This window comes from Molothrus ater, chromosome 5 (genome assembly GCF_012460135.2).
Source record: "Molothrus ater isolate BHLD 08-10-18 breed brown headed cowbird chromosome 5, BPBGC_Mater_1.1, whole genome shotgun sequence".
In the NCBI taxonomy this organism is placed as follows: Eukaryota; Metazoa; Chordata; class Aves; order Passeriformes; family Icteridae; genus Molothrus; species Molothrus ater.
The window spans coordinates 42,055,557-42,199,735 of record NC_050482.2 but is presented as its reverse complement, the minus strand read 5'-3'; the positions used below and the strand labels follow the sequence as shown (position 1 = coordinate 42,199,735).

Here is a 144,179-nt window from a genome sequence, read left to right as displayed (position 1 = left end):
TAACATTTGTATTTGGATCAAACACACTAGTTTGTCCTTCAATTGTAGATATTCCAAAATGTTGTATTTCAGAATATGGGAAAACTCAGTCTTCAAGTTTCTGTTTTTGTGTTTCATTCTGGCTGCATAATGATTTAGGGAAGTTATATTCAATAGTTCTGCAAAATATCCTGTATTTGACATTATCTGTCCAAATTGTTAAGTGGGAAAGAAATGTTTGTTTGAATGGCATAACAAATCTGTATCTCATATGAAAATTCCTCATTTTGCTCTGTGATAGCTCTCAAAAAGCAGAGATGTCCTTCAGCTCAAGCATTTTTCACTGGGCTGATCTGTTAGCATATCAGTAGGGCATAATACAGCCTTTTCATCAGACAGAGGCTCAGCCTTTGCATCAGGCAGAGGCTTAAAAGTCTGCTGCAGGTTTTTTCTAGTGACAGAAGAAGATCCCAGCAGGGAGGAGGCTGTAGTCAAATGTTTTACTTGGTTATAAATAAAGGATTGAAAAAGGTTCTCCATTCTTGACAGATCCATTGATTTCTTGAATTTTTGGCAGGTTTGTTATGGCAGATGTGCTCAGTAGAACTGTAGGGTATGCTCATAGCTCATTACAGATTTTTGGAAACTGCTGTTTCTGCTAAGTTATTCAGTTAAGAAGTGGAAATCCACATTTTATAATAAAACTTGATGACATCTGTCACAGCTTGATTACTTACATTGAGACAGTAACTTAAGTCCTTTCATACGAATAAATAACAGTGTGATAGTTTATGTCTAATGCTGACATCTATCCAAAGGCTCAAATCAGTTTTTGATCGAGTCTTGAAACAAGAAAAGGCTCCAAATGGGTATCAGGCCAAACCTTTTTACCACGAGGACGGTCAAGCATTGGAACAGGTTTCTCAGAGAAGCCTGTGTAGTCTCATTCTTTGAGATTTTCAACCTAGACTGGTTAAAACACTCAACAATATGGTTTGACTCTTCTTTAAGAAGGACCTCTTGAGTTGCCTTCCAACCTGATTTTGCCTATGATTTGTAACCATTTGTTCCTGATTTAGGATCATCAGTGTATTATTATTGCTCTATAGAAGTGTTAAGTAAACTGCACATCATCTTAATCAGACATTGGACACCTCCAATGAACTACTCTATAATTGTAACTATTAAAGTTCTAGTTTTTAGATATAATATCAAAAGAAAATTTAAAAAACTTACACAAACTTGGGATGACTTTCCCCCTAATCTGTAATTCTTAAACTTAGGCAACAGAAATACAGAAATTAAACTGCTTGAGATATGATGAGGAAGTACACTGAAATACCAGACTTCTATTGATAGTCTGGTTTTGGTCTACAATTTTATACTTTGCAGTGCTAATCCAAAGGAAAAAAAAGATGAATATTCTTTTTATCATATTTTCCCATTCAATACTCTAAGAATATGAATTAATCACAAAAAGATAAAGTCAGAGTGTAAAAGCAGTCATGACTACCAAAAAAAATGTTCACATGACTTGAGACATCTCCAGAAACAAGACTGAATTCAAACACAGCGGAGTAACAGAGAAGGGAGAGGAAATTTTGTTTTTCTTGAAGAGCATTTTTAGTAGCAACAGTGGTAGAAAGGCACTACTGAAATTTCAAAATATATTGGGTTACTCTATACACAAAAGGGAGGGGTATAAAATACTTTATGGTAGTTCTTCAGAAATAGAAACTGCAAAATGTATAGCATAATTTGTAACAGTTCTGCTTTCATGTAACAGCTTTACCTGCAAATTGACCAAAGTTATCATCTACATGAGAAATAAACAGAGTATTTTACAGAACTGGTACTGAAAGACTAGAATATTGGGTGGATTCTGAGATGTTAAATGAGTTTGTGGTGTCAAGGAATCAAACACTAGTTTATTATTCATCATGTGACCAAAACTTCTCTCTAGAGACTGAATTTCTCAAATAACAATGGAGCTCATTAAAATTTACTGAAATATGAAAAAAACCAGACTGGGGCTTTAGGAGAAAACTACTTCAGTTCAGTGAAAAGTAAATTGGACTTATCCAAGATTTTTGCTTCTAATAAAGACAGAACAAAAGGAAAATATATACAAAGAATTCACAATGTTAATCTCTTTAATTTTTCACATTTTAACCATAAAATAAGGAGGAACAAGGCAGTTATCATTATACTTGACCAGCTTGAGGGTTCAATTACAATTCTCTTTGTAACCCTAAAATGGGGTAACTTCTGAGCATTCACACAAAACTAATTTTGTTCTGCTGAGTTAAAAAAAATATTTTCTATGCCAGTAGTAATTTAGAATCTGTTTTGTGGAAATGTGTCCAATGTAGATAACTATTTATTAGATTTTATAGTAGTTCTCAGGCACATAATATTTATTGCAAACTCCATCTGTGGGTACCTTTTGTTGTGCTTGGCTGCGAACAGATGCATCTAACATTAGCATCTTCTATTAGCATCTAACTCTCAGAAGTTCCTCCACACACCAAAAACAGAAAAAAAAAAAGGAAGAAACTGTCCAGTTTATATCAAATTGACCTCATTACTAGGAGTTTGGCAAATGCAATCATTTTTCTGGGCATGCCCACAGGTAGGCTACACAGAAGTACACTGGACTTCAGGATTTAAGTATAATACAACTAAATAAAAAGGCTAATTCTTGTCCTGAAAAGCAGTTAGATGAGATGGAGCTGGGAACAAGCACTAAATCTTTCAACAGCAAAAGTCCCTACAAACTGCTTCATGCAGCAGATGTATTCTAAAAGTGGAGGTGTGAAAAGTGTATTTCTAGTATCCTTTAAAGGAAAGCAGACGGCCTAACGCAAACACCCCATATAGGAATGATTCAGATCAGAAGTCTTCCTTCTCTCAGAGCCCATACTCATCTTTGGGGGGCAACAGCCCATAAGGAAAAGGATGCTATGACCATAATTATTTACAATCACATGGAGAAATTACAAGATGAGGCAAAGACACTGACTACAGCATCCAGGCAGACTGTTCCATTTGCACTTGGTTACTCAAACTGTGAAGGACAGGTGATATTTTAAACTATTCTGTTGTCTTACAGATGCTATACACCAGCAAGGCAAAGAGTGATCTGTGGAGGTAGGTTATTTCCACAGAGTACAAAGAGTGTTCTCTGCCTGCAGCTTTATGAAGGCTGCCTGCACTGTGGGCTGCTGTGCCTCATGGTGCACTCTGTGCTGATGCAGGGGGCTCCTCCTAATGGCACTTGACTCTCACCCTGACAGGCACAGCAGGGGGAACTACAACTACCAGATACCCTCGTTATAGAGATGCTTATACATCTCTATAAACTTGCCATGAGTTCAGCTGGTACCAAGCATAAGGGAACTTGTTGGTCTGCAGCAAGAACAGAATAAGACAACATGTGATGGCACGACTGGTTAGAAAACAAACCAGCTTTCCAATAGCCAGAATTTATGAGGTTTTAGGAAAAGTGATGCCTGTCCCATGGTTCTTCTCCTCACTATCCCCAGCAAGCTGGTTTTCTCTTTCTGGCCTCTGTTATGCTCAAACAATCCAGAATGCTGAAGCTGCCTCACCTGGGACAATACCCACAGCCATGGGCCCAGAGGAGACCTGGGCCTGAGCTAGAGGAGTACTGGTGGGTGGTTTAGTGAAGTCATAGCTGGTGGCATAGGCTCAGTAAAACAAGGGAGTCAGTCTGCAAGTTGGTGCTGGGTCAACATGGTCCGTGTTGACCCAGCACCAACTTGCAGGCTGACTCCCTGGTTTTACTGAGCCTTGCCTCATCACTATATGCCCACCAGGTGTCTTCTGGACCGAATCCTGATCCACAGATTGACTTCAGACCTACTCCTTCACCACACTACTGATCTGGACTGGAGGTCAGTCCTGGCTGCCATTCATGTTCAGATATGCTCCCTGGATGCTCCATGTAAACCCCCTACTGTTTCTACCCCTCATCCCAAAGGGAGCAGCTGGCCTAGAGGCCCAGGAAAATTTTATTTGCCAGTGTGAATTTACATATGCAGTGCCTGTGCTGCCAGGCTGTCAGCTCCCCAGCTCCAGTGATGGTGCTCAGAGCAGTTCCTCAAGGAAGCATCCTCCAAGGAGGGACCCTTGGGCAGTCCCTCTGTCAGTGCCATCAAACCAGTTAGGGACACCAGTGTGTTCCAGGTTCTGTGCTGGCAGTAATTTGGGAAAAGTTTCAAAGCTGGTTTCGGTCTCTTAGGTTTGGTTTGGGTTTGTTTGGGGGTTTTTTGACACAGAGGTTTTGTGAGGACTTTTGTCAATCTGTTCTGATTTAAAAAAGGAGCTCATGACATCTCTGATGGATCTGGCCAATGTCAAGGCTTGACATCCAGTCTTTCCCTAGCAGGCTGGGTTTGACTCTCAGTGCTGCGAGGAGCTGGTACACCTGCTGTAGTCTTGTAGTCACATTTAAGAAAATGCTTCCATGACATAAGCAGAAGGAGGAGAGTGGGAAGAAACACTCTAGCATAGAGGCATCATCTAGAGCTTGCCATGCATATGAGCATATGTTCTCAGCCACTGCCACTATGTTTGACTAAAACTTTTCACAGGTGATTTTTATGCACAATGTTTCTGTTGCAGGTCTGTAAGAAACATAAGTTTGTTTGCCTGAGACCTGGGTAAAAAATAAACTTAAAATGCAAATGTTGGGATGAACAAGCAGTGCTAACTTATATAATCCTATCATGCATCATTTGCAGGTCTGCCCAGAGAAAGCTTTTTGTATAATAGGCATCTGCTTCAAGAATGGTCCATAACAAGCCCTCTGAGAATTCTTGGTAATTACAGAGGCTGCAGTATTAAATACATCCTGAAATACCAAGGAAGATTTTGTATCACTTAAGGTGCCTTCTTCTATTAACTACTTTCGTCATTCAAAAGTGAATTGCTTCTTTGATAATTCATCAGTAAGTCTTCCATGTTATCAGCTATTTGCAAAGTGATTGATTTTATGGGAGATTGTAATTTGTGGATTTAAGCAGCCTAATGTTGTGTGATGAGTTATGAAAATTCTAAACTTAATGTCTGGTGCCTGTAAGATGAAAAATTGTCTTTACAGGAAATGGGAGGATAAGAAAAAAACAGTTTATTACAACATAAATACTAGTTACAACGTTTCAAAGCATAACTACCCTTGCACCAAGAGTTAAGTTTCTGGCGCCATAAAAAAAAAAGCAAAAAACATTTAAACTTGAGTCTCATCCATGTGCCTCTTCCTCATCTTAGTCCCTCTCCCTTACACTCACATGCATACACGCACGTCTTTGCATCCTGTTTCCTCACTGTTGTGGCTGCCCAAGTCATTATTTCCACATGCAGCACATTGAGGAGGTGCTAGCAGCACTCAGCAGGAGGCAGCTCCCAAGGGAGCTCTGGTTCCTGAGAAAAAGAGACCGCATTTCCCCACCACAGCATGCTATGTGTTACATGACTCCACAGCTGAATCCTAGGAAATTGAACATGGCAGTCGCCCGAACACAGCACTGCTTTGGGAAAATTACAGCTCGAGTACAGTGGAGACGCCAATACTTCCCTATGGCAAATACTCCTGAAAAATTGAGAGGCTGAAAACAGTCTTTGAAAGCATTTAACAGCTGCAGACAGACTCAGAGCATAATAGCTCTTTGATCTTGTGTATGATGGGAAGAGCACCACTGGGAGCTTAATGCCATCAATTTATGCAAATATCATGGAAGGAGACTCCATGTAGTTAAATTGTTCCGTCTCAAATGCAACATTTATGAAAGCCATTACTTCATTAACCTCCAGGTGGATACAATAGATCATTATATAACAGAAATTAAATCTAAATGTTGTCTTTGAGTTTGAAGAACTAGAAGATGCTTTAATTAGAAAGAGAAGTGCCTGTGATATATATAAGCCTGTTTTCCAAAAGCTACTTTTGAGAAATGCTGACTGTAACTAGTAATTCAAAGCCTATAATATCATAAGGAAAGCCCCATATAAAGTAGCAACTGAAAATGCACAAAGACAAGCCACAGGTCATTGTAAGAAAAAGAAAAATCTGGGATACAATTTCTATTTACTTTGTGCAATCTTATTGTGACTGAGATCAGCAGAGATTTTTTACAAAATGGGCTCTGCAAATATTTTTTTTTGAAAATATTGTTATCAATGTTTACAGACAATGCCTTTATATTAAAGAATAGGATTTCTCTTACCTTATCTTGAAAATAAAATAAGAGCAGTAGAGCAGTACTGACTTCTGACCCTGCTCTAAATCTCTAAATTCAGCCTTTTTTTTTTTTTCCTAGAGACTTCAAGGGAATTTTTCTTTTATTTATCTAAATAAAAGTATGATTACTTGGTCATAACTTTCTGGTCTGTCATGGGATGAGTGAGTTTTAAAATTCCATGGAAACAACAATGATCATCTGAAAAAACTGCATCTTTTAACTTGCAGCAAATATTTTTACAGTACAGATAGAAAACATTTTTACTGCACCAAAAAAAAAAAAAGTTAAGATCAATAGGTAGAACCTCTAATGAAAATAATGCATCCAAAAATCACAGAAACAAGCAATGAATCTCTGTATTTATTCAAACAAATTTCAAGTCAGAAATAAAAATGGAAGTTAGCTAGAGAGAAAGATATATAAGGTAGAAAACACATAATGAGAAATTTAAAGATAAGAAATTTGCTCAAAAATACTTGTTAGTAAAAATAGATAAATAATTTAAATGAATTTCTGCATAAAACCCCTTGGTTAAAAACAGCTGAGTTCATAACATTTTTGTTCAGTCCTATACAGCCAAAACCAAAGCCAATTAAAATATAAAAGTTAAGGGTCAATTCTTATCCTAGACACAAAGTTACTAGATTTTTTTCTCTTGCTGTTGTTACCAGGTACTGATTATGACTTGAATTGAAAAAAAGTAATATGGATATCATTGATATGTAAGATTTCTTCTTTAAGCATAAGGATTTGACAGCTATAGATGCTAACTCCCTGTTAGCTCCAGTGTGGATTGATCCTGCACTTTTTAATGACCAGCAGCAAAGCAAATACAGCAATTCAACAACTGGGATCCACACGTTAGAGGAACAGCAGAGCTTTAGGTCACATAGCACTTATCTGGTATTACCACTCAGAAATACAGTGATAGATTGGTCATGCTGGTTCCAGTGGAAAATCTATGGGTTTTATTTATTTGCTCACTTATTTTTGTAGTAGCAGTAGTAGCAATTGCAGTAAATATTGTACTTTAGCAAGTATAGAGACAAGTAGGAGGCAAGGATTTGTAAACTGAACCCTGCTCCAGTGGGTTAATGACCTACAAAGCCTTGTTGCTCTGATTTATGACACACATGTCAGTGCTGTCCCCAGCACTAGAAGTAGCCAGCTCTGCACATGAGCTATGCTGCAGGAGCCCCAACTCCTCCACTGTGTTTCCCTCTTAGCTTTGGATGATGGGATGTGACCGCTGTCCATGCACATCCAATTCGACTGTTACTGTAAGAAAGGTGGTGTGCTGCACTGATTTATTTTTTCCTTGTGTGCCAGAGCATATCAGAGCACAGTAAAACCCTTCTTCGGCTCTCATTCAGAAACCTTTCCTAAAAAGGAAAGAAAAATAAATCTCTCCTCTGCCCAACTTCAACTTTTTTACAAAGCTTATACGGTCTGGTATAATTTTGATAGCTCTACTGCTCTGATAAATTTGGTTGCAATTACACAGTAAGTTCAAAAGCTATTGAGGAAGTAGCAGCAAGAGACAAATATGCCATCTCCATCATGTAACTGAAATTATATCTGCCAAATGAAATGCACTGGGAAAAAAATAGGCTATATTAGGAAAAAAAAATTAAATCAGTTAAAAAAATTGTAGCAGAAAATATAATTGATTAATCAATTTTAGCAGGATTTAAATGAAGAGATGAAAGATCAAGTAGGTTTCTGATAAAATAGGTAACAGACAGCACACCTTTTTCTATTTACTACCTATTACTGAAAATGTTTGTAAAAACATAGGGTTGCTTTTGCAAGAATATTCACTTAGGAAATTTTTTTAAATTTTCTCAAATCAAAGGATTGATCTATTACAGAAAGACCTGAGATGATTCCATTTTTACATAATGCTGACAAGCACAGTATGTTTGCTAAGGTAATGCCTAATAAAAATTCACTTGGAGAGCCAACCCTGGTATCACTGTCACACTGTTACAGCAGATGTTTCTTACTCTAACATAGCTGAAATGGCTCCTAACTATATCCTAGAAATGAAGAGTACAAGGGGGAAAATTTTACAAGAATATGGTATTGTGATTCATGAGAATTGGACATCATAGAAAGGCTCCTGAGAAAATGGGATTGTCTCCTTAGCTCAGGGAAGTCTTTTGTCATGGAATGACTTTGTTCCCATGCTCTTTGATGAGAAAACCTTTTCATAGTGTTATTAGTAGTTTTCCCTGTATCTTCTTTTAAATACTTCATGTTATGTCACTAATCCAGATTGTACATTTCATATTCTGTTCTCAAAACCATACAACTTGGTACCATTTTTGGCCCTGAACCCTGCTGCAACAATGGGTTGAAATATTTTATGAGATATAGATCAAGGTTCAGATTTTTCCTGGGAATAATCCTGCTATCCACAGATACACTATCACTTCTGGGACTTAAGCTAGTAGTTCTGCCTACTGCCTGCGTTTTCAGGAGCACACACTCTACAGCTTTGAGCAACACTTAGGTCTGATCAGGAATCCCTGGCATCCTTGTCAGGGCACATGATGTCAGCTACTGCATTTTTATACTATTTAGCACAATGGAGATCTGTTCTTGGATGTTCCTGGGATGCCACCCTGATAGAAATTATAATATCCTTTCCCGCTCTCTGACCATCTGAATTTCTCTGAGAAATTCTGAATACTGGTGGCATTATAGACAGAAAAGCCAAAACTTTCTTTGAGTTTTATTTCTAGACATGCTTCTCAAAATTAAATTACTGCCTTAAATGTCATAGGCCATGTCTACAAGTTATGAATTATACTGATTTTCACTGCGTTTTTTTTAAGATCCACCAAGAAAGGAAGTATAGGGAAGATTCATTATAGCTTGCACTCTACTTTCAGTAAAGGGAGGAGCAAGCATATGAGTAACTGCTGGTAAATATTATCTTACCTTTCTCACATCAAAATATCTTTTAACCTGAACAAGAGGTATCAAATTACTGCATTATAACTAATCACTTTCCACTCATCACTCAAAGTGCTTCTTCCTCTATTAGTCATTTTCTTTCCTTATAAAATGTATAATTAACTCCTCAAAATGAAATACAGAGGCCATTCCAAGTTCTGAACAACAGCATGTTCTGACCTTTATGTGAACTTAGTGTGCTGTCAAAACTCAGTAGGATTTTCTGTTTTTCTTATTAGTTTTCCTAAACTGAAATGCAAACAGTTGTAATATTTAATAGTCAAAGAAAATGTTTGGTTTTTTTTTTTTTTTATTTGCAGATGCTGTATGTCAATCCCTTGAAATCACTAGATTTTTACATGGGTCGCTGTCCCTTACAGAGCTGACTACATGGTGTGGGCTCAAACCACCATTTAAAAATATATTTGAAGAGATAATTCTTTCTATGTTGGGTAAATACCACAGGAGAAACTGAAGTGTTCAAGTTTTTGCTGTGTTTTATGAGTATGCTGTAAGTTGATAATTCCTAACTTGAATAGAAATCCCTGTCATGTCTTCTTGTAAACAAAGGAACTGTAGAATAATAGGAATGTGACTGCTTTGGAATAAGGTATGGTTGGATGGGGTTGTGCTGATGTTTATCTACAAAGAAGAAGAAAAGAAGCAAGGAAGAACCACTGGGCTAAGACCTTTCAGATGACTAACTTTAAAAAAAAAAAAAAAGAAAAAGAAGTTCCTTGGGAAAGAAAAAACATTTAAAAAAACATTAGAAAGTAGTTTTTGTTTCCTATAACCACAGCAGAATTCCCAACCCTATTTATCCCCATGAATGAAGAATTCAGTTTCCAACATCCGGTTAAAAGGATTCATAATGCCCACTACTGTGGGACATCTCTAATTGCAAAAGCACCTGACAGGTAGAATTGCACTGGCAGAGATAAAGCTCAAGAAGTTTCAGGCAGAAAATAGCTTGGAAGTATGGCACTTGGATTCTTCAGCCCTGATATATTCATCACACAGCTTCTGTTGATGCTCTCAGAGCACAGACACAGCCAAGTGCTACTGGTGGTTTGGGAGACAAGTCTCAGGGTCTTATCTTCCATTCCCATGAGGTCTGTTATTTTCCAGTGCTTTCTCATTGTATAAACTCACAGAACTTTTCCATTGCTGAAGTGTTATGCATGCATTCAAGTGCAACTGTGAACATTACATCAACTATTTTTCATCTACATTTTACAAATTTTTTTTTTAACAAATATGTAGGCCTACGAGTATTATATCTAAAATTTCTATCTCCTGTCTGAAGTAGAAATGTCCTGTCTATCTACTGACCTGATTAATCAGATAGACTGAAAAAACCTTAAAACTTCAGTGGAAGAAAGTGTGACAATCTAAAATCAAACATATCAGAAAACAATAATGATCAGTTACCATATGTAAGTGCTGTAATCAGGCATTTTTTATGTTCACTTGTATTATGGTAGGTTGGTGTGTCCAAGTTTTGAATGCGAATCCAATGTGTCATAATCAAAGGTAAATACTGTTCCTAAAATAACAAATAGAAGGTATCATATGTAATGTAAAAAAGATGCACTGCCAGTTCTAACCCTCAGTTTCTCTTCCCTAAAATCTGTTACTGGCTCCAAAGACACTAATCCCTAGCTTCCAGTGCATCCCTCCACCACCTGCTGTAAAAGCATATCAGCCTTTCACCTTCACATGTTCTACCTCATCTCTGTTGAGCACATCATCAATGGCATTTGGTGGGACCACAGATATTGCACCTGCCTAATGAGAACTCTGGATTTAAATTCTTCTTTCTACATCTGATGTGCTGCCATGGTTCAGGGCTTTGATGAAACAAAATAATGTCTATCTAAAACCACTAATTACATGCTGACATAAATAATTTTTGAAGCAGTTCTTCACTTTTGTTTATTGTTTTGGAATCTCCATGGGATCTGACTTCTTCCTTTCAGGCTCACTCACAAGAGAGTAACCCTGGCAGTGAAAACAGTTTGTCAGTATGTTTTCTCTGTTCTTCAGTCAGGTCTGTAAAGTAATCTGATACCCCTCTTAATATATTACCTTGTCTTTCTCTTATTTACACTCTCCAGGTAAAGAAGCATTCTGTATGTTGGGACAGTTAGACATGATTCTGTTACTCCCTTCCAAAGATACTCCTTTCCAGAATATAGACAAGAGAGGAAAGATTTACAGGGAAAAAAAAAAACAGCAAATAAACAAAAACCAAAAAAGTATTACACAAAATATCAGAAGTATTCTGTCAGGTAAGTGCCAGCATGGTACAGAACCACTGCTGCAGGCTGTGCATGGCACCCAGCTCCTGTTATTTACACTCAGAGGGATATGGTGAAATGCAAAGTGCTGAGCTGCACATTACAAGAAATAATGCTGTGAATAACAGCCCACTTTTCCAGTAGTCTGAAGGAAAGACAATAGCTGTTGTCTCATGAATCTTTATTCTAGCTCATATTAAGCAAGAATGGCCTGGAATCTGTAGTGATACAAAAGTATGGGATTTCTGGAGACAGTAGATCCCCCTAACACACAGGAGAAGGCAACCAGGCACAAGTAGGGCAATGATATTCATGGTTTGCCTCATATCTTGTGCAATGGCTTTCTCTCAGTTAATACAAAACAGATTAGTGTCTCAGGAGGTGATAGAGAAATTGAACTGTCTTGCAGGAGCAGAAATAAATGGCCTAAGACAGGGAAAGGAAGGAAGCCCATAATCTGGCATTACTTGTGGAAATGCTGCACTGGAGAAGCACCCATTACTTTCATTTCCCTTACCATCCAGGCCTCATAATGAGCTACAGTTTACTGAATATCTGGGGCTCTGCATACATCCAATTGTTTTCAATTAAACCTTTATTTTTAGCCAAAAGGAGAAATTAACAAGTTTAATTGTGGCAAGATTGCATTTCATGCCTTGCATTTATTTATTTTCAAGGAAACCATTAGGCATTATATATATATATACATATATGTGTGCGTGTGTGTGTATTATGTGTATTATATATATTATACATATAATATTTTTAAATATATGTGTGCAAATAGTCAATACAGGCAATGTATTATGGGCATTGAACATACATCTATTTGTATGTGGAATAATATTGTGTACATATTAGATACATATATATTCTTTAGTTTGTTGACTTTTCCCTTTTGTACTTTGACAGGAATCTCACAAATTAAATTATCAGAATTTTCTGCTCCCCTGGTTTTTTGAAAAGTAATAGAATTCCTAGCTAAAGATCTAGCTAGTCTCCAAAATTGAAGCTAAATGACTAGTAGCACTTATTTAGCACTGACATGTTTTTCTGCCAGAAATAAATGTTTACAACTTTCAGGTTTATTAATTTGATTCCAAAACAACTTGGGAAGGCAGTAAACTCCTTTTTTAAACTAGAATTATGCGGAAAAATTCATTACTGCTAACGTTATCTAAACCTTACACTATTAAAATCCTTTGAAACCATTCTGAGATACAATCTTTGACAAGAGATCATGTATCAGACAATGTAGATTGACTGAAAACTGTGCTGTCAGTACAACATTTGTCCTTACATAATCTGTCAACAAGAGTGTTTACCCAACAAAAATTACAAATTTTTCTAAGAAATCCAAACAAATTCAAAGGGAATACCAAACCCATAAATATAAGACAGAAGCAATGAAATGTTTCATGTATCATGATTAATTTGTCTTTGGAATGTTTTTTTATTAACTACTTAAAGATATTTATTGCAAGTCTTGCTAACTAAATTTCACCATTCATCATTTCAAAGTAGCTACTTGGTCATACTGATCATTCCAAGTTCACAGAGTATAATTTATCCCTAAGACTTCTTACAAAGCAGGAGACAAACTCATGTAGATGGAAGATGTTATTATGGGAATGGAAAATAGCTAGTTCTGACTAAAAACTAAACTCTAACAGATGATCCCTGAGGGTATACACACAAGAAAAGTATCATGTAAGAAATATGTTCTGAAGTGTCATATACATGCATACCTTGCTGTTATGGCTGACTTTTCTGAACTAAAATAGACCTCTGTTGTTGAGGGCTTCCTCTATTCATTGTTTCCTGACATGAATGCAACAGGAGTTTCTTCCTGCTTCTGTGTAAGGGAAGAGATAAGAAGAGCAGTATCATACCAAAACCAGTTTGAATGAACATTTATAAAATCATTCCTCTCTAGTATACTTTGAAAAGTTACATAACTGCAGCCTTTTTTCCTATAATTATTTTTCCTACACATTACTGAGTGATGAATTCAGGTGGCCATGTTATGGTTTTTGGGGTGGGGGGGAGGAGGGCAATGTCACGTGACATTCCTAATGCATAAGGTCTAGTGATGTGTCTAAGATGTCTAAGGAGTTTCAGAGTTTCTAGTTTATACATTATATGCATCCATAATTTAAGGCAAAAGAGAAAAGAATAGCATTCAAAGATCTAACAGTATAAAAGGTGGCCTCTTCTCTCCAAGTAACCAACTGAAATACAACTTATCTGAATTTTGCAAGTAATAGGCAATATGTGAACAAAAACAGCTAATAGGACCAAGGCACTAACAATATTGCTCAGATTATGCAGTCACCACATTCTTAAGATATTTTCTTTACCTTATGGATCATCTACTTAAAAAGAAACAATTGTCAGGCAATTTTTTTTCCTAATGAATAAAATAACATATGCCTTTATTTTTTCTATACCAGGAACTCAGTTTTAATATGAACAATACAGAAGTCCATGTTTATTGATGAAAACACATTGCTGAGAAAGTCTCCCAGTACCAGCAGTTGCTGTTTGAATGGCAGGGCTGGCCCACTGTAGCACACCTGTAATCAAACCCAAAGATCTAGCATAAGAGGGGAGCGGCTTAATTAAATATGACACAGTTCTGTTTCATTTATCTCCTGAGAGCTGTTTTAATAAAACACCAGTGTCTGCAATACTGTCTGTCCCAGACATCCTGTCTTCAAAGTGAAGTTGCTATAAAGACGGTTTGTAACAGCACATCTTCTCTTGCCAGACCAGCATAGCACCAACAAAAAAATAGCTCTTATGTAATACAGAGCTTCAAGGCCTTCTGAAATTGTTCAGTTAGCCTCTGGCATACCTCATTCTGCCTTTTGGACTTGGAAAACTTCTTGTTCTAAGTATTGCTGAGAGATGGAAAAAGCAATTTCTTATAACAGTGCCATGTCCTGCTATTTACATGTCTTAAATCGATGTTTCTTTCCAGGAAAAAGGGCAGAATAAATGTTCTTTTTCCTCACCAACTCAACGTAGGAAACATGGCAGTAAATCCTTTCCATTATGAGCCTAACTAGGGTGGATGTATAACAGCACCTTTAATGTTTCAATGTCTGGCAATCATTGACTCCTACCATCTCTAGCACCTGCGCTTTTATTCTGAAATACAATATTATATAAGTAATTTTGAAGTCTTATCTGTCCATTTTTTTTCTTTAATTCCCAGTTCTTGAGTATTATGTCAGTGGCTAATAGCATGTTAATCTGTGCTCTTCCATGGCAACCATGCTAAATATGGATCTGTGTCTGACTGTATTCTTTTTCAGTATGCATTTTATTAGTCTGAGTATTTTCTTTCTGTCAACCTCTGACACTGGGTTATAAGCACCAGCAGTTACATATCTAAATCCATATTTCATCATAAACTGCCTAAATCATGCCCATATCTCTCAAAAAATAGACCCCTGTGAATATAGCATGACTGAAAAAAACAAAAACTGAAACACATTATCTACTGCTTATCTAATAGAAGGAAAATAATTAAAGTAAATGAATAATTTAGTGAATTCAAACCTGTTTATATATATTTACTTTATTTACTCACAGTTTGGTGTATATATAAAAGACAAAGTTCCCTCAACATTTCTGGTTTTAGGGATGGATACCCTAATGAAAGATGGGATAAAAAAAAGAACATGGCATGCAGAGAGACTATAAAAGCTTGCAACCTCTCTTCCCCACCAACAAGCATAGTGCTGTCTATTAACATGTGTGGAGGGAAGGCCAGATTTTCTAATAACTAAAGAGTTGTGATCTTGAAGCCATCAAGCAAACCACTCCAGTGAACTTTTGCCTTCTTCTGCCTGCACAGGGGTCTGTTTGGAAGACTCTTCTGGAGGACTGTCCTGTAGAGAAGAGAGTTCCAGAGAGCTGGAAATTTTCAGGGATCATCTCCTACAGGACCAAGAAAGATTGATCTTGACAAGTAAGAAATCAGGCAAAGGTGGCAGGAGGCCTTCATAGATACCTAAGTAACCTTTAAAAATCCCAACTTGAAAAGCAGACACACAAGAAATGGAAGCAGGACCACATCACACAAAAGGAATACAAAATCACTGCCCAGCTGTGCAGAAATGGTGTTAGAAAATAAGCAGCAGAGCTGCATCTGGTAAGAGTCATGAAGGACAACCTGAAAGGCTTCTACAGACAGACAAGCAGTACAGTAAGACAAGAGAAAACAGACCTACAGCTGACATGGGTGGGACACCTGGTGACAAAGAACATGGAATAGGCTGAGGTATGCAATGTTTTCTTTGGCTTGGTCTTTACCAGTTAGACCAACTTTCAGTAATCCAAATTTCCTGAGATAAGTGAGAAAATCAGGAACAAAGACCTTTGGTGAAGTAACAGTTTTAGGGGGTGCTTAAACAAACAGCACATCCTTAAGTCCATTGAGCCTGGTAGGATGCACATTATAATCCATTCAATGCTATAAATCCAATCACATTCAGTAAGATCCCAGATGCACCCAGTAGAGTGTCTTCTTATTCATGATCACAGGTTCACATACAGTGTGATTTACCAATTCAACACTTTAAGTCTGGTTGAATTCAACAGGAACTTTCATGAGCACAAAAACACAAATAGTAGGAGCAAAAGATTATAGATTCTTTTAGGATAACGGTGATAAATTCACTAAACTTGGAAATTATAAATGTATAGTTCTGTGTACAAGTATTCCTGAGCATAGTCCGATGTGGTTGGAGGTGCAAATGTTGCCAAAGTGGTGTCCTTGATTTTGGGAGGAGAGATGAGAAAGGCCACCAACTTGCCTGTGAGTGGTCATATTCTCATCCTCTGCTCCTGAGGATTTCAAATTCCAATTTATACTTTTGGGAGAGTGAAGGTGAGACTGTAGTCAAATATTCTGTTACTGCCATCATAAATGTTGGAAAGATTAGAAAAATAAAGATTACAAAGGCTGTGGGTCTTGTGCAAGGGTGGAACAGAACTGTGACATCTTAGTATCACTGCCTCGTCCAGCTGGCTGATTGCACCACAAGGGGTGTCCAGCCTCCACCTGGTAACCCCTCAGGCCACCATGTCCATGAGAATCCTATCACCACTTATCTGACAGCATATCATGTGGCTGTAGGCCCCATTCCCACAAGGCTGTGGAGTGTCCATCTCCATTTTGCAACATGCTGCTGTAAAGATTACCTCTGTACTTTGTTTAATTGCATTTTTGTAAGATTTTTAGAGATTGTGTCTGTGACATGCATTTATTTTTGATCCAGTTTTAAACAACATTGGTTTATAATCTGATTCATACAGACATAGTTAAAGACATGAAACTTTCTCATATACATTGAGTCATCTGTTCAAACCAATTTTATATATATATATATATGTATTTGGAGGTACTTAAGTAGGTGTAATATGACCAAATCCTAATAAAAAATAAATAAAGAAGAATAATCATGCCTGTTCTTTTCCATTTTCTCAAAGGCCATCTTTTTCAGCACAGATAGCAGCATTTCAGTGGAGGTTTCAAAGTACCAAAATAAATACCTTAGGATGAATTACACTTTCAATTGTTATTAGTGCTCAAAATTCCTAAATCTCTACATTTGCTCCTAATTCTTTGGAAGTACCTGTGGGGAACTAAATTCCATAGTTCTGTCTGGATTGGGAATTTGAACCTTCATAAGTTTTCATTTTTTCAGTCTTTTATCTTCACTGCATGTCTGTGGAGAAACACTGCTCAATAGCATTTGCAAGACACCAGGTCAAGTAACAAAACTGAATAAAAATTTTCAAGAATAATCTGTCTCATGTACACTTTCCTCAGCAGTAAAGGCAGACACATTGGTAGTGTCTTGGCTATGCTGTGATCTATGGATACATGTCCTGTCTTAATTTCTTTCAACTCCCTTTTGTCTTTATTAAGGGTTTCTCTGTTCTCTGGGAGACATTTTTTAACTACTTAATTGTCCTGAACCCCTGAACCCACAGTGAGGATATCCTTCTGACAATAGCATAGACCTTGGTGCTTGGCCAGTCCAATAGGAGCCAGCAGCTATTTTTCTTTGCACTACAATATATCTTTTTAAATGTGTTATTCACCAATGTACATATTTCACACGTTCCTTTAGGACAAATGTGCCTATTTCAGCTTCTATTGTTTTAATCTTTAAATACACCAATAACTCAAGCTGCTGTATTCATTCACTCATTATGATTTTTGCAGTTTGGAAACTTTGTTTTTTTATTTTAGGAATTAGTTTCAAGTCTTGCAGCAATCCTCCCCTCTAAATTTTTCTACAGTGCCAGCTGCCAAGAAAAACAAAAACAGGAGAAACGAAGATTCTCTGGGAGAGATTGTCTATATAAAGGTGTGGTGGGTGAATCCACTCCACAGTGGATCTCCAGGGGATGCAGGGGCATATCTGCCTCACCATGGCATTCGCCAAAGGCTGCAGGGAATCTCTGCTCTGGCACCCGGAGCACCTCCTCCTCCTCCTCCATCTGCAGTGACCTTGCTGTCTGCAGGGCTGTTTCTTTCAAATATCTTTGCATCTTTCTCTCATCTGCTGTTGTGAAGTGTGTTTTTACCCCCTCTTTGGAACACTATCACAAAGATGTTCCCTGCATCACTGAGAGGATCAGCTTTGGACAGCTGGCTGCATCTGGCTCTGTCCAATGTGGGAGCAGCTTCTCACAGATGCCACCCTTGTTGCTCCTTCACCATCAAAACCTTGTCACATAAACCCAATACATTTTAACATGATCCAGCACCTGAATGTCCAGTCACTTCAGATCTCAGCTAGGGTATGACCTGTTAATTCGCAAACAGAGGGTCCTACCTTGAAAGTATTTGTACTTGGTCAGATGCAAGTCATAATTTTGTCTTCCATAAGCCTTGGTGAGTACTCCTTGGTTTTGCCAAATCTAGCATACTCAAATCATTAGTGTCTTCTACTGAGTTAACTAAAACTTTGAGAACTGAGTCATGGTTACAAAAATAAAGAAAAATAAAGCTGCCTCTTTCAGCTGGCCAGTCATGATCTGTTGGACATCTTTTACAACTTCCAATAAAATCAGTGTTGATGTTTAAGTCTCAGTATGCCATGATTCATATAAATTACTCCTTCTTTGTTATTAAAAAGTTTCTGTATCTATTTTCACAGTTCACAAACATTCATACACGCACACAAATATATACACATATATATTTTCTCTATAACCAGATTATGCTTCCCATGGAGAAAAGCTTTTGCTCAAGAGAATTATAATATATATATATTTTAAATATATATATATGTATATATATACATACATATGCTGAATTAGTTCTTGCTTAGCCTTAAGCTCTTTAGGAATTGAACATGTTTTAAAATAAGAGTTAAGTACATGGTTAAAGTATGAAATGTGTGTGAATTAACTCAAACATCCCAGACAAATTCTCAGTCAATTATCTTCTATTGCACCTTCTGTTTCAGCTCCATCTTTTTATGCCTGCGTGAATGATTATGGAAAAGGTAAAGAAGTATTTGTGAAGTTAATTGTAAGCACATCTTAAAGGCTAAAGATAGAATTAAAACTGCAAGGTACCAAGAGGGCATTGACATAATATTGCAAAGGCAAATTCATTTCCAGTGTTTCCTAAATTTTAAGAGCATCCCTTTGCAACCTAATGATGATATATGAATGAAGCTGCACATAGGTTGATGAAATCATAAGGTAAAGATGACCCTTTGATGCAGTTAGACATGAAAGATCTACTTGCCCCAGAATTCAAACTGTTTTAATTCTCTGACCAGCTTAAATTGAAATTGGAAGTGACAATAGGGACATGTTTTGTGTTGAAAGAACAAAGGCAATGTTAACTTTTAGAACAGAGGGCAAGGTACTGACTACACTAACTGCGTCTTTAAAGATACCAGACAATTCTAGGAAGTTTATCAAAAGTATCCATTTTTAAAGAACAATAATATATAGGACATCAAAGAAAAAAATCTTGCCAAGATTTTAATTAACTTCTGGAAATAACAAAACCTGCATTTAATTCAGATATTTTTAATTTGCCTGTTGGTCTGCTATTACTCCTAACAAATATATTCACATATATACACTTGCCTGTGTAACTGCTTCTGCACAAGTAATGTAGCCATGGAGTATCTGCATGTAATTTCAAAAGAGAAGTCCTACCATCTCAATTATTTGGACTAATTTTCACATGAGAGCTATACTTGCTTTTCAGTTGTCCCATAAATAAAAATTTGTTTTTTAAAGGGGGAACCATTAGAAATGCTTCAATTTCTACAATTAGTCTATTCACTATTTTCTAAAAATATGTCCTTTCCTGTTGACAGCAATGGGATCATGCTAACACAGCTTCTAGGCAAATTTGTGAAAGAAAATTAGTGTTATATTTGATGTAATCAAAGAATGACGAATCATAGAACTGGTCTGTGTGACTAGATGGCTTGACAGGTTACAAACATGGCAGCTTGTAGTTGTATGTCCTTTCTTAGCACAGAACACTGAGGGAAAAATTACTTTTCTTGAAGTGAAATTTAGTCAACTGTTGACTCTAAAACTCAAACAGAGACACTGGACAGCCAAGTTTAGCCACCAAATTTTGCCTCATTCAGGTGAACTGCAGGCTTTGACCACTTCTCAAATGACACCTGTCTGATACACTTTAGACTAGAAGAATTAAATTCTTTGACACGTCTCACCTGCACATTGCTTCTTATGTTCAAAACATATCAGATCTACCATCCACTTCTCATACCAGCTTCCCATTAAAAAACCATTAACACTCAGAGGTTCACAGAATCCTAGAATGGCTTGGATTGAAGAAGAGCTTGAATAAAATCTATTTCCAGCCTCTCTGTCATGGGCAGGGACACCTTCCACTAGACCAGGTTACTCAAAGCCCCATCCAGCCTGGCCCTGAACACTGCAAAGAATGGGGCACCCATGGCTTCTCCAGACTGAAGAGCCCTAACTCTCTCAGCCTGTCTGCACAGGAGAGGTGCTCCAGCCCTCTGACCATCTCCATGGCCCTCCTCTGCACCTCCTTGAGCAGGTCCATGCCCTCCTTATGCTGCAGGCCTGTGAGCTGGACACGCTCTCCAGGCAGGGACGCATAAGAGCAGAGAAGAAAGGGAGCATTACCTGCCTTGGCCTGCTGATCACTAATTCTAGTTCTACTACTTACTACTAAAACTACTCTAAAAACCTGGCTGTCATATTAAGTTTTGTTTTGTTTGGTTGTTTTTTTTATGAGTAAAACAGCGGCTTAATTTTGTTTAAAGACTGACCCAGTAACCAAATTAAAAACCAGTACAACAAATAACTACAGATTAATGCAAGTATTAAATTTTCATTTATTTAATTAAATATTAATTTAATTTAATATTAATTTAATTTAACCTGATTAAGGCTTTCTAAGAAGAGGATCAAATTGTAATTCATAGCGAAGGTCATTTAAAAATCAAATATTTTGCAGGAGATAAAGCTCTCATTAGCAGGAATAATGCACTCTGCCTTTGACTCAGTCATGGCAGTGCATCTTCATCCACCTAATCCTCTAAAATCTTTCACAGAAACACCTACATGAAAAACAGTGATGAATCTTTAAGTTTACAAATTCTTAATTTCATAGAATCACATTGCTTCATTAATTCTTAAGTCTTGTTTTGTTTAAAACAAAGTCTTAATTTTTCTTTTCCTGGAAAACATACAAACAAACAAAAGAACTGTAATGTGTCTTCATGCAGAAACATTTGTTATTATAAAGGAAAGTGCATGTTTTATTAAAAAGCTTAATAAAGACTTCTGAGTGCAAGAGATAAGAATTTAGCCGTGCCATAAACAGTAATTAATGTCCTTCCTTAAAAAATTAACCAATAATAAGTAAAGCAGGTATGGTTTTTTAAAAGATTTTCAAATTATTTCGTTTTGATAATAATTAGTGAAAATCCTGACAAGAATTTTTTCTCACATCTCTTCCATTGTATTTCCATTTATTCTATTCTCATAATATTCATTAAGCCAGCACTTGAATGTGAAAAGGTAATTTAAGTCTTGTGCTTCCTCTCATCTGCACAGCTACCTATGATTTTTCTTTTGTCAATAAATGAGTGTGTCAGAGTGCAGCTTTTCTGAAAAAGTCATAAATCATCTCTGTGTTCAGGAGAACAGAGCTTATGTGATAAGCAGTCCTAACATTTTAAATGAACTCAGAATTCTGTTCAGAAAAACATATATTCTGTTTTTAAAATCTTATTAATTTACAGCGTAAGATTTTTTAACAAAATACAATTTTGATTAAATCCATTATATTTCATGTGATTGCTTCTTTTCCAACACATCAAGTCATCAATGTTTACAGAGAAGAGCAGCAGGCAAGAATAAGGTAAAATACATAGAAAATAAAAGGAAAAATAAAATGCAGGACCCTAAAATAAGAAATGTGTCATTGTATTTAATAAAGTACAGCGTTTAAGGTCAGAAATACAAACTCCATTTTTATTTCAAAGCATAGAAAAGCAAAATTTATCTTTCATTTTCTAAAAATAAGGAATGATCATCAACTGCATAATTAACATGTAATGCAAAGCAGTTTCAGCTCTGTTGTCAATCTGCTCATCTCTGGGAGGTCGCTGTGTGCAAGCCCACTACAGTCTGCTGGAAGAATTTAGTCTCAACATACTGGAAGTACTGAGGTTCCCACATTTTCTTAGTGAACAAAATTATAAATCTGAAATATTGTTTGTTATGCAGTTGCAGTGCCAGCCTTTCCCAGTTTATGCTTAGTTAGTGAGGGTTTTCTGCACCTTCTGTGGCCTACAGGAAGTAGCTCTCATTAGAACTATATAACAGATTTTTTTTTTTTTAATTCAGGCCTAATTAATTGTTCAGTAAAATAAACACTCTTCAATGACCTTTCTAAAAAGCAGATAAATTTCTGATTCCTTTAGAATATAAAATTCAGAGGATTTGGGTAGTTTTGTAATACTGCTTTTCTTTAAAATTTCCTTGAAACTAACTTAACAGTCCTGACACAATTTGGTAATAATGTGCTGCATTAATGGACCCACTATTGAGAGCTGATTGTGAAAGGTGATTTTTAATCCCCTTTCCACTGATTGCTTATGGTGAAATACTGAAACATTTCCTAGAAACAAGCATTGGTCTAGTTTATGGTAAGTGAATATATTGACCAGCTGAATCACCATGATTCAACTAATACTTTCACACAGGACACACAATGCAAGAAATACAGACATTCTTTCCCTATTCCATCTATTCCCTCAGCTTGCAGGCCTTAGTGTTTTAAATCTGCCAGGGCTGAAATTTAGGTTTGTTGGTGAAAGGAGAAAAGGCTTTGACAGGTTAAAATCTAGCTGAGGCGAGGATGTCCTCATGTTTGCCATAGCACTAGAGAAGAGCAAGCCATCAAAAGAACCTGGCTCTGTACTGGGTCTAAGACTGGAGGAAATTAGATATTTGCTCCTCTTTATCCCTTCTACACAGACACACTTCTTGGAACATGACATCAAAGGGAGGATCTTGAACTAGTATCTGCACTATATTTAATATTGCTTGGTACTTGACTGAGAATTTTTTTTGCATCCTTCATCCCAGATGAATGTTGAACACTGAACTCATCAACTTATTTAATCTATTTTTATTTTGAACATTATCTTCTGATATTGGAAAATTATGCCTGCTGGACTCACATCATTAATTTAGATTTTGCAGAGGAAGTATTTGTTTCCCTAGAAAAATAGTCATCTTGCAAAAAATATTTGCCATAGTTAAAAGCACAATAAAATGCTGCCAGGAAAACTCAGGCAATTTAGATTTCTAGCAGGACTAGGTATACAGTACATGGCATTGAGAAAGTTGTCTAAACTCTACCTGCACTTTTTAGATCAGTAAGACAGATTTGAAGTACACACAAACCACAAAAAAGTAAGTGGATGAAATGCATAATTACTGCTATTGGTATAAACTTAAGGGTTTTCAGTTAGAACTTCTGATCCATATTTCAGTCAGAGCATAAACTCTGTTAACAGAACATTAGGAAATCCTTTGTAATAAATGTAAATACTATATTCTGATTCTGTTTAGCATCAATATAAACTACAGCGTTTGATTTAATGGGCTGTGCAGCAAGGTCACCTTATCTCAAAAGTCTATCAAACAACTGTCTATTTGAAGTAGAAATTATTAGCTTCAGTCAATAATAATCAATAGGCCCAATATATGTTGCAAAAGTTTAAAAACTGCACAGAATTAAAGTTGTACAGAACACAGAGAACAGAATAGAAATTCAGATGGATGACCTCTGATGTTTGGTATACTTAGTTTGTTCAGTGCCCAAAACCCAAATACATTAAAATAAATAAAAGTTTAAAGATCTTGAAAAGTACTTCTAGAAATTAAAACAGACCAGAACATTTAAGACAGGAAGTAGAACCTAATTAAATATACCACATGCAGAATTGGTAGAAAAAGCAAGATTTGAAGACAAAATCATGTATTTGCTCAACTTAGACATAGGATTCTCATGAAAAAAAAAAAAGTATTAAATTATAACTAGTTAAAAGAAAGGTTGCTCTATCCAGAAGCTGAGATGGGATAAGAACAGCCAAAAAATGGACATTTTTCAAATTAAAATAAAAAAATCTTTTGAAGAATTAAACAGAAGTTCTATAATTTCTGAATTTCTACTGAAAGAGAGTAGAAATACATGGCCTAAAGTTACTCAAAATATAAATATTTACCAAAAAAAGAAAACAACTTCATCTGCAAAACTTTCACATCTGGTGGGAGATGAATCAAAACAAATTCCGTCATGCTCTGAGTGTTTCCTGTTAAAGTGGAGTACGAGCCAGGTTCTCTCTTACAAAGATCATCACTACATGCTATCTATGGCTACAGCTTCTTCTCAGGTCTGCCTCATCAGTCACTTATCAGAAAGTGCTGTAGAAAGAGACTTTTTGCTGATAAGCACCAGGTAATTTTGTCCCCCAAATTAGTACTAATACATGGCCTACAGGAAAAGAAAAGTCAGGCCATCAAATATTTCCTGAAACTAGTTTGGGAGTTGGAACTACTGGGAGCAGATCAGGGAGTTTACACTTCTCACCTACACTGATTTAAGAGAGGCAGTACAAAGACGAGTAAGCTACACACACCTCTTAAAAGTAGCTACCTTACTCATAAAAATAATTTTAAAAATGAAACAATCTAAATAAATGCAATGAAATTGGAATATAGAAAAAAAAACTTCCTGAATTCTTAGTTATTGCTTCTATGATAATTTCTGATTTTCCAATTCAAAGAGATCAACAGACATTACAGTTTCAGGATGTTAGAACAATAATTAATCTGATCTCCGACAAAAGAGAGAAGAACAAAGTTTATTTCTCCATAACCCATAGCAGGTCTTACCTAAGTGCAGCAATGAAAAGGTTTGAGCATTAAAAGCTAACTTCAGGCTTGTTTAACAATTATTGATAGAAAAATTAAAATTAGTATTTCTGTAACAGCACTAAGCTGAACATCGTATCACTAACAAGTAAGCCTCAGTAAATCTAGTATGTTCCAGATGCTCCATTAAACTAAATGTTTATTTTTGGTTCTGTACCATGGCTTCTTCCTTTCTGTTGTTTTGCTACTGTTTATAGTTTGCTAACGAAGACTGATTGCAGTGCTGAAAGAGCACATGAGAGAAAATTATGCAGTAGAGAAAACTGGAAATCAGGAAGCAAAACCAGATTAATTATTCATATTTCTCCAAGGTCTCACCAAAGATGGAGGAGGTTTCTCGACTTAGTTGTACATAGCTAATAGCCTTCAATGTTTTTCAGTTTTCAAAACTGTAATTAGAAAAAGATTTTGTGTATCTTGACTCTAGTTTTCTTAATACAAAATCCTCTACTTCATTGTTCTTTTTTTTTGTTGTTTTGTTTTATTAAATTATCCTTAGTGTTAATGTTCTAGCTATATTTGCTTCATAGGCGTTCTTGTAATTCTTTTGGGAGGTAATACTAATAAAAACTTTCTTTGGACCAAGAAATAAATATATTTTAATGTAAAATGTAGAAGTCTTTCTTTATCTTTTTCTTAGTGATACTTAATTAGAGTACCTAAGTATCTTCCTATATTTGCACATCAACCACCAATTTTCACATAAAAGAGCTATCAGGCTTGCATTACACAAAGTTTTACATTTAAATACTTGTAAATAAATATAATAACATTGATTTGAAGAGAGAGACAATCAAATACTGGTAAATGCCATGATCTTTGAGTCAGTACTTAGATAGCATTACAGGGTATTATGAGTTTATTTCAGAAGAAACTGGGCCATAATTTATCATGACTACTAAAATCAAAACATCATAAACAGAACAAGAGAAGTGACGCATCAGTTTGTTACCTACATTCACAGACAGGAGTTTGTTTATCTATTTAACTCTAATTTCTGAAATGGAAATATTTTCCAAATATTTCTTAATCCTTACTAGCTACACAATTGATTTTTTTTTCTTCTTCTTTTATTTTTTAATTTTTTTTCCAGATTTAGGTTACATGACTGTACTTTTATATATATATTCATAGCATACTTAATACTGACTACTAGGTAAACCTTGCAAATGGCCCAATTCAGTGCAACTCAACTTACTGCTTTTGGGATTTTTCAGACTAACAGGCTTTAGAAGAAGAAGGTAGAATGTAATCCAAACTAATAAACCTTTTATAAAGACATCAAGTATTTTCATTTGCAAGCAGAATTTGGGCTGGACATTACCAAGATATCATGTAAAATGCTTCAGCCATGAATGTTTTACCGCACAGCAGTGAGAACCTGTGTGCCTTCGCCAAGAACCTTTGTGCACTGAGAAGCACGTGTGCCTTCAAACTACACTTCAGTCTAAGTACCTTTAGCATTCAGATTTATAACTAAGGGCTATCTCTCAGAGAAGGCAAAAAATATTCACACATGGTGTTTCTAATAAACATACAATGCCCCTGAAGACTAGGATTCTGCTTTGACAGAATTTGTTTACTTTTTGAAAGTACTTTCCAGTAAATTGGAAGATTTTGGCCCTGACTCTCCCCCTATGTTCTTGGCTATCGCACTGCTAAGAGAATTAGCAAATCTCCTAAAACCAATTCACAAAGTCATTTACAAGATTACTCCCAAGGTCAATTACCAGGTCATTACAAGATTGGTGGCCACGCTGCTTCCAGCAATGCAGCTTTTCTCAACCTGCTGCTCATCCACCAAACATCCTGGCAGATTTTCCCTATCCCAAAGAGACTGCTGTGTCAACATTGCCCAGAATTTATTGAATCCTCAAAAGTTCATTTGAGCAATACACAATCAAGCTCCATAAATTTCCTTTTTAAACGATGCTTTACTTAAGAGTACTTATTATCCAGTATACTGTTGAACCACTCAAATATGACTCTTAGGAATAGCATAAATGATTTTTCCTATTGAAAATCGACCCTTGATATTATTAACTCCCATTTTAATCATAAATTTTCTAAAGCATGGGAGTAATGACTAAACAATTTATATACAAATATCTCTTTTAAATGGGAATATTTATTACAATTTAGATTATTTATTTTTATTTACTGATTTTCCTAAATTATTCTTTCCTAAGTTTATCCACCAGCTCTTTTATGATGGCAGTGGTCCAGTAATGATGTTGGTGTCTTGGGTTTGAAATAGAGTATTTTAAAACCTGACTTTAGAATACATGCATAGCATCTCCTGTGAGATAGAAACATACATCACTATCACCAAGAAAGAATGACCAGTGGTAATTGACACCACAGAGATTTCTTTGGAATTTAATGATTTGGTCCTTAGTTCCATTGTGAGTTGAAAAATTCTATCTCTGAAAATCCATTGAAGCAAAAGTCACAACAACTTCATTTTTTGTACAAGTTTTGAAGTGTTCAATGCAAGTTACATATACAATATGTGCATGGAATTAATTTCTGCTCAGAGTATATAAATAATTTGGACTTCATTCAGTTCACTACCCAGCATTTCAAGGAGAAGTGTACTGGAAAATATTCCACCAAAATTTTCATGGAGGGCAGTATTTCACACTAATTTTTAATATAGTTTTGACCTTAAAAGCTAATAATTTTTATTTTAGTCATATAAAAATGCAAAAAGAAAGAAAACCAAAGGTCACATCTTCAGTGTTTTCTTCTGATCACTCAAAAAAAAAAAAAAAAAAAGCCTAGAGTTTATTCCAACAGCATGAGATCTTATAGACCTACTAGAAAAAATGGTCTGGTATGCAAACAGAAGTGCTGACCTCTACATGTAAAATGTAAATAAATGTAAAATGTAAATGTAAAATAAAAGCTGAATCTCCAGTAAGGTCAAATAAACATAGGGATTATTGAGATACTCTGAGGAGTTTAACATTTTGCATACTGTTAAATATCTACTATTAGCAGCATTAATTATTAACAGGCTAACTGCAACAAATTATTAACCAACAGATTTTCAGCATTCATCTTTCAGATCACTTTGAAAACTATTTCTCAGATTCTCAGTCTGTTAGGTTTGACTTCTGATATGTACCTTCTAATACACAGAAAAATGTATATATTATTATTAAAGGCTTTACAAATATTCTCCTTTTAAAATATTGCTGTCATCAAGGATCCCACATCCTGAAGTACAGGCCTACAGAATTTGTGATTAGCCTTTTCAAAATTATATTCCCTCCACCACATTACTTATGTTTTTAAAATCTCATGACAAATTTAATCTTTAATATCAGGATTTTACATCAAAGTTAAATGAATTCATTGCTGACTCTAATACTCAGGTACCTGCCTAGTCAGAGTGTATTAAACCCACACGAATTTCTTTGGAGTTAATGTGTTTTTTCATGTATTTAATTCATTAGAGATTAAAAAATCCAAACAAACAATATGGTTTAAGAGCAGAACAGTTTATAAGCATGTGAGAATTATGAAAGAGGAGATTTAACCCCAGGACCTCCTTTTCTTTCAAGTCCTCTTGCTCTAGATCCCACACAGTTTTCTTCCACATCTGATTTCACTTATGTCTCTGTGCAATGTACTTACACAGGTTACCTGAAAATGTATGAAAAAATTTCTATTATGAAAGGAGTTCTTCTACTTGGATAGCATTATTTCCAAATGTAATTAATCAAGAGGAATAAAAGAGCAACCAAATTGTAAGTAGAAGCACAGCTTCAATTTTGAATGTTTTCAATGTGTTTACATAGTAAAAACATCTGTGAGAATAGCTGTGATAATGACTTAAGAAATCTTTCTGGAAATACTATTTGAATAGGGAATACAATGAAAACTCCACATTCATTATACAAAATTCCACTTAATCAAAGTAATATCTTGCACAACACATCTACTGAAATATTAGGACAACATTTTTTGTAGTTTATTTGCTTACTAATTTGAGTGATACGGCAGGCTGAGAATACTGTTGAAGTCCCGTCCTCCCAGACTGCTCTCCGCAATTCACTGTCGTTTACACTTATTGGGCCTGAAGCTGCAATGCTGTCCTTGATTGTTGGGCTGGAAAAGGATTGTTTTGTCTCACTAAACTGTAAAGAGAACTTGTTAACACTCTATATGAAGTTCAGAGTTATATACTACATGCAGTACAGAATCTGGAAAACATGAAAGCCAAAACTCAAGGCATCACTGTAACCAAAACTGGTTTGGCTCTCACTCCCTTATTGTGAGAAAAAGGCAGGCTATGAATCTGTAATGCATTAGTTGGTTGGAAACTGCCACCTTAAGCCTAGTGTTACATTCTTTTCATTTACTGTGGAAAGAAGACATGGGCACAATCAATTAGGATGGGGTGAGTAGACTGCAAAAATGTCATCAGTCACACTAGATTTCCTACTTCAGTCATACAATAGCTTATCCATGTGGCCAATACAAATCTTTCTGAAAATTTCAACTACCTAGCCCACAGGATCTGATCAAATGTGCTTTATGCCTGAAAAAAAGGACACAGAAAATGATACAGAGCTATGAAAAATAACATACAGGCAGGCATAGCCTCTCCTAAGAAACTCATTAAAATGTATGAATGTGGTAAAACAGCCAGTAAACTTTTAAGTACATATGAATTATATAATATATAATCTTTAGTAGACAGAATTATATACCAATATGTAATAGTACATGTAGGTGCATACAAATATTGCATATACATATATAATATACATGCATAATTTCCCCTCTTCCTTACTCCCATGGGTTTTTTCAACATATTCCTTTTGAATTACACTCCAATTATATTTTGGAAGTAAAACTGGCTCAATAGATTAATGAGAGTTGCTTTTGCCTGAGACTTATTTTCCCTATTGTCATTTACCCTTGTATTACCTTTAACATTTCCTATTGATGCTAACCTTAATAAAATGTGTTCGGTGATTATGGCTGCCCATATCCTATCCATCTCTCTCTCTAATTCATATGTTTTTCTATTATAGAAGATTATATATACTATAGAAGAATGCAAGATCTTCACAAATTGAATCAGTTTTTTCCTAGATTAATTGAATGTCTTCTACATTATGATATAACTTACAAGCATTGATTTAAACAGACATTTTTCCTGAAAAGAAAATTAAAGCAAAACACTTTTTCTTCACCAGAGTCATAGTACAGAACAAAAAACCAAAAAAACCTACTCTGGAATAGAAGTGACAAGAGGAGGAAACATTTTTTTTCCATAACTAGCCTCATTTATCCCAGATTGGGGAAAAATCTAATCAAGATTCTTTTCATGTATGAGACACATCTGGGGTCTGAGTACAAAGCAGAATAATTAAGCACTTTGTTGTAGGCCAGAACTCAGAGATATTTAAAAAGCAAAATCCTTATAGTTTTCCATTAGATATTTTAAAAATTACTTTCCTTTACAAAATAGATCATTCTAGATAGAAAAAAAATCCACACAAACAAGATCTTCTCTCTGAAAACAGGAGAGAATTAAATAAAAAAAAACAACCCCAAACTTGTAATTTCCAGTAAAGATGAGATAAAGCAGTATGAAAGATGGTGCAAGAATTCAGATGTAATGTGAATAGGTCTAGTTTTAGGGGAATTCCTGACTCCTACCAGCTTTTGTCCTGATAAAGAACTATACTAAATCCCTATTTCTCTCAATGGAATGTTTTCAGGCAGAGAGTATGAGAAGCTTGCCTTAGAACATAGCCCCTCTGCAGACTGAGGCCAGTCTCCAATCAAGAGTCTACCTTTATACCCCAAACTTCTGCATACAAAGCAAACTTGTACTAACAGTTGCTAGATGCACAAAAAAACAACCCCAACCCCCCAAAAACAACAAAAAACCCCAACACCAACCAAAGAAAGAAACAGACAACCCAACATTTAAAAGAAAATTAGATGCAAAAATATTAAATGCCCTTTTCTTGACTTATGTTTTGGGCAAAGCTGAATCTTCCTAATGCATTTTAAGAATGGCCAAGGGAGTAAGTGTCCATTGGAACATGAGCACATGTGTTTCCACCTCCTGCAGGCTGAGAACTGAGCACTTGGGTGCCTTTAAGGACTTGGGAACACACAAGCATGGAGTGACAGAAGTGTCACCCCAGAAGATCTCGACAAGCAGGAGCTGAAGGTGCTCTTGAGGTGTGTGCATGAGGAAACCTCTGCAGGGCAGGGTTACTGAGGACTGGCACTTCAGCCTTGGATTCCCCATGCCAGACATTTAAGCACCTCACAGGTCTAGCACGCGAATGTACAGAATTGCTCAGGAACAGGTGAAACCATACATCTAGGAAATAAAAGTTTTGAAGGCAGCCAAGAGTAGCTGAAAAGATTGCAGGTAAGAGAAGAAGATAATCCTTAAGGGAGGAAAAAAGTGGGAAAAGCTATATCAGAGTAAACACAAAAAAAGCCTCTTTGGATTGTTAAATTAACTGTGTAGTTAACTGGTTTTGTGCAATAAGAATCTGAAATGAAGCTATATGTACTTTTAAGAATTTGTTGAATAGGCATGGATTGCAGAGTGCCTGTGTCCTTTTTTTTTAGAGTACAGACACACAAGGATTTGACTCTAGCACAGCAGGTAGAGACACAAAGGGACCTGCACCCAGAGGGAAGTAAACTCTGGAAAAGAGGTATTATACACCAAGAAGGTACCATGGATGAATATTGGGACACATTCCTAGGTTTTGGATTAAACCTCTGCTGCTCAGGAAGATTATTTTAAATGAGGCACAATGTTTTATATTTAAGGATACATTCTCTATGTTCTTTGGGATTGTCAGTCCTGACTTCTGAACTTAGATTTGTTTTCACTGCTCTTTTCCTTCTTCTGTTTGTTTTTTTTTTTGCTACTGCTGTTTTGAAATTTAACAAATTATTTCAGCAACCATTTCTCCTCATTTCTTGAATAACAGAATACAGTAAGTTCTATTATTACGTTGTCATTTTTTTTTTACCTTAACTAGTTAAAATGTTTCTGGGAAACAATTCTGTGCCCATAATTTACTTTTCATATAAAGTCAGAATTGTATATTATATTAGAAACCAATACTAATAATATATTTTCATTTTTTTAAATTTACAACCAGTTTTTCATCATCATAATCATATAATTATTGTTATTATTATTGTTATTATATTATTATTATACAGAATAAATACCTTTCATTATATAAAGGTTTTTAGAAAACTAGCCTACCAGGTAGAGGGCATGGAAGCAAAAAAAGGAAGGCAGAGAACTGCATATTCTTCTCTACCTTCACAATACTGATTCACTCCAATCTTTTGTAAGGCTTTCACTACCATCTCCAATACATATAAAAAAGCAATCATTTGCATATTCAGAAAAAGCTGAATTCTACTGCAAATTTTCAGTTAACCTCTTGTACTACCTCATGAATTGCAGCAGTAATTTGGCACACACAGCTGTGGGACTTGTACATCAAGGGATTTGTCTTAACATCATTGAGTTGGCTCTCTAAAAGGTGATTTACTTAACCTGTAGAGAGAGCATCTCAGTACAAGAGCATCTTAGTACAAAGGAATAAGATGGCAAAATAATTCCAGAAGACAATAAACATGCAAGTTTAGACAACTCTTCACTGCTACATTATGATTTCATTAAAATTATAACCACTGAAAGACATTTTAATGTGATCTATTTCTGTACTGTTCTGTGCAGAATGATTTCACATGTCAAATACATCAGTTTGCAATAGGCATTGTTGCTTTCACAAGAGTACCTCCAATTTAAACAGATGCTTTAAAATAAACAGAGGCTAGGATGTAAATTCCTATCATTTTTTAGCTTAGAGTGCTTTAAGGAAGCACAAAATTAGAATAAACTTTCTGGATCACAAAATTTACTTCTTTATTATTACAGGTAGCATTTGATGAATTCACTTTCAAAACAGTTCATAGCCTTAGCTTAAAATAAACTCTTTTCCTCCCCCCACCATTCTCCTTCAAAGATAGTCCCAAAATATATTGTTCCAGTAGACCGAGCCTTTTGCCTCATTTCCAGCTTGAGTGTATTTATAATTGTTTTCTCCCTTTTTGTTCTTGTACAAACATTGGCTTTTAGCCTAAATGGCAATATTTCTTCCAGTCTTAACCCTTCTACTGAATATCTTAACAAAGACATGCCCTTTTCACTTGTTTAGCCTCAGATAACAAGCTCTGGCTCTTTGCAGAAGACATTCCTCCTTCTTTACTTATCCATCCAGCTGAGATTTTGTGTAATTATTTTAGTTTTAATTTATTGATCTTGGACATAGACAATCAAAACTAAGAAAGTATTCCAGATTAGCATCACTAGAGTCTTTATTTCTATTGGAGTTGCCTTTCTGACACAGTCACATCATTTTTGGGCTAAATTAATTCACTAATTTTTAATCTTGCTGTTATGCAGGACAGCCAAGTACATTTCCAGTTTATTTCTTTGCTAAATTCTAGCTTTCAACAGAAGTGGGATACCAGTAGCAGGGTTGTGATGACCCACCTTTTAGGGGAAGGGTGCATCACCTTATATTATCTATTATTGAATTTTATCTGATTTCTATTAATCCAGTTGAAATAAGCAATTTTTATACAACACCATACCCTATATTGACAATGCTTACATATTTGTGTCGTCAACAAACACAATCAGTATTTTTACTGTATTTCCACCGTGGTCATGACTGACATTATTAAAGGACTTCAGTGACAAGTTATTTTTGGAATATCTCCAGTAACTACTGTGCTACCAGATATTGCAGAATTGTCTTTCCCTGTGGAAAGCTTTTATCCATCTTCTAATAATTCCATTAATTCTTGTCATTTGTAGTTCAACTATTATTTTCTCCCAAGCTCAATTTCAGGAAGATTGTATCAGGTATTTTATTCATCTGTTAAATCAACCAAAAAATAGCATCTCAATTTACATAGAGTGAGAACTTTACAGTGTTTTACTTTCACTTTTTTCTGTGGTCAATTGAATTGTCTCAGTATATCTGTGCATAAAATTTGCCTTTTGCAGATCCAGACATGGATTACTGCTATTTAATTCCATTTAATTTTAAATAAATCCTTTTTTTATTTTTTTTCATGAAAGCCCAGTTTTGATATGCTGGATTTTTTTTACAGACAATCTCGTAAATACTCTACTTCTTATCAAAAATAATTTTAAATAATGCTACTTTCTGCAGGTTCATAACCTAACTAAAAATGGCTGGTCAGTATGCATACAAATATCCAGGTCTTATCATATCCTCAGCATTTTTCCCCAGTCTGTGCCTGCAAAGTGAAAGATCCCAAACATTTCTCTGGTCAGAAACATTACAGACATTCATTTATATTGAAATAGCCAAAGCTGGGTTACAATAGATAATTGGTGTTACTGTGTTACTCCAAGCAAAACATTTCTACTTTTTTTCTCTAATGATTTTGGAGTTAAGAATAATATTTTTTATGGCATAGGTCAGACCTAAAGTCCATTTAGCTTTATGGAATCCCTGACTGTTTCTGCTGCCAAATAGTCAGGGGAAGAGTTTAGGAACAAGTTTTGGAACTGTGCGTGGTGGATTCTTCTCTTGGTATGTCCTATGAGGTTTTGGGAGTTTGCACAATAGTACCTTCTTAAATCAAAAGTTGCATGGCATTTTACAGATCTTACTTTCATGAATGTAGCTATTTGCTTCTTGTAATTTTTATACCACACCAACCTTAACATCTTGCAACGAACAACAAAATTTGATTGTGTTCTGTAAAGATATTATTTTTACCAACAAAATTTTCATCCATTTAAGTCATTCAGCCTGCTGTTAAGAGAAATAGTGTCACTTCCTGTTCATCTGTACTGCAAGTTGCATGATTCTTCTCTGGAAAATCCTTGCATAAGTAATGCATGACTTTGCAATGCCTCTGCATTAATTTAGTTGCTGTTATCTTTCTCTGTACATTTTTGAATACTAACACATACACCAGGAGTTAGCCCCAGTGGTATCTGCCATGCAAAATGTCTCACTCTGGCTGTGCTGAAGTGGTTGGCCAGCACAGTGCTGTCCTCACCAGGGCATGACTGCTGAGGAGCCTGAAGAAGGCAATGTGCCAAGGGGGTGATGAGCCTCTGAACAGCAGGAACATCTGCAAATGGCAATGCTGAGAACAATTATTTTCTTGCATTTATTTAGAACTACCCTTGCTGCAGCTTGTGTTCATTACCTTTCAAATTATTTGCTTCTGTGCAAATACCATCCAGAGTTGAAGATGGCAGTAAGAAGCCCCTGTAAGTCCTGTCTCTTGAGGAAAAAATGAATCAGCTGCTTCAGCCTCTCTTCAACATCACGTGCCACAGCCCCTGGCCCCCTTGGATACGCTGCAGAATTCCTTCTCAGATGGCCACACCAAATGAAACCAGTCTATGTAACCCACTTTCAGTATCTGAAAGCAAATGCTTAGAAAAAGTGTAAAGCAAGTTGGAAGTGATATTAATCTAGTGTTTACTCAAGCATCCAGTAATTTGTAGAGTATATATGTCTTGACTCACTGGTGGTACCTTTGTGTGCAAAAATCTTATTCATTTTTTTTATTCCACTTAAGCCTTTCCAGTCATGTTGTACCTGCAATATTCCAAATATAGTCTTCATAGCAGTTTCACTATTTGGTGCTACTGTAGGTACACGAGCTTCAGGATCTATGCATAATCATCTTGAATTAAAACTAAAAAACTTTGATATGGAAATTGACTGTAACATTTAAAAGCAAATTAGTATTTTCTTTAGTATTATTTAAAAGCAAATTAGTATTTAATTAAGCAGTTGAAGAAAAGCAATAAATTCTTCAGAAGAAAATCACAGGCTTGGTGGAAGGTTAACAAACAATATCATGAAGACTGTCATATTTCAGTAGAATTAAGAAACTTTGTAAGACCCTAGATGCTTTTTTGCTAGTCCCAAATATGTAACGAAAATGCCATTTTTATTTATTTCCTGGTTTAGATCATCACATTCTTCCATGATGAAAAGATTCTCAGGTCAGAGGCTACATCTTACAGTGGTGTTACTTAGAGCACTGCAATTTATCCTGTCACATGGAGAACATGGGTTGGATTGTTGCTTAAGATTTATAGTTACTGGCCTAAGGTATACAAAAGTTGCTACCAGGACTATGAAGAAAACATTCTGTAAATAGGTGAATTCAGGGTAGAAACACAGAACAATTCTGTCTAATTTTTTCATCTGTAGAGTGATACAATCACGATCTTTTGCAAATCGTGTTCTAGTTTAGCCTGTTAAATGAACCCTCTGTTCCACATTTTAATATATTTACCAAGAAGTACAAAGATAGCAGCCTTCACCTCTGAATTGATAATGAACAGTAGATAACAAGTTTGAACAGCTGCTGCCCTTGGAAGCAGAAACTCCCACCTTCTCAAAACCCTGCCAGATCATGAGCAAAAGGAATCCAATCACAATACCAAACAGCAAAAATCAAACAGCCACAAGGTTTTATGCTCTATATATTATACAACTGTACTAATTTATTTATGTAAGTATCTGCTTTTAGCTGATCATTTGTGTGATTTATGTAGCTGCCTCACAATGGGTAATAACCTGAAGCAGTTACTTGGCCATCAGTCCCTGTAGGTATTTTTCTACGTTGGTGTTCCAAGAACAATAATCAGAGTTTTGAATAATAAAGCAAAATGAGCACTTTTCATAGTGAATATTGAAATAATTGTGTTCCACTTTTTTAGCAGAGACTTAGATATGCAATTTCTATACATGTATAAATACATATGTTCATATGCATTTAACCAAAAGCAAAGAGCAGAACACTGAAGATGCTTATTAGTTATATATAAAGACTTTAATCCTTCAGTTACCTCCTCTTTTCAGCCCTCTGTCCTGGAACACTGGCAGTGTGAGAAAGTATCACTGCCACAGAAAGAACAAAGGAAAGAGAACATAAAGACATCAAAAACAATACAATACAAAGACTGCTACTGAAATTCAATCTCACCTCCAATCCCTTTATGCAGGTTCATCTAGAGCTGAAGAAGGAGCAGCATAAATACTAAAACCAGCCAAATGACGCAGCTTTTAGACTCCAAAGTTGAGATTGTCAGTAATTGATGAGTTAAAAGTTTGCTTTATTTCCTCATAAGTTAGAAGGCTCTTAAGACACTCAGACACAAACCAGCCTAAGATAACACTGTTTGTTTTTTTGTTATTAATTTTTAAACTAAACTCCCCCATTTGCTTTCTTGCATTTCAGTTGCTTTCTGTTTTATGTGGTTTTCTGTTTTTCTAGTCAGTATGTCCTGTGTTTGTAAGCTGAAGGATCAACAGTCATGTTTATACTCTGAATTTTTATAAAAGCTGTTATTTAGGGGAAAAGGTCTTACAGTCAGTTAAATAATCACAATATAAAGGAAGTCAATGGAAAGAAGGATCCTTTTTAGTACAAGATAAACCACTGCAGATAATTGGAAAATCTTTGAAAAATCTTTATGCATCTTTGTAATGTCAGTGGTGCTTTTATCTTCATGCAATACATCTATTTTTTGGTCAAATACATAATTTTTCATGTATATTGATCAGAAGGAAAAAACTCCTTAAACTCAATTATACTTATTTTTGCTTTTCCTGAACATGCAAATTAGCTCCTTTGCAATATCTGTTAAACCATCTGAAGGATTATCCTTGGAATAGAAAATTTAAACCTAAATATTTGTAATAAAACTTTGGCTACATTCATCCAAGTAAGGGGCAGAAATACAGTGTGAACTATAGAAATAGTAGTCAGTGTTACAGATCATACTGTTACTTCATGAAAACCCTCTCACATAAATATATCTAAAGAAGTAGTACAGAATTCAGCTTCTTTTATGTTTTTGCCCAGTATTTGAATTTCATGAGATTTAAGCTGTCACATTCCTTTCCACTCTTTTTATTTATTTGTTTGTAGCTATTTATACTGGAAAACTGATAAAAGTGTATGCATAGAGTTGAAGACAATCCAGTATTCTAGACCTGTTCAAAATTTGTTCAAGGGGTAGAAAGGGAGTTCAGAAGCTCCCTTTAAGCCACTTTTATTAACAGAAAAATTACTGTATCTTGCAAACTGAGATAATCATCCATAACGCCTGATGTTCCTGTAGATGAAAGGAGCAGTGCACCCAAACAAACAAGCAAACCTTGATTATTCAGCTGGAGGCCAAGGAGTGGTAACAACTAATCCCCCAATCTGTCAACTCCCGGTGTCACAATCTCCTGCCAGCTCTCGGTACTGGGGAGTCGGCGCCACAGATCGCGCTACAATGATGCTCACGTACAACTAAAGTGTAAGGCTGGGTTAACAACTGCAAATGAAATCAAGGTGAGTGCATGTTCTAGATGGTATTTTAAAAAACAAGATTTATGACTTCTACTTTTGGTAAGACATCCTGTAATTGTTGTATTTTCCTCCTCCACCTACTCTCATTGTGAGCAGATGAATACTCATGTAATTAAAAATACCTTGCCATGCCTATTTAAAAAGACAATACCCTGATAATTACATGTGAGAAACAAACATATATGCTAAATAGGGGTAGGATATATAGAACAGCATGCTTTATTCCAATGACTATGTGGAGTCCTTTAAGGCTTCAGGTTCACCAGTTACAGAATTCACAGCCTCATATAAATCATCTAAGTTGTATCACCCTCCAAAACTGTATCATATACACCAAATTGCCTGCTACAATGTGATATGATCTATGAGTAACTAAAATTTCAGAAAGTATATATACATTTTTCCTCAATGCCAATGCGTAGTGGTGCATGCAACATCCCGAGTCAAGCTTTTAATTTCTTTGTTTCTGTCCATAACCACAAAAGACTGAACTCATCCATGCAAGCAGGTAACCCCTAAATTTGCTGTAATGTTAGTGCCTCTGTATGAGTATTTAGCAAAAGACATTTTAAATTCTGTAAGCACTGGTGAAGACGCAAGCTGAACAAGGATTTTTTACTCCCTTTTTGTTGGTAGTGTCTTTCTTATACTGGTAAAGATGTAGCAACTGACAGTTGTTTGCACTATGCTGGAGTAATGACATGATATTAATTTTACTCTAAACAGAATTCCTTAGTTGACAGTAGATGGTATCCATAAATTCCAATTATCTTTCCAGCAATCTTTTAAATTATGACCATGCCAGAGAAGGTTAAATGTGTTTTTCTGGGATGATTTCCTAGCCCAGGAAAATTATAAAGTTTATTATGCTGTTCTGAAACCAAGATAATTACGCATGAAGTCCTTTGATTTGTTTGTTTGGTTTTTTTTTTTCTTCCCCTGGTTTGATTTTGTCATTATTGCTTTCTGTTAGTTGATATCTGTATGTGATTTCCTCTGGCTGTTTGCAAGGGACATATAACCCACATGCCAAACCACTACTTTGTAGACAGGCACTAGACTGTAGATAGCAGTTTTAAAGTTTTTCTAAGAATATTAACTGCACTACTACTCAGAACTATAAAAATGTCATATCGATCTAAGATTATTTAAAACAAAATGTAGCATTGCATTATTTGTAACATACTAAGCTCTGTTATTTTGATTTCAAGAAGGAATGTCTTATGTTTTTATAAGCTCTGTTGGAGGTTTGGGGGACAGGTTCTTCTTGCTATAGTTGAAACACTACACAGAGTGTTGTATTTTTGTATGGGAAGGAAGTGAGGAAAAGGATGGGTGGAAGGTGTCTAACAGCCTTTCCGTTCTCAAGGTTTCTGTCTAGACAGAGCAGGATTCCTAGGCTCAAAGTCCAAGCATAGTTTTGGTTACATAGCAGCAGGTGAAGCAGGTTCTGCTGCAATTCCAGACATTGTGCCAGGCAAAAGTGAATTATAGAACTTGCAAGGAAAAGCCTAGCCATGTACACTCACCTAAATGAGGACCCTTCTTGGAGCTTTTGTACAATGCAAAGCTTACAAGAGACTGGGATGGGCTGAAAACTTCCCTGTATTGTTTTGATCTTCATTGACTCTTTCCATAAGAAACTTCAGGAAGGCACAGATACCTGCATTCTCAGCACAAAGGTCCACACCCTTGAGAAAGGCATGTGAGCTACAAGGCTGTCATAGTTTGATATGGGAGGAATTCAGGGAAGTGAATGAATAAGTTTAACTAAAGTACTTTTTTGTTGCCCCTCTGCAACTGCACAACCTCTAGGTATCCGAGTGTCCCAACTATATGCATGCATATCCAATTAATCCATATGCTTACAAGTCTATCTATGCATATACTCACCTGCAAAAGATCCAAAAAATAATCTGACAAATGCACGCATCTGTACTCAAATCACATGCACAAATATGTATAATACTAAAAATGCATACTCTGCAGCTGTATGTGTAAGTGGGAAAAATTTTGCATATGGATGCCAAGATGATATAAGACATCCATTCCATTTTTTCAGCAACCACAGTAATTGCACTGTATGAATAGAGAGCTACAAATTATTTTAGTATGCCTGTCCCACTCTTAGAAATTCCTCATTGCACGTCTAGTGAAATTGGGGAATTTTGAAAAGGGATGATATTTATGGCATCTTGCACATGATGATGGCGGGAAGAGAAAAGACAGGTTGAACTAGAAGGGGTAAAAATACCTGTTGATTATTCTGTTCTACCTGCAAGCAAAAAAAGCCAAAATTACTCTTTTTGATGGTTTTCCTATGTGCAAATGCTATTTTGATAGTTTTTCACAAGCTATGTCACTTCAATTTAACAAACCCTTTTTTTTTGTGAAAGCCTAATTTTAAAATGGCTGACCCATCCTAACAGGATAAATACAACTTGTTAGTCAAAGTACTTGTTTTTACTAACATTTCTTTGAGAGAGACAAAGGGGGAATAGCACTTGAGAACAGACTTGAAAGACATTTCATCCAGCAACATTCAGTTTCTATCCATCTGATGATTTTAGTTAAAAGCGATGGCACTTCTTAGCACCAATAAATCTAACAGTTTTTGGTAGTACCAAAAGAGCTACTTGGATGGTCAAGATGAGACATGACAGAGACTCAGATGCAGAGACTGAGACCGTGTCTTTACTCCCTTCTTCAATTTATACACCAAATAAAAATGGTGGGGCAATGGCAATAAGAGGAGCTCTTCATATGGAAGAGAGGAGAATCCTGAAATTCTCTATCAGAATACCTTTTCATACTATGTAGTTCCTGCCATTTTCACATGAAGATTCCTTCATCTTGCCCAGAACAATGGCTAATCCTTTTCTAAAACAAAGATTTGGAGGAAGACTTAATATGCAAGTTAATGTTTCTATAAAAGTCAACATACTCGATACTCGCTATTTTAGGTGCAAGTATCTGAGTTATTCACAGACAAGTGATTTCAAGGTGTGGTCAACAGATTCCTGTGAGCACTTCTTTAAAAGCAGCACTTAAATATTCTTTTGTATGATGAACAGCTGCACACCATATATTTGTTCCTGTCAGCTGCTTGTAAATAACATTTTTCAAAACACATTCCCCTCCCCCCCCCGCCGTTATTACCATGCAAGCAATTGTTGTGCTAACATTAAGAATGATAAGCAGTGAATAAAAGGCCTGTGCAAGGAAGCCCTTTACCCATTTAAGATCTCTCCCACAGAGATTATTATTACATCTTACAGCTGGATTACTGCCTGAGGCAGAAAGTTGAGCACGTACAGAAAGGATTAAGTTTAAATGGTAGAATTGTTAAGGAATAATTCCACATCATGAAATAAGACAAAACATGAAGAGTAAGAGTTAGATTTAATGATCAGTGAAAATTATGAGTGAACTCATCTCTTACACTTCTTTTCTTTCTGAGAATTAAGGAAAACATCAGGTTTAGGTAATTGGTAGCATATTTGAACAAAAATATATGCATTGCATAAGGATAAAAGCAATACTGAAATTTTAAAGATTTTTGTTTCGTGTAAGAAATTAAAATGATGCACTAGTGAAAAAGTGTAAATGGGAATATTTTAGTAGTCAAAATAAATATTTAATAAAAACCACACACCCAAGACAAAGTATCAAAACAATAGAACTTAGTATTTGAAAGGACACTACCTACATTGTCTTGTGTTAAACATGACTAAATTCAGTGGTTTAATTATCACACTGCATTGAGCAAACATTGCTTATATTAGTGTCATAAAAAGTCATGAGAATAGAAATACTGTTGCAATGACAGAAATAGTAAAACCAGATTACTATACAAGGAAGAATTTACTACACCAAGGTGTCAATCCACAGCCATTGATACAAAGTCAACAAAATGGACTACTGCATAGCATACTGGTTACTGTACCAAAGTGCATTTATCAGCATTCAATGAACTGGGGAAGAAACCACCCTTCATAATATAGTTTTTAAAAACAATCAGATGATTGACAGTTGAAGAAACCCCACACATTTCCTTTAAAATAAAAAAGCAGAGTCTAAAGATCTTAAGAGCACCGTAAGACTTCTTACCAGGCAAAAGAGTACAAACCATTAGCATCGTAAATAAAGAACATCTAAAAGTTAATAATATCATTCCATATTTAGAATGCAACTGAAAATTTTAGTGTGTTGTTGCATCCTCCTGTACTACATCCAGTGGCATTTTGATGAATTTGTTAAGTTCTGGAAACAAATAATGCAAAGAAAAACTGTTTTTCTTGTACAGCACAGGTCTAGAAAAATTTCAGCTGATGTTTAAACTGAAATGTAGATAATGAGAATACAAACAGATTTGTTGGGGGAAAGGAGGAGTGTCTGGCTTATCCCAATAATTCACCATTCAATTCTTCCACTGAATCACTGAAAGTAGCATTACTTAATATCCTTGACTACCAACGACTTTTATGAGTGCTATTTTCTCATTATTAAGGATTCTGCACGAAGATTTTTCTCAACCCTTTATCCTTTAATTCCCACCCATGCCTCCATCATATTTAAAAGTTGTGGTTTTCTCACATAGAGCATTGTAATGCCTTTTGCTGCTTGATAAGTGATATGCAGTCAACATTATTTCTATTTTCAAAGCACTGAGAACACTTTCCATTAATTATTTTTAATTATTAATTTGTGAGTTGGCTCACAAATTAATAATTAAAAACAGTATTCTCCCCTTATTCTTTTGTGACATGGTAAAGACTATTCACCATTTAATATACGCTCAATTTCTTCTAGTCTTTTCAATGCAGCAACTCTCTTTTTCTCAATGTCTTTGATTTCTTTTGTAGATTTTTTGGGAGTCTCTTTGTCCACACTGCTTTTCTCTGTTGGTTTCTTGTTTTTTGAGTGCTCTTTATTATCAACTGTTGATTGGGTGGTTGTCTTCTCACTTTTTGCTTCTTTCAAATTCTGAAATGAGTTTTTTTTTGCTTCTGTAGCTGCAGTCCCATCTGATGGAAGTGATGACTGTTCCATAGCACCAAGTGATGCAATTTTACTTCTAACTATGTTTAGATGACGCTGAATATACTCTTCATGAGGTGCCAGTGCTAGTGTTTCAACCAGACATTTTTCTGCCTTTATTAAATCCTTTTCCTCAAAATAAACCACACAAAGATTATGTTTTCCTTGTACATTTTTGGGATCCAATTCCAAAATTTTTTCAAAACACATTTTTGCTCCAACAATATCCTTCTTTTGGTTCATAAGGATATCACCTTTCAAAATCAGACCTTTGGTATGATCAGGGTAGTATCTCAGTAGGTCTTCCAAGACAGGCAAAGCCATCAATTCTTTTCCTGTCTGAGAATAAAGCAGGGCCAAATTGAACAAAGCACTTCGGAAGTTGGGTTGTAACCTTATAGCTTTCTTCATCCACGCCTCTGCTTCCATGTCTTTTTTATCATCCATTGCCAGCATACCCAAATTGAAGTATCCATTTGAATCCTGCGGTTCTTCTTTCACATAATGTAGCAGTCTTTGCTTAGCTTCAGGTCTAAGTCGAGCATCACCTAAGTGACAGAAAATGCATTTAATTCTCAAGATATTTCCTGAAACATTTATTCTGAAGGATTTTTAGACTGTAAAATGCAGTCCTTATACAAATTAAAATGCAACTGTAGAAGTGAAAGGGTTTAAAAGCTATTTTTCATCATAGCTGTGTAACAGCAAAAACAAATGTTATCTACCTTCTTTATAGAATGAAACTATATACAGTTGACTTCTAGCCAAATTCAGCATCATTACTCTATTAGCTGTTGAATGATATTTATGTTTGGCATAACAGATACAAAAGGTGTCTCTACAAGCTTAAGAGAAATTATTTTCATGCACAGTTGAGCAAATGGAATGCAGAACAGACATCAGTTCTGACAAACCAGCTCTTACAGAGGCAAACTTTGAGTGGAAGATCTCATTTTATTAAAGATAGATTGAAAGAGTTTAGAGAGCACATAGAGGGACTTCTAATGTAGCCAGGCTAAGATATCTTCTAACACCAAAACAATAAAATCTGTAACCCCTATACTTTAATTTGCATCAAAATTTAAGAAAGATCTAGTAAAACAATTTTATCTGACAATACCAGGATTAGCTAGACATGCTTGTGGTCTGTGCTATTTTACTGAATAGTACAGTGAATGTATTTTAGTAACAAATTCCAGACAAAGACTTACTGAAGGACAGGGGAGCTGTTTTAATCTGCCCTCTTTCACCTCCTGAAACAATATTGCACCTTCTAGTATGAAAAAGTGAATGCTAAATAGTTAATACTTCTGCTTGTTTGAAGCTGCTTGTACTTCTACAGAAAAGGAACAAGGCATGTCTTGAACTACCTAATTTACAATGTGATAAGGGATGGAAAATTATTAAGTGTCTTCAGCTTCAATCAACTCTGTTTTATCTTTCTTAGGGGCAGTTTACCATTTTAACAAAAGGGAAAGCAGCTCACCTGCCAAATACTCTCTGCAACAGCCTTAATTCACTAAGGACTCACCCTTATCCACAGAGCTATACAGATGAAAAAACAAACTCATGAAAATCCAACTGAATTCATCCTAATTAGCAGTATTACAGAAAAACCTATGAAAACATTCCTATTTGTAGAGCAGGATTTAAGCCCAGAGATGTAAGCTAGATTTTTGAGTCAATAATTAAATCAATCACTATAAATGCAAACCAGGTATTAAATGTACTTTACTAACTACTATCTTTAAAGTTGATAGGTATTCTTTTGAAGATGTTTGAGTAACACTATTCTTTATATGTGTAAGATATATTGTAAAATATATTGCTTGTATTAAAGATGCTGATCAGCTAAGGTGTATGTACACTTTGCACAAATCCCATACACTAAAAAATAACAAAGCTATAATAAATAGCTTCTTTTTTGATGATGCTATGTACTTCTCCTTTCCAAAAACGAAAGAGTTAATAAAAAATTAAACAGTGTGGTTCCTATAAATGCAAACATGCAATAAGCACAGAAGGGACAATTAACATACCAGATTCCTGCATTAGCAGCGCTGAGTTGAATAACGCCAGTTTATGTGTTGGGTTGAGTTCTAGAGCTCGGTTGAAATTCTTCAGGGCTTCTGTTGGATCTTTCAGTTCAATGTAAACAATTGCCAAGTTGTACCACAGGTCTGCATTGGTTCTGTCTAGTTCTAGAGCTCTAAGGTAAGCTTCCTTAGCCTTCAGAGGTTTGTTCATTTTTAGAAGTAATTCTCCCCTGTTGAAGAACCATACTTTTCTTGTTACCCGTATAAGAATTGACAGGTTTTTTTTTAAAGTTTGTCTTCCTATAGACAGTAGGCATCAGATGACAGTGTTTTTTTATTTAGTTTTAAGCACAAAACAATACAAGACCTTATTTTACATTCTATTCCTAAAGCTTTCAGTTCTCAAAAACTTGTATACAACAAATGCATAAGCAGGACAAGAACAAAAAGGGTGATCAAAAAGGAACTGATCAAGGGTGCCTGATTTGGCTCTGTAATTACACTGCAAAGCTATAGTTCAGGCATCCTTCAAAATCCCAGTGGGAATCACAACGAACAAAACAGTGGACAGAAGCCTCAATACCCACATCCACATTACTATTAACTAAAATGCAATAATGTCAACTAAATAGTTACGACTTGCATTTTCTGGACCATCTTTAACAAGAAAGTATAAAGAAAGCTCCATGATTCACACTAACCAAAAGCTTTTTAGTTCAAAACTAAACTATGAGGTTAGAAATTAGAGTTAGAGATTCATAAAGAAATCTAATGGAAGTGTCTTTCTATACAATGTTTGACTACAGAATCTACATGGAAATATGCCATTTGAAGGAGGAATTTAAAAGAACAGACTTGTAATGAATAATTGATTATCATCCCAAATCCTCATCTTCTCACTTGGAAACGAAACAATTTCAGAAGCTAATTGAACTGTACAAACTGAATAGTGTTCATAGTACTACAAATACAAACAAGTTTACTCAAGAATATGTATCTCTAAAATTAGAAAATATACCTGCTGATGTAAGCCTGCTTGAAATCCGGCCTCATACTAATTGCTTGTCGATACAACTGATCCGCTTCTTCGAGGCGAGATTCGTTTGCTCGAATTAAGTTTGCAAGATTGATATAAACATTTAAATGGTTAGGAGCTACTCTTGCTGCATACTTTTTCCCTGGAATAATCTGTCAAAGACAATATATTACCAAACACAGATGAGGAGAAATATGAAAGATGATCAGTATAGAACTCCTTTTCACTCTGCCACATTTGTTTTAGGGTACTACTGGACAGTATTGTGTAGGCTCTTGATAATGACAAAGAACAGTAATTCTTTCCCAGAAAAATCATATCAAAAATAAATAGAATATTATCTATGTTTTCATAGAAATAAAGAATAAAAAACTTGTACAATATTGAAGTTCTGCTGCTACTTAATTTGGTTCATGAAGAAAGCCATTTGAAACCAAACAGACCTTGAAAAACTTTCCCCAGTCAGATGAAGATGTTTCCTAAAGCATAAACTGAGATTCTGTCAGGCATTTTAATTCCTTTTTATGACCATTCAGCCTAAGAAAAGTGTAAGTAAGATTTTACAGCCAATGATTTGCCAGCTGATAGAGAAAATGAAAAGTAGTGAGGAGAGATGAAAATCCTATGACATTGCAACTGCTGTACTGTTTATACGTTATCCATTTAGAATCTTCCCACTGTTTCACAGAAACAGTATTTCACAGACTTCTAAATGCCATGTTCTATTCAACGGGCTGCTCATTTCTGTTACCAGTTTCATTTTCACCACAGCCTTTATTACCTTCACAAATTCTTCAAAATACTATTATCTTTTACTCTAAACAGCCTGAACAAGTAAAATTTCCTAGGTATAAATATAATTTAACAAATAGAAAAGGTAACAAAACACATGCTTATAAAAGCATATTCAGGCCAAATTTTTTTGTTGCTGCTGTGGCTACCTTCTCCAACCTTCAATGCTGTATTTAAGCCTTCTCTGAAGGGCTCAAAAACTCAGTCATCATCATTGTATTAGCTGTGAGTGAAAATAAACCAATTGTTACTAGAAACTGTAGGTTTTGGCTGCTGCTTTCTTTTACAACCACAATTTCAGAAAAAAACCCCAGACTCCAAAACACAACACAGTATTATATAAAGTAAATTAAAACATTTATAGCAGAGTTCCAAGTTAGCATTTTTTAACAGCCATGAGTATACAGCCTATTTTTTCATAGATAGCTTTTAAAAGAACACTGATAAACTTTAAAGTAGACAGCCACACAAAGCAAGAGGAAAAAACCCAAAAATTGTATCAGAAATAGAGGTACTGTGCTGCAGAGGTAGATGAAGTCCCTAATTACCTGTGGCATCAATGATTTCGCAATCATATATGATTCTTCAGCTTCTTTTGTTTTGTTTAGGTTCTTGTAAGTTCTTCCTACATTCATGTGGGCACCAATATCATCTTAATAAAGAAAAGAATGAAATTTAAAATATTTCCATGCACTTAGTATCATGAAATTAAACACTTCTTGTACAGAGTAGTGTGAAATACAGATGTTTCTGATGAAACATCTCCATCACTAAAAGAAGAAAGCAATTCTATCAGTTTTCATCTTAATTATGAAGCTACTAATTTAACCAGGAACTGGTTAATGAAGGATTGTAAAATTAAAACTGTAAAAAGTTTAAGGTCCTATCATACTTCCCTGTATCTAATTTCTTGCTATAATAGAGGCATATAAATTGAAGGTTATTTATTAATCTTCTAAAAGGAAAGATTGTCCAGTAATACCTAGAACTTTTGTAACAATATGTAAAATGGATCAAATGTGCATTTTATTATTATCTAGATTTTTCATTTTCTTACACACTTCCTTAGTTTTGAGTAAAAAAAATAAAGCCATATTTATACTCCATTAGGAAATCACAGTTCAAGTTAATTCATAAAGAATGTCATACAAGAAATAGTTTTGAAAGTATTTGCAGCTTTTTATAGACAGAAATCTCTTCTGGAGGACTTTTTTAGTTTATTTTCAAAACCCCTGGATCAATTAACTTATTACATGACTTTGTTTGATTTTGAAGTTCAGTTGAAGCACGACAGTCCATTGAGAAGCTGTTAGTGTAAGCTAAAGTATACTGAAATACCAGGAGTGAAGAGATGGCAATTAGTTAAAGCTTTACCTGGTTGCACTTGTGTGGCCTGTATGAAAAACTGCAGAGCTCTTTCAAAATTTTTTTCGTTTTCTAATGCATGCCCCACATTGTTCCATAGTTTTGCATTGTTCTTATTCACCTAAACCCAGAAAAAGATACCAAAGCATAAGGTATTAAGTTGAAATTACTTAACAATTGAGTTTCTCTTAACAATATCTTAAGACATAAAAATGTATTGCAAATGACAGATTTCATCAAACCTCTATATGCAAAGAATAACAGAACACTACATACAGAATGATTACATTGATATCTTGTTGTGCAACAACAATTTGTTTTAGTTATTTGCTCTTAGAAATACCAATCATCTTAAAATTCATTTTAACTGTTATGGGATATTTTGCAAATTGCCTTATTGTGCTGTATGAACTTAGAAGAAATAATTCTATGCCTCAAACTTTTTGAACTGAAACATAATCCAGCTTTCATCCAGACAAGAGAATGAATTCAACTGCTTTGACAGAAGAAAAATTATCATCTATTTTCTGCATATGAAATTCTATGTGTGCATCACACTTCCTTTAAAGCATTCCCAAAAGCAACTAATTAGATGTCAATACTCTCAATATAGAAATTAATGTGCTGAAACAGGCATAATTTTTGTCAATTTTTATCATGTTCCACTGCAGTTTCTTAAGAACAGCAACAAGAACTTCCCATTAGCCTTTCCAAACAGAATACAGTACCTTTAAAGCAGACATAAACAAAGTGTACTCCGACTCCCAATCCCAGTTTCTATGCAGTGTTTTTAAGGCATGAGTGAACAGTACCGCAGCCAAACAAACCCAAGAAATTTTTCTTAGTACACTATTAAATAAAACAAACAAAGACTTGTTGTAAGCACATCAGCAATTCTAATTTTTATTAGAATAAGTATATCATATGCTAAAAGGCAAACAAAGGACCACATTTGTGATCAGCACACTCCAGAGTTTGAAAGGAAATATGTTCAATCTATAATTAATTTTGTTTACCTGCTTTTGTTGTTATGCTCATGCAAGTTCCTTAATAAGAACAAGTCCAATTTACACAACACAATAGAATTTTTATAGAATGTTCACAAAAATTTTACTTCTCTTAAAACTTATCTGTAATTTAGGACAATACATATGATGCCAAAAAGTGAGGTTCTCCAAAACACTATTTTTAACAAAATGTTAAAAAATGAAAAAAGCAACTAAAAAATCCTCTCATAGTTTTGTTTCACATCAGACAATTCCACACATATTCTTTACTTCACACATTGCAAATCTTTCCCACACTGCAGAACACACCTTAATGGAGAGGTCTGTGGAGACTACCCAGTCTTCCATAAGCAAATGTAATCCTAGTGCTACTGGAATATCTAAGTAGGAGAAAGGTTTAGTGTTTTTCTAGCAATTTTATTTATAAAGCTGCAAACTGGGGCAAAGGTCACGCTCTGTGACAAGCTTGTCAGGAACAACCTTCATTTTGTGCAGTTTATTTTTCTGGAGTTGAAATATGACAGATCTAAAACATACACATTAACATGTTGATCATTTTGTTTCTGGATTCTAATTCCTTCCCACAATTATGAATCCTATTTGTTTTTAAAAAAATCTCATTCTGGAGTGGACATGCAGGTGTTCACCCTTAACCACTATTTCTCACATTTGACTTATGGAACAGTTGTTCACTCTGCTACCTATTTCACAAGAGTTTACTAAAAACTGCAAGTTTTTTTCCCCATCCACTTCTAAGATAAACAAAATGCATGTTTTGTCTACCATGTTTGGTTTTAAAAATACTAAAAAAGGGAAACTGTAAAATTAAGAGAGTAATTCTAAAATACTACCAAAGTGATCAATAAGAACTGTCATATACAGTAATCTGTAAACCCATCAGGCTTATAGGAATTCTTCTTTCCACATATTTCTAAAGCAAGGAACCTTTTCTTTCTCATTTTAGAGAACTGATTTCCAATATTTTTGTAGTAAATGACACTAGCTGCCTAATTTTTCTCCCCAGCCATTCTCTCCTGGTTCCTTTCTTTCTTTCACATCACTTCTATTTTTACTGCCTTGTAGTGGGATTTGTGAGAAATCCACACTCCCACAATATATCACTAATTTCTCATTATCCAGTGCTGTCAGCTTCAGCAGCACCAGTTAGTGTAAATTTTACTGCAAGGCCTCATCTCTAACAATAGCAGACAACATAGACTGCAAATTTCTGCCTTTCCATTTGTCTGAACTGGCATTAGGTTACCACTGGGCAAAGGGTAAAGCATCAGTGGGAGGTATGTCCAAGTCAAGGCAAAAGATATCAGAAAACACAAAAGTGTGTACAAAACATGATTTTAGAGCACAATTTTTAAGGAGAAATTGTTAACCAAAGAATTGTTTTGTTTAAAAAGTACTGAATGGCTCTGATATCCATTCCTAGCATGACATTTCTGAAAATTTAATTTTTTACTGATTAAATTTTCAGCAACTTTAATTGGCTGACTCACATGCACTGTATAAACTTCACTCAGTAATCAACTTTGAATAAAGTTAAACCAGTTTTGATTTACACTCATCAATTATTTTCATAGAAGATAACCATATTTATGGCTATGCAAGCTTTCCCATTAGGGCTTTTATCAGTATGAATTTATTTACCTTTTATTTGATAATTTCTTCCATCCATGTGCTACTAAAATGCAGAATCCCATGCTAGGAACATATAACACTCGCTCTGCTACTACAAATCCAACAGGAAAAAACAGGTTTGACGCAGGAATGAATGGTAGCACTATTAAGCAGAGAGCCTAGAAAGGAAATACAAACAACATTAGTAATCAAGATATTGGCAGAGACAAGCTGTACCCAAGAAACAAGTTAAAAATTACAAAAATAATCCCATAAAACCAGACATAAATAGTAGATATTCGGTCTTTTTTTAATATTCAGATCTGTTTCACATTGAATATAGCAAGTAGGAACATGCAAATTATTCTATTCCTTACTTAAGGGCTTGGAAGTATATTTGCTTTACTATACTGCAAAAAGAGGACAAATAAACAGATTACTTAAATTCAAAACAATTTTAGTAAGAGTTCCAGATACAGAAACAAGACAGCATAAAAGCTTGGACATTATCTGACAATTAAAAATTTGTATCAGCTTATTTGAGGCATAAAGCAGCTATTTTTACAGTACAATAGAGTCTGTTGTGTGTTTCTGTAAGAAATGTGAATAACAAAACCAGAATCAGTCACTGAATAAGCAGCAGTTTTTGGACAGAGTGCTAAGAGTACCCCAATGTATCTGAAATTACAATGAATTTAAGAACTGCACAATTGTAGTTCTTAGGTTGGGGATTCACTTCTTATCAAAAATTGTGTTTATTAAGAGACAAAGAAATCCATCTGTTGCAAAGAAAGTGGACATGACCAGTTGCTTTAAGTCCTGAATGACTGTTAAGTAGCAGATTTCCAAACTCTGGTTCCAGAAAAGACATGAATAATGATTTCAAAATATCTTGCCTTCAAGTTACCAAAAAAAACCCCATAAAAACAAACCTACAGAAATGGAATTTTTCTTTGAAGAAAGAGGAATTTTCTAGAAACTTTCAGTACAACTGGCCACCTAGAGTTAAGCATGACATTAACTGCCTCTTCCATGCTAAAACAGTTAAATAATCCAGTTTGAAAATCAACCCAGGATTACATATATAAAAATGCAACACTGATTTAAAACTTTAAGATTTTATCTCATATTTCAAGGATATTTCAAGAATATGCACATGGATCATTAACACAGCCCAGCTGCTGATCCATAGCATTTCATTAAGCTCCATGAAAACAAAAACACAACAGAGCCTTGCAACATACAGAATGCATTGATTACTTGGGGGATATTAATGGCTTACTGAAAGGGAGTAATAGGCTTTGGCCTATCATATAGTTTCATTTTGTAGCACATAACCATTAATATTTAATATAAAATATTGCATTCCCATTTCCTATGAAATTTCCTCCCAGGCACTTCAATGCTGAAGAAAATCAGCATAATATTGAAATTTATATACACAGCATAGGTATAGATTAAAGGAAAACAACTTGCATTAAACCAGGACTATACTGTGTCAGGTGACATTGAGGCTTGCATGCCGGAGTGAATGACCTCAGAATATCCTTCCTATAAAACCCACTTGAAATAATAAAAACACATATAAAAATACCACCCTCAAACAAAACCTAGCTGACTTACACCAATGTATGCTAAAAAACCCATTAACCCTTTCCTCTTGTGAACTTCACCAGGTAGGGAATAAACAGATGCAGGGAAATAAACAGCCTTAATATTCAGGAGCTGTCCTATAAAAAAAGTGAACCACACCCGACACACATTTTTCCTGCCAACAGTGCAGTGGAGAAAAACTTATGCCTCAGCTTATATAAGGAGGAAAATGCAACTACTCTGCATATCTGAAGTGCTGGGCACTTATTTTCCAAGCATGTTACCTTGCACATTTACTATATAAATAATTTCTTCTCTTCATACACAGTTTCCAAATTCAAGACAAGAAATTTCATCAGCAATACTAGATACCATTTTCACTGGTCTTCTAGGGAAATATATTGCCTTGCTCCAGTGACAAGACAAGAAGAAAACATATGAGTCAGAACTATAATGCTAGGTCTTTTAGAAGTGCATCAAAATTTGCCAGCTGCTTAGCAAAGAACTACTTAAATCTTAGGTTATGCATAAATATTTCCACCCATCTGAAACTTTGTTTGCTGATTAACATACTAAAAAATGCATTATTTCTGAAGCAGACTAAGATAAATGCACGCAATTTATTTGTATGCATAACTTCATCACTGAACTAATAAAAAAGTATGGTATCAGGTTATCATTCACCTTGCAAAAATTTGCAATGGAATCAATAATTGATGACTGTTTTTTTTTTTTTTTCAAAAATACCAGCTCATTTGATCCTTCCCATTTCTTCCAAAATATTATTTTCTGTTAATCCATCTCAGTTTTAAGATTATATATAATACTGAACAGACACAGGAACTGATCTTACAGCTTGACAAAATTAGTTTTTCATAATATGAAAACAACTTATAGAAGAAAAACAAAACAACAATAACATAAGTGGAAACTTATTCCTAAATGCAAAAATATGTCCTTTCTTTTACACCTATGAGAAAGAAAATCAAATCTTTTGCTAAATACATATCATGACTACTGACATTTAAACAAAGTAGACAGCTTGCAGGATGAAAATGCATTCTGGTCCTTGAAACATTTAAATTCTATTGAAAGCCACCATGTGCCAGTTGAGCTCTGAATATCTGAGAAAGGCTGCAATACAGTTTACAAATACATAACAAGGGGCATATTTATTCTCATCTCTAACAGAATCACATACTTAACTGCAATTTAGCAGTTTTGTCACCAGACAATTTTCCTCTTATGTGTTCATTCTAGCCTAAAAGGCTAGATACACATAGTATCTCTGGGTCACAGCAGATTACACATGTGACGATACAACCTGAGCCACTTGCTCTTAACAAAAGGACAAAACCAGGGCATCATTCATACCATCAATACTGTCTTGGAGGAATCTCCGGGGTATCGGAGACTGAAGACCATTAAAGATCCCAGAAAGCAAAAGAAGGTAAGGGTGGCAATATTTCTAACATCTAACAAAGACTCCACAAGAGGAATAGTTCCCATTGTCCAGTCACAGCATAATTCTGAGGGATTGAGAAGAAGCCAAGCATTTACAGGGAGGAGGTAGTTGAAAGTCAGCTGTCTTGCTGGGGATGGACTAACAGCAGCTGGGTTATCAAACCTACAGCAAAAGAAAGGAGAAAAAGGAGCTTTTAATGAAGAAAGATATGATCTTGATTCACTTTGTGGTAAACTTTAGAGTCATAGCTAGAATTACTAATTACAGACATAAAATATCCTACTCTTCCTGCATTTGTCAGGTGTGAAACCATGCACAGTGATTCACTGAAGAGAGGGACAGAGCCTCCTCCATGTTTATGAAACTGTTTTGGGATATAATCAACATAAGTTTGAAGAAACAGAATGATTTACACCTCAAGTTGAGTTCAGTGGTCCTTGTTCATGTTTTTAATAGTTTGTCTCAATTTTTCAGGGACAGTTCTAGATTCTTGTGTTTCTACATTGCTCAAGCTTAAGAAAAATTAGTCTTTCAGTTCTAACGTCATTCATATACATCTTCAAGTAGTCTATCTGAAGACAACCATGGTTTCTGCATAGTACACACATAAAATGTAAAATATATTCTGTATGTAGAAGAGGAAAAATTTAAGAGGTTTGGAAAATTCAGACAAGGTTCAAATAAAGAGACAATAAAAATATTTAAGCAATAAGACATGTAATTTCTGAATTATTAAGATGAACTATCAACTGTAAACTTTTTTAAATGGCAAAATAATGCACAAAAAATGCAATATTGTACAGACACTGAATAATAATATTGAAACAGGTGAATAACACATAAGTTCATATATTTTTGGCCATTTCATTCTGACTTCATTAAGTCACATCTTATTTATAAACAACTGTAAATAAGAAGCACATTACTATTACCTTGTAAACACTGGAAGCTGAGACTGGATAACCTGGACTCTGACAACTACAAGCAGGAGTGTACTGAACATTAGGACTATGAGCTTCAACAGTGTTTGGAGCATAGAGAAAGGAATACTGCCCTTTCCTCGAAGAATCTGTACAGCTGTGTCCAATAATGCTGGCAAGGTGTACTGCAAATTAAAAAATGGTTTATAATCAGACATTAGTTCCTTAGATAAATATGAGCTACCTAATACTTTTTTCCTTGGTTTTCTGTAAACGTCTGCTCCCAATAGTTAATTAATTCAGCTTCTTAGTACCTTCATGACAAGTCCCCAAAATCAGGTCTCTATTCTAATAAACTAGTCAAGTATTCTTGCTAACGCTATCACAGCTGAACCTGTACACCTATAGCTATTTTGTGCTGACAGATCAAAAAATTGTATCATCTTCAGAGGCTTGAACAAATGAATCAAAACCACAAAAGGAACTCTCAAGAAGAAAAATCACTATTTTCAGAATTATCTGCCCCTCTGAAAACTTGCCCTATAAACAAAATTCCTTATGAATGACAGAAATACTACTTGCTTTCTGATTAGCCCTGGCTTTATATTTTATGCCACTACTGCAGTAAGTCATCCCTCCTTGCCTCATGAACATCATAACCTTGCACAGGTTCCCATTACATAAGCTAATTTCTTCTCAGTGTACCTCTTTCCCTTTGTCTTCATGACTTCTGCTGGTGATGATTTATTGATTCACATATACCGGCTGGCTAAACTAGACAAACTGAAAAGTTTTTGAGGACAGGTAAAAATCTAAGTTCATGTGACACCTGTGCTTTAAGAAGAAGCCTCAGTTTGCATTTTATCTTTCCTACTCAACTGACTAACACAATCTTATTAAACTTCAGTGAAATTGAAGATCAGATCAAAAGTTACTAAAAGAAAGGAAGAGTGGGTTGAAAACCAGTCACATACTGGTGATTTCCTTAAAAATCCAGCTAGAAAATTGTATTTTAATTCACTAGACCTGCAAAGGCAATAGTTACTAAGACATCAATGTGATTCTGGTATTTCAGCCTTGATTATGTGTCCCCAGGATTGACAATCTTTTGGCTTTTATTGGCGCATTTTTGGCAAAATTTTCCGGCAAGCAATTAAGAAATAACTATAAAATCTTCTTAAAATATGGAATGCTAAGTTTTATTTTTTAATTTATTTTGGTTATTGAAAAGTCTAGAATTATTTAATTGCAGGAGAATCTTGTTTCTTTAAGGAAAAGTCACTATTAATTTAAAGGCTTATCAATGCTTAAAATGAAATATATCAGATAACAGTATTCTTAGAACAACAAATTCCTTAAGAATGTTACTTATTCAAATAGAACTACTCTAAAGCATTTGGTTACTCAATAGAAAATGATGAAATGAATTTGTATATAATATGTTCTCTATTTTTACTACAGGATTTGCAAATCTCAGTCAGCTAAAACCAAAGGCTTCCATTAAGACCTGTCAAGTCTTTACTGAGTATATTTGCTAACATCTCCACATGGCACGTAAAGGACAACTTGGAAATTATTTGATTCCCTCACTGTTAACTGTCAAAAATGAATTGACTCAAAAAAAATCTGAAAAATGTAACAGAACTATTGAGTTAACCTTAACTGAGAAAGATCAGTGCCAAATATGATGCTTCAAAATACTTAATGTCTCATAACAGAAATCCACTTTATTTTTCAACAGCTTACCCCTTGAGCAATAAAGACTTCATACACACAGCATATCCCCACCACTGTTATTCCTTGTTCTTTACACAGCGTTGCAACAGCTACTAGAAATACAGTCACTGCAATTGGTGTCCACACTGCAAATAAAGAAGATATTGAAAGTGTTCCATCTTACAAAAACCACATTTAATAAAGTAAATTACTTTAAAAAGTGAAGGCTTTGGCTCCTCACATCTGAATATGGTATGTTCTGTAAATATTTTAGTATATGTAATGTCTTACGAAAGATGACCACTTTTACTCTACAGAAAATAATACATATGCACCAATATTAAAATTGCCTCCCTTAAAATGAATAAAATAAATTAAGGGTAAAAGACTAATTTATAATAAGTAAAACAAAATATCTCAGTACTTCCTAAATCACCAGAGCACTTTTTCAAATGGAATACTTTATAGGGAGTCATGGCTTCTCACTATGTCAATCTGACTCTGGCAAAGATGGAAGCCTCCTTTATCTGCACTGAAACTTTGGAGTTTACTTGTGACTGACCATCTGAGGCACCTCAGCACACTTCCACTTAAATTGCAGTAATAAAAGTCAGTGCAAGAATATCCTAGGGTACGTGTTATAAAACTAAGAAGGCATTAAAGAAATGCCTAAGTCTTGGGGAAAAAAATGCAATTTATAATGGAAAGTAGTATTATATGGGTATCTTGGCTCTGAAGGAGTTTTGGTACACACTTGCTGAATAACCAGTTCACCTCTATTATGGTTCTAAGAGCATTTTTATCAGTGGTAAAGAAACTAAATTATATCTCTATTTGTCAATCATTTACCTATAGTATTATCTGGACCTTTAGACTTTGTGTATGACAAAAAAGCAGCTAGGAAAAAAATAGATGATAAAAGCTCTGCTCTGCCCACAACTCCAGTTACCTGAAAAATAAAAGAAGAAAAACCTTAATTATTATTAAGTATTTATTATTATTTGATATTTTAAGGTAGCATTTATTGAGTTTTTATTAATAATCTAGGTATGCCATTTATATGTTACTAGATATTTATTATTATATAGATAGAAGATCTCTAAGGAAGTATCCCATAGAACACAGGAGTTACTAATCCCCAGGAGCAAGAAATTGGGTAAGGAAAGTAAGAGGTCAGTATTGTTGAGTAGAGAACTGTTGGTCAAACTAAAGTGAAAGAAGCAAATGCCCGTGCAGAGGAAGCAAGGACTGGCAACTTGGGACAAAGCTCAGCTGTGCAGAGATGGAGTGTGGAAGGCCAAGGCAAAGCTGGAACTGAACATGGCAAGGGACATAAAGAATAACAAGAAAGGCTTCTACAGGTAGGTTAACCAGAAAAGGAATGTCAGAGGTGTACCTCCCCACACCAACAGTACTGAAAAAACTGGTAACAATGGACAAGTAACAATGTAGTAGTAGTACAATGGCTGAGGTACTCAACAATATTTCCGCCTCAGTGTTCAATCACAACCTCTCTTCCCTTGATGAGACAGAGAGGAGTGGATTTTATGAAATTCAAAGAAGAGTTAAAATGCATATGGCAAAGGGTTTTTTCAGAATCCCCAAAGAAATACACTCATTCTCATTTTGAAAACTGTTTTCAAAAAATGCTGAAGTGAAACCAACACTCAGATATGGAAGACAGGTCATTATGCTCATGGCTATTGCAGTAGTCACTGTGCTGCCTACAGTACCTTCTAGGACCACCATTCTTCCTCACTTGTCCTCTTCTGTAGTGCCTCTGACTGCTTCCAAGTTTTTACAAGTAACATGGCTGAAAAACAGCATGGTGTCCTGAGGTAGATGGTTGTATTTAGCTAAGGACACTGCATAGCTCATGATTTAACTATGACAATGCTGAAAACTGACTTTTTTCCATCTGGACCCAGCTAGAAAGTTTTATTGCTAGTACATTCTTGGTCAAGCATGATTGATCCAGCACAGCATAAAATGAGAAAGTAACTCAGTATCCAAGGTCACAGTGTAAAGAAAAGCATTCTAATCTGAATCTGAAATCATACTCTAGTATTTCTCTTGGGACTACAGTATGTTTACCAAAGGATTCACTGAATCACGCACAGAGAGAGCATGTTTCACCATTGGTAAGACACTACAGTTTGTGTTAATATTTTGAAGAGCATCTAAGTATTTGTTTCCAAAAATATCTTAAGATGTTTCAAAGATTCCTGATCTGGAATCCAAAATTGTCTAGCATTAAGACATTAAAGAGAACTTTATCTGTAGATCAGTTGAAAGAGAGCATTAATAAAGCATGTTGGTGTGCCTCCACAGTTGACTGCCAACAAAAGAGAGGTTCTATTTCTGGATACAAACGTGACTTATGAGAGAAAATTCCAGCACTCACAAAGTTAGTTGACATCCTGTAGTTATAAAGGTGGTTTACATACTTCTGGCCAGAACAGTAGCAAAGCAGTTAGCAAGACTGAACTGGAATTGTAAAGATAAGGACAGATGAATCTATGATGCTGTTATTCAACTCATTTCCTAAAAATGTCTTCCTCAGAAAAACAGATATCACTGCAAGAGCCTAGCTTCTAATTCTTAACTCAAGCAGAAAATGATCTTCTACTTTTTCTGCTTTGATAACTTTTCCAGGAAAATACTGTTTATCTTAAGATAGGCAAAGGGTTGAAATATTTATGTATTGTATCTGCTGCTTCAAACTCCGGTACAGGTGATTAATACGGAAGAGATTAATTTAAAGGAATTAAGACCAGATACCTTTCAATTATAATTATAAAAGATATAAAAATCCAAAAATCCTAGTCCTAACATACATCTCATTATTACTTCCTTTTTTCTGTGTAAGGAAGCTTCCATTTGTTCTTTTTACATACTGAAAGAGGTGTGGGTAAGAAGAAAGCAAGCCCTTATCTAACTCTTCACTGAGTACCGGGGTACTCCAGCAGGGGGATTTAACTAGAATTGCAGTTTGGTGGCGTTTCCAGGCCAGCACCAGGTTGTAGCGATCCTTGTGTTGCAGTGCCCTCCCGTGGCCCACACCAGGCCTTCCACAAGCTCTGCCTTACACAATCAGCTTCTGTTACACAACGGGCTGTAGGATTTGCACGGTACTTCTTACTAACTCTGATGGCACAGTACTAAAAGCATCTCTGCGCTACTTGCTATTTTGGGAGGAATGTGAAAGTTCAATCATAATAAAGAATCACTGAAATTTGGAATTGAAGTGATAAAATTTCACTGCCTGATCTAACCTGTGAGCCACTAACCTAAGTCACTGGAAACTTGCTAGCGCTGCTGCAAAGATCCTGTCACATTTACTACAAAGAGGTAAAGCCAAATTTGGCAATTTAAAACATGTTTTTTCAAAGAACCAGAAAACCAAATTAAATAAAGAATTTTAATTTTTTAAACTCATATTTTCCCCAAGTTTTTAAAGGGGTTTGTGCTTTGGAGCAAACAGGAATTTTTAGGTGCTGAACTTCCTCATTTTAAACATCCCATTAACTTCTAGCAAGGACGTATTAGTAGCTTAAATAACAGCCAACTTTATCAACTCAATTCCTGTAAAATTTGCTCAAAATGCAATGATGCAGGTTTCTTAATTATTGCTTAAAGGGATCTGTACTACTAGTGAATAAGAGATAGATGCAAACTCTTTACCCAAAAAATCAGGACCAAAAAATTAGAACATAAAGCCCTCTCATTTTATTAAAATCAAAAGACTCTGTTCCCCTCTTCCCCACCCAAAAAAACTCCTTCCACTCAATAAAGTGGTATAATCTTCAAAGCAGCAAAAGATTCAAACATTTTCAGTTTTCTGAAAATAAGCTAATACTATTTTAAAAAAAGAAAGAGACAGGGCTTTGCAATACCTGTGTACTGAAATCCAGGAAAGCAAATTGAACGGGAGCAGAAATAACAGCAGAAAATGCCAGAAATCTGCTTTATCAGATTTTCTGGCAGAAAGAAATCTAACGAATGGTGATCACAAGACTTGATTTCCTCCACAACACTGCAAGCCTGGTTGGCCATTAAAAAGTATATAATCAGAAAACTTGTACAAACAAAGCTTTTTGGTTTTTTTTTAAAACAGCAGTGAAGAATTCCTTCAGAATCAAAGAAGAGAGGAGAGAAATGTATTTCTTCTTCCTGGCATGCTGTATGTTAAAAAAAAATGGAAGGTTTAAACAGAATTGGGCCAAAGCTGGCTATAGCATAGGAACAACAATCCTAGAGAAAATCCCACTGAGACAATTGACATAAAAGAAAGCAGACACAATAGGCATGGTGATTAGCCACAAGGGATTCTGGAAATGCATTAAGAGGCATTCATAGTATTTGCAAAATAGGATACTGTATGAATCACCACAGAACACAAATGTCTACGTAAACTGAAGTCATAAAAGCCAATGTGAATAGCAAAGGCCTAAATTATTTATTAACTAAATTCATGTTTCTTTAATTATTTTCCAGTAGTTGCATGTAATATAAAACAACTCTTGAGCATGGAAATTTGTCACTTCCACCACTCACTGCAAAGGAAAAATTAAGTACAAATAAAATCATACTTTCTGAAGTTATATATATACAAGCAGATACAAACACCATGAAATTTAAGTTTAATTAAAACAGTTCAAACAAATTAAGCAGATCATAGCTGTACCTACCGCTTCAGTATGTATTGGGTGCACTGCAAAGAGCAAGGATGCAACTACACTGCTCCTGTTGTCCAGGAAGAGCTTACAGACCTTGAGGAAGACTATGCAAACCACCACATGAAAGACCAGATTTAGAAAGTGGTAAGAAACCGCATTTAACTCGCTGAACAAGTAGTTTAAGCGAAATGTTAGAACTGTAAGGGGACGATAAGATTTATGACTCCTCTCCTGAAAGAAAACAAATAAAACAATCCGTCACCACTAACTTACAAAATGACTTTCACTCCAAAATACCTTCCTAAACACCTATCCATACCTGAATCTCCTTCCACTGTCAGGCATCTACCTTCAAAACAAAGACTGGAAAATCAGTAGCGCCACAAAAAAAAAAAAAAAAAAAAAAAAAAAAAAAGCTTTTTTCCTCTGGGCATGGTTAAGGATTTTTTTTCAGTAAAAACATGTAAAAACATACTAAGCTAGCAAATAGTAGGTCACAAGGAAATAACCCTGTAGGTTATGAACATAAGAAAAGATTATAAAGTGGAATGCCTTGATAAGCAGAGAATGTATGAATGGGAGAGAATTTTTATTCATTTGCTCAGCAATAACACCATGTGTGACTTTTAAAATTGTATCAAAATCCTTTAGCTATTGCCATTTAACGATGTTTATCAAAAGCTTCAATGCCAATGCAGCTTTTCAGATAATACACAGCCACTCTATATGATTACAAATCAGAAACTCTGAATTCATATCTATATATCTATATATATATATATCTACACTTAAATAAATTTAAAGGAATCAATATTCTAATTCCAAGCTTTGTTGTTTAAGTGTTATTTTTCCTTCCAGGTTGCATTCAGAAATAAATGCCCTTGCATGGCATTATCTAATTTGAAAAGAGAAAAGAAATTGGTCAGAGTTGTTCAATTTTGATATTGCAATTACATAGGAAATAACATCATGCAGCTGTATGCTGTCAGTACAACTTCACCTTCTTACCAGTTCTTTTATTGAACAAAGGGAAAGAATATAAACTACACGTGTTCCTGATATTATTGTACAAAACACTAACAGCACCAAATTCCATCAAATCCAAGCTATTCTGTTAAAACCACACTAGGGAAAAGAAGTGTAAAAACACTCTGCAAGGTTTTTTCAATTTCCTAAATGTTTCAAAGTGTTTCACAAACCACCTACCTCAGACATTGGAGTGCCCCAGAAGTCATTCTGAAACAGATTTCTTAATGGAGTAGAAGGATGCAAATCTTTATTGTCCAAAATTGCTGAAACATCATCAAAAACAAACCCACAAAAGAGACTGTTCCAGTAGCAGGCTGCCACCACACCAACTATTAGTGCAGCTTCCTTCAGGCTTACGTCAGCCATCTTCTCAAGGAGGTTTCATGGACAGGAACTGAAATATACGTAGAGAAACTTGAGTAGTTACTTACTAAACTTGAGTAGTTACTTACTAAACTTGATTTAAAAAGTCAAATTAAGACATCAAACACTTTAAAAGTTAATGACACTCCATACCTATAAATCAGTAAGATAGAAAAGTTTTTCCTCAAGTCACACATGTAACATGGTTCAGTGTTTAAAGTAAATACGCTCATTAAAATATCTTACCCTTAAAAAGCCTTACAAAAGGTAGATACACTGCTACTTTTCATGTTTTACTTGCGGGCAAAGAAAAAAAAGCATTTATAATAAATTGTGATGTAGCTTTTGCAGACAGCTATTGCAGTTCAAGAGAGTGGTGTAAACTGATAAACTATGAAAAATAAGTTCTCTGGAATCCTGAGTAATTTAACATACACAAATTCTTAGTTAGCAATGAGGCAGATACTGTGTCAATTATTTATGGGGTTTAGATTTAAAGGTGTTTCTCAAAATATTTCAAAATCAATTAAAACTAAACCAAACTTTGAACGTTCTGATGAACAAACTGGAAACTTGTAGAATTTCATAAATATAGGGGTTCAAGGACAGGTAAAGGACATGAATAATTTTAAACTTACCATTGAAGGTCACACTAGGCTCATTAGCATTCTTTGTAGAAGTTCATGAAAAGGTCATTTTTTTCCTCAACTCTGCCAGTTGCTCTGATGTCACGGACTGTTCATGAGACTACTGTCTAAAAAAAATAGTATGCAAAAAACCAAAATTAACTTTATCTTGTATTATTTTCTCTCATCTTGCTTAACTTCCTAAGCTCTAGAAATTATTAATCAGCAGTTTTATGATTATTTACATAATATTCTATGGGTGAGCTGATCAAAAGGTGAAATTACTGTGTATTGGGTTGTTCAAAAATACTGTTCTGCCTCGGAAAAGTAAGAAGGTAACTACAGGTCAAAGGTATTTCTTTTGACCATTAGTGAATCTGCACAGACCACTGCCAACTGCTGGGACTGATGATACTGAAAAGCTACAGACAGTTGAACACTAACTTCATTTTGAGAAAATGGACATGACTGAACAAGAGTATTTTCCCCCCAAACTGTAGAGGGGGAGCATCTGTAAGGACACAGAGCAGCTAATATTAGCCAGATAATGTGGATCCATGAATACATAATGACTGCAGCCTTATGTTTATCACAGTTCACACATCAAAGCTGATGAGCTATTTGAAAGCTACAGTCTGCTTTATTGGCCTAAACACTGAAATTCTGGTGATTTTTTTTTCTCTGGTCTACTGGGCTTTTAAAAAATTGTGTTCAGATTTATCATAAAACATGCTGAGCTGGAAAGGACTCACAAGGATCACTGAGTCCAACTTCTGGCCCTGCAGAGGACAATCCCAAGAATCACACAAGGGGCCTGAGAGTGTTGTCCAAATGCTTCTTGAACTCTTAATACTCCACACTTGAACTCTTAATACTTCCTTCTTGAACTCTTAATACAGGCCACAAAGATCTAGATAGGTGATCTTGTTTGTAGTTTGGAGGGTGGACCTGAGAGCTCACAATCACTCACCACCACAACTAGTGGCAAAGGAACAGTAGGTACAGGAAGGAATACACATACAACAAGATGCAGGTGCAGCTAAACTGAAAACCAGGACATATATAATTTCAAAGAAATCAAACCAAACCATTTGGTGTTTTTTAGTACTTGGAGCACTGGCCATTGATGTCACTCCAACAAAGAAAGCCTTTTTTTTTTAAAGCTGCCACCACCTTTGTAATTAACAAAAACAAATAAAAAACCCACCATAATGTTGAAGGATGTTGTGACACCTTTTTCATAGAATCACACAATGGTTTGGGTTGGAAGGGACCTTAAAGATCATCTAGTTCCAATCCCCCTACCATGGGCTTGATCTGATTACTTTAAAACACTAAGATAAGTTTACAATTGAACATGTCTGCGATCCTCTTCGCAGACAGAGAAATCTTATTAAGAAAACAAAGCATGCTACAGGAATACACTTTTGAACTTTAACTCATTACTTTTTTAGATCCCCCTTCAAAGGTGGATATGAAACATTATGCTTCTACCCTGCCAGAATTTGAAATTCCTTTTTTGCAACAGCTTCTAAAGAGTCCACTTCCTCCTTGTTGAAGTTCACTAATCCTACTGAAAAGCAGTGATATCTGAAAAGGACCTACAATAAACATGTCAGGATTTTCCAACATACTAGCCTTTATTATTTTAAATACTGTGACATAGTAATATTACCACACAGAACCAACTGTAAGATTTATTTAAATTCAACCTTTAAGAAAAGGTTCTGTTAGGTGAGTAGGGTTTTGGTGACTTCTAATTCTTTAACAATACTTATTCAGAAACAGCTAGTTACCCAACTAGCAAAAAACCAAAATTGATTTCTAAGTACTGCATCTTACCAAAATGAAAAGCTTAAGCAACCTTAATTATTAGCTCTTTCAACTTTTAGGTTTTCACTTTTCCACACATGAAAAAGTATGTCAAAACATCTACTATACTTATCCCTTAATCCCAGGTGATACTAATGCTTCCACAAGCCTTTCTTTTTGCTCTGAATTTCTAGCATTCCTTCCACCCAGAACTCCACACTACACCGTTATTGACCATGCTGCTCCCTGACAGAGCTCCACTTACCTACATGACAGCTGTAGGGAAAATACTGTTTTCATTTGAATGAAAGGGAACTCTTAAGCATAAATAAATTCAGATATTAGATAAATCCAAAGTTCATGTTTTAGTGGCTAGCCCACCATCAGAGAACTCCAGAAAATATCCACATTTAACACGGAAAGCTTTTATTGCAATTCACCTTCGCACATTTCAATCACAGATACAATTACAACTACATGCAAATACATGGCTATACCTTGGTCTTTCAAGGCAAGTATTTGAGTCACAGACACTCCAGACAATCCTGAACAAGTTTACTAAATTTACTATAGGCAATGAATATATGCAACAAAATGCACTGTTCTGGTTTAGCAGCAAGTCACCCAACATACTGCTTGAACTGTATCAAACTTAGTAACCTTTAAAGCATCACACCATACCCCTCTCAAATTTTAGTTGTGTGCTAAAGCACTAGGTCTTGAAAACTGAGAGGCATAATGGGAATCTTGTAAAGCCCTCATATTCAAGCACTCTGCTTCCAGGCTAAGCACAAAGAGAAAAATGGGAAATGTAAGGCCACATAAAACCTGTAGATTGCACAAAACTGCAGTACAGGTACTTTACTCCTTCTGACTTGCATTCTGGCATTCTAAGGTCTTATTTTCCTGAAATGTACTGTAAAGATACACAGAGTTAGGAAAATTACTTTTTTCCACCTGGTCTGATTACAGAGTACTTTTAATGTTCTTGCTGACCTAAAGCATAAATAAAATTGCAGTCCTTTATGTTAGCATAACAATGCAGATTTTGAGCAAGTCTTGCAATCAGAACTACTACTTCCTATCTGCTACTGTAGCTGGGTCCACCCTCACACTCCAAGCTCCAAACCTGCAATGATCATCAACATGCTGAGAATGCAAAACTAAATCAGAGGTTTATAAAAGATCACCCGTACTTGGTAAGCCAGGCAAAAGTATGCCTGCCCATAAACTCAGTGGAAAACAGCAACTGCTTCTTGGCAACCAAAATAACTTTCATGCCAACTAATCTATTATCAGTTTGATGTTGGAAAGAAAGAATCCATGTAAGGAGTATATTAGACTGAGAAGCTTGCAAATCACAGACATGCAAGAGGCTGCTGGAGCCTTGATATGACTGGGCTGCTCATGTGAGTGGATATATTCTCCTTCTTACCAACTGACATGTTGATCAAGCCAAGTATGGTCTTGCAAGGGCCAGTACTTCACTTCCAATGATGGATGTATTTGATAAACACCTGCAAAATGCTGCCTAACAACTTCTTTGCTAAAACAGACTTGCTGCAAGGGAGAACCACATCACTGCCTAGTCCTAAACTTGCAAACAGACTGACCAACTCTCAGGTTATTTTTTCATCTCACTTACCTGCTACTTTCACAGCTACTAAGACTGCCCCTGAGATACTTTAAGCAGCCCTTGGGCTGTATGACTGCCAGCTTGTGGTTTAGTACACAGCCACAGAGCTACCATTTGACTGGATGAAATCAGGACAGACATGTACTTTGCATACTTTATTACAAAGACTTCTGTTGGATGCTTTAATTTACAACAATATCTGACCGTGTCATGAAGAATATACAGCTGAAAACAATGAACAGCAAAGTAAACCTTAAGAGTCAGAAAATGCACAGTAGTCATCAGAGCCAACTGTAAAAAAAAGAATACCCAGTCTGTGCAAAACAGCTTATCATTGGACTAAATCTCTTAGGCTGCTTGGCACAGAAATCTGCACTTTGCACAGCACCGTTTTCACATTTGTACAGAGACACTAAATGGAAAGGACAGAAGAGAACCAGAACTCTCAAGCCCATTTGGCTCATAAAGTACATAGTTATCCTGTTCCAGCTTCTTGAGATCACTCTATTAGTTCATCCAGTCTTCAAGAATAACAGGCAAGAGTCAAATGTAAGAAAGTTTCACAAAACTGAAAAAATGCACTGACAAAAAACCAAGTAACAACCACCAAAAGAGCCAAAGCACCTTTAGAAGGTAAGAAGACACATTTCTCAATGATTGCTACTAAATCCATGACACTATGGACGGTTTAGCACACCACATGTTGCAAGATGAAGTAGTCTGCATAAGAAAACCTCTGTCGCAAATAAAAAATGCATAATGATGGTCTAAGAGTATCCTCAGTTGGGAAATTTGGGAGTGCAGAAGCCATTTTCTGTCCATCAATTTAGAAAAAAATGGCAAGTGTCTATCTTGGCAAGAACACAGCTGCAATCCCCAAAACATGCAAAAGTTATTTAGCATTCCATCATTAGCTATCTGCTACCTTACATTAAAAGACCCTTGCAGGAACAACTATGATTTGTCTGTTAGACACATCTGACTATCAAACTTTAGAAACTTAAACATACATTTAAATTTTTTTCTTCTACTGAGTAATGGCACTTGCATGGATTGAAAGGCATTGAAACGTGTCATGCCAATTTACTAAAAAATAATCAGGCAATACTAGAGATTTATTTACTAGAGACACAAACTTTATTAATCACTGAAGGTTCTGAACTGTTTAGAACATCACTTACAGTTCACACAGAAACCTTCAAATTATCAAAGGTGGAAGAAAGTGAAAAGCCGTTAAAATCACTCCTAGGGTTATTTTTATTTTTAAACAGGTAAGCAACTAGTTCATCTAAGAGCTGGTAGCTGAACTGATGAATATCTGCAGATATATACAAACCAATAGCACAGTCACTTCAAAATAGCATTTTTAATTAATCTTTTGAGGCTCCGCTAATGTCCTAATTTGTATTGCCTACTTGCTAACCTTTGTTTATTTTTATTCTGAGTCAAAGTGAACATTTTGTGCTGATTATTACAAATGTTTACTGACAGAGAGAGATCATAATTTTGTTTCTATTTTGCCTTTCCAACAAAGCCTTAAACTTTATCTACTCATGCCACTCCAAGGTACAACTCCAATAGGAAAAAACTTAGTTGCACAGCTGAAATTTAAATGATTTGGCTTGAATCTGATCTAGAAAGCAAGAAGTATTTGGGAAGATGAGAGGAGAAATAATACAAAACATGCCTGAATTTCCCTTTCATCTTGCTGAAATCCTAAACCAGGAAAAATATAACAAGAAAAAATTTATTGTGAAAACCTTCTGCAAGGTTTTTGCTACCAGATCAAGAGGCATGGGACTACTAAGAAATACTCTTCACTGCTCAGGAAGGCCTGCAGCCATCTCTTCACATGGTTCTGAAGGATTAACTAGAAGTGCACCGGCAGTTCTGATACAAAGTCAGAACTTGTGTTGCAGGCCAGACGAAAGATCTCCCACGGGGAAAGAACTTGTGGGCAACCAGGCAGCTGGACTAACACTCCAGATATTTTAGGTTACTCTGATACAAACAAGGACCAAAATGTAACACAATTTAAAATGGGTAAGAAGCTACTGGTTTAGGTGGTGGATTAGCTTCAATTTGTTCTGAGTGGATATATTGCAACTAGTACACACCAGTTGAAATACAAACCACACAGGTCTAGCTTGTACTTTGTAACTTAGAAACTTAAATCAGTAACAGAATCTCACATTTCAATGTCAAGCCTTTAGGGGGTTTTTGCTACGTTTAAACAGTAGCAAAATAATGCCCATCCTATTTAGAGCAACTACATAAAACATCTTTTGTGGCCTCACTGATGCAAAAATAGTGTCTCTAATATAACACTTATCACCACTCTCACTGTTCAAGAAATGCAACAGCACAAACTGTATGCTTGTTTACTCCAAAGAATAAATGAACAAAAGCTACATGTGAGGTATAAGGTGAAAACACAGCCTTTAGACTCTGCTACTCTGTCCTTACTTAGTATGCTGGGTCTGTATAAGATTTCTTATGTACTTTAAATAACATTCCATTAGGCTTTTCATGGTGCAGTTTTTCTATTAGGTCTTTGCAAGGGCACACTGTTATCAAAGCTGTGATTTAACATGTATGCCTAACTCTTCTATCAGAGTAGGTCAAACTGTTCACCATGGAGCTGAAGTGATTCCTTGGCTCCAGAACTGTAAGTATCTATTCCACTAAAGAAGATTCACTTAGACAAAGTTCATCATGTGAGGTGATGCAAAACATACTAATTTACTTGGTCCAAGCCACGCTGTATTTTAAATGTTTTCTCATTTTGTGTGGGGTTAATACTTCAATTGCTTTTACTCTTTTTTCACTTTTGGAGTTTCAATGCCCACCTCAAATCCAAATACTTTTTATTTCTGCACCAATGGTCTTTAGTAGCTGCACTACACAATTACAACCCAGATATGGTTTCACTAACAGTAAATGTAGAAACGTGTTCTCTGCTGATTCTACAAGAGAACACTCAAAAATGCAGTTGCGTATTAAATAAAGCACATTAAATAGCTATACCGGCATTAACAGCTGGTTAAGATGATGAAGATGATTAAAAAAAAGCCTCCTATACAGAATGTTATTCCAGCATTCCAGCATCAATGGATTAATTTCTCTGCCACAGAAGGATTCATTTCCTGAAGGCTTAGTTTGTGGCTAAGGTGCCATTATTTTCTGTGTCACTTCCTACACCTAAAAAAGTCCATGCTACTAATAAATAATTGTTTTACACCTAACCATACTTAACTTCATTTTTAGTAACATTACCCATTCATTAAATATAACCCAGTCTCTTTCCCTTCCCTAACTACACAGTTTGCTTTTTGCACCCAATATGGAACTACAATTAACCAACCCCTTGCTGAGATATAGAAGTCTTTGGAGTTGTGCTGTGACTGCATAACTATAAGGAGTGCAAGGCATCTTGTATCTTATCACTCTCCTACTAAATATCAAAGATATACCGATCAAGAGATACCAAAAACATTGAAAAGTGTTATTAATCCAAAAAAGGACAAAAGTACAAAGATAACGTTATAATCGCCTTTCTCTTACCATTAAAAACAAAACAAAGCAAATCCACTTCAGCTCTCCACAGCTGTTGAACAAACAAATACAAAGAGATAAACATGCCTGAAATGGTTACTAGTTTTCTTTTTTTATTTGAAAAGATGCCTTCATACCCCTTTAACTAAAACACTGGAGCCCAAACTTTATCAGCTATCAGGCCTCTACCAAAACTCAGACTTGCTGGCTAGTAGTACGCAAAGGATTCAAGTAATTTATAGGTGTGCTTTCCCCGCGCCTTCTGGCCGCCACTGTTCCCTGTCCACCCCAAAGCGCACCCGTACCCGGCAGCCCCGCAGCCCTCCCGCCGTCCGGGCAGGAACCAGCACGCTGCCCGCAGCGCTGGGGCGAGGCAGGCAAGGCAAGGCAAGGCAAGGGCAGCCTGGGCGGCGGAGGCGGCAGAGCCAGGGCGCGATCCCGTTCGCCGCTCAAGCGCCGCAATCAGCGGGCGAGGCCGCGCCGCCGCCCGGCAGGAGCGGGGGGCTCACCGACGGGGCACGGCAGGCACAGCCGGCGGACCGAAACTACCGCAGGCAGCAGCTACACCGGACCCAGTCCTTCCTTCCTCCCCCCCAGCCCGGCAAGGCCAGCCGCGGGGCGCGGCCGCAGCGCGCCGTGCCCGCCCTACCTGAGGCCGGCACCAACACCGGAGCCGCGGCCCCGCCACCGGAGCCACCACCCACCGCGCACTCCGCCGCCGCCGCACATGGAGCATGCGCGGCGCCCCGCAGAGGCTATCGGGAAAAAAGTGAGCGGGGCGGTCGGCCCAGAGGCATGCCGGGAGCTGTAGTCCCCGGGAGCCCGCCCGGTGGCGGGGGTGGTGCTCGAGGCCGTTGCCCCGGCGAAGCGGCGCTCTCGGGCGGGATCGCGCCCTACCCGCCTGGCTGCTCCTCGGCACTGGGAGAGCTCGCTTGGCGCCGTGGGGCTTGTCTGTGGGTGCCACGGAAGCGCTGACTTTCCCTGCGCCCACGAGTATCCGGGACCGCGGGAGAGTCTGATGGCGTCGCCTGGCAGCGGCCACCGTCATCCCCGGGAGCGGTGAGGCCACGGGGCGGGGGGTGCACCGGCCAGGAGACCAAAAGCTGCCTCCGGCCGGAGCGGCTCCCCCGGGAGCAGCCGGGCTAGGGGCGGCGGCAGGCCGGCCGCGGGTCCCGGGCAGGCGCGTCCGGCGCAGGCTGAGCCCGGGGATAGGGCGACCCGGTTTGCTCTCGGCTGCTGCCTCTGCTGCGCCTCCTTGGGAAGGCGGCTGCAGAATAAGGCAGGTTGTTAGTTCAGCAGAGCTGGAATGAAACGGGGACAAAATTGTCTCAGCAGCATCCTGGAGGGATCCTGGGCTGACACTGTATCCTGTGTCTGGGATATGCCAAAGAGGAGAGAATAGGAACCTGCGAAGATCCTCTCTTGGTTGGGGTTTTGTAATTAAGACCTTGTGCTTCTCAGAGCTACTCCGGGTAAATGCAATTTGAAAGTCAAAAGTAGCTTACACTGGGTTACGGCATGTAATAAATGCGGAGTTAGCAGAGCACATCTCCCGCGTGGCTGTGGTGCTTCTTGATGCTCCGTCCCCCTCGTGTGCAGGGGACTCTATGCTGCCCACTACACACACCCTGGTGGGAAAAGATCTGCTCTTCCCAGTGGTGCGTGACCTCCCTGTGATGGCAAGGTGTCACCACATGAACTTGGCTGCCTCTGCGTGGTTTCCTCTAGTCAGACCCAGGGCATTGATGTTCTGGTAGTACTTGAGCATACCCTCCAGACTTCCTTTTCCATCTGAGACTGCTGAACTTTACGACATCTGAACTTTTTATGTGTGCTTTATACCCTGAGTAAGTCCAGAAAATCTTGTGGTAACTAATACCAAATCCCCATCTATTTCACACGTTTTGTAGACCCATGAGTTCAGCGTCTCACCACACAGATCATCTGTTTACTAAAACCACGGGTTTTACTTGAAAACAACAGACAAGTGAAGATTGAAAAAAAAAAAAAAAACAACAACTTTTAAATTAAATAAATTTTCTCACAGTATGTACATACTGTGGACCATACTCTGTGCATGGGTTGTGCCCCCCTACCTTACTGTAGCTGGTCTCCCAACAAGTTGGATTCAGTTGTTTATGTACAATCCAGTTATGTTTTATCCTTTTGGATAAAATTTTAGGACTGATATTTTCTTAGGTCATTATTTTTTAAGTTAAGGGAAAAAGATACATGAGAGATGGAAGGTGGGAAAGGATTGACAGTAGTAAGTTTGTGTATTTGCTTTCAGAATAGTTTTGATTGTTGAGCATTTAAAACTTCTAAATTTTACATCTCATTGCTTAAGAAAAAATAAATATGTTTAAGAACTCTGATCCTTAAAAAAGTATGTTGCTGAAATCAAGTAGTATTTAGTTAACTGAGTAAGTCAAAGTGCCAGCATTCTCTTTGTGTTATCCTTTGCCATTACAACAAAACAGAAAAGCAATAATGCATATATTGCGAAGTCATGGATTGAATGTAATGCCTGTTTTATGGTTAGCAAACATTGAAGAAATATAGTAAATATAGGGGACCTTTCAAGTAGTTCACATATTCAGAAAGGATGAAGATCATTTTTATCCTTCCTTAAGCATACAGTTGTATTTCTGAGTCTGAAAGCTCTTCTTTCAGAATGCTTAGGCATATTAGTTTTGGAAAGTAATACCGGTTTCAGCCTTTATTAACGAAGGAGATTTCAGTTGTTGAGTCTTTAAACTGCTGAAGGGGGAACAGGGTGCATGATGGATCAGATCTCAAAATATTGTGCTCAGCATAAAGTATTGCTGAAATTATTGATTGAGCTTGATTTTTTTTCTATAAAATACATACCACTGCTGTGCCATTAGTTTTTTGAATAATACTGCATTTACTATTCTAGCTAGCTTTATTTCTTTCTTATTTTTTCTTAATCATTTGTGCTATATTCATAATTTAGGGCAATAAGTAGATTAAAAATGTTCTGTTCTAAACTTGGTAGAATTTACTTTTTGAAATATTGATCAGAAAGTCTAGAGACAGCTCCAAAGAACAGAATAATCCAAGATTTCCAATCCCTTCTGCCTTTTTCAGATACTGCATTGACTTTCAGGTATGTGAGAAATCACTGTGGCCCACAACAACCAGTAGGTAAGCAGTAGAAAAAAGTTTCCGTCACTTTCTGATGAGATTTTTCTCAGTTTCCAGGTTGATTAATGTCCTTTGTCAATTCAAGTATTCTAATCAAAGAGAAATGATGTTTAATAGAATGCCAAGAAGTTGGTGTTCACAGTATGAAACTGAAAGTGTTGGTTGTGTTTTAAATATTAGAAATAATGATTTTTGTGTTTGTTCATTGGCATAAAAATACCATATTAAGAGATGGGGAAGAAAATAAGGATATTGAAATTAAAGTACAGGTTTCATGAGCGTCCTGATCTTCACTGATAGTTCTAAGAATTCATTGAGTCTGCATGGTGTAATTCTTAAAGAAAAACTGGTTTTATTATAGACTCCAAGTTTGCAATAGATCAAAACATGAACAGAATGTTAATCAGTGTTACAGTTATTAGAATCATCTGCTGTGTTCAGTGGCCAGCCTCCATTAAATCATTTGACTTAAAATTGGTTTGCACTGATAATACCTGATAACTGTTATTTTAATCTTTGTTCCAGGAAAAAAAAAGTCACACCTTCAATATGGCACCTGTTTTAGATTGGAAGAAGCTCATGAAAGTTGATCCAGATACTCTGCCTCGTCAAGAGGAGCTAGCAGACAGGTTGCTGGATATGATGATCAAGGTGCTTGACAAAAAGGGAACATGAGGGTTCTGTCATACCTTCTTCCCTAAGCCATCTCTGCTCCTTCACATACATGAAAGATTTATTTTGTGTATTTCATTTATATTAGTGTAAAACCACTTTTGTCTCTTTCGTTAGGTTGATGGGAAAGACTTAAAAACTGAAACTCCAGAAAAAATGATACACCTTTTTAAAATTACTCAGTCACTACTGAAGGTTTGTATTAACGCTTACTTTCTTCAATTCTGCAAATGCATTTGTTTTGTTTTGTGTGTTTTTGTTTGTTTTTTGTGTTTTGTTTTGGTTTGGGGTTTTTGGTTTGTTTTTTTGTTTTGTTTTTGTTTTTTTGTTTTGTTTTTTGTTTTGTTTTTTTTTGTGTTTTTGGTTTTTTTTGTTTAAATTGAAGCATCTTTTTTACTCCTGTTCCTGAAAATACTGCTTACTCCTAAGGTAATTTATATGCCAAATGTGTGCTTGCACCAGAGTACTTTCTTGTGTTGCTGCTGGAATTTAGTAATTGGAAGTGAAGTGAATTGGAATAACATAGATAGATGGAAAATGCAAATAAATTTCTCAAAAGAAATATGTTCTAAACATAACGTCTATGGAACAATCTTTTAATTTATGGTAGTAGTAAATATTTCTTCTTTGCTTGCTATGTTTCTTTTCTCAGATGAAAGCTCAAGAGGTAGAACTTGCACTAGAAGAAGTTGAAAAAGCTGGGGAGGAGCAAGCCAAATATGGTAAGCAAGCTTTTTTATGCTGTTCCTAAAAGATTTGTTAAATGTGTTATTAGGTTTTTGTTCTTGCTGTTTTGTGGGTTTTTTTAAGGTTTAGAGAGCTGGACAAAATACCAACTGCTCTGAAGTCAGTTGCTTTAATGTATTGTTTTTTTTACCTTATTGGGTAATTCACTGTATCTGTTCTATTTTAACAGAAAATAATTTTAAAACCAAGCTGGTGAAACTTCAAAATGAATTAGAGGTATGTTTTAAAATTTTGTTAGTGTACAGAGTGCTCTGGTGGGGTCTTTTAATTATTTTATTTTAGACTAGTATTTAGTCTTGTAAAGTCATGAAATAGCCCTACATTTTAGCAGATGCTTTTTATTGTTTTTTGAATATGCACTGGTCTTGGATGAACGATTACTTGAGTTTTTTATGCTTGAAAAACCCCATTTATTTTAGTCTTAGTATCTGTTTTGGTTTTTTTAGTTCTTTCTACTTTGAATATCTACTGTATTTATAATGTTATTTTAATGTTCATAAGATGGCACAAAAGTCTGCTGGTGGGCGTGATACTCGTTTTTTGCGTGATGAGATCCACCAACTGGAGAAGCAATTGGAACAAAAAGAGAGACTGTTAACAGATACAGAAAAAGAGTTGGAAAAGGAGAAGAAAGTGAATGAACAGGTATGAAGGACTTGAGCTTGACATCTCTAGAAGCTGTTCTGTCAAATATTTTGAAAAGTTGATGTTCTGAAAAAAGCATCTGAAAAAAAAAAACAAAGCACTAATGACACAGGATTGCTGTGCATTTGTTTTTTTGTTTCTGGAGTTCTTTGTGGTGTCAGTGATGCTTATAAAGTTTTCTGTTTTGTAGCTTGCTCTTCGAATTGAAGATGTTGAAAATGAAAACATCAGATTCAGGAAAGAGGTTAGCAAAAATTATTGCTGATTTACTGTATTTTCAAATTTTTTATAAATATACTACTATATTTTTGTATTTATAATTTTTTGTGTGATATTTAATTTTGGAACATTTCCTGTGTACTACTGCAAAGTAAATATGTTGTACATCTGCTCCAATGAAACATAGCTAATTGAGGTCAGGAAGTCTGACCTCAATTTGAATACTTCTACTGTGCATTAGCTTGGCCTGGATTTTGGGTTTTGAATTTTTAAGATTTTTGTTAAATATTGTTTCCAAGTAAATTTGTTTAACTATTGTCCTGGGGGTAAAACCTTGATAGTCATTTGTCAATATACCCTTCTATATATGTGTGTGTGTATGTATATGCCTGCAGAGGTATAACAAAAGCTATTTTATTTTGTCTCTATATTGATTAATATTTGGTCTTTCAAAAGCAGAGCTAATTTCTAATATTTTTCATGCTTTGTTCTCTTGGTCTTGTTTTCTCCTTTTTAATATGAAGAAAAAGCACATAAAGAAAAAGGTGAGGCTTCTAAGACTTCTAAAAGCAGACTGTAGGAATTCGGATGGGTTTTGCGTGTCTTAGCTCTTTGTGTTAGCTTGCTAGAAATGCAACAACTTTGTCTTCAACTCTTAGAAATTGATTTAAGTTTGGATTGCTTTTTGTGCAGAATGAGCAATTGCGTCAGGATGTGGTTGACTATCAGAGGCAAATAGATTCTCAAAAAGAAGCAATTCCATTACGAAGAGGAGAGGTATCTGATTACACATCACAGCTGTCCAAAAGAAGCTCTGAGCTTGTCCAGTATTTGGATGAAATTCAGGTAAAAATCCATGAATTCTATTGAATAACTATTGGAATTTTACTGACCATAGTGTCTTTCATGACACTATGTCAATTTACAGATAAAGTCATGTGGAGTAAGGGAATTCATAATAAGGATTCAGTCATACATACAATCTGCATCTCTGAATTTGCTAGAGGTAATGAAGTTACTGACGGGGAGAGAGATTTGTCTTACTTGCTGTTTGGGTTTGTTAAACTCAATAACCTAGAGGGGAAATACTCTATTTTGTGCTAATTTTGTATAAGACTTTCAAGTTCTTATTCAGGTTTTAAAACAGGCACTTTCTAAAAGCAGTTTTTTCTTTATTTTTGCAGAATTTGACTGAAGCTAATGAGAAGTTAGAGATTCAAAACCAAGAAATGAGGAAAAACCTTGAGGAATCAGTGCAAGAAATGGAGAAGATGACTGATGAATACAGCAAAATGAAACTAATTGTGCAACAGTCTGATATTATTATGGATGAGTTAAGAAAAGAGAAAGATCGATACAAATTTCAAGTAAGAAATGACTCATTGTTTAGTATAATTCTTTTTTAGGTTTCTACTCTGTTTTCATATTTTAGCTTAAGTTAAAACCTTCTATCTATGCAGTTAAAACCTTACACTCCTCTAGAGCAATGCTCTTTAAAAATAGTGTGATCTTTGAATATGGTACAGATTGTAAAATTTTACTACAGACCACAACATTTTTTTTTGTATAGTATGTTAGTCATGCACTGTTATCAAAAGTCATTCCCTTGCTGTTGTAATACTGATCTGTTAAGTTTCATGACCTTGATGTGTTTGTACGTAATAATATATATATTAGTTCCAAACCTTTTTGTAATGTGATGTTCATCCAAATGGCATGTCTAGGTTCAGGATCTTTCAGACCAGTTGAAAGCAAAGAATGAGGAAGATGATCCGCTCATGGCAGCTGTAAATGCAAAAGTTGAAGAATGGAAGGTATTTTTTAGTACTTTTAAAATCCTTTCTAGGAATTACTTCAAGTGTTCTGATGGTATTTTATCTTCTTTTCAGAAAATCTTAGCTTCAAAAGATGATGAACTGCTAGAGTATCAGCAAATGTTACTTAACTTGGAAGAGAAAATGAAAATGCTCCAACTTGATGTAGACAGAAACAGTATACTGTCCCTTCAGCAGGTACAGTTCATGTGAGACATTGCACACATAGAAATCACCATTAACTACATATGCTATTGACCAAATATGTATTTATTCTTTCGTAGTTTGCAAATACAAAATAGTCATTTTTGAGAATTAAGAGACAGGTCGATTCATTCCACTGCAAAGTTAGCTTAATAGACAATGTACAAAGGAAACTTCTCTGTATGTATGTGTGTATGACCTGAACTCTTGGTAGCTGACTCTATTAATTTCATATTAATCTATTATGTAGTGTTTCTAAAATATGGCTTTAGCTTCCACTAAATTCGTTAGTTAAGGAACGGTCTTACCTAGTACATTATTTTTTGTGTTCATTTATCTCATCTCGTTAATTCTGTGGTTCATCGTATGACAGAACTGTCTGAATTTGTGTATCTCTCATATTCAGGCAAAGTTACATAGTTCCTCATGATTCTAAATGTCTCCACTTTCTTAAAAAACATAATCCCCTCCCCGTTCCCCCACAATAATGGCCCATTAGGAATCCTGAAATAGTCTCTATGGAAAGCATACTCTCTGATTCCTGAATGATTTCCTGCCTTGCTTCAAGTTTTTTAAGCAAATGTGTAATGACATTTATGTTACATTTTGTGTTCTTGTAAACTGAGCAGTACGGTGAGACATATTTATGTCATCTTCCAAACCTGGTGACAGATAGCTTCTCAAGAGAAAAACACTCTAAATTACAAATCAGCCTTAAGTATCAGAAGAGGAAAGCAGCTGAAAGTAACTTTGATAAGCAGTTGTTTGGTTTTAGCTGATTAGATGGCTATAGAGGTTGCTTTTTGGGGGGGCTGGGGGAAGGAGAGGGCATTATTAGCATGGCATTTTGAAATGTTTTTTGTAAATAAGCATGCATTTTAAGCAGACATTTAAAAATTAATCAAGTTACTGCTCAGGTTTTCGCTCAAAATGGACTGAGCTTGCTATCCTTCAATGTGTGTTCATATTCTAATGGGTTGTATCTAGGTTTTTACAACTTTGCCAAGCTCTGTACTTTTAGGTTTCAAATGTGGTTATATTTGTAAGAAATTCTGTAAGTTGTTTTTCAGAGCATTGGTATAAAGTAAGGACCTTGTGATTTTTGTGGTTTTTATTATTAAAATATTATTATTTTACATTTTATTATTATTAATTCCTGTAAATTTTTAAGTCTCTTTTTTATCTTTTAGCACTTTTTATTAGTCACAGAAAAAGTAATGTTAAGATTTCTCTATTGTTTCTGAAGTTCATGTACAAGTACAGAAATAGGGTAGTATACACAGAAGTAAGTCACTTCCACAGTCTGTATGTACCTATGAATGTATATGCATCCAAAACAAGATAGGATATGAATTTTGAAAAGTTAGATGGCTTGCTGAAAGGCTGTCTGCAATTCATGTGTCAGGTATGATGGATTGTTAGTCCTTGCTATCTTGAACTTGTATCTCTTAGTTCCCAATGGCAATTGTTTATGAGGAAGCTGCCAAGAAACCTGTATTATCCAAAACTTTTCTTCTAACACTGGCAAACTCTGAGGGTATTGTTTCTATTTAAAGTCATTATGCTAAAATGGTGGTTATTTTTCTGTGTTTGAGTGCTTTATTTTTACTTTCTTTTTTATTTTTCCTGCTTTGCATTTATATACCAAACTTCTAGATAATATCTGAACTCTCTGTTGTAAGTATAGTATATTTAATGTTCTATAAATTGTTTTGTATTAGCTACATGTAATTTCTTCATTTCCCTTGTGGTGTTCTTCATTGGTAGTTTGCCTGTCAGTAAAGAAGGATCCTTTAATGGAGTTTCTTTTTTTTTTGCATGCATAGGGTGTGCAAGAGCGAGATGCTCAGATAAGATTGCTCACTGAGCAAGTTGAACAGTATACCAAAGAAATGGAGAAAAATGCCTTCGTTATTGAGAAATTAAAAGATGATCTCCAAAAAGATAAAGGTAACATGACTGTTTTGTATTAATGTCAAAATCAGGAAAATCAGAAACCACAAATTTACTTTGCCTTTTTTTTCTTTTAGGAATACAGGAAAAAAATTGCAGTATTTGAGTAATTTTAGTCTCTGATATTTTTTCTTAATTTTCTCTTTTAAACATTCATGAAGAGTTTAAATTTTTCCAGATTACCTCAGTGGGCTTTATGGGTAAAAAAATTATACCTGATCTGTAAAAGTTAGAGCATAAAATATAAGATCTCAGCTCCATGAAGAATTGAAAGGGAGTAATAGCTTGCAATTCCAAATAAATTCTGATGTCCTTTCTGTGCACTCAGTTATGATAAATATTGTTTGAAGGAAATTTTAGGTGGAAGAGAACCAAACCTCTTATATGGAGTGTCTTGTAATTTCCTAATTAACAAGAGCAGGAAATGAAAATCTCCTTTATAATGTTTTCTGAAGTGTTTCTGTCTTGATTAATGACAGATAGCAAGAATTCTTAGTTGAATTGTAAACATCAAAGTTTTTCTTTCCAGGTCACTCATCTCTTGGTCAGCAGAACCAAATTGGGGATATGCAAGAAAAGTTTAAAATGCTAGAAGAGAGAACTATGGAGGCTGAGAAATCAGCAGAATTGGCAGAAGCACATGCTAGAGAAAAAGACAAAGAGCTTGTTGAGACTTTGAAAAGAATGAGAGACTATGAGCTGGTAAACAGTTTGTCAGAGTGGAGAGGGTATTAATCATATTTTTAGGAGATTGTTTTGTCCTCCCATATTTATTTAATTGATGTAATTAAAACTTAAATAACTAACTTTGGTGCTCTTCCCCTTCATTCTTCCCTTCCCTATTGAACAGTAGTTGAATGCTCAAGATACAATTCTTCAAAGGATCATGTAGTTGGGGGACTCACTTTTGAAATATGCAGGCTCCTCTGTAGTCAGGGACAGATTTACAGGATCTGCTTTTTATTCAGTAACTATTTTCACTAAGCATAGTGCAGAAGAGTGAGAGGTTGAAAAACATTTTTTCTTGTCTGTGTAATGATGAAAGAAAGATTCATTATCTATTTTAGTAAGTCTTCGATTGGTTGTTTAGTTCTTACTTCCTGTGTGGGGTTTTTACAGGGAATATATGGCTTAGAAGAAGCTGTTGCTGAAATCAAAGATTTAAGAAAGCAAGTCAAAATGCGAGAACATGAGATTGAGTCATTAATTAAGGAAGTCAATAAACTTGAACTTAAAATAAATGACCTTCTTGATGAAAATGAAGAACTCAGAGAGCGCTTAGGTATGCTATATCCAGTACATGTTCAATTATTTGTTGTGTAAAAATTGAAATAGGATTCTGTAATGGAAATTTTTTACTGTACCAAGTCACTGGAAATAGCTGGTTATATTCTGCTTATATTTCCAAGTAGTTTTAATTAGTTTGGACAAACTGCATGAATGGACTTGGCTTATAGGTTCCTTTGAGTGAACAAAGTAGGAGAATAGGTTCTCTACTCTTTTTTGGTTTTGATTCCTCTTTGGTCATGCATTGCCTAATAAACTTCATAATATTGCATCTGGAAACCATAGCGTCCTGAAGTTATAATGTTAGATGAAACACACAGAGAAAACTTCAGATAGGCTTCTTTTTAAATAGAAGAATTTAAATGTAAATAAATTTAATTTTAGGTGCCACTTTATTTTATTTTAGGTTTTGAGTAACTGTGGTAAATTAAGCTTTCTTCTGCTCTTAATACATGGAGTATAAGATGTGTATTTATGTTATATAGATAGTTATATATTTTTATAGATAGTTGAAATACAATCAACTACCCACCAATTATTTTTTTAACTCTACTTCTCTAGTTATGTTCTTACATAAATTAACTTCATTAACTAACATTAATGTTCCTCCTTAATAAATGACTGTCATCTATTTTGTTTTAGGTCTTGAGCCAAAGACAATGATTGATTTAAATGAATTCAGAAACAGCAAAGCATTGAAGCAGCAGCAATATAGAGCTGAAAACCAGATTCTTTTGCAAGAGGTAAGTGACAAATCCTATTTTTGTGTAAAAGCTACATAATAAAAATGCATTTGAACAAAATGGAATACTGATCTGTGAATAATAATAATATGCAGATTGAAAGACTAGAAGAGGAAAGAATTGAACTGAAAAAACACATTCGTAAGTTGGCTCAGGAGAAAGGAAGAAGAGTTGCAACAATAGGTAGGATGTTTTTGATATAAACTGTCATTTCAAAAATGTTCTGCTTATACATAAACATAAAAATTCTGTTTATAGTTAATGTAGTTATGTTATACTTGCTCGTTTGTTTAAATTAGAGGGCTTAATACATTGCATTGAATCTGTTGGGAGAGGTGAGTGGTTTTGGATTTCCTGATCTTACAGCCCGGTATCTTCTTGAGTTGTGATGACTTGTAATGCACCTCTGGGCCTTCTGTCTTTGCTTTGCAATAGGCGTAGGATCATCTTCCCAAAATTTCCAGTAAATCAACATAATTCATGTGTTTCAATATTCTTAAAATTTCAATTCCATTCCACTCATGGTACCATAATGCTCAGATGGAAAGGTAGAAACCTAGAACTCAGATACAATAAATGGAGTGTATTCTTTTGGTTGAAGACCAGTTAAAATTTCCAAATAATGTATTACTTTTACATCTGCTTGCATTAGGATCGGATGCTGATAATATGCCAATGACTGATAGCTTTACTGAAGAGAAGGGAAAGAATATGAGGAAGTTGGATTTCTTGAACAGACATGACATGGCTGAAGTAGAAGCAAAAGTAGGTTCATAAAGCAAGTTTATGAACATTTATTGTATTTCTCTTTCAAAAACTAAAACCACCTATTTTGTAAATACTTGTTAAAATACTTATCTAGGGGCATTTACTAACTGCTTTTAAAAAATCCCAGCATGAATAATTTGTAATATTTTTTAGAAGACAAGTGAATATTCTATATTTTTTGTCAATACATGCTAGCAGCTCATGTAACGTGCAATGGAGAAACATGCTTGCAGATAGAATAGCACCAGCTGAAGTTCTGAAGAGAAAAATAAAGCTGAAAACAGAAAGGCGTGGGAAATCTTAGAAAAACTTGTGGCATACACGAGAATTCAGGTCACTTGGAAAAAAACACTTTTTCGGTTCATTTAGGTTCTAAGTCTATGAGATAGAGTGGCAACTAGTTAAACACAAGTGTAATTTTGAAGCTCTTGCTATTTTCATATCACTAGAGCTACAACTTATAAGGCCCCACAGACTTGTGTTTTGTACCAGACCACTATTCCAGCTGCTGCATGACCCAAGAGTACATATCTCGCTATGGACAGTGTTATATGGGATACACCTCATGTAACTATTCCAGTGAATCCATTTGTGTTCCTATTTAGGCAAGAAATCAGTATGTGGATGGGGAAATTTTCATGAATTCCTATTTCAAATTTGAAAAAGTCTGGGACTAAAATATTAAACTGCTAAAATGAGATTCTGTGTTTTTTTCTTTAGAATGAATATCTTGCAACTGAATTACGTGAGAGAGAGAGAGATTTGGAGAAGAACAGGACTGTAATGGCCAAATTTCAGTCTAAATGTGAGTTGCAGCCTGTTTTAAAACTAGGGAACATTATCAGGTACCTATAGATGGTTTGCTTATTTAGTTGTTCTGTTTCTGTAATTGTGATCATAAATATCTGACTTGTAAAAAAAATCTTGTGTTTATATTAGTGTATATCCTTGTGTCAATGTGTAAATATACATTTATGGTGTTACCAAAGCAGTGATAGTACATGAAACATAGTTTATTCACAGTAAATACATTAAAATGTTATCTCTCGTGCTTCTCCTTATTGATTCAGACCTAGTAAAGTCTTTAGGCGTGTGAGTAATCCCACTTGTAACAATTATACAACTTGTGTAGTAGCTGTAGGGCTTTTCTGGCTGAAAGGAAGTATTGGGGAATTAGAGCCACTTGCTGCTTACATATATATCTATGTTAGCTGAAGTGCACTGTTTGAAAACACAGAAATAAAATTAATTCTAATTTCTTCTGGATAAGAAGCTTAATTTTTTTCCCCAGAAAATGTGAATTCTTAAAATTCTTTTTGAATTTCAAAATAGACTTGGTGAAACTACTCAAGTTTTTGCAGCTCACTCCTGGGTGTTCAGGATGAGTAGCGATATTTTTTGAATGCAGAGAATGTCTTGACAGGTTTGTTGTGGTTTTTTCAGTTTTAACACTTCTCATTTTTGCTGGAAATTGGAATTTCATTGAGAAACTACAGGTGGTAGAAGTCTTGAGACTCCTTGACAGCCACATAATTTAAATGCACCTTTTGTCTTATTCTGGAGAAGGAATTCAGGCAATTCCTAGGTAGCTCATTGTTACACCCAGACATTTCCAACACAGCTGTGTTTCTGAGCTGGCAAAAGTCAGACAGGCTACTAAAGAAGTTTAAAGTGAAGTAAACATTGAAGACTGGAAGGTTCAGTAAAGTCACTTGTGTCCCATGAAGCTTTTTTTTTTTTTTGATATTTTGTCACGAAAATACATCTCCCAGATATTCCTAGCAGCTCTTGATTTTCATTTCATAATTGCTTATGCCTATGTATGTGTAACATGAATAACATGAACATTCTTTTGATTTTTCAAATCAACAAGAATCATGATGAAATGTCCTAGGAAACCTTAAATCATTTTTTCAGTGCTTTTTGACAGATTTACAACTTTTATTGCAGTAAAAGAGTTATCAGAAGAGAATAAACAACTTGAACAAGGAATGAAAGAAATATTGCAAGCCATCAAGGAAATGCAGAAGGATACTAGTATGAAGGGAGGAGAAACAGCCTTAATAATCCCTAGTCTGGATCGCTTAGTTCATGTAAGCTTGCCTTCTAAATTATGATTTAGCTTTGTAGGATTTACAGGGATAACATGTTATGCTTTTTGCTGATTTCATGTAGTCTAAACTTGAGGGCTCCAGTTTACTCTGAAAAAATTAAAGCTTTCTACACTTTTTCTTTGTTATGTTAATTAACTGTTTACTGCATTAGGCAATGGAGTCGAAGAATTCAGAGGGGATCTTTGATGCTAGTGTACACTTGAAAGCCCAGGTTGACCAGCTTACAGGAAGAAATGAGGAATTGAGACACGAGCTAAAAGAGACTCAGAAGGAAGCAACAAGTTTGTCTAATCAGCTGGCAAGTGCCAATGAAAAGGTATATAGTTTATTTTATATAATTTATTTCCAACTTCAAAAGTGGCTGTTCTGATAATTTAGAACAATCCACATGATCTATAAGACACTGAATTCAGCTTATTGAGCAATGTCATTGTACAAATCTAACTGAAATTTATGTAGTGGACCAACTAATTTGTCCTTTTTAACTTCAGATCTTACTCTTAATGTTACTTTATCCTTGCAATATTCCATCATGTTAAACACCAAGCATGCCTGTCTTCTGGGGAGAGCTGTGTCCAAAAAAGCTCACAGATCTATTTCTTCAAAAAAACCAGGAGTCTTACATTTTTTATTTATAAATATGTAACAGAAATTCAGTGATTAAAATGATGAGTCATTCTTTAAAGTCCTATATCTTGTTTTAAGTTGTACAATTTATTCTGTGCAATGGTTCTTCCAGGGAAGGAATGATGAATGAAATATTATCTTACAAGAAGCTAAATTTAAATTTGCTTTTTATCACAGCTTTGGTGATAAACGAATCCTCTAAAATAGTGTTAGAAGACCAGAGAGCTTTTAAATTAAATGAAAATGCAAAGATTTATTTAGAAAAAACTGTCAAATAACTACTGCAATAATTCTTTCCAAAACTTAATCTTACTAAAGGAGTAGGAATGCACCATGTTTTAAACAATTGGAATAAAACTGTGATTATATGTGTAGTTGCCCTGATTGCTGGAGTAGTTTGATAAATTTGGATTAATTTATTATGCATTTATTGATTTATGAAATCATGGCATTTTAAAGGATATTTTAAGGAGTATTAGAGTGTTTTAGAATATAAGTGAAATTATTAGGTTGTTAATAACAACTGATGTACCAGTATATTTGTCATCATTTTTTTAAATCTAATAGCAAGAGCTACTTCTTTATGAGAGTTTTGTATCCTGTCTTTAGATTGAACAAATGAAAAATGAAATTTGCTTACTACATCAGTCAGAAGGTGCCAATATTGTCTTCCAAACAGTGAATCTTCCAGAAGGAATGGCTCCTTCAAGTGTTAATACAATTAATTCTCTGAATGAATATTTAATACATCTTACACAGGTAACTCATATATTCCTTGAAATAAAGAGTATTTGTAACATGTATCTAATCCTTTCAAGTCCAGTAGAATGCTATGTGTGGACATGAAAGATGTCTCCAAAATTATTTTGGTGTTCTAACATCTACTAAACTCTTTGGGATATTCTGTAATTTAAAGTTGTAAGTATTGTGCTGTGCTGTAAGCCTGAAAGGTAATAGCTAACTAAATGGACAGCAATTCAGATTTTTTATGTTTTAAATCTGAATTTTGATCTAAATATTTGCCCACTCTTCCTTCTACTTCCACAGTTACACTCTTTCTATGAGAACCTCTCTCTTACTGCTGTCTGGATTCCACACCTGAGTCTGCATGTGCAAATCCTACTTGAACAGTTTTTCCCTATAGAGCCAAGGTCTCTAGTAATTTACTATATGATTTTTCATTCCGTGATTTGTCAAAAATACATTGACAATTGTAAATAAAGGCATGAATATATTGAAACCAAGTCCAGTGATTCCCATGAGAAGCATAGCAAACAGGCATATAGTAATGAAGAACTATTTCAGAATTGGAGTAAAAAAAGAAAGTTACCTTTTTATTATTGTTAATTTATCTTTTTCTGTCTTTGATAGTTTTTTTTATTTTTTCATTAGAAAATATTTTTCAACTCTGTATGCTTATAAAGTAGAAGACTATTTGAGAAAATGAGAGGAAAAAGCCCCTTGCCAGTAAGACATTCGGTTAGTTTTCTTTGTGAGCTAGCTACAGGTCATAGTGTTTTGAACTTTGAGGGCTGAAACCTGCAGTGCAGGCTTTGTGCTCTTTTTCAGACAGATTAATGTGAATGCTGAAACTCATTGGATTTTTTTCATCTATTGCTTCTAAAGAAAATGCATATTTCATATTCATAGTTCACACAGTTCATGGCAGAAGCATCTATCATGAAAGCACAAAGAACTGCCATTTTGATTAAATTGCTAGTTTCATGTTTAAAACTTACAGTAATAATTTTTGTATTTTTATTTGGAAAACAATAACTAGGAACTGGAAAACAAAGAAAAGTTGCTTAAACAATTAGAAGATGCAGTGGAGGTCTACAAGCAAAAATTTGCAGTGATTCGTCATCAACAAGGCTTGCTGTATAAAGAATATCAAAGGTATTGCTCTTTTTTCTGAATTATGAAAGTTCAATTATCTAAATATTTAACAGTCTTGAAACAAGATCTGCTGTTGTGTTGAATTTCTTTGGTTAATGTTGTAAGTGCTGCCATGTTTGGATATGGACTCCATACATTTTCTTTAGTCCTGTAGAGATTCAGGAAACTCCTACAAAACCATCTTCTGTTGGACTCTTCTCATTTTGCATGTTTTATCATGAGGATTTCATTGTGCTTTCTGCTTCTGATACCTTGCACTTACTAGAACCTGGTATGATGGTTGTTAGCCTCATTTTCTTTTGCTTTCAGGGATGGGTTCTAATAGGTTTTTGGGAGTGGAGAGGAGGGGAGGGAAAAAAGCAAACTGCTGTCCAAATACAGTCAGAGATCTCTGAAAATTTCAGGTTGTCAGGATTTTGTGGTTGCTTTTCTTTTGGACTCCTAGTTCTTTTATATGCTTCAGTGAACCTAAATTCCATAAAATTATTCTTATGGTCAAAAAAATTTAAAAAGTGTTTTCATCTGTTGGGAGGATAGGGATGAATATGATAATTTGGATTTTTCAATTAACAAACTCTTAGTTGGATACTCTCTGGATTGGGACGAACAGTTACCCAGATGGCTTCTGTAATAAGGGTTTAACCTTTCAGAAATTTCTGTTTCTTCTTTGAATCAGTTAAGATTCCCAGACAATGTTATCTCTTTTTTAAGCATTAAAGAGACAGTTTTTAGTGAAGGCTGTAATATACTGCCTCATTTACTACTAGGTGAGATATCTCCAATATCCAATGGGGATAAAATGATGATTCAAGCTTTTTTCTCTAAAGCTGGTAGAGATTGAAGTTACAGAAGGAGATTCTTTGACTTGACATCCCATTAAATTGACTTTCAAAGAATTTTCTTTAATTCTCCTCCATTTTACTCCATTATTTAAGAAACTTAGATACCTCTTTGGAGAGAAAATACCACTTCTAAAATATCCTTGATGACCATTTTTTAAACTATCCTAAACTGTGCCATATAGTCTATAGGAACTTCCTTATTAGACATGTATGAAAGATCATAGTTTTTTTTTTTTTTTTTTCTCCCAAATAAATAAATAAAAATGAACAGAGGAGAGTAGTTTGGGCCAAATGAAGCTGAATTAGCTGAATCTTTTTATGTTTTGGGTGTGGTTTTCACTGAAATAACAAAACAGTGGTGGGAAATTACATCCTTTAAGCAAACGTAATATACGTTTGAAGAACAAATAAGACACTGAAGAATTATTTTCATCATTTAACTGGCTGTGGGCTAAACAGAGGGTATTGTTTTTCAGTAATCCATCTACAATTTATTATGTGCTTTTCAAATTATATTACTGCTAAAAGTAAGTAGCTTGGTTTGCAATATTTTTGGAATTGCTTTTGAAGTTACAGTTTTAAAAATCATCATCTCTTTCATTATAATAAATTAAAATTCGGTACTGTTTTAGTCAAAAAGAAAGCTGGCAAAAAGAATCAGAAAATATTAAAAAGGAAATGAAAAAACTAGAAGAGCAAAAAGAAGAAGATGCTATGAAGATAAAGGCATATTCTGTAAGTAATTTTGTTACTTTCAATTTTCAAAAAGATTTTAGGACATAGAACCGAGGTTTTAATACACTACTCTAGTTTGTTAGATGGGGAAAATGTGTACACACACCTCTTGTGCCTGTCCCAGGGTGCTGTGTATGCATGGGGGTGCTCCAGTCTTGCCTGTGCCTGTTGGCCTTCCTGCAGTCTGCTAATCCATGCACTGGTGAGAAACCACCCCAAGAGGTCACATCACTCACCTGATGAGGTGTGGGTCCCTAATTGTTGCACTTAGTACCCCCAGACCATTATCTGGAGTGCTGAGGTGTGGTGTCCACCAGGGAAGAGTCACTCACAAATGTGTAGAAGATACAGGGACAGTGGAGAGGCTTCTGAAGCTGAACTAGGTTATGAGTGCTGCATTATAACCCTTTCTGCCCTTGCTGTTAGAAGTTTTTATGCTTTTTTAATGCCAGTTTTTAAGCTGACAACTTCAAATAAAGAAGTCTCTAATTTTATGGTTACCCTTCAGTCTGGTTAAAGGTGATCTTTCTCTTCAACATTATCAGTTTTGAGGAAGTGCCTTCTAAGGCAGGTATTCTGTTCACACACACACTCTTTACAGCCACACTGCTCTCTGAACAGCAGTTGTTACCCAGGCTGTTTGGTTGGGAGGAGGAGCAAGCAAACAAGCCCTTTGAAAACACATTGGTTTACACTAAGAATTAAGGTTATTACTTTCAGTTGTGTCATTATATATAACTGTTAATGTATATGAATCAGTGTTTCAGAAAACCAGGAAACAATTCATCCTTTTACACATGCATGCAAACACGTGTGTCACACATACACATAGATGTTACTATGGGAGGAATCCTGTGTTTTTTTACTTTACAAGTACGGGTTTTATCTTCAAAGTAGGAGGTTATTAGGGTTTGTTTGGAGCCACAGGACTTCTATTTTGTTTAGAAAATTGTTCCAATGCATTTTTTTTATTCTAGTATAAATGGGAAGACTGATGACAGTGAATGCAGAGAACCATTCTTGTTCTAAATTTTGAAAGTGTCAGCATTAATTAAAATTCCAGTTGGTCAGTCAAATGTACTTAGCTACTTGTTTTGAAGATTCATGTTTTTCTTAGAATGCTGTATGTTTGAGCATATGTTGAGTCTGTGTATATATTTTATTAGCAAAAAGAAATTATTTCATACAAATTAATGGAATTTTTCCATTTAGATTTAAAAATATACAAGAAATCTTGTATGTAGTTGTGCTTTACCATATTTCTGTACAAGGCTCTTGTTAAAAAAATGTTTTGCAGAATTTACTCGATGCACTTCAGATGGATTCTGATGAAACAAAGAAAGTACTTGCAGAAAATAATAGAAAAATAACTGTTTTACGAGTTAATGAAAAATCACTAACAAGGCAGTGTACCACTTTACTTGAAATGGAGCGGCACCTCAGAAAAGAGAATGATAAACTAAAGGGTGAAATAACACATATGGAGACTGCAGTTACAGGGAAGATTGGAAACTTGCAGCGATTCAAGGTATAGTTTATGGTAGTAATAGCACACATTTTTTATTTTTACAGTTGGGAAAGAAATACCCTTTATTTTTAAATGTAGTTATTACTAGTTTCTTGAATGCATTTTCCAAAAGCTTTCTAATTGGTGTTACAAATCTTGTAGAAATATTCTTTGTATTTATATAAGTACTGTGACCTGGACAAGCTCAGTATGTGGGTCCATGTGAATCTCATATTCACAGTGCAAGGTGCTGCACTTGGGTCCAGGCAACCCCTGGTACCAACCCAGACTGGGGAATGAATAGATGGAGAGCAGCCCTGCTGAGAAGGACTTGAGAGTGCTGGTGGATGGGAGGCTGGACATGACCCAGCCATGTGCACTTTCAGCTTGGAAAGCCAAACACATCCTGGGCTGCATCAAAAGCAGTGTGACTGCTGTGAGGAAAGGCTGAGAGAATTGAGATTATTCAGACTGGAAATGAGGAAGCCTCTGTGGTGACCTAAATCTGGCCTTCCAGTATCTGGAGGGAGCCTACAAGAAATATTGAGAGAGACATTTCACAATGGTGTATGGTAACAGGACAAGGGGGAGAGGCTTCAAACCGAAGGAGAGTAGATTTAGATTAGATATAACGAAGAAATTATTAGCTATGAGGGTGGTGAGGCACTGGCACAGGTTGCCAAGAGAAGTTGTGAATGCCCTCTCCCTGAAAGCATTCAAGGCCAGGTCAGATGGGGCTCTGAACAACCTGGTGTAGTGGAAGGTGTCCCTGCCCATGGCAGAGTGGTTTGGAACTAGATGATCTTCAAGGTGCCCTTCCAACCCAAACCATTCTATGATTCTATGATCATCATATGAAACTGAATCTTACCTTTTGGTCTTGCAAGTTTCTAGGACCTGTATTCATTTTACAAGATATGTTTTGACAGTGCCTTGAGAGGCAACTGTTGATAAAATTACCCAGAGAGTTGGAATATCAGAGAAGTTTTGTCAATGTGTATTGCAGGTGATTTTTGAAGATGAACAATAATTTAGAAAAATAAACTAATATCTAAAGCACTCAATTATTATTCTTCTTACATGGAGTAGTTTTATGTTTAAATTTCTAGGTGACCTTAGTAACCTATTGTGTTGATTATTTTCATAGGAAATGGCTTGCTTTAAGATTGCAGTTCTGCAAAAAGTGCTAGACAATAGTGTGCCATTGTCTGAGCTAGAAGTGGCCAATAAGCAGTACAATGCATTAACTGCTAAATACAGAGAGATGTTACAAAAAGATAATTTGCTCGTGCAACGGACAACAAACATGGAACACATGGAGGTAATGTTTGTGTTACATTTTAACCCTAAGGGGAAAAAATGGGCAGACAGAAACGCATTTCCTTTTGGTTCTTTGTTTATTTGTTTGTTTGCTCTTCAAACTAAGCTTTGGATATGTTCTCACAGAAATTATTTTTAGTTCTTTGATTACTAAAATCAGACAGGCAGGAGGAATGTTTGCTATCATCTTCAGTTTTGGAGGTCATAAGGAAAGTAGAATGAATGTAAGCACTTTGAAAGCTTACTCTCAAAGTATGTGCTCTTACTACTTTCCAGCTTTCCCAGGAATGAAATGTTTAGTTCCAAAAAGAGTAAAGCATTTAATTTCACTTCATAAAAGATGCCAAAGATTGTTCATAATGTACTTGCAAAATATTGTAGGTACTGCAAATATTTAACTCTTCTTGTGAAACTTTTATTCTGAAGTAAAAAGGAGTTTCTTCTCAAGAACTGTGAAGTTGACTTCAAAGATATGTTACTTCCTCTCACTTTTCATGGGTGGTAAAGAATGAAGGACTCCTATGTCTATTTTATGGAATTTTGTGCATATGAAAACTTGCATTACCTATTTCAGCATCTTCCTAGAGCTAGAGAATAATATATCAACTAAAAATGTGTCCAGAAAACTAAAATTGAAAATTATTATGAAGTATTCAATTTGTTTTACTGGTTCATGTACTTGTATTTGGTTAATTTGTTGTACTGGTTAATGAAATTTGTATTTCTATTTGGAGGAGTGAAGGAACGTTTACAAAAGTAACATTTGGCGTCAGATGCCTAAAAGAACTAAAGAAATGTGATCTGTCTCAAAGAGGTATTTGTGTGCAAGATGAAGTATTCTTTGTGGGATGAAGTACTCCAGAAGTATTTCTTTCCCACTGCTAATGAGGTGCTCAGTATGACAAAGATTTTCTCATCTAATTCTAGCCACTGTAGGAATCACAGTTGCTGGTAATAAATACTCACACTATTGACTAGCTGTGACAGGAAGATACAGAGGACAAAGACTAGTATTTTTACACTTGACAAGCATATTACACTTTACAACATACAGTCTTCTGTTGCTATATATGTAGCTTATAGGTCACACAAAAGTAAAGTCTGTTAATCTAAAAGATTTCGTAGATACTAAAGATGAAATCTGCTACAATGAAATAGTTTGCTGTTCTGTTGTAACTTTTCTGTCATATAGCGTGAGAATGAATCCTTGAAAGCACAGATAACTGCACTGAATAAGGAACTGGAGATCACAAAAGAAAAACTTCACACTGTAGAACAAGCTTGGGAGCAGATGACTAAACTGGGCAAGTATGAAAGTTATATTGCAACATTAAACACCAAATGGTATATCCTGTATAAAAGTAATACTTTAAAATATTATAAAATAGATGTGTCTTAAAATAATAAAAATAAAAAAAATCATAATTATTTTATGTCTTTCAGTAGTGATGTCCATTTTCGTGCTGAATTTTTTTTGTTTGTAAGTTTCATTTCACTAAAAGCAAGTTCAGTATTTTTCTAATGAAACTCTTCCACTTTGACTTTCTTAGGTTATTGAGTCAAGAGTTTAAAAGCTTTTAATGCAACATCACCTGAATTTTTTTTTCTTAATATTGTCTAACTTGATTGTCAGTCATGGTGTTTCAGAGTTTGTTAAGACAGTTGAGTTCATTTTGCTGGTTTCATGCCTTGTAACAAAGTATTCTTTCCTAATGGGTGGGGTTTCTTTGTGTAGATTTCATTCCCATTATTCAGCCCTGTTTCTTCTACAGATTTTAAATTAAATTTCCTGAAGGTTTGCCAGTTGTATTAAGCATAAGATGAAAGGCTACATTAAAAATAGCTATCAGTCTCAGTAACCATGGTTGCAAATACATGCATTCATAATTGATAGTAGTATTTTATTCAAATTACGTACTTTTTAAACATGAAGTAAGGCAAGATAACCATGCATCCAGATGCACAGATGTTAAAGTTTACTTGACACAGATAAAGCAAAACTCCTTTTTGGTTTCATGGTGGAAATAATTTTCATAGTTGAATCAGTTTGTGTATGTCTAAATTTAAATATTTTTTCTTGTAGGGGATGACAATGCCATGGACAACGTCACAAAAGCAATAACCAACAGTGAGATTTTGTCCATTTCTAAGAAAATCACAATGTTGGAAATGAAGGAGCTAAATGAAAGACAGAGAGCAGAGCATTCACAACGCATGTATGAACACTTAAGGAGTACTGTAAAGCAAATAGAAGAACGTAATTTTGAATTGGAAACAAAATTTGCTGAGGTAAATCTGCTGAGATTTAGCAACCTAATTTGATACATCTTAAAAACATATTTTTGAGCTTTTCAAAAATTATTTATATCAATTTGTGTCAATAAATTAAGTGTATAAATAAACTTAGGATGCAAAACATGGTTTTGTAGCCTTTAAGAGCTGCAATTTTGCATATGAGAGACATTGGTAAAAATAGAACTAATTATTTTGTCAGTAGTTTATTTTAAAATTTAGTTGATAATACAACACATGATGAGCATCTTGACAGATAGTTTCCTAGTTTTGTCAGTGGACTGCAAGAAAAAAGTCTGTTTCAACCTTGTTATTTCTTTTGTCTAATCCATATTATCTCTTTTCCTTATAATTTTTTCATTATAATTACCGATTATTCAAAAAAAGGTTAGAACTTTACATCACTTGTGCAAATGATAGTGTTGTGATTCTTTTACAGACTGGCTACATCCTATGCCACACATTGTCTATAGTACAGAAATAGAAGTCATGTGCCATTGAAGCTAATGAAGCTCAGTATTCCTGGCCTATCGGTCTTAAACTTGTTAGGTTTTTTCATCTGCACTGTTCATTTTTGAATTTTTTATAGAAATTTATTTTTTGCTAGCAGGAGACTTTATTATAGTTACTACAATAAATTTATTTATAGCAATTGTACAGATTTGTTCTTGTGACACTACTGGTCTATAATTTAAGCACAAGGGCTGAAAGAGAATAATTGATAGGAATGAAGATAGATTGTATTAATTTCCACTCCTTGTCCTTTGCTAGAGTGTAGTCTATTTTAGATTGCTGTTGGGTGACTCCCTGTTTCTCTGTTGTTTTAGTTATGTTTGTTACATTGTTTTGATTTGATTTAATCTGGGAGATGGAGTAACTGAAAGTGTATAAAGCTTTTCAGCAGCAGCATTGCTGAAGCCTTTTCTGATGGGATGAGTTCTTTTATTTCTATAAGGAATGCTTTAGGTGATGCACCCTAGTGTCACATTTTTCATATTCTTTTTTGTATATATTATTTGTCTTGTGATAGTTTTATACTTTAGGTCTGATGGTCTTCCTCCATTCTGAGGAGAGTAAGACAGTAAAAGACAGTATATAAATATATAGGACTGTTCGTTTCCCAAAGTGTTTAAAGTCTTTTTTTAAAATTTGTTTTTATTTTTCATTTTAGTTTAGGAGCAAGTTGCAGTAATCGTTTTAAGAAAATTCACTAATAAAAATTGTATTTAGTTTAGAATCCTTTTCTGTGCCAAACTGTGTATCCATTGCTATGTGCATGAAATCCTGCAAACAAAAAAGATGTTTAAGCAGAGAGTAAGGGAAACTGGTTTTTGAACACAACCTCATCACAGTTTAACTGTGTTTTGTAATGAAAATTGTAATGAAAAAGAAAAAATACTTTTGGTGCTCCTATTTCATTGCTGAGTTTGAGCAGTTATGTGCTTAGGATACCATTTTGTTCGTTTGTTTTTGGTTTTGATTTTTTTAAGCTCACCAAAATCAATCTTGAGGCACAGAAAGTGGAACAGGAATTAAGGGATGAACTGTCAAAGAGTGTAAGTAAGGCAGTAAGTGATGCAGATAGACGACAAATTATGGACCTAGAGAAGCGTGAGATGGAGCTCAAGATTGAAGTATCAAAGTAAGTCTTGCATTTATAAATTTTGAATTAAGTAGGTTCAGAAATGTGTGAAAATTCGGGCATACTAGCCTTACATGATACACTACTTGTGTATGACTTACATGCAGTTTTCAATGCATATAAACATGCCAAATTTAGTGTTGAAAATGAAACATTTAATTCCTGACTATAAAGAATGCAATTTGTTTCACTTTAATTTGAACAAGGAATTAAGTGCTGGCTGGGATAGATAGGGTAAGCGTGCAAGTACATACTTATACTAGTATTTTTACACTAATTAAAGTTGATTTTGTTTCTGTGCCACAACCCCTGTTCTGTATATGAAAATCTCGTAGAACTAATTGGAAAGCAGTCCTTTCTTTGAAAGACTCATATCTCAAACATTAAGGTACAGTAGGAGGGAGGATTTCCATTTACTTAGAAGAGATTAACTTTGCAGAAATTGGAGCTTTTTAGCTATGTTGGTATGAACATTTGTCTTTGAGTAATTAATGTAATCCTGTTATATGCCTAAACCAGAAAAATCTATTGGGATACTTGCAGTGATTTTTGGCACTGCAAGTAAGTTATTAAATTTGGGGAAGCAGAGAAGGGAATTGAGAATGAAATGTTTTGAGCATTTATAAAATGTTGAGTATTTATATCCTGAAGTAGGAGAGAAATAGAGGACAGAGATGATTAGGTCCGGTAAAAAACCCATGTCATTATTTTCCTCGAATAGGTTACTGCTAGTAAACTTCTGTATAGTGTATAAGAAAATGTCCTGTGAAAAAGTTGAGAGGCAACACAGAAGAATTTTCTTAAACAGAACTCTTAAGTAGTAGAGAAGAGTATGTTGAAATGAATGAAATCCAAATATGTTTTGATATGAGGAAACATAACTTTTCTTAGTATCTTCTATGTAGAAAAACATAATAGGTTATTCACTGGTTTCGAGTGACACAATACTCTTGTTTTCCCTGGAAGGTTAAGAGAACTGTCTGATGTAGCACAAACACAAGTTGAAGCTCTGGAGGCACGCCAGCAATACAGAGATAAAGAAGTGGAATATCTTAGAATGCAAATTTTAGATTATCAGGTAAAATTTAACCTTTATTAAAACTGCACTTTGGATTCTTTTTTCCCTGGAGTGAGAAGAAATGAAGTAATTTTGCAATGAATTAGAAAACATCAAAAGTATTTCAGAAGAATCTTAGCAAGCTAGTCCTTGTAGTGCCCATACCCTTTCAAAAGTTCCATATTACATTAATTATTCCCTTCTCTATTTACTGCATTCTAGCTGTGCAGCTATTACAGATGCTGACCTTTTTCCATATTGTTTACATAATATTCATTCTTGTATCATCAATAGCTCATGGTCAAGGAAAAACTCATGGTGAGGAAAGTTTGATCATTTTTCACAAGCAAGAAAGTACTTGTAAATATTGAAGGTTTGCAACAGGTTTACCAGTTTTGTTGTTAGCTAAAACAATTTATTGGAATTTGGTTTCACATTATAAAATGGTTTGAGACCTTAAATCCAACACTTGTGTCAGGTTTAACATTATCATATTTTCTAAGTTTAGGTACATATTTCTTCCTCAGTTTCTGGTATTTTGGAAAGACACCATTCTTAAGATAAGTATGTGAAAAGGTGTACTTCTAAAATGTGGCTGTAGAAGCAATAGTGGAAAAATTAAAAGCCTGTTAGAGGCTGATTCTTACTCTTCTCTGTGGAATAATACACACAATATATAACACATATATATTAAAAATAGCTTGTTTTTGTTTATGTATAAACTGGGTTAACATATTCTGCATTAAAATGAAAAATAAATTTGTTCTATCAATTTTGTTCTTAGGCACAGTCAGATGAAAAAGCAATTATTGCAAAACTGCATCAAGATATTGTAGCTCTTCAAGGTAGTCAATCTGTTGCTGTAGACCAGTTGGAGAAGTTTAAGTTGAAACTCCAGAAGATGGAGATCCATAATCTACGTTTGGAGCAGAAGCTTGATGAGAGAGATCAAGCCTTATATTTTGCCCGACTTGAAGGAAGAAATAGAGCCAAACATCTACAACAGACAGTTCAGTCTTTGCGGCGACAGTTTAGTGGTGCTCTGCCTTTAGCACAGCAAGAAAAATTCTCTAAAACAATGATTCAGCTACAGAATGACAAACTGAAGATCTTGGAAGAAGTTCAGTATGCCCAGCAGGAGCGTAGAAATGCAGAAAACAGAGCTTTAGAGCTGGAGTTGAAACTGAAAAGTTTAGAAGAATTAGTAAGCGCATTGAAGGATAGCAGAGGAGCTCAAAAGGTTTGTGATTTTATAGCTTTGAATAGCTTTGCTTATCTGATCTGCATTTAAATTTAGTTTCAGTTTAGTTTGTTTTCTAAATATATGTTTTAATGTAAAACTTACTGATTTCAAAATACACTGTTAGAATATGGGAGTTGTCATATTTTGTTTTCTGTCAAAGTCAGTGGAGGTATATGTACTAATTATCTGCTTTTGTGCCCAATTAAGGCACATAGGAACTAGACGCTAACTATAATTGCAGTTATATTAAATTGAATTAAATTATGAATCTAATTAAATAATGAAATAAATGAAATACAAACTAGCATTCTGAAGTTTTGTCCCATAAGCTTGCAGTGAAATCTTCACTTCAGATCCATATGTTTTTTAAAAAAATCCAGAGGCAGTAATTTAGACAGTATGGTTAGAAATGTTACTATGCTTATGTAAATTTTGCTTAAGTATATTTTGCAACTGTAAGCAATGCCGCCCTGAAATCTTAAGAATGTTTTCTCACTTCTCTTCAAGATCACTGTATGTTAGATATTATGGTTCTATCTGTTTTGACTAAAGTTGTCTGCATGTAAGCAATGCTTGTAATGCTCTGGGCATGTTATAGTTTTAAGTCAGTTTTCAAATATTTTTCTAGAGCATTTTGACAAAAGTATGTCTGTTATTTTTAGTACATGTACATTTTTTTGAATACATACAGTTTTTAATGATTTTGCATTCTCTTGCTCTTTTAGAAAATACAAACCAAACTTCTTGCATACTTTTTTTTTTGTTCAGTCTGGACAGATACATAAGGTATAACTTCAATCATTTGAAAATTGTTTGCAATGCACTTTTGTCAGTGTAAGGGAAACCTGTTGCCTCTCCAGTTGGCTGCTGCACTTATCAGTCATTCCCCTTGCTGTTTCATACTCTTGTCATGCTTCCTCTCTCAAGACAAGCAAAGAAGCTTAAAAAGGCAGAGCATGTGTCTTCCAGTTAGTTTGAGAAGTTCCATCCTGCCTCAAAGCCAACGAGTGAAGCCAAATCTAGTTAGGCCTATGGTAAATTATAATATATTGTGTGTTATTCATTGCAAGGTAATTGTATGGCACATGAAAATGGAGGAACTCCATCTGCAGGAACTTAAACTCAGTCGAGAATTAGTCAAGCAAAAAGAAGAGGTGAAGTATTTGCGTAATATAATTTCTGAATATGAATGTACAATCAGTAACCTGGAAGAAGAAATTGTACAGCAGAACAAGGTATATATTCCTGCATGCTATTGAAAAAATATACTATTCCTTATTTTACTAATTGATTTTCTAATAGCTTTTTAACACAGGTGTTTATATCTTAGGTTTATAATCCTTTTTAATAGCTTATTTGAGTGTTTTACTTTTTGGTAACTCTTTTTTCAGTTGAAGTTTTCTATAAAATTCCCATTGCCTTCAATAAATAAACTACCTCTATCAAACATTTGTTACAGTTTCATGAAGAAAGGCAAATGGCTTGGGACCAGAGAGAAGTAGAACTGCAGCGCCAGTTAGACCAGTATGATCATCAACAAACTGAAATACTTAGCACAGCTTTAAAGGTACATGCACTAAAAGTAGGCACATAAGCATGTTTTTCAGAGCTGTCAGATTACATAAATATGAATCTTTCTGTGCAGTTTGAAGATGCTACAGGCTCAGTTCCAGACCCTAGTTTGCCAATCCCACAACAACTTGAGTTGGCTTTAAGAAAGATTCAGGAATATATTCGAACAATACTGGAAACTAGGGCAACCTGCAGATCACTGGAAGAGGTAATTTAATGTATAAATTATAATTCAACGTGACAAAGTTTGTGTTTCCATATGCCTTTACTTTTTTTCCCCATGAAAAATATCCTTTTTAAAAGGTCATTTAGACATGCTTAACACTCAGAAAATGTAAATAATATAATCATACCATGAGTAAAATGAAATATTTTTTCCATTGGAAAAAATCATACAGGAGAATTTTATAATGTTTTTATTAATCCATTTAGTCTTTAGAATTTTATAATGTTTTATTAATACATTTAGTCTTGCTGTACAAAATTCAGTTGACTATGCATAGTTAAGTTTAGCAAGTGCTACAAAATACTTTTATCTTGGGTTGTTAAATTGCTACTCTGCTACCCAAGAGACTTTGTGGTTCCTAAATAATTTGTAAAACACCAGCTTCTTCATTTGGTAGGACAAAAGGAGTTGTTTGAGTGTCATGTGCCAAGCAAATAATACATAATAATGATACATAGTAATGATATTCTAGGACATTTTAATCTAATAGTAATCCCATACAGACAGATCCCAGGACAAAGTGTTGTGTGTTTATAAGTATATTTAGAGAAATCTTTCTGGTACATTTCTTGAAAAGTGAGATCTTTTTGCAGTGTTTGAATTCTGGAAATGCAGAAATTGCCTTTTGTTATAGAAATTAGAAGAAAAGGAGACGGCTCTGTGGAAAGCTGAACAAAATGTTATATCAAGAGACAAAGTTATAAATGAATTAAGACTTCGATTACCTGCAACATCAGGAGAGAAAATAATTTCTGAATTAAGCAAACAAGAAGATGACCCAGAGTACCATCATGCCATTAAAATTGCTCATCAAACCATTGCAAATATGCAAGCAAGATTAAATCAAAAGGAGGAAGTGTTAAAAAGATACCAATATATGCTTGCCAAAGCAAGAGAGGTAGTTAAACCTTTTTTCTGAAATTTCTTCCATTTTCAAGTTGTTTTAGTTGATTCTTTTTTTCTCCTTGCTAGTGAAATCTAAAAATAAAAGTTTCTGATCTCACACAGAACAGAGACAATTACTTACTTTATAGGTTGAAAGTTCATATAGAATTTTTTTGCTTTTTAGAATAGTAAGTTTACTTAGTCAAGAGGCTATGTATATAATGTCTGTCTAGGATTTAAAGTAGTGTGACATGAAGAAAATTAAATTTCCGCTGAAGTGGTCTCAGTCTATTTTGTATATTTCTTTGGGATTTTTCAGTATTTGCAGCAAATCTCTGGATTGCATTGGCAGTGAATTTCAGAAGTACAAGAAAGACATACATTTATGTGTAACATTGTTCTTAAAGCATATTTTAAACAAAAGCATTTTTTAAAGCACAAAAAGTGTATCTAAGAATACTTTATATTATTTAAGTATAATTCATATTGTTTTTTCTTTATATCCATAAAGTGTATTTTAAAACATAAATGTTTTGTCAAAGAGGTACTTCAAGACCAAACATGCATTGGTTTTAGATCAGAAGCACATTTCCAAAGCAGATTTTATCATCTTCACTTAGTGTACTTTGGTTAACACATGGAGCTATTTCTTTTGGGAGAAATCAAGGGGTTTTGTTTGGAAAACACCCAGAAGATGCAGTCTTAAAATGAGCCTGTTGTGCTCTGTGTGCTAGCATTCCATCCATGGGATCACACTATATTCCAAGGTACATAAACTCAAAATGTACCTGGTATGGAAATTACTGTCCGTACTGATAGTCACAGTTGGTGAAGACCAGCACCAACTGTTTTGTTCTTCAGCTTCCGTGCTGTTACACCACACTACTTGCTACTTAGTTTAAAACTCCAAGAGTTGATTTTTTTCCCCCAATAGTGTAAAAAGGAAAAAAGAAAATAATTTATTATAGTTAGAAGAAAAGAATTTAAAAACTTGCAGAATTAGAGGAAAATCTGGGGAGCATTATTGAGCAATGAGTGAGCAAACAACGTGAAGGCACTGCAGTTTCATAACTTTCTGTGATAATGTACATCACTAGAGTTTTATTTTGAACTACCAGGAACAAGAGGAAATAGCAAAGAAGCATGAGGAAGACCTAAGAATTCTACACCAGAAGTTAGATTTGTACACTGAAAATTCCCTTAATAACTTCAAAGCGGCTGCTTTGGTGAGTCGTGTATTTGTAGAATTTGTGAAGTTGTTCCTATATTTTTTGCTTTGTTGCTGGAAAAAACAGTTTGGCAGTCAAAAGTGAGTAATAACTAGTGACAGGAAAAATAAAATGGTGATTGATTTATAATTGTTGCATTGTTTTTGAGAGATTTCACATGAGAGGCATTAGAAGTCAACTGTAACAAAACAGAGTTACGACCTCAGTATATATGGGCCCTTTGCATATCATCCTAATTTATAGAGAATTCTAGGGGAGGAAGTTATATATTGCTTTGTATTCTTCTCATTCAATGTGTGGTTATATTAAGCTAGTCCATTTCAATTCAAAATTCCTCTCTGCCCCTTATGATAAGGTGAAGCTTGTATTCTGCTGTATTCTGTTGATCATTAGATGTACAAAGCTCTTTTCAAACCAGCCTGACCCATTTCTCTGTGAACTAAGAATCACATCCCAGTAAATAAATGGTAGCTATTAATTCTTGATTATATTAGGAATGAGTTAAAAATGCATCACTAATGCTTATCTTTTGCTTAAAGCTTAAAATGTTTATCATTTGCATTTGTTGTGTTTTACAGGAAATAGGGAAAAAGACTTCTATGTCCCTATCCAACAGCAAATATTTTCATCACTTAGAGCAAACTGTAGCAGAACAGGATAATTCTCTTGCTTCACTTGTTGGAAAATTAAAGAAAACATCATCTGATTTGGAGAAACAAAAACAAATCACTATATTGAAAATCAATGAGTTTGAGACAATCAGAGCCCAGTAAGTTTTTTAACTATTAATATAAGGCACATTGGAGTGGTTCAAGTCAATTATGTATCGCTGCTTCAGGACTGATCTATCAAAAGGAACATGTTTTTGCTGACTTTAGGATTTAGCTGAAAAAGAAAATCTCAAATGCATTAGTATAGTTGGCATTTGTGAGTTATTTTTAATCTCTAGCCCTTCACTGGGGCTAATACTGTGGCTTGGAAAAATGCTGTTTAGTTGTTAGCTTTGTGCCATTTAATGAAAAAGAAAGTTGTGTTTAAGGTACTGCATTACTTGCTGGCTTGTGTTCTGTCATTTTTCTCCCCATGACACATCCATTTGGGTTTACTGCTGAGCAAGTTTAAACTCATGAAAGTTTAACCCATGTTTACAAGGAAAAAAAATATGATGCTTTCTTTACCTGTAAGGGCCAGGAATACAAATTAACAACGCTCTAATGTAATTTTGCTGACCTTCATGAATAATTCTCTTATTAAATGGGGGCTGCCATTGTTGAGTCAGTCTTTCTTTGCTGTTTCCAAATCCAAGTGTCTTTTTCTTTCATAATAGTAATAATAATAATAGTAATAATAGTAATAGTAATAATAGTAATAATAGTAATAATAGTAATAATAATAATAATAATAATAATAATAATAATAATAATAATAATAATAATAATAATAATAGTTGTTGTTGTTGTTGTTGTTGTGTCCTTTGTGATTTATTTAGAGTTTGCTAACTTAATTATTACACTGTACCTTATTCATGCTTATTTTTTTATTAGGCTTCAAGAAAAGCACACAGTTGATGTGGAACAAATCAAAGAAGAAGCAAATGAACTGAGGAACATATTATCTCAGAAGGAGAAGGAATTGGCAAATGTTAAAGCTGAACTAGAGGTCCAAAAAGAAGCAAATAATAGAGCACCCACAGCAACAATGAAAAACCTGGTGGAACAGTTGAAGAGGCAGTTAGCCATAAAAGAGAACCAGCACAAAGTTAGTCAACAAAAATTAATCTCTATGTCACTTAACGACTAAATTTTTCATAATGCTTAAGAATTCTTTGTATAGCTGAGCAGGAGATACAATATAACTGCATAACATGTCAGAGTAAAATATAACTGCCTTTTCTTGTTTTGTAGCAGCATCTTCACTTACAAAAAAACTTGAATTAATTATTTTCAGGCTTTGAGTAGAGCACTTCTAGAGCTCCGAGCAGAAATGACTGCCAATGCTGAACAGCAAATTATTTCTGCTGTGTCACAAAAAGAGGCATATATGAATGTGCAGGAGATTGTTGACAGAGAAACCAAGGGGCTTATGGTGAGTACTAGGTAATGCCATTGTACTGCTTTGTTGTGTTTTACAGCAGTTAGGGAAAAGGACTTCAACCTGAACTGGGGCCTTTGCTGACTTTTTTGTTTCCTTCCAGACACAGATAGAGGAACTGAATAATCAGATTACAAAACTTACAGAGAACCTTAAAATAAGTAAAAACAAGGAAGCTTTGTTATCTGATGAAAGGGATGAGTTAAACCAAGAGTTTCAGAAGAAAGAAAAAGCACTTGCTAAAATATTGAGGGAAAAAAAGGAAATAGACAAAGAAAATGAAGAACTGAAGAACCGGATTAGGAGGCTAAGCAGTAGCATTCAGGTAGAAGTGACTTTTCAAACTATGTTTGATCTTGGTCAAGTTTCTGTATAGATGAGCTGGTCTGGAGGGATGAAAGATTTAAGTATCTTATACTTGATTAAAAAATTTATTTTTTTTCCTAATCAGCCAGATTACATGTAAGCTGTTAGCTTGTTTCTTTGCCTCAGCTAAAAAAAAAAAGAAATTATGTACTTCTTGAAATATGTTTGAAAGAGTCTGAGGAGTTGAATAACCACTTTCATAGCTTCTTGGAAAAATGATATTTTGTCTTCTTCCTGGCTCTCCTTATTTCTCCTTTTAGAAGAAAAAGAAAGGATTTACGAAAGAGTCATCTATCTATTTTTTAAAATTCAGTTACTTGCTGCTGATTATTCAATTCAGAGGGAAAAGTTACATTCCAATATTTTAATAATTTAAAGATAATTTTAAAAATATCATTTAGGTTTTAAACTAATTTTACCAATTTGGAATTAAAATCCTTATTTTTTGCTTGGAGAAAAAAATCTCAGTAGTCACTAAACTTGAAGCTGTAAAAATTTGTAATTTTTCAGAGCAAAGCAGATGAACAAAATCTGATAGATGTGCTTCAAAAAAAAATTAAAAAGTTGGAAAGTGAACTTGAGAAAAAGTGTGAAGAAACAGAAAAAAAGGGTCTAAGAGAGGACAAGGTATGTGATATTTATATCATGGCTTTGAAAGAGCTCATCAGCTGAGGTCAAGGTTGTTCACCTCTCCCTATTTCTTCTAAAACCTACCAGCCAAACTTGATTAAAAAAAAGCAGTTTCATGGCTGCAACTTCTCATGTTTCCCATGCTCTTTGTTACTGCTCTTGTTACTTAGTATCTTAATGTTTTCCTGCCTTTTTCTAATGGATGTTTAATTCTACAAAATCTCAGAAAACTAAGATTTTTTTAGGTAGCGGTGAAATTGATTACATGAGTTCTGCCAAATGTCTTTTGTGAAATCAATGCAATAGTAAAAGCATAAAATACTGAGGAGCAAAAAAGTGAATCTTAAAAGGGATGGTGTCTCTATAAGTGATTGTTCTTGACAATTGGGATCTTCACATACAAGAAGTCTGAGTGATTAGAGTTAATTAATTAATTTATGTTAATTTATAAGTTTTTTGCTGGTTTCTTGCTGGTTACTATGTCAGTAACTAATTAGTGGCTGCTCATATTAGTTATTAAGTATGCTGGAATATTATATTATACTTGTGTAATGAGAGACTATTGATGTATGATGTGAAATATTACTCTACAACTGCACGTATGCTTTCAATTAATTTGAAATGTTTTAAATACCTGTTGCTTTGTGTCTTGAGGTATTTTTCTCAGATTTGGCATGCATTTTTCCTTTTTTCCATGATTTTCCTTTCATTCCATCGCTTCATAGCAGCAACTGTTTAGAACAAAACCAGAAAATGAAGTACAGGGAATAACCAGAGAAAGAAAAATTCCAACTAAAAATAAACAAAGAAAACCCCAAACCAAACCAAAAATTTCGTACAGGAATATTGACTGTGATTTTTCAGTAGCCATTTGTGATTCTATTGGTTCAGGTTTTAACCAATGTGTAATTTATAGTTACTGACTTATTAACTCTAAGTAGAGATTACATTTCTTGTAGAAAAAAAAAAGTTCTGCAGCAGGGGCAAGCAAGCCCTTGGTGAGTTGTAGAAGACAGATCTGTTGTAAATTGCCATACAAAAAACCTACTTTGTCTTAAATCTAATGTGTAATTTGAAGTAAAAGGACACATTGCAGTAGCACCTCTAATTTCATGAAATGCTTCACTTATTTTTTTGTAAAATGAATATTAAAATCCAAGTACAAATTTGGTAGGAGCAATCAACTGCAGTAGCTTTATCCACCAATCGCAGCAATGTATCCAGCTGAACCTGCTACTTAACTATGGCAAATAAAATATGCCTGCTATGGCTTCCTGGTTTGATCTGATAAATGAAGAATATATCATTCTTAGTTTTCTAATGTGTTTGCTTGTTTTGCTGTAAGAGAAGAATTCAAAGGGGAATACAGAATCTCTTTATGTTCTTCACAGACATCCAAGGAGGAAATAATTAGATGGGATGAAGGTAAAAAATGGCAAATCAAAATGGAAGGATTGCGGAACAAACTGAGGGAAAAGGAAAAAGAAGCAGATGCTTTATCCAAACAGTTGAATACATTGAAGGAAATTTATACCAAGTGAGTTGGTTTTAATTGATTCAGCTACAAAATAATGACATAAGAGAAATCCAGACATGTTTGACATACAGTAATTATTGCAGTTTGTTATGTTTATAAGATTGATGGCGAGAATTTGACACTGCTGTTGAGACTAAAAGGATTAGTTAATTTTCAAGCAGCAGGCTGCTGACTCTTCTAGTACCCTTTCCCTTTTGGAAGCCAACTACCTTCATTAGAAGAAAGTGTCTTGAGATAAAATTAATTTAAGTCCTTTATTAAGCTTCCTGGTTTGGCATTCTATGATTCTCATAAAGGAAATAACAGCTTTATCAAGACAGTCTGTTTCTCACAGTGGTGTTATTTAATCAGGTTGCTAGGACTGGATACTTGCAGTGTTACTGCAGTAATGACAGTTCTAGGATTGTGAGGTGGAAGCCTTTTCAGGAAACAACCATATGTCCATATGCTCTGCAGATGTTTACTTCAGTGAAGTAATGGCAAGATTTTACTGATAGAAGATGTGGTGGTGGTGATTGTAGCTGTTTGTAAATTGTGATTTGAAACTGCTTCAAAATGGCTCTTATTCTTAGCAAGCCTTGCCTGAATTTCACATAGAACAAGGCAAGAATAACAAGTGGTTTATGACGTGCATGATACTGACTTAACGTCCATTGGTTTTTTTTGGGCTTTGAGTTGAGATTTTGGTAAGGCTTTAGTGTCTATACAGTAACCTTATTAAATAGAAAAGGGGGTTTGGTTCAGTTGGCAGATAAAATGCAAATGTGATTCTTTAAGACAGAAAATATTTTCTATTTAAGAGAGCAGTTTAGCAAATAAGCTTTAAAATGTAAATTTACTGGATGTTGCAGGAGTGAAAAAGAGAAAGTTGCTCTGCAGAAGAAACTGAAAACTACTGGTGTTACTGTTGACCGTGTTGTTGGAGTAAGAGCCACAGAAACTGAAAGAGAAGTGGAAGAACTAAGAAAACGGAATCTAGAGTTAGAAAATGAAGTTGCTCACTTGAGGTGGGAGACTTTTTAAAAGAATATAAAACAGTGAGAAGTCTAAATTAGTAAAAGAATTTCGTGGAATGAGATAGTCTCTAATAAGCAAACTGTAATTCAAGAAGGAGAAAGAAATAGGAATTTTAAAATTTCTTCTTAGAGTCCATGATGAGCTAACTTAAAAGTATTTGGGAGCAGTTGTGCATGTTCAGAGAATATGCAGCATTGGCTCATTATTCTAAAAAGCTAAATAATATGAAAAACATATGGCTTGTATTGTGAAAAAAATTAACTGCAGTTTAGAGCTGGTGAAAGTTACTGGAACTGCTAAGTGCAGTTAGGAAGTGCTTAACCAGTTGTCCACTATCACAGTGGATAATGTACCTGAGTAATAGAAACTGTATACATCTGAAAAGAGTGGATTCCTTTTGACAAAGCAAGTATCTTCCATTCATTAGGATTAGTTGAAATATGGCCAATGTTGATTCAGAATAACTAGCTTAGAAACATCGGGAAAATCCGGTGTAGAAATCCAGAATTTCACAATGCTTTTACATTAAGGGGTGTTTTTCTATTTGTTTTGGCTTGATTCATTTTTTGATGTAGAACACTGCAAGCAATCCCACGAGACTCTGTTATAGAAGATTTACACTTCAAAAATCAATACCTGCAGGAAAAACTTCATGCATTGCAGAAACAATGTTCAAGAGAGACGTTTTTGAAACCATCGGTAAGTTAATTATGTAACCATAGTACACAGAATACTACTTAGGAAAAGTTTTTGTTTTCTATTTGGTATTCTATGTCATTTAGCTGGTTTTATTTAACGACAGTATCCTACAGCAGGATATGATATACTCAACTTCTAGTGGTTTAAAAGAAACCCAACAAACCAAACACACAAAAAAAAACCCCAAATCCCCAAAATTTAAAGTTTCTGTGTCCTACAGGTGGAAGATGAAATATTCAGCATCCTAGCATATGTGGAGAAATAAAAAAAATAGCTTTTTAAACATGAGTCTGCAACTGAGAGACTACTTTTATATTACATACTGATTTAAAATTAATGATGCACAGAGTTTGGGGAAATACTGATCTTCATTTCAGTTGCATTAGGTGGTTTTGTCCCACTTTGATTTTTACAAGGCTGCTTACATTGCAAATTTTGCATTATTAAGTTTTCCGAATCTTTCAAGAATAGACTTAATAGATTTAACTAGTACATTCTAGTTTCCTTTATTTCCTGTTTTCTTTTACTATGTTCTGCTTTTCTTTCATGCTTCACTCTGTCTTCAACTTGACTCAGAGTACACGTGACCAAACTGAACTGACCAAGTCTGTTCCTATCACTGTCAGTAAACAAAAGTATCTGAATTTCCTTCACAAGAAATCTATTTCAAATAGGGCTGAAATCAAACATCAGACTAATAATAGAGTTACTGATGGCAGTGAAGTAGATGAGGACACAGGGATGCAAGCATGCATCCTGCCTAATGAAGTCCAGGAGGCTGCTGCAGATGTAAGCAGAGGAGGGTCTCCTGAAGAGCACCCTGAAGATGGTGAGAAATGCAAGGACACAGAGATTTCTAGGGAAGGACTGAAAACCAAAATTATAGCTGAAGCTGGTAAAGAGAACTGTGGTGAAAAAGAAGAAAATATAACCCAGCCTGAAAATGGAAAAGTTAATGAGAAACATGAAGAAGAAGAGCGGAAGCAAGAAATCTTCAAGCAGTCAAATGTCTATGAAGAAGAATGTATAGAGGAGCCTGATGCTGACAAAATGAGCTGCAATCAGTCTGATTCAGGGCAACCTCCTAATCAAGCTAATGACTGTGAAGCAGAGAAAATAAATATGAATAATGAAATGAATCAACACACTGCAGAGAATAAACAGGAAAATGACCCAAGCTGTACAGAAGGGATTGAAACTACCTCAGAATTTTGTGAAATGCCCGAGGTTTGATACTGTAGTGGCCCTCTAGCATTTCTTCAGTACAAATGATGTAGAAGTAGAATAGTTTGATCTTGATAATGCAGTGCTTTCCTATGCATGGTCTGCAGAGATATTGAAGTACTCACCAAATGGTCCATAAAGCAAATTTTATTACTTTCATGATAGCATGCATGTCAGCTTGCAAGTAAGCTACTGTCAATTCTAAAATTTTGATTCAGAGTTTACAAATAACCCTAAAGATACATGGAGCTAATTGATGTCTTTCATTCTTTAAGAGAGTTATGTTATTATTTACACTAAAAAAATGCTTTAATGAAGCAAATACTTGATTGCTATAGTTAGTGATAAAGAAATGAATCCAAACCACTGATTATTAAGTTATTAAAAGGTTTTACTCTTTACTAGTCAGGCATAATAATTTACTGTATCACAATGATTTCATTTGGCACTATTAAGTATGCAAAGCTGTCTTTGTGTAGTTGAAATCACTATCCTCCATGGATAGACTTAAGATTTTGGGAACTAACAGATTCAATGAGAGTTACATACTACTATTCTTGGCTTGCTCTCTGATCCGTTTGACATAATTGAAATTTCTTATGACATATGCACTATTTATTTAAAAAACTATCAGAGTATACCCTTAAAATTAGGTGCTATTCCCAGGTAGAGTGTCACAGCTTACTTCATTCAGTATCTTCTTTATCTTTTAGTCTTTGAGGTTTACTTCTGCAGAATAGTTTGAGAAGTAATTTTGGTTTGACAAAATTTTGGTTTTTGTTTCACAGCTTACTTCATTCAGTATCTTCTTTATCTTTTAGTCTTTGAGGTTTACTTCTGCAGAATAGTTTGAGAAGTAATTTTGGTTCGACAAAATGTTTACTGATTTATACTGATCTGTAAACTTCCCTTAAAGGTTAAGCAAGTTTAAGAAATGTAGGAGAAGTTGGTAAAGACAAAGCAGATTAGATCAAAACTGGTAATAATGCTTTCTTTTTTAATTTCTGTGAAAAATACTAGTTTTCTGTTGCTCTTAATCAGCTACAACTGATAGTTGTATTGAATTAGTACATTACCACTTAATAATAATTTTTCCCCCTCTTTTCTCAAGACATCAGGAACAGGATCAAGTGATCAGTATCGAAGAGAAAAAGAAAAGGAAAATATAAGATTGTCATCTGAAAACATTGAGCTAAGATTCCAACTAGAGCAGGCCAATAAAGATTTGCCAAGACTAAAGGTAACATCTTCTTACTTTAGTCCCCTTTACCCTCACACTGGTCAGGGAATTGCTTACAAAGACATGGATATTTTTTCTGTATGTACTGTAAATTTTTCATGTGTTTACAGAAGAAGAGATGGTTGAATAGCTAGTAGAAATAATGGAAAATGTCATTGAGATGGGAAATTGCTTTCTCTTAAATTTTTCCAAGTAAAACCACTGCAATTTGTTCACCAGTTTTTCACCTCAATTTGAGATCTAAGTTGCTTATTACTTTTTTTTTTGTTTCTTTGTAGGACCAAGTAGACGACTTAAAAGAAATGTGTGAACTTCTCAAAAAAGAGAAAGCAGAAGCTGAACGAAAGCTGAACAGCATTAGAGGGGTGAGTGTTCTAACTTTCATCATAAGTAAATGAAAAAAAAAGCAGCTAAGTATTATTGAAGTGAAATAATTTGGAATCAACCAAAACGAAACAGGAATTGTTCTTGTTTATTTTATTGACAAAATGCTATAATGAATTAATGACATTAAGTTAACAGGACCATTAGAATGACTATTAAATATTTGCATTATCATGGCCTTATTTTGTCATTTGCATTAGTTACCTTCAGAAGCATATTTGTACAATAAATAGCAGTTACAACCATAATAATGAAAATTATATTCATGTATTTATGTAAATGATTTGATGCAGGTGTAGAAAGGGTAAGTTACTGTTAACGAAGGTTTTTGTTTCTTGTGCTACAGAAGGTGACACAGCTAAATTTTACCCTAGCTATTGTCAACTCCCCTAATAGAATAGTATTTCCAAAGTTAAAGGGAAAAATATATAGTTCATTTGTCACGTTAATTCAGCAGAAGGAGGGTTGCTAAAAAGGGCCCTCTTTTCTTTCCTCAAGCTTCCAGCCCAGCATTTTTCCCCAATGCCCCCGACAGTAATTGCATGGTCTGTTGGATTGGGGAATTTTTCTAAAGAAAAGCTAAATAAATTAAGTAGTTCTTTGATTTATTTTCCTAATGTTTCAGTTTAGTTCACAAGTACAGCAGATTTTGACACTTAACTGCAGCCCTTTAGGGTAAGGTAGAAAATGAAGGAGTTCATTTGTTGATTTGAGGAATGAATAAATCATTAGATATTTTGGAGAGGTAAGTATGCTGGAAATTCTAGGGTTCAAGTCATATCAAAATAAAGCATCTTTTTTCCTATAAATGTGAATTGCAATGGGAAAATTAGCAATAAGGTAAGATTTGGAGTATCTCAGAATGTTAAGATGAACTATTTTCTCACTTTTACTTTTTTCATTCCTCCTCTGTAGGGTGGTAGAAGTGGAAAGACAGTCCCAGAACTGGAAAAAACAATTGGCTTAATGAAAAAGGTTGTAGAGAGAGTCCAAAGAGAAAATGAAGAACTGAAAAAAGCTCCAGCTGTGGTTTCTAATGAGAAATTACTTGGTCTTGAGCAGGAAAATGAGAGGCTAAAGGTACAGATTTAGTAACTATATTTAGGTAACAGTTTATATGCAAGTTAGTAACAAAATGGAGTAGCAAGCCTGTTGATACTGACTGGCACAAAACTGTTTTGAAAATACCAGTTATGAAATATATAGAACAGAAAGGCAAAACTTCATATTAGCGTAATATACTGCACAGTTAAGGGTACTTTGTACCTTAAGGATATATTTAACTGTGTGATAAAATGTTCACTGTGCTAAGTAGCTGTAACTGTGCTGTGCTTTAAAAATGGAAATCTGAAGTCTTCTACTAAGTTATGTAAATATGTTTTAACAAATTGTTTGATCTTTAGTCTGAAATGGAAAAAACGAAACTTGATCTGGAGGGCAAGCTGAATGTGCGTTATGAATCTAAAACCAAAGGAATGGAAAAACTCATTACTGAAAATGAGAGACTGCGTAAAGAACTGAAAAAGGTATGATCATTTTAATCCATCCCCTTATTTCCACTAGGCACTGGTTATGGTAAGTATACGTTTTTTATTTTTCTTAATGGTTGATATAACACTGATATTGCCATGACAGTTTTATCTCACTATATGTGGAGAGGAGATATCCAAGGACCAGCCCAAGACCAAATCTGGAAGTTGTAGTGCTAGTAATCTTGGATGCAATTTTCCTCTACATCAGCACTGACCCTCTCTCACCGTCATTTGAGATGCTTCCTGTGAGGTTAAGTATTCCATAAAGCTTTGCTTTTATTGAACAATAGGAAGCTGACAGTGGAGAGAAGCTACGGATAGAGAAGAATAACTTGGAGATATTAAATGGGAAGTTAAATGTTCAGCTGGAGGAAACCATTAAGAAGCTAAATTTGGCTGAGAGCCAATTTGATGGAGCTGACAGCAGAAACTGGAAGTCCATTGTAACAAGGTAGGAATTGAGAATGTAATAAGAGGACAGAAAAATGATACAATGCTTATGCTATTGAGAGAAATAAAGAACCTGTGTTCTGTGTAAGGATGGCAGAGAGCAAATTTTTGGTAAGAAATACTTAGTCCTGGACTCCTGGATGACTTCAGGGTGAAGTAAGTTGATGTGTTGCAAAGTACTCTTTAATAAACGGAAATGGAAGGTATCTACAAAATCAGAACCTCTGACAGTAAACTTGTTAGGACATAATATCAGCTGGACAGGAGAGAGACTTTTCTAATTTCATCTTAGGTCAGATCACTGTTGATGTCCAAGATTTTACTCCCTTCCCGATCTTGCACTCCCACAGGATCCCTTGGAGGGTCTAGTGCTACTCTGACATATTGCTGAGCCATTTCTTGAGACTTCAAAAAACCATTTGGTTGTTTTTAAGCTTCCCCCGAACTATCCAGTGAGGTAAAATGTCTCTATGCAAGGCCAGATGACAACCGTATTTTGTCTAAGGAGGGCAAAACCGACTGCAGGATAGGACAGAAGTAGCTAATGACTACAGCTAGAGAGGATATGAGCACGCAGTGAAGATCACAGGCCCTTAACAGCTGGCATATCGGCACAGCAGCATTCATACATTTATTCTTTTTGTTCTTCACCTCTTTTGAAAAACATTTCTACTTGGTTCTATTTAGTGAGAGATACATAGTTATGTATAGGTACAAAATACATGGTCATGTTTAATTGTACTTGCCTATTTCAACTCATGTGAATAAAGCCATCTATTTGCATTTACTTTAACATGAATTTAAAGTAAGTTAATAACATAAGGACCTTACTAACCTAGAGAAGCTGCTTGGAGAACTTTAACATGCAATCCACCTCACCAGCACATCTACCAATGCATATACATGGTAACAATAAGTGTTTCTTAGGGCAGACAAAGGGGTGTCATCCCAGTGACCCTTCAGAAGACTCTGGCAGGTAGCAAGGTGTTGGACATTGTATTGCTATCTGAAAATCCAGATGGATTCAGATGGGAGATTGGGCTGTGTGACCTCTAGAGGTACCTTACAACATTTCAAATTCTACACAAACCTTTTGGAGCCTTGTAAAGCTCAAAGCAAAATGGAATCTTCCTCAGACAGCTCTTCCTCCAGGATAAACAATTTACTGCAGAATAGTTTTGGCCTTGGAGTCTTCATCTTCTCCATCTGTATTAACCCTTTTCTCAGTACATTTTCCATAAATTACTAAATCATTGAAAAAATACTTTCAAAGTTATAACACTGAAGTAAGATCCAACTAGTGTATATACTGAACCAGTATGTACACTTTTAGCAGCAGGTGTTTGGGGTTTATGTGCAATAGCATAAAAAGATTCCTGTCCCCTTTTAATAAAGTGTAGGCACAAAAAGAGAACTACAGAAGTGTAACATCTAGAAAAGCCTTTATTTATTCAAGGATTAAAGGCGTGTTTCTCATAATGCTTATTTCAGAAAACTGTTTTTATAAGGCCAGTGGTTATTTCAAGGCCAATGCCCCAAATATATTTTAGGGTGTATTTTACAGCATTTATTCTCCTAAAGATATTTTAATCTCTGTTTCTGCATAAGTATTAACTTTTGCTCTTATTCTTTCTAAATAAAAATACTGCCAGAATGCAGGAAACTAAGTTGAAGGAAATGGAAATAGATATTGCTAAAAAAACCCAAAGCATTGCTAACCTTAAACGGCTGCTGCAGGAAGCAACAGAACGTGAACACAATGCTGATAAAAATTTACAAGATCTAAAAGAACAGGTGAGTAAAATTAAGCTAGATAACTGTAAAAGTAGAATGCTTGTCTTTGTAATGTCTGTAGTGGCAGAATACTTGTTTTTTCTCCAATCCTTTACTTTTTAGGTTTTTTCAGTCATTGTTGCTATATTTACATATTTTAGCCAATTAATAAGGTTTACCATATATTGTCAATATATATTCTTGACTTGCAGTCAACTATTATTTTTCTACTGTGTTCTTCTGTTGGGTTTTCTACTATAGTTTCAGTGATCATATGAAAGCCTGTAGATGGATGCTTCAAAAGGTCTTACAATCGTTCCAGCTTGTTCTGCAGTGAGGTTGCTGCAGAGATTTCCCTATTCCCTCGTTTGGTTTTTTGGTGGGGGGCAGGAGCATATTGAGTTCGCTATCCCAAACAGGATCCTCATTTCTCTTTCCAGTCTGCCCTCTCATGAGCAGTCTCTAGTAGTCTTACAAGTACTATTGTACATGTGGAGGAGTTAATGAATTTTGAACTCAGGAACCTTTGAACAAATGCATCACGTTTTGGCTTTTAAGTACAGAGGTGCAGTGCTAGAATTGCCCCTACATCAGCTTTCTTCTCCTTTACTTATATGCAGATGATTTACTTCCCCAGGCACCTGGTACTGGCCCTTCTCAGTGTAAGGTATCAAATACAAAACTTCCAATTTGTGAAGTCATATATATATATATATTATGTGAGGAAGTAGATGTGTTCAATAAATAGAACTTGGAATTGATTCCTGTAAAACCATTACTTTGTTAATTTTTCCCTGGTTTTCCTTTTCTAACATCAGTGTTATTAACATGAAGTGTATACCAGCAGCAAATTTAACAGAGATAGAAGTATTACTCTGGGAGCAACACAGTTTCCAGTTTCTTTCATGTCTCAAGTACTGATGAAGTGATGAAATCAAAGTTAACTACATTTCAAAAAACAGAACCTGACTGTGTAGAAAAAAATAACCCAAATCCTTGCCACGTTAGGTAGTAACAGAACAAAAACCTGTAATTGCCAGTAGCCTCATGCACGTTCATAAACTGTCACTGCATTTATTACCTGTATATAATCATATATTTAAACCACTGTTGTGCTCCTGCATCTTCACCAGGCATCTCTTTCAGAGGCTCCCTCCCTCTCTGGTCATGGACCTCTTATAACTTAACTGCAGGTCACCCCTAGTCAGTGTACCCTCATTGGGGTTGGCATTGCAAATCACAGGGTTTTCATACAGTTTTTCAAAATGAACTGGGACAAACATGTGCAAATAAGCACATCAGTAATATTTTTAAAGCATTTAAATTATTTAGACATATAAATTCCTTATGCATATGTGCACAGTATGTTGGTGTAGCTATGTATCCAACTTTTTTGTAAATCTAATTTCTAAATACTTATTTCTTCACCCTTCATGAAATATGTAGCAATGATCTTTACTAACTTTGGAAAGGCTGTCAAGAATGAGCTTTGGGTGCAGAAACTGTACAGGAACAATTAATTTTTTTTCTGATAGCTTAACGTTTGGTTACATCCTTAGTATTATTTTCATTCTTTTTTAATCTTGTATTCAAGAGAACGCTATCTGAACTGCACTGCCATGGATATTGTTTTCAACAATAAAATGTCCTTAATTTTTCTTTTAAGATTGAGCATCTTAAACATCTTCCTGAAGCTGCAGGGACAGAGCAAAACATCATGAAGGAGCTTCAGCTTTTAAGGTAATGTACTTCTAAACTAACTAAACACCTCAGCCAATGTACATGAAATAAGATCAGGAAATGGTCACTGCAATTTTTAGTTAAATATTTTATGGTTTAAAATGCTCTAATAATAATTAAAAAATTCTATTTTTTTCTATATTCCAGATTAACTAATAATCAATTAGAGAAAGAAAAAGCAGAACTAGTGCATCAGATCAACGCTTATAAGAATGAAAGACACACCTCTACAAGTGAAGGTCTGCAGATGGTAGTAATTTTCAATACCTTAAAACTATTATCTTCTTCTATTTAGGGTCTGAAACTACTTAACATGTGTGCAAAGTGATAATAAATCTACAGAATTATTTGAAGTAGATGAATACTGAAGTAGTGTAAACTCAGGCAGATTAAGGTCTTGGATTTTTGAGTACATGTACAAGCTTTTTAAAGAGAATTTTCAGTAAAAATCTCCATAATAAAATATTTTGAGCAACAGGCTGTAAACTTTGTATGATTTTCCCCAGGTGACTTGTTTGGTGATCTCAATTGGTTTTATTTACCTGTTTCATCTTTCAGGAGATGCAGAATTATTGAAACAAGATTATTTGTGCCAGGGGTTTTCACTACTTAATATTTCATTTAAAAAAATCTTTATTTTTGCAGGACACGATAAAACTGTGGAGGATAAAATTGACAAACTACTGAAAGAAATGGATGATCTCCAGTCACAGCTGGAGGCTTCAGAGCTCGAAAAACAGAAATTAAAGGTGAGCTGCAAGGATCATCCTAGGCAAGATAACAAGCAAAACTATGGTTAGCTAGAAAGAGCTGTTTAATAGCTGAATTAATATTTAATGACAAAGTCAATTTTTAAACATTGTTTACAAAGCCTATTTTGTTTTTATGAAGAGTAGAGTTTTTTGCTTCTAGACAAGATTGTTATTCTCTTATCATATATAATTTTTTGCCCTCAAGAAAAAGGCAAAAAAGGTGTTGTGTAGTATTATCAAAGTTCTGGATAAAGGTGGTACTCCTCATTCTTTTCAATAGGAAGAGACAAAAGAGCTGAGAAGAGAACTAGAAACCTATAATCCTTCCTTTTTCGAAGAACTTGAGGATCTAAAATATAACTACAAAGAAGAAGTTAAAAAAAATGTTATCTTGGAAGAGAGATTGCAGCAGCTTTGTGAAGAGTTTGGCATTCAGGATAGTCCAGGCAATATTTCTGTCGATTAGGGTAGTGTTCAGTATCCTCATCATTGATACAAAAAATAAAATTGTCTGTGTTTATCTTGGAATTATACAAGTCTCTTAAAGTTATGTTAGTTTGCACACACCTAAGAGGGCAGAATTGGATTATTCAACAATTCATTGTCAGTATTTATATACAACAGTCAAAATAGAAGGGAGTTTTACCTCTCCCAGCTCTTGTGCAATAATATATTTTTATTCAGAACAGTTAATTTGAGTAATAAGGCGTCAGGTAAAATTGAAACTTTGGGCTTCTCTTAAAAGTTAATAAGCATTTAAACTGTCAGCATACTAAGTATGCTAAGTCCCAGATCACTAACAATATGTAATTTGCTCTTGTTGTCTTGTGCAACCATAATGTTTAACTCTGAACTCAGGGTGAATGTGCTGGATGTCTTTTCTTACATTCCTGGTTACTTTTACCTCAATGTTAAAAATTCCAAGAACAAAGAACTGAAAATGAAGCTGTAGTATCTCAGCCAAACCACTGGTATTTTTGTACATAATTGATCTTTCATTTTGTTTATTTTATATTGCTAGATGTATACTTTTATAGCAGAGATGAAATAAAACCAACTCAAATGATCATTCAGTCTCACCTTTATTATTTATATACCTTATCTTACTTAATATGCCTGTGATGAAGTTTTGTAATTGAGACAGAGTTGTAAATGGGAATTACTAAGCCAAGTCATGTCTCTCCCTACTTACTAGGCTCTCCAAAATAAAACTATTTTCTATTATTTACTCTTTTTGTCCCAAAATAGTGCAAGTGCCTCTAAGATATAGGTTAACTGGGCTTTTATAATAGTATAATGCTGCAGATGTACAGTTAAGTGATACCAGGAAGTTTTCCCCCTGTAAGAAACAGTTACAACTTCAAAAAAATTGTCAAATTTTAAGACTAATTCTGGTCCCAACTGAAATATGTCTTTTCACTGTTAAGAAGCTTTATGCTAAGTCTCAAATCTACATACAACAGTGTCAAAATAATTACATTTGTAGAAGCATAACCTATGTAACTTTTCCAGTTGATTGCATTCATTAGTAAAGCTTATAGGACCAGCCAGTGGTAGAAAAACATACTTCCTACACTTAATGCTAACAGTTTCCAGGAATGTGTTCAAAAGTCAAGGATTTTTCATAAAATAAACATGCTGGAAGCTAGATCTCTGCTCTGGCTGTCATATCTCTGTTATTTAGTCATTTAGGATAAACTTAAAATGATACAGTAGTACCTGGGCTGTTGCCTAAGCTAGAAGAGTATTCATGAAGAATTCTGTGGTAGACACAAGTAAGAGGAATGCAGAACATACAAAAATTAACTTAAAACAAAAAAATAATTTCAAGCATCAAACTTGATATCTTTGAGTCTGTCAAATTTTTGTCCATCCAACATTGAAAAATGGTGAAACAAACTCTTTGGTTCAAAGTCATAGTCACATTTAGTTCCATTAAAAGAAATTACAACAGGCTGAGAATTCAGGTAAGTCTCTGCAAGTGGCCAAGGTAAACCAAGATGATGGCGATGGAGCTAAAAGAAAAGGAAAGAAGATCAGTTCAGCCATTTTGATAGAGTAGTGCAAAAATTCCCAGCTTGGGAAGTGTGTGGGTGGCTGTGGATTCTAGGATCCTCTGCATCAGGGCACTTAAAATCATTAATAAGTTATCTCTATGACATGAACAACAAAGTACAAAAGGCAAACTAGAACCAAGGTGTCCTCCACAGTTTCAGAAATAATACAAACCTCCTAATTAATCAGAAATCACATTCTTATTAAATAATACTTGTTCTACTGGTCAACATTATGAGAACCTCATTTTTAAATAGAGGAATTAAGCTTTAATGATTTCTATACAGAGAGGCAAGAAAATACGTTCTCAATTACTTTATAAGCATGTTGGGAATGAAAAAGTTCAAGTTATGTTGTTGTTCAGTGGCTTTACTAATTGTACTGTCATCTCGTTTGTTGAAGAACATTCACTAATAAAGAATTTGGAAAAAAAGACAAAAAATGAATACAGTACATCACATTTTATATTCTTACAGTGCTTTCCACATGTCCATCCACATACTTACCTTGATTAAACATCCATCATGGCAGTGCCACACAATTCCTTCAACTTTACCCTCCGTACAGCTTTCAAACCAAGACAGTATGTCATTTTGCTTCAAGGCAGGTGGATTCTTTATTTCAAAAGCTCCATGTGGGACCAGAAGATGTACAGGGTGCTTCTTGCTTCCCAATCCTACATTTAAAGAAACAAATACCTTCCTCCTAGTTAAGAGTGTTTCCTCAGTTTTGTTATTGCAGATATCTTAAAAGCACTCTGTAAAGGTAAACTTCTGTTAGATACTACAATATTGTCCTGCCTTTAACAGAACACTTAATTAAATGTTTAACTACCAAATGCAGCTGTCTCTCCTCACATTTTAATTTATATTTATTAAAACATCCTCCTCCTCTGTATAAAATAAACATGACACAGATTTATACAGTTGTCTGTTTGCCATTGTGGTCACCTCCTCAGTCACCATAAAGCTAGCAGCTAAATCCTCCACGCTTCAGATCATGATCAATGGCACAAACATCTTAGTTCCTGAAAATCTGGCATATCTTCACATGAATACTTAAAACTGGGCTGTTAACCACTGCATTGCCTTTTCCTGTTAACATAAATCTTCATTTAAGAACACAGCTATTAGAACTTTTTGTTGCAATTCTTGTACATACTGAGGAAGTGTGTAGGACTGTTCTTCCCATCCATCCTTGCAAGTTATCCTAACAGCAAAGCACAGAAGTTATAACTCACTTGTGCTCATATGTAATTGGTTTCTCATTATAAGGCCTTTAAATGAAGAAGCCACAACTGAAATTTAGGATAAATTACATTTCCTTAAAAAAAATCCTATTTTATCATCTAAGAATTGCAACTTGTGGGGGCTCCAAAAGCTAACTTTAGGGGCTCCAAAAAATGGCTGAATAAAGTTTTCTACTTCATCAAAAGAGTATGCAAAAAAGTGAAGGCTCCAAGAAACAAACTTAAAAAATTCTACTAGTATTTTAACAGTAATATTTACAACAGTTTTGCCAGTTTTTTGGAAGACAAAAGCAATGCATTTTTACAGTAACTGAGGTTTAATAGACATAACTAGTCCCATGACAACTCAGCTTTCTAAGGTATTTCTGGGTGAGAGGTCCTTGAGCCAGCCCTTTCTCTCCTTTCTAAGAAGGCTGCTACTGGAAAACGCTTAAAAAACTAACACAAAGAAAATGCATTGATTTCACTCAAAAATACCACTTAAGAAAAAAGTATTTAAGAACAGACCATATAAACTTACCATATGGATTTGCATTGATATTAGTTCCAATCAGCTCCAATGTTTGTTCTAAAATTTCTGATAATGGCACGGGACTGATTTCCAGGAGCCCTGGGTCAGCATGGTGTTTCAATACCAGTGCTACTCCAGCCTCATAATTTACAACAGATGAGTGCCAGCAATACTGCTTACTGTTCTTCTCCACAGGCACCCAACCTATGAGAAAACACATTTTACCAAAGTAAATAGTTGAAGTTATTAAATGCATACTAGAAGCTTTTACAGGCATTATAAAAAACCCTACAGCTAACTACAAAGAGTAAAAACTGTTGTATCTTAGAAGAATGCAAATGTGACAATTATGCCTTCAGCTGAAGGCCTGTAAGTTTGTACAGCAAACTGCAATTATTTCCATGTGTCAGAAAAACAAAGCCTTTCTGGATAGTGAATGAATGACATTCCAATTTTATTTTTTCTGAATATGTTAACTACTATTTTTAACTCTGGAATTAGTTCTAATTCACTTCAGAAATTCACACACATCTTTCCCCAGTTTTACCTGTGCTGCATCATAGGTACCTGGCATATGTCCATTTTCATCAGGCAAAGGATTGCCATTAGAGAACTCTATGTCCTTTGCTGGAATCCAGGTATCCGGAACAGGCTTGAAATCCTCTTCAATATTCCAAACAAATTCTAAACATATAAATGCAACACTTTGTTTTTGATAAACTGTTAACCAACTTTGCTTTAGTCGTCTTTCAATGCAATTATCAAAATACAATTGATTTAAACCTTGTTTGTTACAGACAGTAGTCCCAGTTACTTTGTACAAACACCAACATCTGTCACACTCAAGTGGTTTACCATTAGGATAGTTTAAAGATGCATTTAGCCTTTAAGAAGTTTAAAAATTCAAAAATTAGGATTAAAAATTGAGCTACCTATTCCAGTTTAAAGCTCTTCAATGTAAAGGGTGATGTTAAAAAAACTGGAGCAGGATAACTGATTATTTGTTAGCCTAGCTGTTTTTCTAACTGGATACCTCACATTGTCAAAAAGAAGGAAAGAAATCTTCACTAACCTTTGCAATCTTCCAATGAATACAAGAATCGCTTAAACCTTTTTTCACCTTGTTTGGAGGGTTTTCGATCCAACCTTGCCCATAGGTAGGGTTGTCCTAGGAGTTTCCAAAGACAAAACCAGCACTTTACTGAGGTGACCATATCCTGCAGAGTACTGAAACCAGCTACATAACAGGCAAGATAGGAATTCCCATTTGCCACTAGAGAAATTTTATAAGCAAAGCCATCCACTCTAAATTCAAAGTACACTATGTGAATTTCCAAATCTATTTTAGATTCTATGTACAGTCCTGCCTAGTGTAACACAGAGTTTACTCACAACTGCAGGTGAAGGCATGAGCCCCAGTGAGTCAACCTCAAGCCCCAACCTCTCTACTTCTATAAATCTCCCCAAAGAAATGAGACACTATATAATACATGACCCAGTTTGCAAGGAAGACTTACTAACAGGAAGTTTAAAAACTGGAATAGTTCCTGGATGTTGATAGTCACTTAAATCATACTTCACATATTTTAGAGAGTAAATGCTAAAACAACTTTAGAAACACGTTCCAAGTCTATGGTAACTATTACTTTGTGGTGTAATAGTACATTTTGGATTACAAATCTTGTGGTGCAGATGCTTAATGACACCTGAGTTCACAACAGCTGTAATTAAATCCTACAAAAAAAGGGAAAATTAAGTAAAACAAGTTCTAGTCAGCATGAGAAATCTGCAAATGGATCTTCCTTATTACCTTTATACGTTGTTACATAACAGCAGGTTCCATCCACCTTTTCAGTAGGAACTGCATTGTGTACATCTGCCTCTAATGCCTTTCCAGTTATAGTGTCAGTTGCCAAAACTTTAAATGGCTGAAAAGAAGACAAATGGCTATGTTACTGCCTTGCTCTCATAGGGATTCTTGCTCCTTTTTCAGTTGGCCTCTATAAATCCAGCTCTTTAAGTATTACACATTATAGGGCTGATTTCTAATAATTTCTTCAAAACTTGATAGTTTGCAAGGTACTCTAAGACAGAAGAACTAGGGCAATCTGTTTGTAAAGTCTCTCCCTCTTTCCCATTTTTGATTATTATTTAAAGATGATTTTGCTTTCCCCTTTAAACAAGGCATATAAACTACAAGGGTTGCACTCCAACACAGCAACCTTTTGAGATCCACCTTCCTGCATTAAGGTTGCAATAGAAATTCCTCCTGACTAGCTCACCCCAGCTTTCAGTTTGGAGATGAAAGTCAATAGCACCATGTTAGTGCAATACACAGAGTAGGTGTGCTTCTGCAAGGTAGCAAAAGCATCCTGGCATTAAATACTTAGTATCAGCAATGTCAGTTAAACACTTTCGCGCTCTGAAAGAGAAAGAAATACATGACCTGTGGATCTTAAACAAACAGCCAACTAGTACAAATTTGTAGGACTTCTGTACAGCTTCTCTAAGAGTTTCACTGCAAACATGCAGTCAGTGGTGTTTGGATTCAAATATTTTTCTCTATAATTATCATACCTCCCTCTTCTCTCCCCAGTCAACTTTGTCTTTTAATCTGGACTCTCTCTGCTAGCAAAACACAAAGCAAGTCCGTGTCTTGCAGAAGTCTTGAAACAGAATGTGGAGTTCATAAAATGAGAACCTGTGTTACATGACATGACTGTTTCATATTATAAGATGTGTAATCACAACAAATAGCATATATCAAGATAACATTAAAAATTTCAGGGTAGTGACAAAACATTCCCATTGGTTTTACCACCAGTACCACCCCCTTTCTTCCCTACCAGTCATAACCACGTTTAATTCTTGCCTAAACTTTAAAAACACAACAAAACCAAATCAAAGCAACAACAAAAAATATTAAAAAACCCAAGCCAAAATCAGCCAAACAAAAATAGCACATGCCAGTTCCAGATCTATTACCCTGTTAGGTTTTCCTGTGAGAACAATCACCAGTGTAGGAAGGTACCCTTATATTAGCATTATTGAGATGGTTTAACTCTAAGTTGAACAATTACGTTACTGTTGTTTTGGCAACCATTTCAGCTCTTTCATCCAGAAGCCAATCACCAAGGGGAGAAGATCACCCGCAGCTGCATTCCATCCCACTACACAGCTGCTACTAAAATCAGGGAACACAAGCTGGAGGTCTGCAGCTAGACAGGTGAGTGTGCCGCCCCAGTTTGTCCACATCTCACGGCCTCATTTTTCCTCCTACGAGGCTCACAGGCGGCAATGGCAGGACGGTTTCACACAGGCTCCCCGTGCGGCCATGCTGGAGTGGCCTTCACTTAGAAAAAGCAAACACAGCATCAGGGTGAACACCTGTATGCACTTGCCAGGAAAAGCGTGGGGCTGAGCTAGCACAGCTCTCAGACAGGCCTTCCTCTCTGCATTTCAGCGGGAGACCCTACACAAGCCTGTCCCGTGAGGTTCCCTTAACTCTGCAGCCGACCTTCTTGGCCACTCGGCCGTGGCTGGGGGCTCCGGCACGGTCCGTGCTGTTGTGAGCCGCGGCCCAGCGGTTTCCCCTGCTCTCGGGCACAGCCCAGCCCCATCATGCCTGCCCCCCGTCCTCCCGTCCCGGTGCTGCCCCAGCCACCTGTCGCTCCCGCTTGGCCGAGGGCTCGTCCTTCACCTCGGTGACGAACAGACACGGCACCTTGCGCTGCACCGCGCCCCGCCGCCTCATGGCCCCGGCCGGCCGCCCGCGCCCGCCGCCGTGCCTGCGCCTGCCCACCCGCGCTGCGCCACGGGAAATGGAGTCCGGCGCGGCCGGGGCGCTGCTGCCGCTGCGCAGGGCGGGGCCGCCTCCCGTCTAACATCGGGCCCAGCGGCGCCCGGCTCCGCTCGCCCGGCCCGGCACGGCTCGGCCGGGGGCAGCTGCGCTTTGTCCAGCGCCGGCTCCTGCGAGAGTAGACACCTATGGACTCCTGGGTCTATAGGTTCTGCCAGGAACTTACTCCAGCGCGGGCTTCTCATAGGCTCACAGCCCCCCTACCCACCTGCCCTGGCGTGGGGCCCTGCGCAGGCTGCAGCTCCATGTCTGCCGCACCGTGGAACTCCATGGGCTGCAGGGGCACAGCTGCCTCACCATGGCCTTCACCACGGGCTGCAGGAAACACTCTCTGCCCGGCATCTGGAGCACCTTCTCCCCCTTCTTCTTCCCCGACCTTGGTGGCCGAGGGTTCTTTCTCCCACACATATTCTCACTCCTCCCTCTGACTGTTGTTGCCCAGCAGGCTGTGGTATTTTTGTGGTATCAGAGATTTGTTTTTAAGACCACAGTTGCATCAGCAAGAAGTTGGGTATTATTTAACCTTCACTAAATTGGTTTGTTCCACTTCACATTAGAAAAGTACCAGAATGGGCGACTCTTTGAAACGACATGATATTCTATATTTTACTTGGATGCAGTAGAGAGAAAGGAAGGTGTTCAGCCTGGACAGGTCATGTAGCAGCATCATGCTGGTGTCCCAAGCTGGAAGAGCAGTTGGCAACTGTTAAAATGTAACATTCCATCCTGGCTAACAACTGCTCTCAGTTCAGTTCAACAGTTCAGCCACATGGAGAAGGTACCACATGCTTCCTTCAACTATTTTTTGTTTTAGCTACACTATCCACTGAGTTTATTGTCGTCTGAAGGTTTGGCATTTGGAAAAAAACTGTTTTCAGGATAAGATGATTTGCCTGACTGCTGATAGCTTTAATTCAAAGTACTTACATTCCACCTGGTAAAAATCCAGGGATGGTTTTAGGGCTCTTGGTTATTCCATCCATTTTTAAGGGTCAGGGAGTTAGGTGTTAATGCCTGGGAGATGGGCTTTGTGTCTCAGGGAGTGGCCCAATTGTACTGACTACAATCCAAAAGTTTTTGGAGATGCTGCTCTTAGACTTAGCTGTTAATGTCTGGACCTGGGAGAACCCTGCTTCCAAACATTCCAATATTTTCAAGTAGGGCCTTGTTTTCATTTAAAAAATTACTCAGAAACTCATTCTGAAATAACCCCCAACCTGACATTTACAATTTTCAGGTGGGATGCCATTTACATTCAGGACATAAGCCTGAGTTTATGTATTCAGGGTGAATCTTGTGAGCCCTTGCCTCTTTGGAATTACAAGTTTATCATACGTTTGAGACAGATACCTCCGGTTATAAGGAGAAGTGAATTGCATAATCAGACATGGTGCTAAAAACTGCAAACTCTGATAAGAATGAGATGTGGAACAACAATTTTATGTATGACTAACAGGAATGACTCGTGTTGTGAAAGTACTATCTCTGCAATATTGTGCAGACTTTTTAACTGTTGCCACATTGATCAATAGAGGGACAGCTGGAGTATGAGCATATGTATGAGTAAAGAAACAATTAAATAATTAAACAAATCCATGTAGACAATCTGTTGTTCCCATTAGGTTTTTGTTTGTCATCTTTAAAACAGCTGAAGCTGAAAGGTGGTGTGAGCAGTGTAATAGCAGTAGTGCCAACATCAAATGCCAAATGTATTTAGTTTTTGTCAGGAATCTTTCTGGGTTTTGTTTCTTACCACGTGTTTTCCCATTGATTGATGTCCTTTAATAGTGAGACAGTACAAGTGCAAGATTTGCACTTGTACAGCACATTTAATTGGAGATTTATCTGATTTTTCAATGGTACAGAAAAGTAAACTCAGCCACGTCAGTTAAATGACTTAAGAGATTTTTTTTTCCTTCCCACCAGCTCATGAAAAGTCTGCAGTAAACTAAGTAGAGTGTCTTACCCCTATTGTAATCTAGAAACAATTTTACATCACCAAACACCATTGACTTAACTCAGTAACTTTAGAGCTATCTAGACCTTATGACAAAAGTCATAAAAGATAATTTGAAACGTTGTAAACTATGTGGTAAGAATGTGGTCCCACAAAATCTTGATCATACATTTATAGCAGTGTGAACTCTCATATATTCAATCCTCTGTTCACACAGCATGTACTAATCCATTTATTCCATTTTGATTGTTATATTTACAACACCTGAAAACTGTTTTCTCCTGCAGCAAAACTACAGCAAGTTTTCCTGTTTCTGGGAGACAGAGCCCGTAGGCTGTAGGAGGATAAGCTGTGACTTCTTTCACAGAAAACCCCGTAATATAAATGGACTTTATTTGCCACCTAGTAACAGTGAGTAAAAATATTTTCTAAACAATTTGTTCACTTGAGTAATGAAATAGACAAAAATATCCTTCCAGTGCCTATGTAATATATAGTAAGGTCAAGAAATGCACCATGATGAATCAATCAGGTATGATCTGCTAGCCCAGCAAGTTTAAGGGAAAGAAAGGAATTTGAATAAGATTGCCTCATGAATTATTTTAGCTGTCATATTATGAATCTTCATACCTATTAGTGATATAAATGATGAAGTCACATTTAGGTTGCTGAGATCCATGGAATAAAAATATTGCTTAACTTGAATTTCTGATAGATTAAATCTCTCTGGTAATTCAAATGCTTAGTATGCAGGTAATAATTTAAGAGAAATCAAAAGCAATGTGTGTGGTGGGATGAGGAGGGACACCAATATCTGTTGATAGAGCACAACATGTATGGATGAGACACTCCTTGCAGAGATAACATCAGATCACAGAGCTGTTTGTGCAGATGTATTTCCAGTTTGTAGTTTTGAATAAAAATTTGGGGCTTGAACATTGGTTAAATATTACTGAAGTACAGTAATAGTGTATAAAGCAGCACTCTTATTTGTGGAAAACTCCACCATTACAAGTCCAGTTTTTTCCTCATCCATTTCTAAGAGGAGCTCTTAAATACCAGAAATCGTGGTAGACAGTTGGAACCTGGAACAGGGTAATAGTCCAGGGCAAACAACAAAGACAGCTGTCAGAAGCAGGAGTGAGGAGAGCAAGTCACCATGAAACCTGCTGTTCCTGAAATTGCCCCAGGAAAATGTAGCCTGTGGTATCTGGGCATGTGGAGCCTAACTAAGCACACAGGATCAAGGCAAGACCTGGAGTGCTGTTTTTCCAGGTGCCCATTCTGCCTTCAGCACAGCTCCCCCTTACACAGCACACTTTTGGCTGTGGTGCAAGTCAGAGACTGTGCCCAAAAGACACTGTGGGCAAGGGTATTCTGTACCAGAGCAATGTCTGACAATCACAGCTGGAAAACAGACCAAACCCTTTTACTTTTTACTGAAATATGTACAAGTTCAAAGCCTGTGTGTGCCACATTGCAGATACTAAGTGTGCTTTCTTTGTTGTTCTTATACTCAAAAATCTTGTTAAACTAATTTAAGTTTAATTTAGCTTATTCTACATGGGGCTAAAAATAGCCTGTTGTGAACACTGAAAAAGGCTCCGTCAAGTTAGTGTTGTATCTTACACATCTCTTACATGAGGTGCAGCAAATCTTATTTGCAATCATGTTATGAGAATAGGTTTAACATTATATACATGCTGCTCATAGGCAAGCAAGAGATGCACAAGAATAAAAACAACTGGAATAATAGAAAAACACCCACTCTTTCTTTTAGACTGGAAAATATATCAAATTTCACTATTTTTAATATAATGCACAGAATACTGTGGTTGAAAATCAGTCAGCTTGAACAATACCCGTAGACTCACCATCTTTCATAATTTTTCTTTTTAGTCCATTGTATTTCCTGGCTCTTGGAATGTGTTGTCCCAGTACTAAAGCCATTTTGCTAGAAATATTATGTGTGGAGATAAATTCCTTAGCAAATTAATATATAAATTCCTTAGGAAAATTATATATATTCTGATTTTTTTTCTGATTAAGTGTAAATTATTTTTGTGTGCTTTACATTTCTTCACAAAATCTACATTTTGTACCTAGTAATGAGAGTTGAGATTTAGTTTGATATAAAAAAAAGGTCTTCAAATTTAAAATGAGCAATCCTGTGCTTAGCATTGCTAAATTCTTCAAAATGGATGCTGTAGGGATTGCTACAGCATGTTTGCAACTTTTTTAAATAGTGCAGTGATGAAAATGTTCCACATTTCAAAAGTCTGTACTCAGCAGTGCCTGTGTCTGTTCAGAGGACCTGGCACCTGTGTTTTTCATACTTTCTGGAGTTGGAAGGTACTCTCTTGCCAGCGTCTGCACAAGATAATGCCTAATCTTGATAATGTTTTCAGAAGTATGCCTGCTGCTGTCAGTCTGGATGTGAAACTTTAGTTTCCTTCTACCAAATGAAGTTTAATGTTCTTGTCTGCAGATGTCCCATTGAAACAGGATGTCCAAGGAGGCATTCTGCATCCAACCCATCGTCAGGACTCACTCAGAAATCAAGACAATGTTTTAGTACCAATTCATCCTCCACTGATTATAAACCTCAGTGATGAAGAGGATGATGAAGAGGATGATGAAGATGATGATGATGAGGAAGACAGCTGTAAACAGTTTTTTTCTTTTATAAGCAAGTTGTATGGGTTTTGTCAGCTCTTGCAATGTACCTCACAACTGGCTTATTATAATAACCATGAAATTTTTAGGAAAGACTTGTTGAAAAGTTTTTTGAGATAGTTTTCAGCTGATCTTTAAAATGTTGGAACTGGTAGTCACCAGATGTGAGCAGGCAGTATTTTCTAAAGCCTGCAATCCAATTCAAATGGCCATCAAAAACTCTTCAAAATTCTGGGATAAAATGACAAGTTTGGGAGGTATTTGTTTCTGAGAAATAAATTTTTGAACAAGGGCTGTATGTGCTCGTCAGTGAAAGTGAAGTCACAAGTTTTTTACAAAAGATAATTGTGACTTAAGTAATTTTTTCAGCTGATTTACCAAACTCTGTAGGCAGTAATTTTTTTAGAGAAAGTTATTCTTAAATCTAGCAAAGGGAGTTGATGCGGAACTCTCCAGTAGTTGAACTGAATGTTTTTACATTTATATATACATATATGTTAAAACAGTTAAACCATTGACCATATCTCACTTAGAGATAAGAGACTTATAGGGATGGAACAAATGACACATTCCTGGAGAGTGAAAAGTGAAAGAATGACCTACTTTCGGGCATGCATTCAGCAAATTGCTGTGCTGCCCCAACCCAGTTTTCACTTTCCCACTGCCCATCAGGTTGTCTGGTAGACCAGCCTGTTAGTGCCTCCTCACTTGGCCTCAGCCTGAGTATGCCACTTAAACAGTATAGAAAGCAGGGCTTTGCTAATCCTCATAGCCTTAACTGAGAGAGATCCAGAGCACTCACTTCACCAGCTCTGCCAGCAGGCATTACAGAGCTTTGTAACTTTGGGCAGAGGTTTTGTGACAAGCACTCTCTGGTGACACATTGAATCCGATTTCCTTGTGGGAATAAATGAAAGATTATTTTGAAAATTAATATTAAATATATTTTTGAATCCTTTTTAATTAACAAATGTTTGTTTTTAAAAATGTGTTTTAACTGCAATCCCATTGCACATGAAAATACCTAATATTAAGTAATCATTTTTCAGTCCAGAAGCACAGGTTGCAGTCAAAACCTAAAATAACCAATGACAAAAATTAAAGTCATTATCATATTTTATTATTAAGAATTATCGAAGGTCTTTGTATAGTTATCTTGTAATCTTTTACAAATATTTCCTGCAGATGTTTCTAGCTGGATGCCTAAGACTGTTATAGATATTGAAGAGGAAAGAGCAATAAGGGATATATGCTATAAATCTGGTAAATATGAAATTAATCATTCTTTCCTTAAAGCAATGCTTCCAATACAGTAAACTTTAGGGCTTTTTTTTTCCTGTCTTGGGGCATGTGTAGGAGAGTACTATGGGATTCAGAACCCTTACAAACACCAATCAACAAAAACTGTGTCTTCACCGTGGCAAGATGAGTCATTACCCTTGGAAACTACTGAGCAAAACTTGCAGAAAGGCAAGTATTTTGATTTCTTTGGATTGTATTTACCACTTCTAAAACTGCTGTAACAGGAGAAACTATTACATAGTTTGCACTTCCTCCCTGCTTTTTAAATTAGGTGAAAATAAAATATTGCAGAAACATATTTTCATTTGTCAGCAAATTGCACAAACACTTCATTCTTTTTTGCCATATATAGTCACACTTGTGCTGATGACCTGCATCAATTGTGGACGATAAAGGTAGAAATGGGCTATTAACACAATCTTTTCTGACATACACAACATCGATTTTTCATATAATTTCATGATAAAGATTTATGCAGTCTAATTTTAACCATCCTAAGGTTAGGAATGTAGTTTGAATTTCTCATCTAGGCTCTCTGGTGAAAATGAAGAGAGACAGGAATTCCAATGATTCTCCTTTTTATTGAATCACCAGGCAGTGCCAAAGGGTGAGATGAGCCACTTTTCCAGAGATGCTCCTGGACCTCTGCTGGCTCTCTTGGGTGTCTTGATGTCAAAATGTAGTGTTAAATCAAACTTTTCTATTACTAAATTTAGATTAAATGCCTCCTTCAAATGTCTTGTAAAAGAGAAGAACAAAACAGTTACATTTTGTTTTGAATTCTGGACTATCCAACATAATTAGGGTCAAAGGAATACGAATTTATAAACATTTACCTCAATTCTTATTGTTTATCATTTACTGTTCTCTTCTAATTTCTAAATTTGAAATGTTTGTTATTAAAATAGTTTTGATAATTCTTTCTAACAAATACACAGATATATTTAGTGTATAGATGAGGGAATCAGTGACAGATGTGTGAACATACCTTTTAAGAAGTGTCTTTATTTAGTGTCATCTATCATTAGATGCATTAATAGAAAAAGATTGATTTGCTTCTCTAAAACAATTTTTCAATTGAGTTCTCTGAGGCTTCAGGTACTATGATGACATGCATTCTGGAAATGCCATAAATTCCATTAGATAGGATTAATAAATATAATTCATGGGTAGAGAAAAGCTCATCAATAAACAGGTAATTTATAGCTAGGTCTTTACTTTGGAGCCATAGTCTTCTTTAGTCTATGAGTTATTTTATAGAGCATAAAAGATAGACATCAGTTACACTAGACAGGATTCAAATAATTAATAAAAGAGAAAGAAGGTTATGAAATGAGAGGTTAAGAGAAATTGCACTAAACTAATCAATGGCTTATAGGGGTAGGAGGAAGAGAATGTCAGTGCCATTACCTGTGCTTACACACAGCTAAACATTCTTTCTGTTACCTTTCCAGGTGATGGTAACACGATTCCTACCAGATTTAATAATACAAGAAAAGAAAAGGAGAGTTCAGAAAGAAGATTATCAATAGAGAGTATTCCCAGAACAGACCATAAATCCTTTGACAGTGGAGGTAATATACTGTAGCATCAGCTTCTCATTGCTGAATGTCATGTGATAAATAAAATAACTAAATATGCACACATTAAACTTCCATATTTTGCATTTGAGTTATTATATGTTCTTTATGTTCTAGACACTCTTTCTCATGCTGAATCATTAATTATAACAATAAATCATAAACATTGTTTACAATTATATATTATGCTTATTTTAGGACTGCAGTGGAAAAAATCCTTTATGCAGATTACAGTAGATTTTGGGAAAGAAAGGGTTCTGTGGAGTTATGAAAAAGCAGGCATAGAGATACAGACAAAGTGGTTAGATCCTGGTGCTAGTAACACCAAGGACATGTGTTTGATCCCTGTATGGGCCATTCATTTAAGAGATGGCTTAGGTGATCCTTGAGTCCCTTCCCACTGAGAATATTCTGTGACTGTGATTCTGTGACTGTCTGAAGTCTAAATGCTTTCAGAAACTTACTTTTGTGAGACTATCCATAGTTAAGATGAAAAAGCTTTGTATTTTTCAGTTACAGAAAAATAACAAAGCTGTAATTCTGCAACTTGTGTAACAGGATCCGATCCCTCTGCATAAACATGGTTGACCTTAATGAAGACACACTGTTTTGACCAGTTGAGTTCAGTATTGAATCATGTTAATAGAGTTGAAGAATGCCACATTCTCCTTGAATTTGCTTAATACTTAGTGATGTTCAATCCTTTTTTCATAAATATTTATTAATGATAAAAATTGTAGTATTCTTTTTTCCCCCTTAGTTTGTCAATACAAAATAGTGCAATACCATGCTAGGGCTGTTTCCTCTAGCTTGAAGCAAACTGGTGTGTGTCTTCTAGCTCCAGAACTATTGCACAGTAGAAATGAATCTTACATTCTACATCTTTTCCTGTCACCTTTATGTAGAAAAGTATCTTTCTTTTTGGATATTCTTTATGTCTGTATAAACAGTTAACACTGAGCCACAATTCAATAATTGAATCTCTGTTCACAATTATATGTATTTAAAGCTTTTAACAGACTATTTAACAGCTCTGCTTACCAGATTATTTTCTCTAATTTTTGTGGGCCTTTTTAAATCAGCTATTTGGTTTCTATTCACTTCAGCTAAAAACATGCCATTTAAATAGCAGACCCTTTCTCAGGGTGCTCTCAAGTATAGATAACTATGAAACTCCTTTCCTGCAGGAGGTGGTGGTTCTGTGATACAGAGGAGCACATTTGTTGATGGAAATGGACTTGAGGCACTACCTAGGGAAAAAGAACCAATTACATCAAAGTATTCCAATGTGAAAGGTACTTCATTCCTATATATTTGCAAATTTTTAGATTAGATTAATTTTGTTCCTCTGCAAGTGTGTTGAACATTATACATTTTGTGTAAAACCAATCAGAAGTGAAATTTCCATTAACAGTGTGAATTCTTTCACTGCAAGATGACAGCAGTTGTTGTATGTTATGGTTTAATTCTGCTTCTTTCAGCCAGTTTGCATACTCTGATGGATTCTTTTATGAGTCCCTGAGTTACTAAAATCTTTGATGCACACGTTAGATCATGGGGAATGCTGTGCACTTTCCACTTTGGACAAGTAAAACAGATTTGATTGTAGGTAGTATCTCAAGGAACACAGGACTTAATCAAACCAGTAAAAATATAGTTAAGGAAAGAACATAACACTTGTGATAGAGTATGTTTATCAAAAACTAGTCATGTAAGCAAATTAAAATACCTACACTAAAGTACCTTAATGATAAGTTTCATCCTTTTCACAGGAGAGTTCCAGAGTATATTTGTCAATTTACAAAATATTATTGTGAGTAGATTGTTATCCAGTCATTTCTTTGCAGTTTTAGAATAAAAGAAAAAGAAAGGACAGATTTTGGTCTTTGAACTACCCCATAAACTGAAGCAGAAGTAGAGCATTCCTGCCTCATTTTGGCCTGAAATGGCAGGAACCAAAAGTGCTTATTTACATTAGCTGGAAAAAAGGGAGAACAAAGCCCCATCTTCCCAAAGAGTAGCAGGGCCAGAAGAGTCCTGTGGCTACTTTGCAATGCAACTTTCCCTGTGAAGTTCAGTTTGTAGTTTGAAGTGGGCTTACCTATGCAACCTGTGCTGTTGCAAATTTACCTCCATCATTTGTAGTATTTTGTTATGTTCCTGCACTGCACATGTCCAGGGTGTATCCAGATGCTACAGGCTGAAGTCATTCATGGTTCAGCCTGGTATCCTTTGAAGTGCATGGGTTGTCCTCCATGGGCTCAGCCATGGATGTTCTAGAGGTCCACACCTATGCAGTGTAGAGAAAGGATGATCTGATTTTGCATTTAGAGTTAATTTTTAAGTTGGTCTTTAAGATTTCTTCTGCTAGAGGAAATATAGACACTGTTGCTTTCCTTCTGGGGAATGACATTTTTAGTATAATTAACATGTGAAACCATGTTCCATCCAAAGGGACCTATTATCAATTAGGAGATTATAAAATAAAAATACCACAGTATTTTCGGCTATGAACATTTTTTGTGCTTTCTAAAAAGTGAATACATGTTATTTTAATCCCTCAGAAACAAACAACACTGAACTGGTAAAGAACCACCACTTTAAGGAAGTAAAGGAAAATAAAAGGATTTCTGAGGAGCGAAGAAATTCAGCTAATGCAGTAACTGGCAAAGGTATTTTGAAAAAATCATCAGCTTATTAATTTCTATTTACTAAACTGTGAGATGTTTTAGCACTATCTAGTAAATTTCTGTTCTTAGTGTCAAATATGGGCAGCCTTGGATTGGTCTATCTACAAAGAGCATTTTTTTAATCTTGCTTGGTCTCCAGTTGCATGCACTCTGTGAAATTTTGAATAATAGGACAACCATTTTGGTTGTATTTTCACTTTTAGGAATTCATACTCCAGACCCCAAAGGAAAACCAGGTTATCAACAAAGGGGTCAAAGTAAGGAGGATGACACTGCTTCTTCCAGTCCATATGGGAGAGACACTGGAAGATACACTCATTTAAATTCTCCAGAACCTCGACGATCAGCTTATGTCGTCTACCGGACTGTCACTCAAAAACCAAAATTCAGTGGACCTACAGGTGGGTTCCTTCGTGCACAGAATTCTTAAAAGGCCTGTCTATATTGTGCTGCTCTCAATTGGGTCCCTGCAGCTGAATAATAAGTTATTTATGCTTAAATACAGGCATGAGTAAATTTGATCAAGCATAATTTTCACAAGTTGATTTTAGCCATGTCCATAGACAGAAACGAAAAGATTTATAAAGCTTTACAGTTTGTCAGACAGAATGTTCACGAAAAATAATTGAGCCATCTCTACAGTAGGAATTCATGGATGCAATGAAGTGGTGATGTGCACAAATATAGTGATCCCCACTTCATACAGCATGTCTTCTGTGATTTATTCTCTTCAAATATTTAATAAACCTTGAAAAATCCACCTTTAAGCTCTTATTTTATTCTAACTACTTACAGTAGAAGTATGTTTCGCAGTAGAATTTCAGTCGTGTCTCGAGAAATGTTTCTTGTTCAACCTTATTTTTCCCAGTAGGAAATATGCTGCTTGCTTTGCAGCATATATTTCCATAACTGGGATTTCACTGGAGATTTCATGATTATGAATTTGTATTTACTTTCATTATTTAGGATTATTTTTTGTCTTGAATAAACACGGGTTTTGGTCATATTCACAATTCTGTTATCAATTTAAATGCAGTGTAAATCTTTGTGTTTAACATTAGTATTATTTTTTTCACATTAATTATGTCGGACAGAGGACTGAATCTATTCTTTCTACTGCTCATAAAGGATGGTACTTTCCTTCATCTTACTCTACTGTCTTCTTGATGGTACATGCTATGTCATTAATTTGACAAGAAGCCTACAGGTGGGATTCTGAGTCTTGCATCTTTCTTTCTGACAATCTGCTTCAGATTTATTACACCTTTCACTTTATTTTAATCTTGCTAATATATATATAGCCTCACCCAATCTAGTACATCATTTGGGCTTAATTTGAATTTTCAGTTTCTCTGTTCATGGTTTCTGTGGCTTATTTGTTTTTCTATTTGTCACTTTGTCAACAGATTTTGTGGTAAATTATTTAAATAATCAGAAATCAAAAAAGTGATTTCGTCTTGGCAGTTTCAGTCATCTCTCTTAAGCTGGGTTCATTCTCCATTTTGAGGTGCCTCCCTGTCATAATTTCTAATAACAAGGACCTCCTTCAGACAGAGTAATGCCTACTTTAAAGTGAATAAACCGAAACAAATTCCAACATTGGTGCTTTGTTTTGAGGACAAATAGTTGTGTCTTTTTTTCTTTGAATGTTTGCTTTCGTTAAATGTGAACAAGGTGGTATAGAGATTATGTAGAAAGAACATTCTTTATGTGAAGAATGCATTTTATTAAATTTCCAGGTTAAAAAATGATGGAACATTTTTGAAAAAATGGGAATCAGCATTTTTCTTTAAAAACAATCATTTATATTTTTGTTGCCTTTCTTTTCAGCAGTACCTGAGTCCTATGGTCAGAAAGGCTCCAAACAAAAGAATCAGCCTGACACCAATAGGAGATTTTGGACACAAACAGGAAACTATGGTAACATTTACACATTGTGCATAAACAGAAAATTGTAGGATTTTTACAAAATTATAATTTTAATTACTTGCATTAAAAGAAGGATATTAATAATATTAATTTTTAATCGATTTTTTTAGAAAATGGTTTGTGATTAGGCAGCATATTCTGAGGCACAATTGAATGTCTAGCAAAAAGCCATAATATAGCCTTCTGTATATATATATTCTGTATATATATCCCTTTCACAAGCAGGGATAAAACAGAAGCTGTGGATGTCTTTGGGAAGGTCTTTAGCCCAGGAACATTCCCTTGGTTAAAACCAAGGATGTTCATAGCAAAATCTCCTTGTTTGGAAGATCACATGATCCTCATGGAAATGCTACAATGTTGCAAATTATCTTTAGAGTTCTAGAGAGCCTGCCTTTAGTACTAGCTTGTGTTTCAGAGGCAATATCTGACTGATCTGCTACATTCATTGAAACTTCAGTCAATGCATTATTTAATTCACATATCAGACTAAGGGACTCTTTCTTGAAATTGTGGCTGAAATTAGGAAACAATGTGTATGTTTTTCCTACAGGCAAATATACTTCAGGATCTTCTAATTCACCAGCTTGGAGGAAAAGAAATCCACAAGCAAAACCATTCTCTAAATTTAAAATAACTACTCAGGTAACTGATAGAAATGGTTACAATTCAGCCTTTTTAGGAGAAATGGCACGTCTCTGCCCACCTAGAAAATGTAAAACTGCTTGTAAAACTTCCTCATTCAAAACTTGCAAGATTCTGATCAATGTTGAGTAGCTGAAAGAGCAGTTAATAGTTTTGTTTACAGTCATGTACCTTTGCCTGAATGACTAATCTGTGATTTCTATTTCTTTTACCAATAACACTTAAATGAAAGCAGAGTGCATACGCTAAAATAAAGTGCTACAAAAGGCAAGTGTTGGATTCTATCACCAGACAAACAGTAGAGACCATATAAGTTTGATCTGTTTCTCTGCTGGATTGTTTGTGAAGCTTCAGCTGAACTGCAATAACTAGCTGAAGTCTGAAGCCATGAAAGGACTCAGGCTACAAATGTTTGCAAGATACCCTAAAGACCATTCATACATTTTACAGCTGAGATTAGCATGTCTATCTCATGTTTAATTTTACTTCTTAAAATGTTTCTGAAGGAGCATGTAGTTTTACTGTAAGAAATTATGCACAGAATTTTGTGTATATCTGTTTTGACAGCAGAGTAAAGAAGACATGGAAGTGAATAAAAAAGGAGAAAAAGAAACATCTAAAGGGAAATAAGGAAATTATCAACTTGGATGTGATAGACGATGAAGAAAGATGAAGAAACTGCAAATTCCAAAAAGAAGGTGCAGGAAGGAAGCACACTATAGTGTTTCAAAACTGGTTAAAAATTCTTAAAAGTATGCTCTGCATGGTGACATATAAAGATCTATATCCACTGTGTTTAATCTACTATAAAATTTTGGCACTTGAAGTTATTTTTACAGACTACGGCTCTACACCATAGACTGATAGTTCATAGAGAAAAAAATCCTTAAGCAGATCCTTCCTCTATTTTATTTGATAGATTTTTAAGGCATAATTCCTAATATGAATAAATACTATTAGTTATACTTAGCAGTTTCAGAGGACTTTTAATGTAAACAGCAATAGTGTAATGCATTCTAGAATGTGGTTTCCTGGTACAAAAGCCAGATTCCTACATGGTTTATCTGCTTTGTCACATGTTTGGGGACTCACTCTGAATTTGATCTTGAGATTTTGCAATTTTAACGGAGGAGCAGTTCATAATGTGTTATGAACTAAAGAAATTCACAAGAAAACTCAGAATTAACTGAGATATGTATTTAAATGCATTTCAAACTGAAATTTGAAGAGTTATATAAAGACTGATAAGAAGGATACTTTAATATTCCTTTCTGGGGAAACAAACCTCTTAATGAAGTGTTACATATACATGATTTCATACCTTTTTCTCAGATGTTTTTTCAGTTTTTTGCATTTACCTGACCTTTGGCCATTCTTAGAACACAATCAGTTTTTGTAGAGAGCCCTTCAAACTTCTTTCTGTAACACTAGGATCCAGTTATTGTCTTGGTGGCACATGTAACTGAGAATGAAAACATTTTACCACCTTGGAGCCTTTTCTTCTGTGACTGCTTAGAACATGAGGCTGGATCAGATACCTTCCAGGGTACTTCTAGCTGAAATAATTCTATTGTTCTATGAGAAATATAGTGGTATGTTTCTCTGCCCTACTTGATTATCTCAATAGTGATGTAATTTTTATTTTATTTTGAAATTTAATTTTTAATCATTTAAGTTAGAACATGCTGTACTGATTATAGACATGTATGCAGTTATGCATCACTGTTCTTAACTAAGAGAGGAAAAGAAAAACCTAGAGGATTTGGTTTATCTAAGTAATAATGTACAAAACAAGAAGCATCTTTTTAAAATCAAATACTAGGTGTGTTGAAAATATTCCTTCCACCTCTCATTAGACATTGGTGTTTCAAATTGTAGCACATGATGCCTTGAAGCAACATTTCACATGTTGTCTGCCTGAGGCAATTTATAATCTCAATTCAGAGGGCTGTTGTGTCAAGTTATTTTTTAATATCTCGATAAAGCCTTTTAATTCCATTTTTTTTTCACATAAAAGTAATAGAAATGTTACATTTGCTATTTGTCTGGTGTCTCCACAATTTAGAGTATTAAATTTGATAAGACCAAAAATAGGCATGGGCAAATGTTATTATGCTGGTCTGATTTTAGCATTCCGTTAAAAAGAATTTCAATATTCAATTTGTGCAAGTATTTAATATTGTTACTATGTGGATCTGTAAGTGCAGCACAGGCTGCCTGTGGACTTGTGCCACACAGATCCCTTACCACAGGAGAAAATCAGCAGCTCCTGCTTGGTAGAGGTGATTACACTCCCTGCTGGGCCTCACCTTTATTTAGCAGGGCAGCAGGTGGACATCCTTTCTGTTTGACAGTAGAAATAAGGAATAGAGTTGGCCTCTTTGGGAAAATCCTGTAAGTGACCAAAATAAGGTAATTTCCCATGGGTGAAATCTGCAGGGTTTCACCCATGGTGCTGGGCTGTGGTTAGAGGCCCTATTTGACTTGGGGCTCCCAGCATATGGTTAATTCCACTATCTTCCTTTTCTTTTTAGTGTGGTCTCAAAAAATCATGATCATAAGAGGTCTTTTATCGAATCTGAGCACCTTTCTGACTGGGATCACAAAGAACAAGGCACCTCCTTATACAATTTAACCCACCTCCCCACCCTCAAAAAGCAACCCAACAAACCAAAGCCAAAAGAAAATAATTTTCTAGCATCTTAAGATGCGAATATCCCAGCAGATGGTTGGGCTAAGTGTCAGACTCTTCTCAAGGGAAACACAAGGAAATGCAGGAAGAAAAGGATGTGGCCATGAGGGTAATACTGGGCTGATCCTCAATTTTTGTGGAATCACAGCTTCAGTTCTCTTTTCACTGGAGCTTCCTGTAGAGAAAATACAAATACTGTTCTTTTTAGTTATAGCTTGCTCAACCCAGGAATTCACGGATACCAAAAAATATCTCAGCATTGCACATTAAATATATGGCTCAACAAGATATTTAAAGTTCCTGTGAGGTGTTAGCTGCTCTTGACAGAAATTAGAGGAACATTAAGGGATCAAGTGGTTTGTGTGATCAAACACTTAATTAAGATTTTCCTTTTACAGCTTCAAAGACACTAAGATTCTCTAAAATAATAAAAATACTTGTTTGTTTTCCAGATCACAGACACTTTCCCTGTTATATTTTTTAATCTTGCCTGGGTTTCTCTGTCATTAAAACCCCAGAGAGGAGCCAAAGGAAACTGAGAATATTCAGGATTTCATGCAGTGAGGCCCTAAAGATTGATTGCATTTCTGTACTTCCACATAATCACTGCATGACAGACCCCCCCACTGATTTACACTCACAGTGGTTGAAAATAAGCTCTGAGATAATGAGCTAAAAATCAGAGGCAGAGGGCCACTGAAGCAGAGTTGAACTTGCCCTGGTATTAAGGATGCATAGCCATAATCTGCTGCTGAATTGGAAGGCCCAGGGGAAATAAGTGATTTGTTGATTTCAACCTAGATGTGTTAAAATATGCTAATGTTTTTCCAGATGGTACTTATAAAAGCACATCAGACATCTCATCTAGGTGAACCATATTCCTTAGTAAATAGAATAACACTGCTACCACCTGTATTTTGACAAAAGTTTGCAAAGCTTCCAGTCTGAGATCCTGCATTCCTTAACAAACCTATATGCCTAAATTAACACCATTGACTCCCAGCATCTCAACAGCACTGATATTTTAAATATTCTGTTTATTAATTAAGGTAGGAAAGTCCATCTCAAGTTAGCACCTGAACAAGAAAAACATTGGTTGTTGTAAAATAAAAATGAAGTAAAATGTCCCTGGGAATTGTAGACGTTGTTTAAAAAGAAATATTTTGACATTTTTTAGCCAATAAAGATATTTTCTGTGAAAGCTCCCTTGTACAGCAATGCATTATGTAAATATATAAATTTATTTTAAAAACCAACCGAGTCTGTCGATTATTTAACTGTGCCTGCGGCCACCAGGGTGCGGTGCAGTCCCAGGAATGGGTTTGAATAACGCCTAGCAAAACCCTCCCTTCCTTGGCGTGCGCTGGGTTCGCTCCCTCCGGAGCTAAAGCCTCCCCGCCGTGTCGTGCAAGGGCTTTGCATTCAGAGAAAAGGCCACAATAGCCTTAATGGCCACTTACTGGCCAGCTTGGGGGAGAACTACAACAACCTACATTCAAAATTGCTAAATAGCAATTTTTTTTTTTTTTTTTTCATAAAACAGAGTGGTGATATAACCCTACTTATCTCTCATTCTACACACTTTCCAAAAGGTGTTTTCTGTTATCTCCTGTTTTGGACAGTTGTCACCACAAGTTTCTCAGGGAAACTGAGAAGTCTTTGAAAAGAGATGTTCAAGACTGAGTCTCCTTTAATCTTTCCTGTCAGGAAACATTTTAGATGTTTTTAAATGACTTTCATTTGTATTTGGGGTATTTTACAAGTAGAAATAATTATAGAAACATGCTACTGTGATATGTAAGATTTGAAGCAGATGAGAGCACAACCATTATGCTTAAAATCCTACTCCCTCTTTCCTTTTTTTACTTCCTAAGAAAAAGGATGTTATGCAAGTTTACATATTAACAGGGCCATTTGAAAAGGTAAGATGGACCAACGCTTGCCCAATTGATCCTCGTTGTAATTGCAAGATTTCAGTCCTTCTCCTGAAAGAAAATTCTTGAATCAAAACTGAAATTGAAAAATCCCAAAAATTTGAAATGGAGTGACTACAACCAATTGTACTGAGATACTGAGATGAAATTGTGTGCAGTGAAACGGACCAAAACTTGCCAAAGTTATTCCCATTGAAATCCCTAAAATCTGTGAAGAAAGGGAAACAAAGAGACAGAGGAGGGACTGAAAAAATTTAATTTCAAAATAACCCCCAACGTGATACAACATTAAAACAAGGAAAGCCAATGGGATGACATGAAGTACAGGAATATGGAGTGAAGCTTGCCCAATTTATCCTCATTGAAATCTCAAGATTTCATTCCCTCTCCTGAAAGGAAATTCTTCCTTTTGGGCATCCTTCCTTTCAACAGCCACAAAGTTTTCGAGATTAAAATCTCTTTAGACAGGAGGAAACATGCCAGGAAAACTTCAACCCTGCACTTGTATATGAAGGGAACTGCCTTGAGTCTGCTCAGAGGATTAGTGGGTGAAATCCTCTGGGAAAATATTTTTGCTGGTGCTGGCATTCATCAGTGCTGCTCACTTTTTAGACATCACCTCCTAAGATCCCAGGAGAAAGCAATTCCCAAGTGTCGTAAGTCAAGCAGATGAGGCAGAAGGCCAGCTTGGCTGAACAGAGATTTCATTTGGAAATTAAAGAAGGTATATACCCAGGCCAGGTGACATGGGAAGAATACAGAGATGCTGTTTGCCACTGTAGGGAAAAAATTGTAGGGAAATAGCCAAAGTTCAGTTGGAGATGAAGCTAGCTAGAACTGTGGGGGACAATAAAAAAAAAAGGATTTTTTGCAAATATATTATTGTCAAAAGGCAGTGTAAAAATAACATCATGATGTTACAGGATGAGGATGGTTGTCTTACAAAGAGGGACAGAGACAAGGCAGAGGTGTTTAATGCATTCTTTGCCTCTGTCCTCAACATGGATGATGGACCAAGGGAGTGTCAGTGGCCTGAACTGAGATTTTTGAGCAATCTTGGGAATCTGGAAAAGACCCAGCTGACAGGAAGCTGGAAAATGTTGTCCTGATTTTCAAGAAGGGCAAGAAGGAGGATGTCAGAAATGACAGGCCTGTTAGTCTCATTTCAGTGCCAGGTAAAACCAAGGAAAAATTATTCTGGGAATTATTGAAAATACACCTGGAGGACAACACAGTCATTGGTCACAGACAGCATATCTTCATGAGATGGAAGTCCTGCCTGTTAAACCTGTTTTTCTCCTGTGACAGTGTATTCCACCTAGTTGATCATGTCTAGTACGTGATGCAATGTCCAACTTGTGGGGCAGCATTTTCCTAAGGATGGGGGAAGACCTGCAATGAATACAGGCAGACTTTTGGATGAGGAAGGGCACAGTGGAGGCCTTCTGCCAAAAAATAGCCCCATGACTTTTTCATTGTTCAACCAAAATGCTTT

The 144,179-nt window shown here is 35.5% G+C and overlaps 4 protein-coding genes across 7 annotated transcripts; 2 read left to right on the top strand and 2 right to left on the bottom strand.

Moving 5' to 3' along the window:
• Window positions 1-41,849: 41,849 nt before the first annotated feature.
• TMTC3 (transmembrane O-mannosyltransferase targeting cadherins 3) lies at window positions 41,850-71,492 on the bottom strand. Of its 4 annotated transcripts, none has more exons than XM_036400730.2 (16): window positions 71,413-71,492; window positions 70,773-70,815; window positions 63,773-63,884; window positions 62,949-63,165; window positions 61,755-61,973; window positions 57,913-58,012; window positions 57,094-57,209; window positions 55,360-55,532; window positions 54,337-54,589; window positions 51,400-51,548; window positions 49,462-49,582; window positions 48,743-48,854; window positions 47,917-48,020; window positions 46,559-46,728; window positions 45,544-45,770; window positions 41,850-44,052 (listed from the first exon to the last, which is right to left on the bottom strand). In XM_036400730.2, the coding sequence occupies exons 4-16, from the start codon at window positions 63,135-63,137 to the stop codon at window positions 43,241-43,243; spliced, it is 2,745 nt and encodes a 914-aa protein (XP_036256623.1). In that variant the 5' UTR covers window positions 63,138-63,165; window positions 63,773-63,884; window positions 70,773-70,815; window positions 71,413-71,492; the 3' UTR covers window positions 41,850-43,240. The 4 variants fall into 4 exon arrangements, with proteins under 4 accessions (XP_036256623.1, XP_036256621.1, XP_036256624.1 ...); XM_036400728.2 differs by having other exon boundaries at window positions 63,773-63,888; window positions 71,413-71,471; XM_036400731.2 differs by lacking the exon at window positions 70,773-70,815 and having other exon boundaries at window positions 63,773-63,888; window positions 71,413-71,485.
• Window positions 71,493-73,865: 2,373 nt separating this feature from the next.
• Window positions 73,866-118,674, top strand: CEP290 (centrosomal protein 290). Its single transcript, XM_036400727.2, has 53 exons — window positions 73,866-73,931; window positions 74,457-74,582; window positions 74,721-74,798; window positions 75,256-75,325; window positions 75,520-75,566; window positions 75,852-75,995; window positions 76,186-76,239; window positions 76,908-77,060; window positions 77,399-77,581; window positions 77,939-78,028; window positions 78,104-78,226; window positions 80,059-80,182; window positions 80,715-80,887; window positions 81,305-81,467; window positions 82,115-82,215; window positions 82,311-82,398; window positions 82,868-82,980; window positions 83,704-83,788; window positions 84,934-85,076; window positions 85,249-85,413; window positions 86,334-86,483; window positions 87,505-87,620; window positions 89,095-89,197; window positions 90,495-90,725; window positions 91,852-92,025; window positions 93,217-93,328; window positions 94,108-94,313; window positions 95,807-95,958; window positions 96,925-97,036; window positions 97,800-98,255; window positions 99,329-99,493; window positions 99,718-99,825; window positions 99,904-100,038; window positions 100,691-100,954; window positions 102,060-102,167; window positions 102,749-102,939; window positions 103,715-103,928; window positions 104,118-104,255; window positions 104,365-104,586; window positions 105,138-105,254; window positions 106,649-106,794; window positions 107,646-107,801; window positions 108,387-108,510; window positions 110,846-110,974; window positions 111,253-111,339; window positions 112,274-112,438; window positions 112,762-112,884; window positions 113,181-113,341; window positions 114,993-115,134; window positions 116,780-116,853; window positions 117,001-117,092; window positions 117,499-117,602; window positions 117,886-118,674. The coding sequence occupies exons 2-53, from the start codon at window positions 74,481-74,483 to the stop codon at window positions 118,069-118,071; spliced, it is 7,362 nt and encodes a 2,453-aa protein (XP_036256620.1). The 5' UTR covers window positions 73,866-73,931; window positions 74,457-74,480; the 3' UTR covers window positions 118,072-118,674.
• Window positions 118,669-125,202, bottom strand: RLIG1 (RNA 5'-phosphate and 3'-OH ligase 1). Its single transcript, XM_036400733.2, has 7 exons — window positions 125,085-125,202; window positions 123,231-123,348; window positions 122,493-122,588; window positions 121,988-122,104; window positions 121,430-121,624; window positions 120,167-120,336; window positions 118,669-119,620 (listed from the first exon to the last, which is right to left on the bottom strand). The coding sequence occupies exons 1-7, from the start codon at window positions 125,172-125,174 to the stop codon at window positions 119,432-119,434; spliced, it is 975 nt and encodes a 324-aa protein (XP_036256626.1). The 5' UTR covers window positions 125,175-125,202; the 3' UTR covers window positions 118,669-119,431.
• Window positions 125,203-126,048: 846 nt separating this feature from the next.
• Window positions 126,049-138,688, top strand: C5H12orf50 (chromosome 5 C12orf50 homolog). The gene is made up of 11 exons (XM_054514913.1): window positions 126,049-126,057; window positions 127,524-127,647; window positions 129,725-129,901; window positions 131,098-131,175; window positions 131,269-131,382; window positions 132,669-132,788; window positions 135,359-135,466; window positions 135,688-135,885; window positions 137,315-137,404; window positions 137,967-138,058; window positions 138,626-138,688. The coding sequence occupies exons 1-11, from the start codon at window positions 126,049-126,051 to the stop codon at window positions 138,686-138,688; spliced, it is 1,173 nt and encodes a 390-aa protein (XP_054370888.1).
• The last annotated feature ends 5,491 nt before the right edge of the window (window positions 138,689-144,179 follow it).

Bases quoted from the DNA above. Each gene is read 5' to 3' on its own strand.
- TMTC3 (XM_036400730.2), bottom strand. From the start codon at position 63,137: ATGGCTGACGTAAGCCTGAAGGAAGCTGCACTAATAGTTGGTGTGGTG. The intron at 57,210-57,912 runs GTAAATGATTGA...CTTTATTTGCAG, and splicing joins AGGTCCAGATAATACTATAG to TGTGGACACCAATTGCAGTG. The intron at 48,855-49,461 runs GTACTGTATTCT...TTCTGGGTTTAG, and splicing joins TGTTTATGTCTGCTTTAAAG to GTGAATAAGAACAATGCAAA.
- CEP290 (XM_036400727.2), top strand. From the start codon at position 74,481: ATGGCACCTGTTTTAGATTGGAAGAAGCTCATGAAAGTTGATCCAGAT. The intron at 89,198-90,494 runs GTAAGTAATTTT...AATGTTTTGCAG, and splicing joins TGAAGATAAAGGCATATTCT to AATTTACTCGATGCACTTCA. The intron at 93,329-94,107 runs GCAAGTATGAAA...TTTTTCTTGTAG, and splicing joins GGAGCAGATGACTAAACTGG to GGGATGACAATGCCATGGAC.
- RLIG1 (XM_036400733.2), bottom strand. From the start codon at position 125,174: ATGAGGCGGCGGGGCGCGGTGCAGCGCAAGGTGCCGTGTCTGTTCGTC. The intron at 123,349-125,084 runs GTGGCTGGGGCA...TCTTCTTTTCAG, and splicing joins CGGCCAAGCGGGAGCGACAG to CCATTTAAAGTTTTGGCAAC. The intron at 119,621-120,166 runs GTAAGTATGTGG...CTTTTCTTTTAG, and splicing joins ATGATGGATGTTTAATCAAG to CTCCATCGCCATCATCTTGG.
- C5H12orf50 (XM_054514913.1), top strand. The intron at 127,648-129,724 runs GTGAGTAAAAAT...TCTTGTCTGCAG, and splicing joins TTATTTGCCACCTAGTAACA to ATGTCCCATTGAAACAGGAT. The intron at 132,789-135,358 runs GTAATATACTGT...TTAATCCCTCAG, and splicing joins TAAATCCTTTGACAGTGGAG to AAACAAACAACACTGAACTG.